This window comes from Dermacentor albipictus, chromosome 5 (genome assembly GCF_038994185.2).
Source record: "Dermacentor albipictus isolate Rhodes 1998 colony chromosome 5, USDA_Dalb.pri_finalv2, whole genome shotgun sequence".
NCBI classification, from domain to species: domain Eukaryota; kingdom Metazoa; phylum Arthropoda; class Arachnida; order Ixodida; family Ixodidae; genus Dermacentor; species Dermacentor albipictus.
In genome coordinates this window covers 90,900,861-91,045,039 of record NC_091825.1, presented here as the reverse complement: position 1 = coordinate 91,045,039, position 144,179 = coordinate 90,900,861, and the positions used below count along the sequence as shown (strand labels likewise).

The following is a 144,179-nucleotide window of genomic DNA, read 5'->3' as shown; positions in this document are numbered from 1 at the left end:
GCATACAGTTTCTTCCCCGAAGCTAAAAGCCCGGAACAAAATCTTATCACTCTAAACCATAAGTCTTTAAACTACAACCTACGAGCCGGGCCCGGTCCTCGGAGGCCTTCTGGCCGGCTCGCACCAGGCATTGGTTATTCCGAAGTCGAGTGGTCCCCAAGTGGGTCGTTTTTGTTTTTTAGGCGAAAGCCCTGTATGCCCCGCCAAGCGGAAAATTCGGCGAACGTCCAGCGTTAACGTCGGACGGCAAGGAAACCCGCGCGACCGAGTGGTGTCTGACTGCGGCTCGCACTGCTAAAAAGTTACGCTGAGCAGAGTCGGTGTATAGGACGGACGCCATGGCCCACTCCCGAAATAGATTGAGGTGCATTACAGCGGATTTAGGTGGATTAAGGTTTACGCAGATTATAACACGAGGGATTAAGGGGGATTAAGGTTGATACAAGTCAGAGGAAGATGAAATAAGGTAGAGTTTTAATTTTGCGGGCTAACTTAGAGACTTCCTAATCGCATTAAATCACCTTCGAATGCTTAAGTTACAGCCTACTCTTTCTCTCTTGATTTTTAAATGTTTTTTTCCACCGTACTATATGCATTGCGGCTCAAGCAGGTGGGGCAAGGTGCACTTATAAATATGCGATACAAAAAGCTAGGATGTTAACATAATAATGCAGGAAAAAAATGAAACCTCAGGAAAACAAATAAAAAAGGGCAAAACAGCAAAGTTACGCGTATCATTAACTACAGAGAACGCGAGTTTCAAGAGAGGCTGCCTGCATATTTAAGATAATGAAAAGGTATGACATTTCATTTTTCAATTGTTTTGGGGAGAAATGAAAATTTAAGACAATTTCTCCTGGCAGTGTAAGGAGAGAGAGTGAGAGGGTGCGAATGACGGGTTTTCCGGGATGCAGAAAGAGTGAGGTATGGGCTACAATCTAGAACGTTTTTGGTTTATTAGGGAGTATATGAATTTCGGTTGCAGCATTTTTCGCCTCGCTTCAAAGTTGTGAAATTCATTAGAGTACGATAACTCTGCTACAGACACTTCTCGGCTGCATTAGAAAAAATTATAATGCGCATAGCACCCTTCTGTGTCCTCTCAAAGGATTCAACTACAGTGACGGAAACACAAATAACGCTAGAATATTCCAGTTTGAGTCAAACAACAGTTGTATAGGTTAATGACTACACTTCAGGGGATGCACCTATAGCTGATGGCGTAGGAGGCATACTTTTCTAAAAGCACAAGAGGCGGTGTTAATATGATGGCTATCCCAGTTTAGGCATTTAATAATTGTAATTTTGAGATACTTGTATTCGTTGAATTCAGTCAGGTGGTTTGGGCCAGTAGATTATGAAAATTTGATAGGTGTTCTTTCCTTAGTTATACGTAGAACCATTGATTTATCCCAGCTGACTTTCATCCCCCTCTGTTGCTCAATTATGTCAACCTTTACGCATCTATTACGTCAACTGTGCAATTAAAATGATGCAAGAAAAAGTTGTGGGCGAAGCACGCTGCCTTCAGGAACGCCAGAGGTCACTGGATGAGGATCAGACTGCTGCCCATCATTTACTATGAACTTGTTGCGGTCCGTTAAGTAAGGAAGATCCCAGAATATCAGGAAGCTAGGAAGACCAAGGAATTCTAGGTTGAAGGTTATCGGTCCTAACTACATGGAAATCCCTTCGTAAATGCAAAAATCTTATTTGTACTTGGCCAGATTTGTGAAGAATAGAAGAAAAAGATTGAATTACTTTGCCTAATTTGCTGGCAATGGAGAAACGCTTTCTCAAGCCATGTTAGAAAGGTAATAAAATGTTATGCTCCTTTAAGAAGCCACTAATGCAGTCAGCTACAGCGTGTTCAATTCGTTTACAAGAAGAGGGTATGACGGATATTGAAGAATAATTCATAACTGAATGTGGATCACCTGTTTTCAATATAAGAACAACATGTGCTAATTTCCAATCATGTGAGAGCACTGCTAAATTAAGAGAAGCCTGAAAAACAACCCCACAAAATTTACTTAGATGTTGAGCGCAACGCCGAAGCAAGGGGTTGGGAATGCAATCTGCACAATTAGATTATTTTACTTTTAGCGTGCGGAACATGTTAAGTACATCTTGACGAGATGTGTTGACGTTAGAGGAAGATGAGGGAGAAATTAGGACTGAATGAGGTGTCGGTGGAGGGAAGAGGCTATCGAAGTGGCCATTGGAAGCGTGAGCGATAGTCAGGGGACCCTGCAAAGTCTGCACCTCAGAACAACGCTCCTCCACAAAACTTTGCGAAATTGCGCTTCTTGCTGGGAGTCGGCTTCACTGGCGCTACAAGATGACGTCACTTTGTCCTTGGTAGAATTAACGAACCAGTAGTCTTGCGATCATCACGTGAGGAGTGGTCGACGTCAATTGGCCGACGCTCCTATTGACGTGCCCGAGGCTTCCGTGACCGCACCTAGGCGCGCTGAGACTAGCAGTCTTTCGCCAGCTCTTCGCCCTCGTAAATACGGCATGTAAACAGCGGATCAGTATATTGCTTCTTTCTTCGTGCTTCGTCGCCTCGTTCCTGAGCCTGTGGCCTCGGTTCCACAGCTGACCTGGTCAAACAAGGTCAAACAACCCGAAGTTCCAGCACCAGCCAGAACTCCTCGTCAAAGTAGGAATGGTGTTATTATTCTGTACGCACCTTCGAAGCCTCAGATAGCCAAATCAGTGTGGAGTTTATTTTCTTCCTCCGCGGAAATCACGGAGCAGCAAGTACTTAAGGGAAGCCTCATAAGATCTTTGCTTTTTAATAGGACTAGCTTTCCTTTTTTGCTCTTTCAGCCGTTTTCATGGAAAGTGGATGCTGCTGCCCAGAGTTGAGCTGAGGTCACGGAGGTCACGTACTCTCACGCAGCCGAGTCACGAGACGCGTTGTCTTTCAGGTGGCACTGGTCGAAGGCCAGCGACGGCAACGAGCGCGCGTCGAATTCGGGGTGCATTCGTCGACGCCGAGGATGAAATTGTGCGGCCATGTGATCGAGGCCGAACGCCATCTAGCGGTTGGAGACGCACGTGCTCTCACGCGAGATCTTTCTGATGTCTGAAGGTTTCGATACTGTTGTCGATGGCGGCACTGCGTCGCATTTTTCAGCAAACTAAACAAAAGCAAATAAATCAATAAAATTCAATTGAAGGACTACAGCGAAGCTGTATGTGGCTAGCCGATTCGTCCGTCTGTCTGTCGCCTGCGCACCGCAAACTCCGCCGGAGCAAGCACATGCACGAAAGAGAGAGAGAGAGAGAGAGAGAGGCACGCGATTCGTTGCGACAGAAGTGATGTCGTTGCTGCTCCGTCGTAGCTAAGCGCGCATGCACCAGTTTCTCTCTGGCTCCGACACGGGTAGGCCACGCCTCAAACGTACTCCTGTGGAGCAGGCAGCTTTCGATTAGCAATACCGCTACCAGAGTCCGGAACGAGCTCGTCTACGCCGTGCCGATGTTGCAGTCCTGGTACCAGACCAAGCTCTTGCAGTCGAGCACAAGCAGCAATTCCGTACCGAAGATGCGGCAGCCTCCAAAGCCGTCGTTTAACGAACCGTCGGGAATAAAACAGTGATACAAACCGAGGCCAGACGCTTCAGCTTCGCTGGTTAACCATCGGCCTGGGCTGCTTGGGTGGTGATTTTTTTAATAAAGAACATATAACCGGTAACCGAGAATATTTAATAATAACAGAAAACTGACGAGCGTGCGAATTTCGCAAAACATTTATCCTAACACGCCTGTAGTACTTCCTCGAAAATTCAGTCACCAAGACGCGAAAGAAAAAAAAAGACATGCCTGATTACTGGGCAAAAATGTGTATCTGCTTGTATGAAGACACGCATGCAAAGATTGAAGCGTCGGTAAAGCATCAAACACAAGATCATTTGAAGTCTTGTTGGTACTTTCAATAACTTTCAGTGATTCAGGGATGTTAATCGTTACTTCAGTGGAATTAGAAACACGACTACTTTCGCTTAGTTGACAATCATCTTCGGTAGTCGCTACAAAACTTTTCTCTGTTGTAACGGATTTACCACTCTTGAAAACACCCAGATGTGCCACGGCGATTGTTTCTGCCGAAAAATGTGGTCGTACTCCGCATTTGTTGCCGCCTTGGTGTTCCAGAATAATATCGATCGCCAGAAAGCTTTGTTTAGAATTTTAAAATAAATAAAAACAATAAATGACCAAATAACCCTTTACGATAGAATTTAATAACTGTAATGACAACTTAAGTTATTTCAAAACCTCCCTTTTTTGATACATGGGCATTTTCGAAGTGAACGCGTGCCGCTCGCAACTTGCCTCATTGCTTCGAGCGCGCGCGTGCTCGCCACGGTCAGGTTACGGTAACAGCAAAATTGTAACGTTGAAATAGTTATTTCGCTTCTTCGTTTGACCTTGTAATACAAGGTCAAGGCAACTAATTAAAATAATGATAATCTTTACATAAAGTACCTTGAATAACTGAAGTAATTGTTTTGTCTACGAACCAACCGTTATTTATGTTTAGCAATTTATTTTAAGAAGTAGCTGTTCACTTCTCTAGTGGCCAGCGCTAGACTTTGCCACTCTCGGACCCACTATCGGACCAGACTTTAGGAAGGTCCCGGCTCTCGACATATCAATTCGGTAAGTATATAGGCGCTGACATCTATAAGGCCGCCGAAGGGTGTGAATTGTTACATTTAGGCAAGCAAATACTACCTGTTTCAGTACAGTGCGCCGTGCCCAATCGGAACGCAACGTGTGAACCAAGTTCGACGGGAAAGCCATGAGAAGCATTAGGTAGCGACGTTTTCTAGAGACACAACCTGGGCGAATCTCGCACCCTGTGGCAAACGGGCGATGCGAAGTATCTTTGATGTGAAGGCTTCTGTCAATGCCAGACACGTTGACGTTATGTCCCTCGGGGATTGAAATAAACTATATGAGCACCATTTGTGCCGTATTGATCAGAATCTTGCCAACAAGTCACCAAGTATGGTTGCATTGTTTTCGGGATCAATGATGGGTGCTAAGTTTACTGGACGCGAAACAAACGGAGACCGAATCCATCAGAAAAGGTAGGAAAAAAAAATACCTTCACCCTGACAAAGGGCACAAGAACAGACGAGAAATGAAGTGCGAGTATAGCACTCTTGCTCAGCAGGTCTTCATCGGATATTGCGCGGTTCAGTTGCTGTCATGCGACTTCCTCAATCTGACTAATTTTCCAGACCTGCTGTTCTCAAGCGGCTTTTATACTAACTCGCTCGTTTTTCTCACGTGATCTCGAAAGATAGCTGCAAAGCAGACCATCAAAATGCAGACCAAAGGTGATTTAACACCTAGTTATAACACCATGCTTACCATAGTATAGTATGTGGCTCATGGAAAATCAACACTTTTATTCTCCTCTTTTAACCCCAGTACTTGCATTGTGCCTTGGTGACATACTAGAGAACTCCAAAGATAAGCATGTTCCTATTATTATTATTATTATTATTATTATTATTATTATTATTCAATATAAAACCGCACATGTAACATGAACACAGCAAGAAATAGGGATGGAGCAGGGTGTCAACCAAACAAAATAATATACGAAGCTAAAAACCTTTTTCGTTTTAGGTCCATCCCCCTATATATCCCCAAAACAGACTGCCCCGAATCGTCTGCCAGCGTACGAGCAAATGCGTTGGTTTTATGGTAGCTTATTTTATGAAGTCATGCATGACAACATATTTAATGGATATTAGGTGATGTACCACCATGGCGTATTGATGTGATGTTTGCTGCTAAGGCTCTCATGTTACTGAAGTGCCAGAGGGACCATACTATCGATGCATCCGCGATATTCTTTTAGGAAGTGTTATGGAAAGAACAATACGCATTACATTTCAACGTTTTGGTTCCTCACCTCCTGCTTCCATGGCAACATTTTTTTTTCAGCTTGCTTCGGAGAGATTTAGTCGGAATAGCTTTAAGTGAGCTCAACAGTTGAGTTAGTTGTTTATGTGCGTAAGCGTTTCTTTGCTTACCGAACTAGAAAAACCGTTCCGCCGCCCATTCTACCCGTCCGTCCATCCCTCCGCCCGTCTCGTAAGACGAACGCTTTCAAATAGGGCCCGCAGCAGCGAGCGAATTCCATTTTGTGTTACGTCTTGCTTCAACGCGATCTAAGCGGCGAGAACACAGCGCTCATGAAGCCCCCTCCACCCCCTTTCGCACTCACACTCTCCCCCCTTCGCAGATCGCTTTCAAGATAAGGCCCGCGGGCTGCGCCGTACCAACACCACCTAGATACCACAAGGCCTGTTCACTACGCTCCATGACGTCATGCTACTTGCCCCGAAATTTCCATTGCCAAGGCTGGCGTGACGAAAGCGGCGACGTCAAAGTCACTGTTGCTTACTCGGGAGCATCCCCATTAGATTCTATGGCAGTCGGGCCAGGCAGCATGACGTCATGGATAGGAGTGCACAGGCCTTGTGCAATCTAGGTGGTGTTGGCCGTACGCAGCCGCCGCCAAAGCAAAACGGGCACCCCCTCCCTCCCCCAACCCGGAGCTGGGAGGAGGAAGACGCTTTGCGCACCGTGGAGGTAGACGGCGCGCTACCTTCCCACTTTCCTCCCTTGTGCCGGCCGAGTACGGTTCATCTTGGTCGATAATGGTGCGACGCGGATGGGTAAGACGATAAAAGGCGATAACTGCTTTTAATGATCAGAACGCCGTCAGCGCACCTGGGCCCGCCACCTGCAGTAGTTTGCTTGCGGGATCAATCCACTTTGCGTTGCTGTCCGCAGCATTTTGTGTCGCCGCAGCGTTGTCGTTTATACTGGTCAGATCAAGTTCCATAACATTGACAACACATACTTCGAGAACTCCCACAGAAGCTTCTGCAGAATTTTTGTTACTAGTTCTTCTCCAGGTGAACAAAATGAAAATGCCGTTTTGTATGACGCCATTCAGAAGGCCTTTCCCGCCATCCTGAATTTATAATGCCCTCTTTCCTGCGGTTCATTGAGAAAAATGGTATTTCCATCCCATATCCCCCTGTTTAAAACAGTGTTGTCAGTACAAGCTCTTATCATCTTCAAATACTTTATGTATATCGCACTTCTCACTGCTGCTCGTCCGTTCCTTTTGAAATTCCAAGAATCATGCCCACTAACTTTTCAGGCTTCCTGTTCATGAACCTCTTGCTCGCTTTTTATTGTGTTCTTTGGGGTTACAGACTCTGACTGATTGATAGAAAATGAAATTCTTTGTCGCGCTTGATTTAGCGTGTACGTACATAAATTTGGATAGTATAAGCTTTTACAAAAGTTCGTCGGGTAAGACACAGGTTGAAGTAAATCACGGTCATTGACAAAGTCTGAAGAAATATCAACAGTTCGGAACCACGAACGGGTTCCTGGTTCACTTTATATTCAATTTGGATATGCTACATATTAAAAATTTTTATCTTTATTTTTTTTGAACTGAATGCGATTGATTCCTGTGTGTGCAATGATCTCTGCATAATGCATTGTCTTGCCTTCTTGTTTTGACATTGTGCATAGCTTGTGTGATTGAATATCTAAGCAAATACATTGTTCTAACTGTATGTAGCCCTCTGATGGCGTGTAATGTAAATTATAAATTCAAACTGCTGTTTTTGTATCTGAAGTGTCATGCGAATAGGGGCTCGAATGGCTGTAAAGCGAATTTATTTCGCTTTTGTTTCCAGCCTCCCTCTATTTTCTTGAATGGATAAATACATTCTTCTTGTTCTTATTCTTGAGATTGTCAGACATGCTAGTGACGGTTGGCGGCGGGCTTCTTCGACACTGGCGAGCCGAATTTGCAGCTCCTTTTTAGCTCAGAAGTGCCACGCAGAACGCTTTCCAATTGAGGACTTAAAGCTACTGATGAGCTCCTCGTAATACGCTTTCCTCCATGCAGTAATATCGGAACAAATCTCGATCTGACTTAGTTGTCGCTTGTGTTGACGTACTTTGTCGTCTTGCATTCGTAATATTTTAATTACACGGACTTGCACCTCCAAAATGTCATGACTTTGTAGATGTAAGTTATACGTAACGTGAGCCTCGTCCTACGACAAATGTTTACGAGGCGCGTGGGAACGCTTCAGAGGACACGCTTTTTTTTTCTTTGACAAGCTCAAGCTGCACAAAGCTTGTTGCTGAGCATCCATATCTGATAGTGCATTGCCTTCGAAACCTTGTTGTCCGTTGTCTATCAGTGGTTGGGATAAGTGTATAGCGGTAGTGTAAAATGGTCTTGCCGTCTGTAGATTGCAGGTTGTGCCCGCTTAATGAACTAATTTGGTTATCTTTGGCATTACTCAATCCTAGGACCACGTCTGTTTTGAAAGATTCACAATTTCTTGCGTGAAATTTTGAGGGTGAATTCAATCTCCTAAAGATAAAGTGCTATGGTGATGAGATAAATTGATATACTTGAACGAACCTGCAAATATGGCCGCTGTGACGGGTTTTCGAGAAGCAGATGGATCACGGAAGCTATTCCAGAAGCTGTATATAAATACGGAGGCCAAGTAGTCCTAAATCGTAGCAAAAAAAAAATAAATATCGAAGTGACAGTATACCACTACTCGTAAACAGCCCTGCCACAAGGCATACGGATTAAAAGCGAGCTGAACGAAATGTCGAAAGACAGAGAACTACAGATCAGGAACGACGGGATCTATTTGTGATTTTCTAGAGACAGGAGTCGCAGTCGTAAACAAATGGAATTCTTAAACGTCCACTGCATCAGTACAGAAGACGTTCACCAGGAGACGCCGGAAACGACACATTGATCTCGTGGGGAGAGTCGAACAAGGCGCATCAACACTTCATGAAAGCAGTCCACTGAATTTCTACGAAATGGCTGCACATAACACAGAACAGAGCAAAAACATTATGTCAAAACTGAACAACGTGTCGTTACAACGGGAATGAACGTCGCACAGGTGCACGAAGCTGAGTAACACATCTGACCTATTGCGTTATAGGACTTCCATTTCAAAGCACGCCACATCCGCACGACAATTCCATGCATTCGGGCCATCAAGTGAAACGGTCGCAGAAGCCCAGACACGAGCGCGCGAGTTGAGCAATTGGGTGTCATCAAGTCCTTCAACATCCATGTACAGTAGGCTCGCAATTGAAAATGCATAGTGTTAGAGACAGCTTTTCCGTGGACAGAGGGAGTGGTAGCGGTTGTTACGCGGTGATGTTGCCCACGAATGGGAGCCAGGTTACAATGAACCTTAAGATCTCACAAAAAAGCCGCCATGTATAGTCGAAAGAAAAAAAAAAGATTGTCAGTCTCAACTGTAATTGACTTCTACGTAAGGTGAAGCACTCGTGATTTGCATAGAATGGTTGCATGAATAATGCAAGTGTTGCTTATGTGTGCATTTCACGAGATGATCTTTTTTTTTCCTCTTAACTAATGTATAACTATGGTTTTCAATATGTACTGTACTACTTATTTTGCTGTTCAGTTCCGTTTTTTTTCCACTCCTGTTATAGCCCCTCAATGAGGCTGACAGTATTAATAAATGAAATGAAATGAAACAGTTGCGTAGAAATCATATGCTGTAGTGTCTATACTTGCAAAAAATTCATGAGCCATTTCACGCTGTGAAAGTGAGTGACCAGCGAAGCTGTTTAGCACACGACGTAGAGGTGGCACAGAATTTTGAACAAAGGTACGAACATAATTACTGCCCAGGGCGAGTATTCTGTAAGAGTCGATCTAGTGCACTGTCCATTTCGGCCACTGCTCATTGGATGCATCTGTACGAGCTAGGAGCACCCCAGCCATTCAGCAGCGGCCGTAATGGGCAGACCACTACGTTCACTCTTACAGAACCCCCCCCCCCCCCTAACCCGAGGTCATCGTCACGATAAAGGGACGCACACACATGCGCGCATCACCGCGTATCACTTTCGTTAATAAATTTGCCCGTCACGCAGTACAATGAATCGCTCATGCTCCCTTAAGCAATGGCTCATACTCCCGTAAACGCGGCCTCCCCATTACGACGACTTAAAAGAAGGTAAATTCTACGCTGGAATGATGCGCGGCAACGAAGTCACTGGGGAAGAAGACGACGACGGCCAATGCGTGAGCAGCGGCATGAGTGCGTTCTCGCTGTTGCGCCGAGTTACGTCAACGAGCGAGCCGTGGAAAAGAATTCAGTGCCATATTCCACTCTGTAAAGAAGGATGGCCAGCGAAGCTGTGTATGTGGGCCCCTTAATGGCGAACTGCACCTCCGCCGCGGGTCAGCCCGTCACTGAACTATCTTCGTGATCGGCCCATGTATGGGGAGTGCATAATGCCTGCTTCACCTCCACCGCAGGTCGCGCCAGTATTACACTATCTTCGGGATCGGCTCACGTGCTTAACGCTTGCTCTACCTCTAACATCCAAGGAAGTTTTTGTGTCGTTGTTGTAAGCAAAAAAACTCCCCATACGTGGGCCGATCCCGAAGATAGTACAATGCCGCGCCCATCCGCGGTGGAGGTGAAGCAGGCATTAAGCACTGTCCATACGTGGGCCAATTCCGAAGACAGTGCAATGCCGCGCCGACCCTGCGGCGGAGTTGCAGTTCGTAATTAAGGGGCCCATCATACACAGCTTCGCTCCATGGTCATCCTTCTTAGTAAGATGCTTTTAGACAGTTGCACAAATGTTTTTTTTTCAAGAACTTCTGTTCTTACACTAGTGCCTGGTACCTCTTCGCGTCTCAGGCGTGACAATGGTAGTTCAATGGCGCGTTCCAGGCCCCCGGGCCCACAGGCGTAAATGCCATTGATCCTGGTCTATTTCTGCACTACCACCAGGACCGGTCCACATGATGATAGTTTCTGCACAAGGATACCATGAAACCCCGTACCGAAGCCATATGAAATATCGTGAAATTTTATAGTTTTAATGGGAAGATGTAAAATTTAAAGCAAACTAAAACCCAGTGGCACATACCGCAGAAGACATCATTCTTGCGTTGACGCAGTGGAAACAAGAATAATTTGCTGCGGCTTCCTACCATCAACACTGTGGATAACAGAGAGCTGCGTGAAAGGTTTATATTTTCCTGGGCTTTTGAGCAAAACTAAAAGCAAGCAACAAGCACACAGCTCTCGAGACGGCTATGCAATATACACTAGTAACACTATTCACACTGGTATGATCAGAAAATAAAGCACAGGTGCTAAAAATCACTTAGTGAACAAAATACTGAAATTGGTTCTAACATTGAGCGCCACGTGTGCAACAGCTTAAGAAAGTAAAAGAGCTCTGAAACAGGACGCCTCGAAGAAGGACTGGGTGACACGCTACAACGAGAACCGAGGTATAGTCTAGTAGTGTACCAGTAGACAGCAAAAATTCATTTTCGTGCTACGGTGTCGTCCTGTCGTCCTTCCTGTCAGCTCACGTGAGCGCCCTTTAATTTTTATTTTCAGTAGCTCTGTGTCAATCGGGTCAAGTTGCTTTCTCTTACCAGCGTACTATGACGTCGTTCTTGTACACGGCCGGGTCGTTTCGAGCCGTGTTGTTTTACGCTGACTGGCTTCGCTAGCCCGCTCTCTGACATTCCGGAGCGATCGCTTCCCTCAGAAAACTTCCCCGGCGGCCCACTGGCTGTTTTCTCTTTTCGCAAGGAAGGAATTCGTTCACGCAGAATACATTCTGTCGAAAGGATGTTGTTAACCGAGTAACCACCCTAATGTGAAAGTTTGCTAATGTAAACAAAATGGTGGTGTTTGTTATGAGCGCTAACCCCTGTTTTTACGTTCTTGGATTATAGTTGCACGCTGTCGTGCCCAAGTTGTCAATAAGTCGCATGGAATGTTATGCGAATATGTGGCTCCGTGGAGGCACTCCAAGCACTCATCGCTTTGGGGCAGTGTGGACACGTCCTTGCGCGCCGGGTTGTTCAAGCGTCGGTAGTGAACTCAAAAGCGCCAGCTGCCATCTTTCTTTTTGACTAGCACCGCGGTGACGCCCTCGGACTGGAAAAAGGTGCGATAACGCCTTTTGTGAGCATTTTCTCAATTTCACCTTGAATCACAAGACGTTAGACGGGGGAGACACGATATGGACGGCGGCGGACAGGGCTCGCGTCCCATGTGTAAATGTGATGCTGGACAACAAACGTTTGGCTAAGAGAACAATCGTCCAAGTCGAAAATGCTATGGTATCACTGGAGCAGGCGGCGAAGGTCGGTAGCTTGAGCAGGAAAAAGGCCAGCAGGGATCATTCGGACAAAGGCATCGCGTGGCGAGCTAGTTGTGGCGCGAATGAAGGATGAAGGGACTGGTTGGATCCAACGGCAACAGCGGTGGCTGCGAGTGATATACGTGCAGCTATTAATCATGGAGAGGCGCTTAAGTATAAAATGGGAAAGGAGATACGATTGCCGGTACAGTCACCAGCGTGTCAGGCACCGCGACATTTTTGGCGAGCAGAATGCCCCTTACCGGGGAGATCACGCAATTGCCATCAGACACAGGAGGGCTGGAGATCATGTAGATATACAAGACGGCTTTAAGGGGCATGCGCACATTGTCGAGAGAGCAGGGACGGGACGAAGGCGTGGTTTGATCATCGGATAGGTAAAGCAATTCGAGCTGCAGGAGGCCAGTCGTATAGTAAGTTAAGGCAGGATAAGTTGTTGGAAAAATCCATACCAAGTATAACGCCAAAGGACATTTTTTCAAGAACGACAGATAAACGGAAGTTGAGTGACCGGCGATGATGATGTGGCCGGTGCACATTACAAGGACGGCAGGAGTTCTTCTGTCAGCCATTCTTATACAGCGCGGTACAAAGCATGTGTGACCACCTTCTTTAGGCGACGACGAAGACCAAAGCTCATGACAAAAATGTGAGCCCCGGTGTCGACAAGTGCAGTGGTGCTCACGCTAAAAGCGCCAATTTCCTGCATAGATCATCGAGTCGGCAGAGGAACTAGTGGGTTTTGGGGCAGAGTCGGCGATGCAGTGTTAGCTCCGGGTGCTGCATCGTCTACTTTTCCAGAGCGCAGGAGCCATGGTTGTTCAGCAACGTCGCGTGGCGTCGTGGCGGGGAGTGGGAGGACGGACGGCGTAAAGGTTGGGAATGCGACTGGTCATATCTCGGTGGCGGCGAGTGGCTGGACCATGTCGGGGCAGCGTCAGGATCGTATGTATGTGCCGCAGATAGTGGCTCAACAGGGCTGCGTCCAATGCGGCGAGCATAGGCAAAGGATGGTGTACGTTGCGGGAACGACCAGTGGTTCTTACAATAGCGAGCAACGTGCCCGACATGGCGGCAATTAAAGCAGACAGAACGATCGTCTCCAGTTGTCCAATCAGCGTGGTTTCCAGATCATGGAGCAAACCATTGTTAACGAGGGAGGGATGTCTGGGCCACAGGAGCGAACGACTATCCAGGACGCAAGCATCGTGAACGGCGAAATTCGCGAGTTTGTTTCGAACGATGACTTGGACGAGCGGAACTGGTGGTGTGTTCGATTCACCGGCGTTACTGTTAGTGAAGGGGCTAGTTGGAGCCATATCTTCGATTTTGAGGCATACAACTCTGGTTGATTCGGCCTAAGGGGCTGAAAGTTGAGATGGCGGCCACTCTTCACACAAAGACCTCGCGCCGGTGTTGGAAAACCGGGCGAAGGGTCTTTCAACACTGTGGCTCTTGGCCTGCTCGAAACGCTGGTGCTCCTCGTTCATAGCATCAACGATAGCACAATTCCCACACGTGAGCAGATTGAATGCGCCATCCGCTAAGACTGTGCTCAACCTTGCCAGAATCTAGCATGTCGCTCTCAGCGTGAGGGCACGGTGCCAGCACATCCTGTATGTACGGCAGGCATGACTCAGTGGGCGTTTTGGCTCGAGTTGACAAATGTGTCTTCGCAGCGATTTTTCGACTGGAGTCCTTACCGAGTAGATCACGGAGCACCCCCCCCCCCCTTTAGCTTAAGTATACCACAGCACCCATGTTCGGCCTCATAATTGTCAGATTATAACTTCGCCGTTGCACTATGATACAAGACCACACTTGCCAACATGACCGTCAGGTCCCAGTGATTGTGATCGCTCTTCCATTCGAATTGCGTCAGCCACTCGTCAAATTCGATGTCATCGGTCCCGTTGAACGTTCGACGGCCTCGAGGGTGTGGCTAACGCAATCGTGGTTCGCGGCACAGAAACAGATTCCGGCTGGTATGCCACGGTGGTCGCACCGCAGGGCCGACCGCTTTAGAGTTCCGTTGTCTGGCGAGAATACCTGGCCCCTCCGTCAATGTTTGACGGGGCCAGTAGATGAAAAGGCAAACACGATTTATGAGCACGCTATTTACAGAGATGGCCAAGATAGCTGAACACGCGCAACGCCCCGCTGACCATTTTCTTCGCTAGTCTAAGAAGGTGGCTCGTAACAATTTTCATACGTCGTTCAAACAGTGAGATGTTAATGAAATAATTCTTGGGGAAGTCAATTCCAGACTGCTTACTAGAATTTCATAGGTCGTAAGGTATGCTCGAAAAACCGGAGTATGTCAGAAATTATAAAGCACGACGTGCTATGACGTGAAATTGCGAGACCAGTCTGTCAAAAAGCAGAAACAGGAGCAATCGTTAAACATTTTTTTATCCTCGGGCCTAGTAGGAGCATATACGTTTTTGAGTACTGTTAATCACAATGTATATTTGGTGATAACGCAGATTAAGAGTTGAAAAGTTCAAGCTATCAATAATACTTCGGTTATCGGGCTTTTGCGCTCCTCCTCTGAGGCAACGTCTGTTCGCTCCTATAGCAGCAGTTAACAAACTGTTCAGTGCCTGCTGTTTCAAGTTTCTCCCCTGACTCACTGAAAGATGATAACGCAAACACATTCTATAGCAAAAAAAAAAATAATAACCGAAGGCCACAGTATGCGGCTTATTACTCGACTGCGAAAGTGCTTTCGGATGTTTGTGTTCCACGGTAATCGAAGCGGCGACAGTAAGCACGTGATCTTACTCGCGAATGTTTATACTGGCTTCCAGCAGAAGAATGTAAGTTTTGTAACAAGCCGCACTAACAACGTGCATGTTGTTTAGCTTTTGGGTGACGACGAATAACCGCAAAATAACAGGCAAGCCGGGAATTTGAGCGACTCTCATGCTGAGAGTCGATGCCCAGAGGGCAACGGCATTCTTTACAGGGTACGCTATGTTGCGCTCGTTCTAAACGACCTTCGCTTCTGTCTAAGCCAGGAGTCCCAACAGCGGCTAGCATAACTCTGCTGGGGCTCTCGAGAAACTTTTCTTGCGCTCGAGAAGGATATACAGACTTTTTAATCTATGGCCTCGTTTTGGGGCACTAGACTGGAGTTTTTGGTATTCCTGGTCTTTAGCCTGAGCTTCATTTTGTTGAGTAATGGGGGACAGGCAGTTACCCATGGAAATGAGCAGCGGCCCATAGACAGGAGTAAACGTAGCGGTTCATTCCAACCCGTGTTCCGAAAGAAGCTCGTCGTGTTCCTTGTTGATGGCCTTCGATGGGACTACGTGGACAGAGCCAACTACGCGGGCTTCCGCTTGATGGAGAAGCAAGGCTTTCGGGCTGGACGTCTTCTGCCCGTCTTCCCTTCTGTGTCCTACCCAAACTGGTACTCCCTGGCCACGGGTGAGTGTGTGAAAAATATGCGCTATGTGGCCATCTTATGCGAGAAGGGCGGGGGGATATAGGTTGCAGTGTTTCTGCTTGTAATTATATCAGCTTCGGGCTGGAATAATTATTCATGTGTCGTACACACGCATGCAGACACCTGACACCTGTCAACATCATGACGTTGCCCGGACCAGTACAACTCGCAGTTTTTGATTGATCGATCGAGTGACCTCATAAGTTCAAATGGGTAGACGTTTTGACTGAACTTGAAAATTCTCGTGTACTGTAATTTCACATATGGCCCCCTGTACCGTGAAGCATGTCGTTGTAGCTAACGTGTACGAATGCATTGCTACAGCGAAGGTATAAGTAAACATTTGTGTCTAAAAATTCGTCCTAAGTAAGCCTAACTTTTGCGTTAAATACGTGCCGGACGATAAAGGGTTCTTCTTTTCCAAGACGTGGCGTGTCATTACGTATTCTTCAACTAGTGTTTAGAAGTGTGTCGGACAAGGGCTAATTTGTATGACATGACTATTATTTATTGCCGCACTGCTAAGGGCGGCACACAAAGGGACACTGGCTTTATACATGAACTGGACGCCGACGTAGCGCAGGGTCCGTACCCGTTTTGTACTTAGGCGTCAGGGTCCCCCTGCGTGTAACCTTAGCAGCGCCCACGTGCATAATGCAGTTCAACTAGCGGAAAGAAATCACTGACTAGAAACAATTGTCAAACTCAGGTTACTGTACGATGTCTTGTTACCATGATGCTAACAGACCCCGTCCTGCTGGAAACGGGCGGCTGTTAGCTGTTTTCTTAAGTGACAACGCACGAAGCTTAGCTGTCTGAAAAGATTGGCACTTTTGTTTGTTTACATGTTCTTGGCAGTGATCTTCCTGCGCATCTTTCCTGCGCCAGTTCATTTTGTGTGGTTCCTTGTTTGTCAAGAAAAGGAGAGGTGTCTCTCACAGACGTACCTGTGAGATGTACCTTATTTCATTGCTTCTTTGTGGGTTTACGCGTCTTTATGGCGAATGGTGAGCATTACTCGCAATCGTATACTAGTAAAAGTGCGCACCCCCCCCTCGATTGCATAGAAACGTTACCTTGGGTTGCACCCCCTCTTGTAAAGATATCGTCGGTATGTGCCCGAATCCACTTACCTTAGCCTTACTTATATAGTGTACGAGCTACTTCAAGGACGTTGCGGAATCTTAATAAATCCTAATCTATTTAGTTAAAAACCTTTTTTAATAATGAGTAAAATTTATAATACGTGAATTTCAGCGAAGAAAGGCAAGGGAAAGCAGAAAGACTCCCGCTGGAGTTCTTCGAAATAAACTGAAGGATCTCAGAACTATAACCAGCATGTGGTTCTTAAGAATACACAATTCACACTCGCAATGGTGTTAATATATTGCCCCCTAATGTTTGAAGATTCATTTATGCCAGCCAAGGTAGGGCTATATTCATTAGGAAACAGTCTCCAAATATGGCGTAGAGACCTAACCATTGCCTGATGCAACCATGGCAACTCACGAGATATCAGTTCGAGTAATCTTTATCTGCTACGCGAAGTGGACAAATTTTGTAATTAGCATTGCTGGCACTCACAATTCTGAGAATAATTGTATTGTTTGTTTTCCTTAACGTCGGGTTTGCTTCAAAAGATTGCGATTCCTACAGGAACCATGGACCACCAAGGGTTAATATGGTCTGCTTTCATAAATGAGCTTTAGAAACATTTGCAGCAAGGAATACTGCAACCCGCCGTGGTTGCTCAGTGGCTATGGTGTTGGGCTGCTGAGCACGAGGTCACGGGATCGAATCCCGGCCACGGCGGCCGCATTTCGATGGGGGCGAAATGCGAAAACACCCGTGTACTTAGATTTAGGTGCACGTTAAAGAACCCCAGGTGGTCAAAATTTCTGGAGTCCTCCACTACGGCGTGCCTCATAATCAGAACGTGGTTTTGGCACGTAAAACCCCATAATTTAATTTAATTAAGGAATACTGCAGGGCTAGCCTGTCCTACTTAGCTTCATAAAGGTTTCCTTAAAATTCGTTTTGTTTATAATGATGTGCTTTTGGTTCTTTATATCTATGCACATTTTATTGAGACACAAATGCTTAAAAAATAGAAGTTTCTGCAGGGAAGTCATCAAAGGAAGGCATGGTTATAGTGAACTTTGTTATTTTGCCTAAGAAATGCATTCGCATTTGCTTCCGGAAAAACGTCTCTAGCATGGTGGGCAGAGCGTAACTCGATTTGATGTCGTTTTAATTGGTGATATAATCGCGGGCTTAAAGAGATTTCGCACCCTACTGTAGTGAGAATTTGGACTTTGCAGTGTACCATCACGCAATGGCTTAAGGGTTGCTAAAATCGTGTTTTTGCTGAGCTGACTTTCGAGAAAACTAACATTGCGGTTCAGAGTTAGAATCAGCTTCTTGGGAGTTTGCTCTCACCCAGTGGTCACTGAATTGTGTGAGCCTTGCCGGAAATGCTTGCGCACACGTCCGAGCCTTGTGCCTATCCTAGCGTTGTTCGCAAGACTTTCCTGAGAATTGCCCTTATGGGGACGTGCGTCGTCGACCAACGGTCACCTTCAATCCTTACGTTGCTTTATTATTGCGATTGCACTTATAGGGGCATTCAATGCGGGTTCGCGCTGTCACGGTTGTCATGCAGTCAACGTATCAACGGTGGATGCCCGACCCACCCGTAGAGGTTCAAAAGGCCTCCAGAGACGCGCAATGCGCTTTGCTGGAAAAGAAAAAAAAAAGAAAACTAGGCCTTAACATAGCAGCGATAACATGCGACAGCGTACTTTGATTTTGTTGTCTCAACAGCTTTGTCCGCGTGAGTTACTGGGCATATATCAAAGTCACTTTTTTTGCGTCGTTTCTCTTTTGCGGTTTCGTTCACACTGTGACACGATCGGGTGCACTCGACACGCCTAGAATGTCCCGTTAGACGCCTTCGGAACGGGTGTTTGTCGGCTATAATGCTACAAGGAAATGCGTGTGCAACGGTGGGTCCAAACAAAACTCTGTCTTTAAGCGCTCCACGTGCCAAAGTGGCTCATTAATAGTGTCTGACACATGCACGTGCCAACGTGTCGCTCTCTTTCCTCGTGAGAGACAGCGCTTCGAGGCGCTTCTGCTAGATTGCACTTTCTTCGGGTACCGACCACACTTTACATTTAAGCTGTTAATGCACCTATATAGAAGCGCTCAAAAAGTTTGCATGAGCTTTCACCGTTTCCGGAAAAAAAATAAATTACACACCGAAATTTATATTTAGTTAATGCATGAGCCATGTTAAGGGCAAAATGCGGGTAAGTGTGTTTCGGTGCACGTCAATTAGGGGAAAAAAAAATTATGAACCTTCGTTTTCGACCCATTTGCAGGCGCTATATAAAATGCTTCAAAAGTTTCTCCGTTTTCCTGGAAGGACCAAAAACGGCCCGTATTTCATATTTTGAGAACCAGAGGGCCGGTCGATGGGTAACGCGTCCTCAAATTTTGTAGTGTGTAGGTTATTTATGTAATTTAAAAGGAATTACCTAATACTCGCCTTCTTTCAATATGTATTCACTGTACAAGACATGTGGTCGCTTTTCCACGGTCTCCTCGCTGATGTATGCAAGGCACGGGGTCTACACTCCGTCGAAATAGCAAGCATATTGATGGGGGCGAAAGGAAATTAACTTTTCTGTGGAGGGTAATTAGCGTCTTCATGCAAATGTACCCATGCAAGCGTCCCATAATGTCATCATTCTTTTATTCACTATGTTTCCAAGACTCATAAAAAATGCACTAGATACCCAACGTATATTTAGTAGAACTTCAGAGCTCCTTATATGCAGTGCGTTGCTAAATTTGAACGTTTCTCGCTTATACAAGAGCGTTATAAATGATTGTTGAGCCCTTGTGTTTTTTTTATGGTTTTTCCCTGCGTGATGCGAGTTTCCCCTCGTGTCTTCAGTTCACTGTAGAGCGGTACATGTGTAGGCAAAGTTCATAGTGATTGGCGTAATCAGCGTTATGTGTGCAGTTTCCTGTGGTACTTTTCTCATGCGCTGGGAAACATCGATTATGCAGTACCAACAAACACTGTGATCGTGCTATACTGCGAAGACCATAATTAACTTTCGGTAATTATGCCATTCACAGTATATAACGTATGCAAGCGCTGTGGAAAATTACGACAGTGTATTACGAGCTGCACACAATTTATCCCGTTGTCCTGGTAAAACTACAACTACCACCGAGATCAAAGTTGGTGGCGTACGAAGGTCGTAGCAGGTTTCCCGAAAGTACTCGGTTAATTATACAAGGCACCTCATCTATATTTAGCGAAAACAGGGACGTAGGCAAAGTTAGAAGTCTGGGAACTAATTACGGCCTTTGCAGAAAGTTACGCATGCAAGCAATCTGGACCTTTAGAAATGCTTTTTACATACAACGGAAAATTAATCCAGCATCCGTACGAGAACTGTGAATGCACCTGAGATCAAGTTAAGAAAAAATTGGATAGGGGAGTGGACTGATACTATGGGTAATTTTGTTGAGAAGTAAGCGGCATGCGCTTGAAATATTGCCTTTGCAAAAATTACTTAACAAGTGCTCGAAAGCGTTATATGCGGACAAGGTTTTCGACGGTACAGTCATATACGAGCAGGTTGTACAAAAGTATGTGATTTATTTACAGGCATATGAACCTCTTACTACCACTGTTCGAAAAGAATAGGTGCCCAATTCCCAAAACGTTTCGTTCATAAAGCCTGTTTTCTATTGACCAACAGACTTCGTTAATAAAATTTCCAGCGAAAGGATTGGCCGGAAGTCACTCTTCCGCCCGCCCGCCGTGGCTTAGCGGCTACGGTGTTGCGCTGCTAAGCACGTGGTCACGGGATCGAATCCCGGCCGCGGCGTCCACGGGGGCGATATGCAAACACGCCTGTGTCCGGTGCATGGGTGGCACTTTAAAGATGTCTTGGTGGTCAAAATTAATCGACATTATCCCACTACGGCGTGCCTCATAATCAAATCATGCTTTTGGCACGTAAAAACCACAGAATTAATTTAACTGCTCTTATACGAAGAATACTAGCGTTGGAGCCTTTTGTGAATATGGGCCCAGCTTCGCTCCAAATACGGTGTTGGCACTGCACGGTTGAACAAACCTGCTCTATATTTTTTTTTTTCGTCAGACGGATATCTGCAAATTGTGTGAGGTCCGTCAATAACGCTATCACATTAAATCAACAAAGCTAAATAAACCCGCCATCGCACTCTGCTCATTCAGCTTTGCCGGAATCAACGCACCGTTCTGGGTTCTGCTGGTGGCATGAGCTTTCTGCACGCACACATTAGCATTTCTGCTTGACAGCTGCGCGCACCTCACAATACTCTAGATGTACTGGTCTAAGCAGAACGGAGAGTAGAGAGAGATAAAAAAAAAGTTTAATGATGTCAAATGCAGAAAGGTCGGCCTGAGGTACATTGCTCTAGCCAGCTATACTCTGCGCTGTGGTGACATAAAGAGGGAACAAAGAGGCGCATGATGGGTGGCGATGACGAGAGAAGGAGGATGTAAAACACAGAAAGCAGTGTGATCGACCTAAAGTTTACTGTCCTGGCCCATACATTTGGAAAAAAATAATGTCAAACAAGGCCTGAATTGTCTTAAAACTCGGTTTAACGTCTGGCCGAGGGCATAAAATAACGTCCTTCGAAGCGGCGGCTGTCGAGGCGCGTTAAAGTTATGGCTCAACTCTTGTCGCTCTTCCACGTCACACAGCACACCACATGACCTATTGTCTCATTCACATTGCACAGCTCACAGTCTGGAAACTCGGTGCGTCATGTGAGGTGCACGTAGCCGCGCGTAAACGCCACCACCAGCCCAAGTCCGTGCAGAAAGCTGGAACACCTGCGTTGAATTTTTGGCGGTAGCCTAAACTTAACAGTAGGGTCCAATCTTTGGAGCCGTCTATCGCGATTATCCGGATTGTCCCAGTGCTTTTCTGTCGCTTTTTGGATGACACTTGAGAAAAGGCAGTTGGCGTTCGCTCTTGAAAAAAGGAATTGCAAGCAGTGGCTGTGGTTCCTCGAGGACTTTCTTTGCTACGGCGTCGGCCGGTTCGTTGCCGTGTGCCCCACAGCGAATGAAAATCCAATGCAATGCAATATGGTGGCCGTACCCTTCTCTTAAAGTGTATCGGTCTGCAGTCTGAAGAGCCGACACTCTTTAAAAGCTTTCTTTCACTACGACTCTAAGTAGCCGCGGAGCTGATTTCGCTTCACTAAAGACTATCCATGATTGAGGAGGCCATCGCAAAATATAGTTAACTGCCTCTCTGATTGTCACTGTAGTTCCGTGGATGATGGCGTCGTCTTGTTACGGAGATGAAGCTGTCGAACGACTTGATGCGCAGAGTGAGCGTCAATGTATACTGCGTTTCATATATTAGCGTGCAACGCTAAAGAAGTTAAGCAAGATGTGTAGTCATCAGAGTACCACTCCTCGCGTTTCTTGGTAAAGTGGATATCCAGCTTTGAATATATATATATATATATATATATATATATATATATAGGTATAGGTCTGCTAGGACACATACATACCGAAGAAAGTGGATGGGAAGACAGCGCCACGGTAGCTCAATTGGTAGAGCATCGCACGCGAAATGCGAAGGTTGTGGGTTCGGTTCCTACCTGCGCAAGTTGTTTTTTATCCACTTCAATTTCCTTTAATTTCCATTAATTTATCGTTTGTTCATTCCATTTATTCAGCACAAGTAATTTCCCCTATGTTGTCCTTGGTGTCAGTGTTTGTTGGCTGCTTATGATATGACTATATATATATATATATATATATATATATATATATATATATATATATATATATATATATATATATATATATATATATATATGTTGCCAATGAAAGTTTTTTGTGCCCTGAACATGGTGGGGTGTCGACTGAACATAATACAGGATTGGTGCCATAACATGCGATACCGCGAACCAGGTGCAGCTATCGGCCAGCTTACTTCGCCACGCGCCATCTGTGCATGCCAGCTCGCACGAATATCCTCGTGAGGCTGCCGCAACGGGCTGAAAATAAAAACGGGACACAGAAAATAACTAAAAGCAATATGCTGCACTTATTAGTGGCTAATACACCGCAACTTATTCCCGCCTATTAGCAGATTACTAGAGAAGAGCTGGATCGTTTTTAATGATGGAAACATTTAATAATTCATTACTAACCCTATTATGACAACCTTTTCACATAACTGCTGGCGTAAAACACCGAATCGTGTTTTTTTTCGCTGAACGTACCACTCCAAAAATCTTGCTTTAGTCACCACACCGTTGCGCACTCTGCCTGAAACATTCTAAAGATATATCTAATCATTTATTTGGGCGCTGGCAGAAACTGACAGCATTCTGTTGGTCTCCCTGCGCGTGCTTTCAAGGCTCGATGCTTTTAACGCCGCTGCCGCGGTCCCATGTCGCCCAACAATTGCGACGTTGTGACAATGTCAGGATTAATATGCGTTCCTGCCGCGTCACAGCCGTTGCCTCGCGTTCTGTGCTGCGCCGTGTCGACTCCGCGTATTGTTGGAACACCGCGCGTGGGGCTCGAGCACAGCGCTACAACTTGCTACTGCTTTCAATGCCTCGCTTTTAGACGAAACTCAAGAACTGGCATGTCGGACACGGGGGTCGAATGGCCGAAGTAGAGCAAAATGTGCCGTCGCCTTCGTACTGCCTTCGTCACCGCCGTCTGCTTCTTGCGGCTGACGTCACACGACTGGTCACTTTTCTTTTTTTTTACTGTAATGATGAATAGGAGATGGCGGCGCCTTTATGGTGACACCGGCTACTCCTTGCCACTTAGCACAGGAAACAAGTATGCGCAAAAAGGGACAATGATGTCACAAAATGTGGCGCTCAGTAGAACACCCGACGAATTAAAACAATATAGCCCAACAGCACATGAATCGCAAAAGTTTGTGCATGAGTTCAGTACACATACGAATATATAAAGTCAAATATTTTCAATAGCCAAAACACAACATACAAGTGATTACACTGCAAAGCAAAGACAAGTAATTACACACAGCGTAAAAATCACGATCCACACATAAATCTATTTTCAAGACAGAACAACATTTCTATTACATAATTAGCTTATTAGGATAAAATGAAATTTAATCTTTGCCCAACATGCTGGTGTACTCGACAAACTTTTTCAAAGCACTTTGCTGAAGGCTCGCCATTGACCATGGACCAAGTATTTTTTTTAGGCTGCATGGTCTTCTATGTAAAAGCAAGAAATTTGCTTGCAATAGCCTTCGTTGTGAATCCTATTTAGTCCACTCGAGAAGGAGAGGATGCACATCTCGGTCTGAATGGCCACAAGAAGTCTGAAGACTAGAGAGACGTTTTATTTTGTATAAAAAATGCCGTCTAAACGCAGTACCAAGCTGCAGGTGGTGCACCAATGTTTCGAATTTTCTGTTTTCTCTCAGATTTGACTGAGTCGATAGGTTCATACATTTGTCTATAAAGTATAACTCCGAGTTCTAAGATTGCTGATCAAACGAGGTAGTTTTGCTGAGACGACAGGATATCTGTCACAGGAGCAGACTGACTCCGCTTCGCAAAAGAGAAAGATTGATTGCCTCTGCGCTAATGTGCGCCCGATTCGCAGCTGCGTCCGCTGCAGCGTTACCAGGAAATGTTGCCGTGCCCTGGTACCCATAGAAATGCAATTACGTGGCTAAGTGCGCTTGTTTTTGTGTGTTCTTTGAGCGTAACATACAATAGCAAAGTGTTCGAAGAATTTCTCTTATTGCTTTGTAGTAATGTGAGAGCGGCTTGCGAATCGCTAAAAATAACCATTATCGCGCATATTTTTTACTGATGTTTTCAAACGCCAAGCACGCAGGATTGCAAACAGTTCTTATTTATTTATTTATTTATTTATTTATTTATTTATTTATTTATTTATTTATTTATTTATTTATTTATTTATTTCCAATAATATGAGCCCTGCCGGGCTGTTACAGGGCGGGAATACAGAGCACAAAGTTCACGCAAAGAACTCCGTCAAGTTTCCTTCAAAAGGGTCAACCATGTTATTGCTCGGAAACACAAGAATTCAAGTTATTCCACTCAACAGTTGTCTGGACAATGAAAGAGTGCTTAAAGATATCAACTCTTGGCACATAAGGCAATATAGCGTAATTGTGATTAGTTTTTGATTAACTTCTCGCCCGTCTCTGTGTTTTTCTGGACTTCCTACTGCACCTGTGGGGTCTACCGCCCCCTCCATCGCGGTGATGGATGTACAACACCCCGAGGATCCTCCCGGTTCCCGTTCACCCGCGTACATCGGTTCGAAGAAGCGAGGAAATACGTCGAGTGGTAGCGAGGACACAGAGCTGTACTGCGCATCAGGTGACGAGTCCTCGGAAGACAGCTTCCGACTTGTCCAGTACCGCAAGGCCAAACGAAGAATTATCAACTCATCTTCGGCGTCCAGCTCGAACACTGTGAAAACAGCTCCTCAGCGATGGCCTCACTCCATCCTGTTTGTGCCACAGAACGCTACCGACAACCTGCGCGTCCTCAACAGGCAACCACTCTCCGTGTATCTAGAAAACACCGTGCCAAATGAGATCAAGGATGTTAGGATAAATACTAGGCGAAACATCCTGGCAATCGATGTGATGAACCCGAGTGCACTGACCATACTACAACATGTAACGCAGCTGGGAAACATCAAGGTCCGCTCCATCGTGCCAACGAATGGTGCCACAATAACAGGAGTCATCTATGACATTGACAATGAAATATCTAAGGCAGTCCTCCCAATTCTCATAAAACCAGCAAGCGAACACAACGTGATTGTGCATGTTGGTCACCTCGGCAACACACGTTGTGTGAGGATAACCTTCAAAGGCGACTGCCTTCCACCCTACGTGAAGGTCGGCCACTTTCACCACCAGGTTCGACCATTTATTCAAAGACCAATGCAATGCTTCAATTGTCAGAAGATTGGACATGTGAAGGGTGCTTGCAGAAATTCGGCCGTGTGCCCTCGGTGGGCCGAACCCCACTCAGAAGACAACTGCAGCGCAACCACGTTCAAGTTTCCTAATTGTCAAGGTGATCACTGCGCCTCTTCCAAAGACTGTCCCCAGATCAATAAAGAGATCACCATTCTTAAACAAATGGTGAGAGACAACTCTACCCACAAAGAGGCCGCTGTGAAAGTACGGCGAAGACGACGTCACCGACGAAGGTCTTCACGGCGGAAAACATCAAGCTTTCAGGAAAAGTCCCCTCGTCAAGCATCATCATCAGCGGACGTTTCCAGCACTCCGAACACCAATGTTGGAAGGGAGCAAACTGCCAAATCTCTCTCCACAAAGGAATGGCCACCACTTTCGCGTACACGACCGCCAGAAGAGCCGCAGAAGAAGCCGCCCCCAGTACAGCAAGGTGCTGTATCCGAGGAGTCGCGGAAAACAGATGAGCAAGTGATAGCACTTATTAGGCCTTTAATGAATGCCATTCGCGTGCTGCTAAGCAACATGCACACACCGTCTGCCAGAAGTGCGCTTCAAGTACTGAACGCTCTGAGTCCGGTGCTTGCAACCCTTGAGTAGATCATGGCTCCACAGCCACGGTCTTTTAGGGAAGAGGTCCGACAAGCAGCTATTTTTCAGTGGAATGCCCGCGGACTCAGACCGCGCCTTTCGGATTTCCGTCGCTTCGTGTTCGCCAATATCTTTCCCATTATCGTCATTTGCGAGCCGAACTTATCGAACAATATCAGGCTTTCTGGATATGAATCGTTTATGTCGTCAGCTGTTTATGAAAACAGTAAGGTTTTGGTGTTTATTCGCCGTGACCTCACCTACACACATCAGCCTGTACCACCTAAATGACACTAATCAATATATATGCCTACACGTAAGGAAAACGAATCTGGCCTTCACTTTTGTAGGCGCCTACCTATCTCCGTCAAGTCGATTTGATTACAAAAGACTACGAGACATCCTTTCCTCAACTTCCAATCCCTGGGTCATCACTGGAGATTTCAACGCCCATCATACACTCTGGGGAAGTCCGATCATCAACGCAAGAGGCAGAGCTCTGATATCTTTCGCCTCCAGTAATGAACTTTGGCTGCTGAATGATGGAAGTCATACGTTCTTACGTGGCTCCACGCACAGCAGCTGTCTTGACTTGGCTTTCGTCTCACGAAGCCTAGTCAGACGTGCAAATAAACCTAACTGCCATTCGCTGAATGCGCTCTAATTTATCTGTTATGTATTGTTGATGAGGGTCCCAAATTATACAAGCATACTCTAAATTTCGTCTAACAATGGTAGTGTATGCCTCAAGTTAAATATCTGGTGCAGCATCTCTCAATTTACGCCGTAACAAACCAAGCTTGCGCTGGGCTGATCCACATATGTTTTCGACGTGTTCATTCCAGTTGAGGTTACTAGTGATTCTTACGCCAAAATATTTCAGCTTCGTGGAACGCTTAATTATATACATACAGCATAAGAAAACATCAATGCAGTTTTCTTATTCGTAACTGTCATACAAACAGACTTATCAAAATTGATTTGCCTATGCCATTTTTCACACCAGTTATAAATTCGACATAAAGCTTCAATTAGTCGTTCTTGATCAGAAACACTCTTAACGCGGCAAAACAAGAGGCAGTCATCGGCAAACAACCGCACTTCAATCATAGGATGTACATCAGTTGCGATATCATTAGTATACAGTAGGAACAAAATTGGACCCAAAACCGACCCCTGAGGTACACCTGATTATGCAGGATGGAAAAAGGAGCACTCGCCATCTATTTCAACAAACTGTTTGTTGTGTAAGTAAGCCTGAATCCACTTATTAATTTTTGAATTTACATTATACACATAAAGCTTTTCAATTAGCTGGCTATGGTTAACCCTATCAAATGCCTTTGATAAATCCAGAGCGCTGACATCGACTTGTTCGTAACAATTAAGGGCTTCGGCAAAACTGTATTGTTTCAAATAATTGTGTGACAGTTGACAGACGCCTTCGAAAACCATATTCTTTGTTGTAAAAAATGTTATTGTTTTCAATATATTCTACTAACTTTTTACTAATTATATGCTCTACGATTTCGCAAGCCGTACAAGTTATGGATATCGGATGGTAGTTCCCTATGTCTAGCCTGTCTCCAGCCTTATAAACAGGCACAATCCTCGCTAATAACTATTGACTTAGTAATGCACTATTTATTAATGACAGAGAAAAGATTTTGACCAAGAAGCATGCTATCCATTCACAGTATCGCTTTAAATACTCATTCGGTATTTTGTCAGGACCAGGAGACCTTTTTACGTCCAATTTTAGCAACATGTCGACTATACCTTCTTTAGAGATAAAAATGCTATCATTAGTATAGTCCTCGCATTCTAAATCTATTGCAGGACTCTCATCTCTTCGGCTGAATACAGAACCGAACAAAAAAGCGTTGAACTCTTGGGCAACAATTTGGGGATTGTTACACACGGTATCATTTACAACTATTGCATTGATTGTAGGCTTTGATCGGGCAACGTATCGCCGTGATGTTTTAAGATAATTAGTCAGTGTTGAAGCGAAAATACACGTTTCAGACGCTCTTATAAGGGCAGATATTCTCTCGGGATTTTTCGGTTTTAGTTGCCACGCACGACGTAGCTGACGTTTGAAATGCATTAACTCGCGAGAAACCCATGGATTGCTTTTATGTAAAAGCTTGGCTCTTTTTGGCACAAACAGAGATAATGAACGGGTCACCACCTCTGTAAAATACCTCCATAATTCATCTTCATCATTTTCTTCAGGCATACGGTCTAAAGCCAATTCTAAATAATCTAAGACGGCCGTATCATCGGCTCAGTTAAAATTATAGACATGAGCCATCCGGTTTTTATTTAAACAGTTTATATTTTTTGGAGCGGCTACGAGCATTTTATGGTCCGAGATTTCTTCCCCCACTTCAATATTACATTCAAAGGTACTCTCTGATAAGAATAAGAGGTCTAAAAGGGCGCTGGAATTTCTTTGAATTCGCGTAGATTTCTCGACCACTTGAACCAAGCCAGGTTTCACCATGATTTCTAGCATAAGTTCCGCATGTGGCCTCTCAAGTGTCCCAGGGATTCTTGCATCCCAATTTACTCCCGTAGGTTGAAATCAGCCACCAAAATAACTTTACTTCTATCTGTAGTTATTGTTCTTAAATGCTGATCAATCTTCACAAAGAACTCGGTAAGGTTACCATGGGGTCTATAAATTACACCGATCACCAACGCAAAATGGTGAAAAAAAAACAACTTACACCATACGCTTTCATAGGCAGAACTTCATATCTAAGTGATTTTTTAACTAACAGTGCAACGCCTTCGCCTCTCGACGCCCTATCTGTACGCTGCACGTTATATGCGCAGGGAAAGACTTCATCGTCCACGATACCCTCATGCAGCCACGTATAAGTTATTGGTAATATATGTGGATCATGTAATAGCTTCACGCATCCAAGTTCGTCAACCTTTTTCACAATGTTGCGAGCATTTACGTTTATCAGCCTGAGCTCATGCTCCTTTCCTTGTCAGTCTTGGCCACGGGGGCTGGCTTTGGCGTTACTGCGCATCCTCACCCTACAGTTAGACTGGGCGTCTGATGTATAGGGGATGTCGTTAATGAAAAACTTGTCATGAACAAGCCTTAGCTTAGATCCTTCATTTTTATCAGTTTTAGCCGATTGCCAGAGTGACTTTCTTTTTTGAAGCGTTTCGTACGAATAGTCGTCAGCCATACTTATCTTCGTGCCTTTCAGTTTCTTGCAGTTTTTGAAGATAGCTATTTTTTCATTGTAGTCGTACAAGCGTAAAATAATGGGTTGATCACGATCATTCCTTCTTTTACCAAGTCTGTCGATTCTTTCGACAGAGGTTGGTCTGACACCAAGCAGTGGGAAAAATATGTTCCTGATGACCTTATCTTCTAAGTCTTCTCGCGTCTCGTTAACACTTTCCTTTACACCAAACACAATCAGATTGTTACGCCGGGCTCTGTCTTCAATATCTCGTATATTTTGTTGTTGACGCTGAACAGTGCTTTCGAGATTTTTAACGGTAGCCTCGATATTCGCCAATTTCACAACTTTCTTGGCAAATAAATCAAGCATCCTTTCAATATGCGTCAGCCGTGCTTCTAGTAGCGTTTGTTTTTCCAAAATTTTTTCGAGCATTTTTTCAATAGGAGGGCCCGCGTCGCTTTCTATGTCCCTGGCCAAAAGGAGTTCTAGGTGCGACCATAGTGCATGCAAAACATCACAGCAGTTCACTGGGAGCGGCAGCACAAACAAACAGTTCGATCGTAACTGCGAAACATAGAAGTTGTAACGAACCGGTAAAGCAATCGAAAAGTGTCAAAACGACATTCTCGTTGTGGTGCCGCCACTCCTACTGAAGGCGGTCAGGTTGCATTTGCTCTCACGATGACAAGTCTTCTTTGCACAAGCGTTTGCCTGGTACTGATGTCTTCTTAATTCGCCTACGCTTCATCACTTCGAGTTATTATCTTCCCATGACCCTTTTGTCCCCCTTCGATTTTTTGGGGGGTCCAGAATGATGCTTGGGTTAGGTCTAGGCAGAAAGCCTGTACAAAGGGTATTCTAGTTACAGTATCATGGTCACACCAAATAAAGGCGCGGCGTTAAAGAAAAATGGGCAACTGCTTCTTCTCTGTGCTGCCACGAGCGCTCCTGCGTTAAGCGTAGTTCTTTTCCTTTAACAAAAACAGCTGCCCGTTTTCCTACTCGGGGCAGCTTAAGTATTCGCAACAATCTAAGATACATTTATTCATAGTGTAAGGGCACATTTACCCATGGTCATATTGGAACTATTTACACCAACCCACTTTTTGCACGTGATGCGATACATGTTGATAGGTTCTGCAAATGTAACAGCTGAATGTGACAAAAGAAGTTCTCGCATTTTACCGTTTTGTGAATGGGCGTGCTCATGGTACGGATATAGCCAAATCGAAGCTCGGTAGCGTACCCCTAGGAAGATTAGTGTTAAAATAATCACGAAGAAGCCTTTTTAGCACAAATTAGATATTTGCTGCAGTATCAATATGCTTGACAACGTCGAATTTTTTCCTAGGACAGAAAGTACAGCCTACACGGTAGAGCTACATATTATATATAAATGGTAGTCACAGGAAAACAAGTTTATTGGGATGGCATAAAAGAATAATTATCAGCGTACCTTTCTTTTGGGACTGCTCACCAACAGGCGCCTCAGTTACGCACGAACTTTGCAACGGTCTGGTGTTCTTTGGGGGAAGCTTTCTTTTCATTTGTTTCACCGTGTGCAGCCACCTGAGTATGCTTTTGAATTTCAGCTATAGATAGTGAATGGTTTTGCTTAAACGTATGCGCTGAACGACGTTTGCTGCTAATGCGGGTAATTTTTATGGAATGTAGTTACTGTGTAGTGATAAATTAACGAAGTATTTTTGCACTGAGAATGATCTCATTGTTGTTAGCTTTAAAGCGAGCTTCTCGATTGGAAACCCATGTCAATCGCTGCATGGTGCCGTGAGTGATCGATATCATATCCTGAGTATAGTTCCAAGAACAGGCACTCCTGACACACTAGAAATCATTCTTGCTTTAGCAGCTGTTCGGTTAAAGCATGGTGCATTCACTCGCTGTGTTTATGTCTTCCCCTAGGCCTATACACCGAGGACCACGGGATTCTGGGGAACTACATGTACGACACGAAAACCGGCTCCTACTTCAAGATGTCGTCTCCGGAGAGCTTCCACCCGCGTTGGTGGACTCGTGCGGAACCCCTGTGGACGCGGGCTCTGCGCCGCAACCGCACCGTGGCCATGTTCTGGTGGGACGGCTGCCAGGTCAGCATCAACGGCACGCGGCCCCAGAGCTGCACCCCGTACGGCGGCTATTCGACCGAGATCGACCACCTGATGAACCAAAGAATAGCAGAAGCAGTAGACGCGTTCAAGGCGGGCACACTCGATTTGGCAATGTTTTACTATGAAGGACCCGACGCTGAAGGTAAGTTCCTTTTGGGGGGTTTTAATGAGAATTGCTTTTAAAGCCATGGCTTTTCTGGCTCTTCCCTCCACTTCGCGGTTTGTATGCTTCTGGCCGTCAATAAAAGAGGAGAGTCTACTTGGGCCGCTAGATATGAGCTGGCGGCAATCTTGCCGAGCAGACAACTTGGACCAGTTAGTATGTGCCCGAATTGATAACTAGCTTCCGGTTGCTGGCGGTCATAACAGACACGTTAGGCACTGCATATGTAATATTGGTATGTGCCCCTTCTTGGGCAATCGCCCTTGCGGAAACTGCCGAGGTGACACAAAAGCTATTCATAGCCTAAAATATATTAAATCATAGTATCCCATTCACAACGGACATCGGCTTCGAGCGCGGCCGCTTGATAAAAAAATAGTCATTGCAACGTAGTTGCAGCCATGATAGTAGGGATAGTGGTGTTAGCTACAGAGTTGCAACTTGGATGCTGTGATTACAACATCATATACCTTGTCGTGGTATCATTTGGCATTGTGGCTGGCGGTGGGATTGACACTTCGTTTACTTGCTGATGTGCCCAGTTTCGTGATTCACGCATGGTACAAGGAGGAGGAGGAGGAGGAGACAAAGGGGAGGAAGGACAGGGGGGTTAGCCAGTGTAAGTACCGGCTGGCTACCCTGTGCTGGGGAAAGGGGTAAAGGGAATAAAAGGAGAAAGAAGAAGAATAGCAAGAGGAAAAAAATGGAAATATGCAGCAGGTCACGGAAGAAAGCTTTAGCTGGCGCTGACGATCATCTTTGATGGTTTCTGCCGCAATTATTTTTCACGTGAAACACATGTAATATATAAATTTGATTTACTCGTGGATATGTGTGTTTGAGGCGCTAAGTGGATAAACGTTGGCCAAGGTGGGAATGTAAAGGAAACTGAAACATCTGCGTCGCTTTCTAGAGGGGCTGCAAATAATTCAACGAACACTTTCTGTGGACAACGCATTTTATCATTATACCATGCCATGACCTCATCACTTGGGAGGCTCATTGCCTTCTGAGGTCCGCAGATATCACCCTTGTTTATTTAGCTCATTTGCATACGTAATGCTGATAACAAAGTTTGAAAATAAGTATCAAGAAGACAGGCACGCGGAGAAGAACGTTCCGGACTTGCGCTTCAGAATGTTCACGCAAGTGCTAGGACATGACATAGTTTTGGCACTGACATCGTCATGGGACGCACGAAATTACCTAACTTTGGTGTAGGAGGGATGAAGACTGCAATATTTAGTCTCAGAAACGACGATAGTAATAGTCCTGATACCCGCCATTTCATTCTATTCTTTAGCGATCGAGATAAGCGATAAAGCCACATAATGCTATCGCCACGATAAGTTGTACATTCATGCTCACGCACTACAAACATCAAGAAGCTGCAGTGCCGCAATGCCAAAGTGAATACATGCGTACACAAGGAAAGTGAAACTATGAGTATGCAGATAAATGGAAGACGCTGCAGCCAAAAAAAAGCATCTACGCAATTTCCATCAGTGTGAGTGGGCGTAAACTGCGACATGAGCGCGCACTTACTCAACATGAAGGAAAATGGTCGAGGGAGAAAGGCACTTATCTCTTACGAAACTGTTATTCTTTTTGGAATTTACTTATAACCCCAGGGTGTGAAACAATATTGACAAGAATAGAGAGCTCCATAAGAAATATAAAAACGTTGAGTGTTCTAATAACCCTAAGCAACATGTCCTAAGTAAGGCATGTCACATGCCACCGCTCCCTAATAATTTTTTTTCGCAGGTCATAGAAATGGGCCCGACAGCGAAGGCATTCACGAGGCAGTCAAGAAGGTTGATCGATACTTGTGGAACCTGCAAATTGCCCTTCAAAAACAAGGACTTCTAGAAGAGGTAAAGCAATACGCACTATCACGTGGAAGATACACGCGCTGTTACTACAGAATTTGCATGAGGCGAACCCATACGCTTTCATCATTCAACCACTTTTGCGTGCCACGTGACGACCAACTCGAATAAAATAGAAAGAGCTTCTTTTCCTCGGGTTACAAAGACAACTCTTTCTCGTTAAACAGATTGGGTGCTTTAACTAGTAAACCTTGTTGGTTTCCGATGACATTCATTTGCATTCAGACGTTTGCTCTTGCAGTGCGCACGAAAAACATTTTCATGCTCGACGCACGCTTTTTCAACTAGTTTTAACTTTACTATTCCCCACTAATGAGGAAGTCGTGTTCAAGTCAAAACCTACAGCAAATATTCTATGAAGCCGGAACTGAAAAAATCCAAAATATTTGGCTAGTGCGAAGGTAACGCGACGCTGGGATAGATATCGCGAAATTTCATTCGAACGGCCCCCGAAAAATGCTAGGCTTTCCTAAGCACGATAACCAAGTGAATTGACCAAATTGTTCACGAGGGTCATGTTGCTGTCGAAAAACAACTTATCGCGGAGAATTTCAATGATTTTTTTCCCAGTGTTTCTTCAACTTTCGATGGTGGTATAAGCCCTAACCTCATACCATGTAACTCAATCTCTGATACTGTATTGCAACCAGGTGTAGTGTTGATGTTACTGAACCTCAAAGCTAAATCATCTCTAGGATCAGACAACACACTGAATGCTTTTCTGCACAGGCATGCTGAAGTGTTAGCCCATTTTCTTGTTGTTATCTTCGGTTCCTCGTTGTCTTCGGCTACTCTACCCACAGACTGGCTAACTACACGTGTCGTTCCCATCCCCCAAAAAGGCGACACAACACTACTGAGCAGTTATCGTCCACTATTGTTAACTTCATCATGTTTCAAGTTAATCGAACATATTATACGTATTGAAATAACTAAATTTCTACGTGGCAAAAATTTACTTTCTCCTTACCAGCATTGGTTTCCGCAAAGTTTCTCTACTGCGACACAATTAACGAGAATTATTCGCAACTTTTCTAACGCTCTTGGCAAGTCAAATTGGCGTAATATTTTTAGCCTTCAGAAAGAGCGTTTGACCTTGTTCCTCACAGAAAACTTATGAAAAAGAAAAGGTGCGGTCGATTGACCTTTGAGGCTATATTATTAACTCGGGGTGGTTTATCTAACTAATCGGAAGCAGTTTGTTTCAACTGATAATTTACTTGCCACGATGATCAAATAATGCTTAATTCTGACCTTCAAAACAGTCTTTCCTGGTGCATTCGGTGGGGGGCATGAATTGAACAGGGTAAAAAAATCACGCGCCATTCTACTGCTGTGAAAGTGGATTACCAGCGAAGCTGTTTAGCACACGACATAGAGGGGGCAGAGAATTTAGATCAAAGGCATATGAGCACATTTAATTTCTCTTGCGTGGTGACGGTAGTCATCCATACGAAAGATATACAGTTTTATTTTGATCGGTGTTCTTGATCAGTAGGACACGAACACACACATATCTTCTGATCGGTGGCACATTAACAAACACATGGACACATATTTTTTTAAATTGGCGTAACACAAACGCCAAAACACATTTTCTTGATCGTTGTTCCTTATTCGGTGGTCTTAGTAGGACCGTGTTCGTATCATTTGCTTCATTTTATGCAAAAGCTTATAAGTCTCAAAACTTGTATATGAGTTGATTATCCTGATCGGCGGTCATTGTGACGATTGGTGTGCGCATATATTCTTGTGTCACCTCCGTTATTAAATGCAGAACATTTCTATGCCTACCCAATGAGAAATTTCAACGTCACGTAACAGACAATGAATGGCTTAACAACACTTTGCAAAAATCTCTATTGCGTATCTATATGTGTGTGTTCGTGTGACTGTATGTGCTGTTAAGTGTTTATCGCTGTATATATCATCACCATCAACCAGCACCTGGAGTAGCATGTCACGTGAAAAGCCAGGCTAACATGTCCAGCATAATTATTAAAGCCCGTTTCTCTTTCTCTATGTAAGCAAGCACAAAAATTATGTACCAAAGAGTTTACTTATCTTTAAAAGGGTTCCTATTTATAACTAATTTACTGAACATGCATATCGAACTGATTAGACGTATAAGCTTTTGCATAGAATGAAGCCACCTTGCATCAAATTCGGGAGCTGGTTTTTGCACACGCAAATTTCTTGACGGACACGAAAAATCCACGAAACCCCAGCGATAAACGTTTTCGCTGTGAAAACTGTTTACATTTCCATAAGATGAAAAATAAAAAAGTGGTTTGTCTATGACCTCGGCTCTGAGCCGCTGACCAAAATCAGCTAATACAGATACCTAGGAATCCAAATAACCAGTGAACTTAGCTGGTACAGCCACATTTCTAACGTATATAACTCGTCTTTCAGGAAACCTTGTCTGCTCAGGCATGCTCCCTCTGGTACTAGAATACAGGCTTGCACCTCGCTCATCAAACTGAAGGTAGAATATGCATCCATCGTATGGTAACCCTATCAGAATAACGCGTTAGAATTGATTCAACCTAACGGTTTCAGGTTTGTGTTATTCTAAATATAGACTGAGTGACTCTCCTACTTGGCTAATGAATCAACGTAACATTCATACATTACAGCTGCGCATGAAAACACAAAGACTGAAATTTCTTTTTTTTTTTTCACTTAAGTACAACCTTCTATTCTTGCGCCCATTGGCTTATGTTCAACCACTTGCAGTGCGTCGAACACGACATTATCACGGTGATTCTTTAACACCTTATAGCACTCGAACTAACTTCCTTAAGTTTTCTTTCTTCCTGGGCTTTGTAACAGGCTAGGACAGCCTGCCATTAAAGCAATTGATAAGCCCTGATTCTACAGAACGCATGTGTCTTGAACGTTAGCGGTATTGCTGTGTTGGCAAGCCTTGTTACTGCTTTGCTTCATAGTTCTTTACACGCAAATTTTGTTTGATACATTCCGCTTCTTCCTTATTTATTTTCATTATTCTGCGATGTTCACTCGCTCATCAACGTATTCGTCAACGTTCATCAAGTGGAACTTGTCTTTTTTCTCGACAGAATGGTTGAAAGTGCTCGTATGTGCATATTGTCTTTATTCTGACTCCTTGAACACCGTCTGTTATTGTTATAGTCTATGTGAAGTTTTATTTCTTCAGGGTATATTCAATTATTCTAATTCAGTCATCGCTTTTATGTTGTCCGATCATTGCATAAGTGGCATTGCTTTTGTATATATATATTCCTGTATTCTGCCTCTCTTGCTTGGCCTCCCTTTTGGGTCTGCAATATTGCATAAATACAGAGGTATAGTCGCCATGCACGTAAATTCCGCGTTGCTAAGGCTTAAATGAAGTGCCAATCATCTGCTTCAGCCGCTATCGCTCTTAATATAGGAAATGACGCACCACATATCTATCTTCGCAAAAATTATCAGTCAACGACGCCTGCTTGCCCGTTGGCGCTAGAATATTTGTTTACTAAATATGGAGCATGCAGTGAATCCACCTTGATATGGCACGCCGATTTGCTTAATTGTGCGAGATTGATGAGCTCTATCCAAAACAAGTGTTGGCATTACAAAAAAAAAATATTCGGACATGCTTTCACTGTGTTTATACTTTCCGCGGCACCCGACAAAACGAAAGCAAAATTTATTAATTTTGCGGCCAAATGATCAGACGGATGAGCTTGTACTGCCATAAGCATGAATCGCAATAGCCTTTATCGTCGCCATCACGCTTTTGTAATTCTATTGAGATGCCATTGAGAGCATGTTCTTGAAGGTACACAACTGCACTGTTCCCAAAAGTTAATAAATCGTCCGATTCGTGGTCTCTTTATTTCCCCTAAAACTCAGGTCAATATAGTTGTCGTGTCCGACCATGGGATGACACGTACAAGCCCGCATTCGACGCATCACATTGACATGGATGCCTTAGTGAACGAAAAGGACGTACACATTATGCTCGACAAAGGGCCATTTGCCATGTTGCATCCTAAGCCTGGCAGTGAACACGAGGTGAGTGGGACCATAGAAACGTGCAATGTGATGAACCTTATGCATAAAATGCTTTGAAATGTGTCACCAAGAGCAGATATAGTATTGCCTGTATATGAAAGAAAGCAAGCACCGAAGACTGGCCTTGTAGCTACCGATTTACGCTATCACGTAAGTAAGAAGTTTTCTAGACACGGTTGATCTAACGTATGGCACAAATTTAAAAACCCGGTATTGGCTCTTTGCTGGCACTCGCTATAGAATTCTTCGTCTTTTATTTTAGTGCAGTGCCCTGCATCGTGATTTGTCATTGTAAAAAAAAGAAAGATAACCCTAGGAAGAGATGTTGGCGGGACAGGAAAATAGAACTTCATACATCTGATTAAATACTGAAGCTTGTTCGTGGCAATCGAGTGTTTTAGTAGCGGCTATCGAGTGTTTGAAAGATATTGAGAATTTTGAGCTCGCAACAACATTACTTCCCTGCAGGTTTAGCTGTATGAATTGAACAGCGTAAGTGTGTATTTTAAGGATGGATACCTCTGGAATTCATTACATATATAAGGACAAAGAGCAACGCCTGCATCATGAGGTTATATAAAATTGCTTCAATCACTTGAATCACTATACCTGGGTTGAACGCACGTTATAATTTGAATCCCTGGTTCCATTTTTCTTTATTTTCAGGTGCTAAAGAGCCTTCTTATTAAGAAACCGAAAGGACTCAACGTTTACACAAAGGAAACTATTCCTGATGAGTGGCATTTCAAGAATAACGAGCTCGTCGCCCCAATAGTTCTGCTTGCTCAGGAAGGCCACTACATTATGCCAGTAAGAAATCAACTGCCGCTTAGCGATCATCTTTAGAAGAATTAGTTACGGGTTATCTTGCGTAGGAAACACGCGTCTCTGATATTACGAAATTCCTCCAGCTTTTCCCCGAACGCTGCGTTTTACCTTGCAAGACAGCGTCGGCTGGCAAAAACCTGTTAACGAGAAAGTATGGGCCTGCCAGAACACTTCTCGGGGCCACCGTAATCGAGAACAAGTAAAAACAAAATTCGGCAGATCCAGGGCACGTTTTTAAAGAATCCCGAATGAAATATTTCGAGAATAGGCTAATCCTTGGTCGTGTAAATTACGTGGATTACGTGGTGGTGGTTTCCGCTTCTTGTGGATTTGCCGGCTAGGCACGCATACGCTATGCTGCAAAACGCGTCGCACAAGTTTTCCACATTTACATAATATTTAATTAGCTGTGAGAGTGAGAAAAGCTTATTCGAAATAAAGTTTATAATATATTCAGTAAATGTGGTAAACTTCTGCAACGCGGTTTGCAGCATAGCGTGCGCGTGCCTGGTCGGCAAATCCACAAGACGCGGAAACCTCCACCACGTAATCCACGTGATCTACTCGACCACGGATTACACAGTCTTCGGGATCAGCCCAGATTATTATTGCACTTTCCGAAGGGACGGCCAATTTCAGTAGGAAAAAAAGCTGACCTAGCACACGCTCCAAACCCTAAGACAGAAAAGAAGGCATAGAAACCATTGCCTTATAAAAGAATAGTTACCCGCCGTGGTTGCTCAGTGGCTATGGTGTTAGGCTGCTGAGCACGAGGCCGCGGGATCGAATCCCGTCCAAGGCGGCCGCATTTCGATGGGGGCGAAATGCGAAAACACCCGTGTACTTAGATTTAGTGTACGTTAAAGAACCCCAGGTGGTCGAAATTTCCTGAGTCCTCCACTACGGCGTGCCTCATAATCAGAAAGTGGTTTTGGCACGTAAAATCCCATAATTTAATTTTTTTTATAAAAGAATAATGCGCTTCAAGGCGTGTGCTTGTTTCGTTTACGATGTTCGTGGGCCGTTTATTGTTTCACTGCGTAATTCCGTAGAGAACAGGGTAGGCCATTAGCACATAAGTATTGGTCCTAAACATTTCGCTACATTTAAGCCAATTTGTTATAGAGTGCTGTCGGGCGTGCGAACTTTCAGGTAAGACAGCAGTGGCACCGCGGTCTGCAAACACCGGGGGGATTACCCTCCTCACCCTCCCCGCCCCCCAAGACTAAAGAAACAACTGAGCTTTAAAGTGCAAAGGCTCCGCATTATTCAGTGACCATAGTCCTGCGCCGAACTCGTTTATCGCCGTAAAAGCTGACGCCGCAATTTCCGAGAGAACAAGTTCTTGGCAATGCACACAACCTCCTTCTCGTCGGCTATGGTAGTACCGGTTGCGCCTTCAAACATACGTGCACAGACGTCACAGCTCTCGCAGTTTGTACGGAGCGCAAGGCTGAGCCAATATGATCGGGCACAAATGTGACGTGGTATAGCTGCGGTTAATGAGTCTGGTTCGCAACTGCAGGTAGCCGGAGAGTCTTGCGTTCGATCCCTGGGGTGGCAGTAGGCAAAGCTTTGCTCCTATAGTGCTATTTTGGCTACTCTTCGCTTTTGTTTGCCCATGTTCGTGCGTACGGGCTCATATGTTGCAACAGCTTTTTTCTTAGAACACTACAATGAAGCTGCTGAATATTATGCGCACTTATATTAACAGGCTCCTGTGCTTTGAAGTTACCCACGAGCTTAATACATCCTATTAAAGCTGTTGGTAGTTCAGGGATTTTCAAAGTAGGATTTGTTACTATTCAACATATTAGGAAAGTAAAAAATTTTTGTTTGGTTAAACGCCACTGTTAGATGTCAGCAGCAGAACCTCCATCTGAGTGAATAAAGTAACAATCTCGTCATATTTGGTACGGTAAAACAGCTGTTTCTCTGCATAAACCCACAGCTAGAGATGTAACATTGTGTGGCGGGTTACCATGCCCGTGCTTTTAATGTGATTTCGTGGTACTCGAAACAACTTCGTGATCATTCTTCATCATCGCGACGACACATCAGCCTATGTCAAATAAGCGTAAGTTTTCTCGAAAGCTGGCAAGAAGATTGGAAAGCGACGACTTTCATGCAGTGGCTGACATGTCGGAAGATATGTTATGTATTCGCTCCCTACTTAATTATGAGGATTGAAGGCATTGTGCAATATAGTGTATAAGTAGACTTAGGTGGATATATAGTGCGCATAGGATGTTCCAGCGAACGTTAGGCAAGGTGTACAATAAAGAAAGAATGTTTAAACACGGCGATGCAAGATATAATTTTAAGACCTACAGTGATCGGTCATCAGAGGTCGTACAAGCGAACACCGTAGGTCCTAAAAGTGTATCTTGTACCTGGTATTTTAAATCTTTATTTTTTTATGAACACCATGGCTAACGTTAGCTGTGACACGCGGTACAGGCGTCCTACAACGATCGACAAGTTTATTGCATAAAATAAATACTCTCACTGGCACTGATTTCTGGGTCTTATAATTAAGACGATAACAATGATTTTATAACGGTTGGCTCTTAGGTCTATTGTGAGATGACGCGCATATATAGGTTACTTTGATGAAGCCTGAATTTTTTGCAGCGTGAGCAATGGTGTAGCGTTTTTATTCGCCACGAGAAAGTGGTCTAATGGCAGGAGCATAATAATGATGACTTAGTTGATGAGAATGACAACGGCGAGCCGTTTTAGTCGGCGCAGTCGTAAGGACACTTAGACGCGCAAAGCAAACCCAATCTTGAGGCTAAAACTGTTATCGCAGTAAAGTATGTCACCTGGGATCAAACACATGATAGTGTGTTGCGAGTCCGAGAACTAGATCCACAACATCAGGGCAGCCGAGTTCTCTTCCGTGCCATTTATTATGCTTAGACAATTAGGTGTACGTAGGGAAACAATATGCTCACATGACAATGAACCCGAAATCGTTATAGCCAAATACGCGAAATTAAACAGTTGAGTGATAAAGAAAACAAGCCTTGGAAAACGTAATAGTGTTTCCATACAGCTCTATGGGGTAGCGAGCTACCATTATCTTATGATATTGGCAACCATTTATTTGTACTAATAAGGAGAAAACCGGATAACACAAAACATCTCACCGAAAGCAAGCACTAATTTGGTTGAGCAGCATCTCGGTCAAGGAGATGTGTGCCGCACATGATCATCTGGATGCAGTATGCTTGAAAGAAAACAATGGTTTCACCATTTCTGTGTAGCATCCTAGTTCTCCACAACTTATGCAAGTCTGTAACGCAACTTCACCACGGCCGATATTTTCACACGGATGGATAATATTTGCACTGGGTGCTGACTAACACGCATCCCATGCGCCGCACCAGATGGATCGGTGCGGTGCATACCATAGAGCGCTGGCTCGTACTAAGTCATGGTGCGTTTAAACTGGAACATTCGCTGTCTGGAGTGGCGTCGAAGGCCGCGCCGCAGGAATGTTTTCACAATGCTTGGCTCTTGCACCGCGGGAGCTGCTGCCAACTCCCGAAATACTGTGAACACAAAGAAAGCGCGATATTCTTTACTGCAAGCGCGATCAGTCGACTACGCACTAGCTTACACACCTACGCCGAAATTTAAATCAGTTTTTTCTTTTTTTTAATGCGAAAGCATTACGTGTGCCATTATGCGAAGATGCGGCGTTGTCGTAGGCGGCTTGACCGAAAGATGTTACAAAATATGGCCGACGGGGAGCAGAGTAAAACCACGTCAAAAGGGCTTGGATTAACGTCAAATTTGTGAGGCAGGCTTCTGTAAACAAAATCAATTAATGCAATTGAAAATAAAATTTCGTCGATTTTCTTCTGGGTGGGAATCGAGCCCTGGCCCTACCGGCGCGAGGCGAGCACGCTTCCCAGACGCCACAGTTGTCTCCACGGCAACCGTTGACTAAAGTTGACTAAGTTGACTAAGTTGACTAAGTTGACTAAAGCCTAGTGCGTGCGTTCTTGCACGCGTATAACGCCACGGCCTCCATCACTTCCTCCCACTTGTCACTTGCTCATTGGATTTCATCGGTCAACTGGGACACTCGCCGAAGCGTGTACCTGAGCGGCAGCTGTGAAACGTGGTCGCCCCCGGAAGCACAACCCTGAAAACGGAGCAAAGAAACACAAAGATTTATCGTTTTGTAGCGAAATGGCCCGAATGTTTCCGGCCTGTGGCCAACGTATACGCAAAGGCACAAACCACTTCAGCAGAATGAAATTTAACGCATCTGGAAAACATAACTCAAAAACATTTCACCTAAGCGACCATAATGCTATCGCATTCCCACACGTAAGCATTCTTAAGTGTCTGCGCAGAATTATTTTTTTCTTTTCCGAGCGCTCACGTTGAGTTCATGCGCTTTTATTTTTAGTGTCAGTGTAGCCTTTCACAACATTACTTGTGCTTAGCGCGTCGCTTGTCCTGAAGAACCTCGAAATTCACCAGCCGCCATTAATATATTCACCGTTGCGGCAGTCTCTACACAACCCGACAACGGCGAAATACCGAACTCGAGCGCTGTTGCCGCCATTTTCAGAGCGTCGCAATCGATAGCTTAGCTGCTTGCTCGCGTGCTGATTGGTGCGCGGCGAGGAATTTCAGCGGCGGCCGAAATTGGTCCCCCATTGCCATCGCACTGGATTTCTCATGTCTCTTGACGCCGAATGTCTCAGTGTGAATGAGGCCTAAGGGCCTCATGAAAAGCTCACGTGTCATGCATGCAAGTGTATGACGTTGCGGACAGAATGCGCGTATTGCTAAATGCAAGATGCACGCTTTTTCACGGTGCGTGGAAGCCGGATATTGTCGTTGAGGAACTTCCGGGAGGGTATTTTTCTAAGCGAAAGCCTTATATGGCCCCACGAAGCAAAAAAGCCGTCATTAGGTGTTAACATCGGATGGCAAGAAAACTCACGTGACCAAGTGATGGCGTTACGTACTCGGCGCTGAACCTGCTGCGGATGGCACTTAGAAAACCCACGGTGAACAGCCACGGTGTAGGCCGGACATCGTTGGTGAACCTGGCCTGCTCCCAAAATTGGATTAAAGTGAATTAAAGCGGGTTAAGCCAGATTATGGTGTATTGAAGTAGATTAAGGGGGATTAATATTTGTATGAATTGGAGCAAGGTGGATTAAAGTGAAGTTTTATTTTAACGCTGTAACTTAGACAAGTACTCGTGCTTTTGTTTTTTAATTACGTAGCTGACTGTCAAAGTTTACGGTTGCGCTACAGTACGCTTAATGTTTTCTGATTATTTTGGAGGTGTATCGGGAGTTCTTTTCACAATAAAATGGGATTCTCTGAACGTATTTCGGTGTTCAGGAGGAAGGAGAAGGGAAGGGGGAGAGGAGTCTAAGGGGATGATCACAGATGTTCACCGTAAATGAATTAAAATAATAATTATTCGCTAGGCTGGTGGGGCAGATCATGAGTGTTCCAAGTGACTGAGTTAAAGTACTGAAAAGTTCACTTGAGCTTAATAGTATTTCAGACAAACCACAAGAGTTCTCCGTATTTTGTTATGAAATCAAAAAAAGAAAACACAAACGACTTTCCGCGGAATATTAGACAAAAGTAACAATAACTGAACACTGTGTCCGTGTTATTGTTGTGTCTATGTCGGGTCCATGTTATCCTTGAGTGTTTCTGCGCTGCAATTCCTGGAAAGGTTCGTAATTCCAACTCTACCAAATCGGCAACTTCTCAGAAAAAGAGAATAAAGAAAGAAAACGGTGCTTAAAAACATTGTCTAAGAAATACCAGGGGCCACGCTTCGACAAGCCTATTAAATAACCTTTTGTTGACCAAATGGAAAGTACAAAAATCTAAGCGCTATGAAAGCAGTTCACACCGCTGTTTTTGGATGGGCTTGAACTTCATGCCGACTTCTTGCTGGTTCTATAGTTCAAAAATCCTATGAAGACTCTGCCTGGGAGCCATGGTCCGCCACCTGGAGTCCATGGCTACGACCCTATGATGCCCGACATGTGGGGAATATTTTTCGCCCGGGGACCAGGTAATATTGTAGTACCTTTACAGCAGTGTTCTCAATTTAATTTATTTCATCAACCATGTGTAATGGTATAGAAAGAATTGCATAGCCTGAATTGAAGACCTGAATTGCTTAGGATACTCTCATTTGATACGCTGATAAGAGAAATTTCGCAATGCAACTTTGCCGTTAAGCATAAGTCATCTGCCGTTATATAAGAGCGGATGACATATTGTTAGTGCAGTGAAGTCTAAAAGGTATGTAAAAGGAGTAAATGCTCGTATGATTTACGCCAGTTGCTTTGCAAATATACATGGAAAGTTCACTGATGTATCTGGCACAAGTGGTGGTAACTTTCACGATGATGTTTTGGCGATTGGTGATTGCAGATCCAGAAATCCACTGCAGAGCTTTTTCAAGATTGTGCGCTCTTTTCTGTGTCTATTAGAGCTTCTTCCTTCTACTCTTACTCACTCAGCGGTTATGCCTGAGGTAGATGGCAACATTTCTATGTATTTTCCAGAGTTTTGAGTTGCAGCAAAAGATTTGTTGTTATTCCCTGTTTTAAACATGGCTCTTCTTCAAACACGAAACCTATTATTTCGATAGCAATTATATGGACACTCCAGGTGCATTTTCGGCGTCACCATAAGTTTCCGTATAGAGTCCAAGTGCGATAACATTGTGGCCGCGCGCCGTATGCTGTATAAGCGAGTGAAAGCGTACAAGGGTAAGCCGTGGAGGAAGGAAAACGTAGGAGAGGCCCCGGCCAGCACGGCCGCGTCGGCGGTAGTGTGGCGGAAGTTACGGGCTGTTTTTTTTTTTTTTTGCAAATGAGCACTCGGACTGGTACCCCAAACGTCAAAATTGCCATAGCAACCACTCTCCTGAAGTTGTCGCGGCTGGTCTCGGTTTCTGAAAAGTGAGGAGGAGGAATAAACTTTATTAGCAGAAATGAGCCGACGGTAAAATCGTCCGAGGTGGGCGGCTTCCCTAGTCCAGGATGCCGTGGGCCTGAGCTGATAACTTGGCCCTGCTCACCAGGCGATGCTGGTCTTCAGGGCTCGAGCTTGTCAGCTGGGCCTCCCACTGCTCGACGGTTGGTCCGGTGATGGGCGGTGTCGATGGGTTTTGCTGACATTCCCATACCATGTGGTAGAGGGTATTGGGCCTTGAGCAGAAAGCGCATTTGTGGGCATAGCTCGTAGGGTACATCGCGTGTAGCAGGGTGCCGTGCGGGAATGTGCCGGTCTGTAGTTTTCGGAACATCACCGCCTCTTCTCTTGTCAGCTGGGGATGCGGGGGTGGATAGATCCTCCTACTCAGCCTGTAGTGGCTCAGGATATCGGCGTATCTTTTCGGGACGCTATCTTGTTGGTCTACCGGTGCTCGTGAACCTGGTGGGATAGCCCGGAGAATGTGATCTCGGGCAGCGGCATTAGCCGCTACATTACCCGCCAGGGACTCGTGTCCCGGGGCCCAGACAATGTACAGTTCAGGAAAATTGTCTCGTTTTTCGAGGATGCTCAGGGCTTGTTTGGAAATGCGGCCTTTTTGGTAATTTCTACATGCTGTTTGCGAGTCGGTGATGATTGTGATTAGATCTTCCTCTCGCTAGCCCGTAGTGGCCGCCAGGGCTATCGCCGTTTCTTCCGCGCAGTCGATGTCTGTAGTGTTTACCGAGGCCGCAGCTACCTCTTGTCCTTGGCCGTTGATCACGCTGATAGCGTGGGCCGCTCTGTTCTTGTACTTTGCCGCGTCGGTGTATCGGACTTCTCCTTGTTTTGGTCCTTCGTAGGCCTTACGTAGAGCTTTCACTCTCGCTCGCCTCCTTTCTCTGTGGTATTCAGGGTGCATGTTTCTCGGGATGCTGGCCACCGTGATCTTCTCCCTCAGGGGTAGAGGAACCCGCTGTTTTGTAGACTTATATTCGACTGGGTAGCCCAGTCTTATTAGCATGTCCCTACCCGTGCTGGTGAGCTTGAGTCGCTCTATCTGGCTGGTCTTGTGGGCCTCTACAAGTTCCTCCCAAGTATTGTGTATGCCCAGGCTGAGCAGCTTCTCCGTCGACGTCGTCGGTGGAAGCCCCAGTGCCAGCTTGTAGGTTTTTCGTATTAGGGTGTTCAATTTGTCTCTCTCGCTGTTCTTGAGACCCAGGTACGGGGTGCCGTAAGTGACTCTGCTGATTATCAGGGCTTGTATTAATCTGATTGTGTCCTGCTCTTTCAGGCCGTGCTTTTTGTTTGTCACTCTTCGCACCAAGTGCGCGACTTGGATAACTGTCGCTTGCAGTTTTTTAATGGCGGCGAGACCGGCACCGTCCTTCTGGAAAGTGAGGCCCAGAATACGAAGTGTGTCCACCTTGGGTATGTTGACTCCATTTAGTGTCAACGTTGGGTCAGGTGTGTCCTGCGGAGGCCGCCCTCTTGTCCTCTTTTTGAGGATCAGGAGCTCCGACTTTTCCGGCGCGCATGAAAGACCGCAGTGGTGTAGATAATGCTCGGTCCTGTCGATGGCTTCCTGCAGGGCGTCTTGTTGTTCGCCCGCCGATCCCGTGCACGTCCACATGGTCAGTTCGTCTGCATACATTGCGTGACGGATACCCCTGATGTTCTCCAAGGGGTTCAGCAATCCCCTCATCGCTATATTGAACAGCAACGGGGAGATCACCGACCCCTGGGGGGTTCCTTTCTGCGGTACTGGGAACTTCTTGGTCCTGAGATTCCCCAGGCCTATGGTCGCCGTTCTACCCGTCAGGAAGTCCCGGACGTAGTTGTATGTCCGCCGTCCGCAGTTGGTATGTTGTAGGCTGTTTAGCACTGCTTCGTGTGAGACGTTGTCGAAGGCTCCCTTCACGTCGAGTGCCAGGATGGCACTCTTGTGGCATGTGCTGAGGCCGTCGATGATTTCTTCTTTAAGCTGAAGTAGAATGTCCTGGGTGGAGAGGTTAGGCCGGAAACCGAACATAGTGTTCGGCAGGTGCCCACCTTCTTCCAGGTAGGGCGAGAGACGATTGTGGACCATGTGCTCGAAGAGTTTTCCCGCGCATGACGTAAGAGAGATCGGACGCAGGTTCTGTAGGTTGATGGGCTTGCCGGGTTTCGGGATCATCGTTACGTCCGCGTGCTTCCAGGAAGCCGGTATATTGCCCGTCTCCCAGCTTTCATTGATATACTTTAGCAAACTCTCCGTCGCCCCGTCGTCCAGGTAACGGAGGGTCTTGTTGTTAATTTTATCCCTGCCGGGCGTCGTGTTTCTTGTGAGATTTCTTATGGCTGCCACGATCTCCGACTTGGTGAAAGGTTGGTCTAAATCCGGATTGGGTTCCCCCTCGTACTCCGGGTGAATGACTGGCTGCGTCTTCCGTTGTTGCTCGTCTCCGATGTATTTCGCAGTGATGGCTTCGATTCTGAAAAGTGAGATAAAATTTTTTCGGCACGTGTCCTTCTTATAGCCCATTCTGTCCGCGAGACAAGCTGATATTCGAGCGTGGTGTTTAAGGTTGAAAGTTTTGTTTAGGGTGATGAGTGTGAGTGTCAGCCAGCAACAGAGACACTCAAGTAATCACGACGCGAGTCTTCGTCTTCTTTAACGTGCCACGGAAAAGCACAGGAACGCGTCTGCTTCACCAAAACTGTTACGGAAGTTTCGTAGGCTTTTTTTTTGACGCACGTCGGCAGCACACACTTCCAGCGGCTCGTAAGAAATTAAATTATGGGGTTTTACGTGCCAAAACCACCTTCTGATTATGAGACACGCCGTAGTGGAGGACTCCGGAAATTTCGACCACCTGGGGTTCTTTAACGTGCACCTAAATCTAAGTACACGGGTGTTTTCGCCCCATCGAAATGCGGCCGCCGTGGCCGGGATTCGATCCCGCGACCTCGTGCTCAGCAGCCTAACACCATAGCCACTGAGCAACCACGGCGGGTAAGCGGCTCGTAGCAAAGCAAGTTCAAAGCTCGCGCCTATCTGCTCCGGCGAGCTGGTTGGAGGCGCAAAGGGAGATGGCACACCAACATGGCTACATTTCCGGTTTCGAAAACCTGACGTCAGCGCCTGTCCTATTTTGTTGCTTTCCTCCATGGGGTGAGCTATCGATGGTGGCTCGATATCGCCCGCGCAAACAAGGAAGGCAGGGAGGAAGCGCACCATTTTCCATCGAGCGCAACTGAGGGGATGAGGGAGGGGGCTCTACAGCGGTGGCGGGTGCGTATGACGCCGCCAAGCGCGGACGCGCAAGCCTTATCTTGAAGGTGATCTGCGATGGGGACAAAGTGCGGCGAGTGCTGATAGCTTCGTGTGTGCTACGTTCGCGCCAGCGTGTTCGCGTTGAAGCGAGACGCAGCGCCAAGGTTCATTCACGCGCTGCTGCGACCGCGCTTCCGCGCGCCAGCGTTTTGATAGCTCCGCGGTCATCAAGGCAGCTGTGTTCATGCTTGCTTGTGCACGCGTTACACCCTGCCTGTTTATTTACGTAGTTTCTACGGCCGATAAAACTACTACCCTCACTTCGTATAGCTGTCTACTAATTGACAAGCCTAATCGATGCTTCACCTTTCGAGCGAAACTGCGACTTTTTTCGGAGCTGATTACCTGTGAGCGCTGCATGAAGCGCTATTCTTTCGTTTAGCTATGTCCCATGTTGAATGCAATGTTTCTCCTCACGGTGTATTGACTAGTACACTGGCCTCTCCCAATATATTGTGTTTTTTTGTATATTTGTGCAGCCATTAAAGGAGGTATCGGAGGGCCCAGCTTGATACGAATGGTGGACGTCTACAACTTGATGTGCTACATGTTGGGCATGGATCCAGCTCCAAACAGCGGGTCATGGAAAGACCTCAAGAGATTCGTAGATCCCAGATATGACCGCAGAATGTACAGCCTCCTTCAGTAGAGCTTGTGCAGCACCTAAAGATACATATAGGGCTATGTTCTAGCCTAGTTCTGCAAGGCGAGATGAACGAGCCAGGTGTTAAACATCTCCGAAGATGCGTTAACAAGTCATTGTAACCTTCTAATTCAGCAATAAATAGAGCTGAACTTGAGGACTTTCTCGCAATGGTTTGTTTTGAAGCATAAAATAGTGTACCACGGGATGTTGCTTTCACAATAGTTACAGCGTCCATAGACAAACACAAAATCAAGAAACATGGCATAAATTTTGGCAAATAGAGGGCACATTCGCGTCTTTAGCTAAATCGTCTCACAGTAAGCATTTCTAAGGTATTTGTTATTTTTTGCGTTCTTATGAACAAAAACGCCGGGAATTATAAGCTTAATAAAAACTCACAAATAACACGCACCTTCTGATCTCGGGTTGATAGACCTTTTTTTGGCTGCGCTGGGTGCAAAACGTGGACTCGTGAGTGGACCCAGCGTTTCGACAGTCATCTGCCGTCTAGTGAAGATGCGATTGAGCCAACGCTAGCCTCGTTGTTCTCGCCTCACTGGAAAGGAGCGGCTTCTTGGCAGCACTTCGGCTCCTGAAGCTTGCTTCCAAAAGCTATTCTCACGCCAGTTCTGTGCTGATGTCGAGGCCGGCCGCATTCACGACCAACCCAGCTGTCACCGTCAGAAAAGTATCAGCCACGGCAGCCAAAGGAGCGCCCTCTTATTCAGCAATACTGTGGGCACTATTTCTTGCTGCATCACCAATGTGCCCTTCATTTCTGAACGCCTGCACGATTCTGGTAATAGTGGCTTTAGTTATACGCAACTTGCTCGCAATATCTCTCTGGGACGCGCACTGCAGAGACATACATATCGCAGACTCTCTGATTTCTTTTGGCACTCGAGGAGGCTTGTTATACCGCGCGAAAAAGTCACTGCTGATACGGGCGGTGGAGGAACTGCTTATTACCTGACGCTAGGATCCCAATGCCTCCTTGCAGTGCCAGCAGGTACAAAACAGTTATATTGCTTATCTTGTCAAACACGTGATCTAGACTAAAAACGTGAGCCCAAAAACAGCAACGTTTGTGGAGGTGTCTCGGCGTCGTCGATGTCCACATTCTCCAAGTGGCTGTGTAAGGTTTTTATAGAAACGGGGGGAAAATGCAGACACATTCACCTCTGTGAAGGTGGCTGACCATCGGAGCTATACATATGGTGATAAATATGTTGATAATAAATATGTTGATTGAAAATAAAAGATGCATATCACAATGAATTTGGTTTTCTCTCGATTTTTGTTGTTTTATTAAATTGCATACTGAATGCTTGTTTTTTTTTTAACCTACTTTTGTTGGTTTTCTGTAGCGAAGATGTAGATGGATAGGTTCTGGAAAAAAATGCGTGCATCTATCGAGCCGTGTAGTATGCCCCTACAGTGTTTATAGCCCAATGTTATTGCTGCGCGGGCGAGCGTCCCTCGACGCGGGGTGCATCGGAACGACGGTCTACGTTCCTCCGGCTACGTCCAAAGGAAACATTGAGACCCTTCTAATAGACGCCTCGGTTGGATCTCATACGACGAAAACAAGTCGATTGTCATAGTGGGGAACATTAACATCGACCTAGCGCTCCCTGATGGGACGTTGATTGTATCCTTCTTGTTGGAACGGTTTGGAATTGAGTGCTGCACGGACGTCAATGTGCCCACCACGCGTCACCTGCTCGGTATAGATTTAACATTAGGCAAGAAGGTACCTAGCATTGCAGCATAACCGATAGCGGTGTACCACAGTGACTGCAAAGCTGTGGTCGTTGTGGTAACAAATGAGACAAAACAAAGACGACAGCAACCGCAAAGTTACGTGTATGTTCCTTTATTCAATCAACATAGCAATGACAGTATTAATCAATACAGTTGTCAATATATAGTCATCCCAATACAACTTCGCTGGTTATCTTTCTTCACAGAGTGGAAGGGCACTGAATTTTTTTGATTTACTTATTTTTTGTCAATAAGGTGACTATATCGCTTTATGATCTCTATGGTATACGGCCAGTGGCTCCGTAGCGTCGCTAAAAAGGTTCTTGGCCTACTATGCATGACCGATGACGCTCGGGGGTACACTGATGTTTGTGTAACATTGAATGCTGAACCTTTCCAAGAGAAACATCACTAACCACTTTCCGTCTTGCCGAGACACGTCTATGTTGACATCACCCACAAATACAATGGGGAGTGGAGTCGGCAGCGGCGATCCAACCTAAGGTGCAAACGTCTGGCGCTTGTGGCACGATGTTCGTCTGTATTACATGCCGCCCGCCATCGCCGGCCACATTCCCGCTTCTGTTCCCGATGGTGTTCTTTGTAGGCACGCTGTACTTCCGCAGTCCTTACCGCACGCGTCCTACCCAAAGCACGGGTGGAAGGGAACTGAGCTAAGGTTACGTAGTTTGCCTATAGAGGTCGTGACGGGCAAACCACAATCCATACTAAACGATACCTATTCCGGTTTTACTTTCCTTATTGCGATATTTTTTTGTCACAGTACAGCGATACGCTTTGTGCATGTGTACCTGTATAGACGCTGCAGCAGTTTATCTTCTAGGTGCTGGGCCTACGCGATCGTTCTACGCACGCAACGAACCACCAGAACCAAGCGTATAACATCTCAAAGTTAAAAAAAGAAAAGAACTGACAGGCCTGTGTGGCACACGCAGCACAGTCACAGCGTAAGCCTGAGGAGCGGCTCCATATGAGCTACACTTTCGGCACCACTCACTACATGGCCTTCGCGGCGATGCCAATCACGGCGATGTCTGTTCACGGCAATGTCTGTTCCCGGCGATGTCTCTTCGTGGCGATGTCTCTTCGTGGCGAAGCCTCTTCGTGGCGAAGCCTCTTCGTGGCGTAGCCTCTTTGTGGCGAAGTCTCTTCGCGTCGTTTTCACGAGAACGATCTGAACTGTGCGCCCGGCATCGACAATGAGCTGTGGCTTGTGCTGCGGCTTGTCCTGCTCTCTGCACAGCGGTCTGCCGAGCGCGACGTTGCCTGGTTGTATCTGCGCGCGTAGCTCTGCGATTCGCTTCTTCATCAGCGGTTTATACCTTTCGAGGAGGCGCGATAACGCGAGTATGCAGATTACGTGGCGCACGTGTCACATTTCTTCACCCACGGCATTATACTACCGTTGCTGTTGATGATCATCATCATTTATTGACATCGAAACTGAGAGGTGAAAATAGTCAGCTAGCCTGCTTGAGTTAACCAGGTCTAGCTACATGCAGCATGCAACTGCTATATGCAACTGCTACATGTTGGGATACCTAGTGGAATACTACGGAACGACAATGCAAAGTTTGTACTACCGATGCTACACGGCGGGCAGTCCCATCGTGTGTCAAATGGCATGATACGATGCTACTGATGACAATTTAATGGCATTCACTTTGAAACAGGACGGTGACAAGCAGTCACCTAGCCGACTTGAGTTATTCAGGTAAGCTAGCTTACATCAACACTTATACATCTCCAAAATATTTTTCTTCCTCAAGACTTCTCTATTTACATTGTACCACTACCTATGCAACTGCTCCACGGCGTGTCATCTGGTGTAAGAACATGCAACTGTAATGCAAAGGGCGCGAGTATAGACGCTATACGTGGCGCGCATGTAACATCTCAAGGCAACTCGCACGATACAATGCTAATGATGATGACGATTATTATTTATTTCCATCTCCTTTGAAACGCGGCGGTGACATGACATCTCCATGTTCAGTTAATCAGGTACACAATATATATTTTTGCTAGCAGTCTCGTATACATCTTAAACTTCTTTTTCTTCCTCAAACCTTCTTTAACTGCCTTGTACCGCTACCTGTGCAACTGTTACATGGCTTTCTACCTCGTGTAATAATATGTAACTCCAATGCAAAATGTGTGCATATCGACGCTCACGGCGCGCATATCACATTGCGTGACTCTTCAAGCGCAAGGACACGTTTGGACGACTTATAGAGGAGAGTAATATTGGCAAGATACTGAAATGAAAACCGCAGATGCAACATTCTGTATGCAAGCACGACTTCTCGTAGATAACCTTTAACGGCACCATGCATTGCTTCACACGAGCATACAACAAATCATGGAAGGTGAGGACATAAAAGCACTTGCATGACTGTGCGAAGGTACGCATCATTCTCATCACGAAGGTGCAGTACATAATGCGCGATACAACTTGTCGCACAAGTAAGTGTGCCAACCAAAGGCCCCCTTTCTTTACGGGCAAGAACAAGTTCGTGTGGCTGGTTCTTTCCGAAATCGATGCCCATATGAAAACGGTGAAGTCACGGTGGATATTTTGAATGTTGATCCGCGAAACAGACAACACATTCATGACATACCACATGTTGGAGGTAAGAAATAGGTTACAGACTGTGGCACGCGAAAACATTGACAACTGTCGCCCTTGCCACGTTTAGCCTTTTGCTTTGCTCTCACCAATTGTTCATGCCAGTACGGCTCAGAGTCGCGATAAGAATTGAGAGGCACGCCTGTATACATTGTTGCAGTGGTTGACCACCGAAGTCGAGCGAAGTAGTCTGGCGTTTCTTTCCATTCACCATGCCAAACCCATAACTCTTCTCCCAGTTTATTTGCGCCCCGGTGCATTTGCAGAAGGTTTCAACTACCACCACGCCCTCACAAGTACTATCTCTATTTGAAAAGAATATGGCGATGTCACCAGCATGTGCCAATATTTTCACCTGTGTTGACTGTAACTTGAAGCCAGTTATCCGTTCATTGTTTTGGATGGCCGTGCACAAAGGCTCAAGGTAAGCCGCGAAAAAAGGGGCGACAGCAGACATCCCTGCCTCACAGAAGACCGAACTCGCACGACTCGCCGTGGTTGCTTAGTGACTATAGTGTTGGGCTGCTAAGCACGAGGTCGCGGGACCGAATCCCAGCCACGGCGGCCGCATTTCAATGATGGCGAAATGCGAAAACACTGGTAGTACTTAGATTTAGGTGCACGTGGAAGAACCCAGGTGGTCCAAATTTCCGGATTGGCAGCATTGAAAAAAAAATCATAAGTCGTGCCAGCGAAATCCTTGTTGACATGTTTTATCTTTTGTGTATTGTTTGTGTATGTCAAAGCTGGCAATAAAGAAAAAAAAACATGGCGTGGATCAATGGTAGAGCGTAGAGAGCTCCCGCAAAGACAGCCGTCATTCAATTCGTGGTTTTTCTCTCATTCCCGGCGATAGGTGCTACGGACACCGACGGTGGCGCGGACACCATCGCCAACCGAAACGGCTATTGGTATGAGCCTATAACATCGTACGTTGTAAAAGGACGAACCGGTAATGCGGCAGAAAGCAGAGGGAGTGATTCCGCCTAGCAGCACAACGCAGCCGAGGACACTTTCACTGTGCTGCGTTTCGCACGCATGCGCATACCCTTGGCCCTCTGGCTGATCGCCTCTGATCGACTTATCCGGTCGATTCCCACGCGATATTATTCAAAAATTGCAAGGGTGCGCACGTGCGTACGGGACGTGGCTTTCTTTTCATTACTGTTTTCCCGTGGTCTTAGTGCCCTAATAATAACTTTTCAGCCATTTTCTAAGGATGGATGGAAACAACTTTATTTTAAATCCGGCAAAGTTTGACGACCCGGGCTCAGGTCTCCGACGAGAGAACTTCGACGCCATGACTCGTCGCCACTTCTCGGGCCTGCTGGAACGCCCACTCTTGCCTCTTGAGGTTGTAGCTGCGCAGAGCGGCGGCCCACTTCGACGCAAGAGCGTCCGGAGCTACTGCCATTGTAGCTGATATAACACGACACTCCCAAAACATGTGTGAGAGTGTTGCTCTAGTTTCCTGACATAATTTTCAAAGAGCACTCCGGTATTGCTCGGGGAAAATGTGCCCTAATCGCCACGAACTGGGGAAGATTTGTGTCTGCAGCAGTCGCCAGACGACTGCCTGGCGACGTTTCAGACTGGGGTGAGGTGAGGTCTGTAAGTCTTGCGTATAAGGGTGTTGATTTTCTCCCTTTCGGTGACACTCCAGTTATGAAAGATAGCCACATAAGTAATGTGACTGACTGCGAAAGAGTGTATGAGGCACATGAACGCTGTCCTCCTTCATGCATGTGTGCTTGTTTGTAATGCGTTTGATCAGGCGGGTAGCCGCTGTAACCTTGCCTTTGATTTTGCGGATAGCTTCTATGTTTGACCAGTTGGATGTTAAATGCATGCAGATGATGCGCATCTTCGGGACTCGGAGAATACAGGAGCCGTCTTGCGTATAGAGGATTATTTCGTCACATTGGCGCGATTCACCTGTAGGCTGGGGCCGGCGGTGCGGGTGGTAGAGAAACAGCTCCGATTTGAGTGGAGATAGTCGGAGACCTGTATTTTCGAAGTAGGTTTCAACTGCAGAGACCGCAATCAACTGTAGCCTTTCACCTTCGGCTGCTGTGTAGGCGCTGGGATAGTGTTTCTCGGTGTCGAGCGTGCGCAGCTTGTTCAGTCGCCGTCTCCAGCGGCCATAGCCATTTCAATTTTGTCGCCGCCCACCGCTGTATAGCGCAAAAATATTTCATGCCATTCTGAAAAAGTAATGAAGCGGTCACTGCGGTAGTTAATGTTTGCACTGATTTAGTGGCATTGCGGCCTAATACGATTTTTGAATGCACTGTTAATGAGCGCGTAAAGACCCATTAGGTAAGTAAGGGATTGCTGAGCAAGTTGAAATGGTTATATATGATGCAAACCAAATATGCTCGGAAAACACGAAGACGTTGTGAAGTGTCAGGTCTCAGGCTCGCCTGACATTTCTTGGAGCTTTAACGTACAGCAGGAAGTTTCAACACTTTTCCTAAAAAAACAAGTGACTTATTATCAGAGTATGCTACCAGTTCATAGGACTTAGTGGGTAAGTTTCAATACCAGGAAATTGACCAAACTTGTAACGAAGCGCTACAGATTATATTATAACGTGAACCACCGACTGCCTATCCACGAGTTAACAGCGGTTATGAAATGTCTGGTACGTCCAGTACATGGGCGATCAACATTAGTGGGCAGAGCAGACAAAGGCACTTAATGCTGGGCTTGAGTGCTAACCTTCGCAAGATAAATAAACATGATTACTTCAGAGTGAATAAGCTCGCCCCTGCATATTAATTGGCTCAGCATAAGCCGACACTCAAGTTCCCTGACATAATCAACTTCACATGCATATACCGCAACTGCGTTAAAACCATGCTGGGGTCAAATGCGTGGCACTCATGGAGTCTGTTTATTCTCTCACAGTCGACGGCACGCACATTTGTGTTCTTAGAACTGCGCTGCTACTCTGCTGCTGAAGTTCGGATTGGCTGAGCTTGGAATCCCCAGACAGGCGCCCACAGCCAGCCAGCACTTCGGCAGCATACGGAATGGACATGCGCAACAGGTGGGCATGCACTTAGAGGGTGCACCACCAGGTGCGTCTCACAGAGCTGGAATAGTTGGCATTCGTCGACAACCGCCGCACGCAACTCGGTTGCCATTTGCTCTGGCGCCTAGTTCTGTATTGGCACTTGAAGTCTGACTACCACCATCGACCGACCAGCGCAAAAACGCGTGAAAAGAAAAAAAAGAAAAAAAGCTATTCTCTTTAAAATATCCTGAAAGTGGCCGCGAATGGACAGCAGGGATCAGCGACTACACCAGTATCTGAGCCGCCGCAGATGATACTACGTGCCGCCCAGTGGTTATACGGGGTGTATAACAACATACTTTTACTATGAGACCTACAGTGCTTAGTAATCAGTGCTATCCCATCACCCGCGTAATGCTTGTCCACTAATTAGTTTGCTCATTGGAGACGAATAATAATTAAACTGCTATCTTTATTTAATTCGGTGCTTCCCTTCCGTTGAGAAAGCTGTTATTGTGTCGTGAAAGTTGTAATTGGGTCGTTTTCAGCGCGCTATTTCCGGCGGAATTACTTCCTCGGGGATTTACGCGTAGCATGCAAAAAAATGGCTGTGGCTTAGATAAGGTTAAGCCCAGGATGCGAAGCATACTAGCCTTTATTTTAGTTGTTGAACCACTGTTTAGCCTGGTGAACTGCTGTTGCTTGGCTATATTTGGTTCGGCTAGACGCAGAAACAACTCATGCGTTACTCTGCTTCGCCTTGGACTCTGCGACGCCTTGTATATTATTCTGTCGGTTACTACAACGTAACAGATGTGGCCGACACGAAAAAAAAAGAAAAAGAAACAGTCATGTATACCGTGCAGTTGGTGCATGTTAAAGATCGCCAAGTCGTCAAAATTAATCCGGAATCCCTCACCGTGGCCTGCCTGTTGACCAGATCTTGGCAATGGACGCGGTGAGCGTCGAGCAACGCAGCGTTCGGCGCGGCAACGAAATGTGCGCCTGAGCAAGCGACGCACGCCTGAGCCTTAGAAACAGCTCGTTTCTAAGGCAACACCGCATTCACTAGAGGCGCTTTTGTACCGCTTTGAAGCATCGTACTCGTGGCTCTTTATAGAAAAAAAAAAAAACTCGTGGCTCAGTGGTAGCGTCTCCGTCTCACACTCTGGAGACCCTGGTTCGATTCCCACCCAGCCCATCTTGCAAGAGTTGAGCCAAAGCCACTTCTCCTCTGTCGTGACGTCACGCTGTCACGTGGTATTCAAGGCGACACCGCCGCGCCTGAGGAGCTGGGTTGAGCTCTCGTAATATGCTTCGCATAATATTAAAAGTGCTGGCTGAATACGCGCTCGCACGCCGCAACCCCAGTGGTCCCAAATGTAACTTAAGGTAACTCAGAAACTAACTCATTCTCAGACTCGCGAACTACTCGGTAATTGCCTGGGCTGCCATTGTCACGCGGACCAAGCAGCTCGTGATTAGCGGCAGCCAATACCAACACCGACAGCTTGCCGCTTCCACGCGCTCAGTTCGAAATTAGTTCCTGCGAGACACTTCTGGAACCAGCAAGTCGCAACGCTTGGAAGCAAAATGACGCGGCACGTTTTGTAATTACCCGTGTACCAGTACAGCAAAAAAAAAACGAATGCATGGCAACTGCAGACAACTAGGTGCAGCGCTTCTGTTTTCATGTTTGTGTACGCAATAACAGCTTTCCCGTCGGAAGTAACTCCCTTAACTTAAAGAAGAACATCAAACCACTAAACAAATATTATTCCATATTTAGCCACGTAAATAGACACAATAATTACTACGCTGGCCTGAAGATGAGGTATATAGGATAAGAAGAAGAAGATAAGAAGATACGTATATAGGTCTTATATACGCATAGTGTACCATTTTTTTGTAACACCTTGGCTAACGTTAACTATTAGGACGCCTTGTATATTATTCTGTCGGTTACTACAACGTAACAGATGTGGCCGACACGAAAAAAAAAAGAAAAAGAAACAGTCATGTATACCGTGCAGTTGGTGCATGTTAAAGATCGCCAAGTCGTCAAAATTAATCCGGAATCCCTCACCGTGGCCTGCCTGTTGACCAGATCTTGGCTTTGGCACAAGAAACACCAGAATTTAAATAATTTTCTTAAGGAGTGCGTATGCCGACTATTAAATAAAAATTAAACAAGCCCCGCCTTTCTCGAAATCTGGCGGAAAACCCCGCTACAGGCAGTCACAACGTGGCATCGGAACGTAAATCCCAGTAAGCTGTCTTCGTGGTTATGCGAGGAAGTGAGAGCCGTACTGTTATTTTCGGGGCAACCACTTATAAAACGCAGTTTGTGTAGTTTTCTTTTTCTCTTTGTTTTCCTTGTTCCTTTTTTGGACTTTTGCGACAGTGACCGGAAACCTCGATGTTGGGTAAAGAAACGGGAGACAAAAGGACAGCCCGTCGTTGTTGATCTTCAGTCCTTGATCGCTGTATTTAAATATTTGCGTTTAAGTTTGGCTTTTCTTACGAGTCACGATGGGGCACTTCGTGCGAGAAGTGCGAAGATAGAAGTAGATGAAGACGAAGAAGACGCGAACGGATTCGCATGTACGTGAGTAGACCCTATATCTATTTCATGCAAAGCGCAAGTTTGTTCGATACGGAACTTGCCTTGAACATTATGCTGCCTCGTTTTACCATATCCTCACAGTTCCGTAGCGCATCAATTGAGCGGCAGGCAGGCGACATTGGAAGGAGGTTGCAGCTGTGCCTGCCACTTTTCAGGAGATGGCTCATGCCTTTGCCAGTACGCTAAATTCTTGTGAACAACCTCGTACCTCCACTGTTGCTTCAACGTATATGACACACTTGGTAGCTTTTTTGCCCTTTCGTATGTACCACATGTTTTGAGCTCGTGTGCAGTTAATGAAATAAGCTATACACAGAAGCTTAAAAAGCTCCACTTAACTACTAAAAGTTGCGTTTAAGATCAGAATTTTTTCCTTAAGTTGATGTATTGTGTGGGCCGAGGAACTTTCGCAATTTATGTAATCGAGTGGCATTTCGAACCCCTAGCGCCAACTATATATGAACAAAATCTACGCACATATGCGGCCACGATGTGCATCTGTTCTTCGAATTTTCGGAGTAACATGCAGCTGCAACCCTCGACTGCTGAGGTTAATGTGCTTTCGTGACATTGGTCGACCATCAACGATCAAAGATTTTGCGCGAAGCATTGCCAGCCTCATCTAGCAGACACTTGAAGGGAGACGTATTTCGAGATAAACCCCGAATTGTAACAGCCATCGCAGCGCTTTGTTGAACGTCAGTGTCCTCCTCACCATACGAGTGGCGTCGTCCTCCATGCAGATATTACCGCTAATATGTAAGCGTCAACAGCCTGAGCGCGGCTTAGTAATCATAATGGTAAAATTTTAAAATGTCAGTAACTGAAGAACTAATTCGAAATACCAGTGACATTATTGCACATTTCTGCATTACCTCGGCTGAGCGCAAAAATAAAGTGATGAAAATAGAGGTGCATTCATGCAGCATACATTTAAGAAAAAGTTTTGTTTTTTTGCGAAAAGGGACGAGAATAACGAGCACACGTGATTAGTGACATAGAGCAAGGGAAAGGCGCGCTGTCATTTATTTAAGAAATTTAGAAGTTCCAATTTTTTAAGAGGGATCGTATAAAAAGAAATAGCCTTTATAAACGAACGAGCTTATTCCCGCACGTTGTACTCACAATATTCTGAGATATCTCGATAAAGATGCACTATATTTTGCCAGAATAAACAGGCTGTTTAAGTGACAACGGTATATGAACATTAAGGTAGGTTGCAGGGCAAAAGTATTTTCAATGTCTGAGTTTGGAGTAACGAGGGCATAAGTCTGTGCAATAATCATAGACAGAATAATAACTTACTATGTTTTTTTTTACTGTTTATTTTTTAGATATTGAATAAAAATGCCACAGTTGCGAAAGTGAGAGCATCTAGAACTGAAAGCGTAACCATCCGCTATAGACTATTATCCCTTCCAGCACTTTGGCTAGATACCTATTGAAAATCTGTAGGCAAATGCATTGTTCTCTTATCGAAGATCTTTTTCCACAGAGCTCGCTTTCATACAGCGCAAAAATCTAAAATGGAATAGCAATACATTTTGCGACAACTTTTAGTTACGCATTTCTTGAAACTCGTGCAAAGGCACAAGCTTTCTAGCAATTGGGAAAGAGTTGAATAGTGCCTGCTGGGTCACTTCAATTCGAAAATAATTGCATGCTCAGCAAAGTAACCGATTAGAAAAGGCAGTTAAGAAAATTTAACTAAGTGTGGTCTGTATTGAGAGTAACAACCCGAAATCATTGTACAAACAACTACTATGATGCATGACTAGCCAAAAATTTTTAATTTTTGTCAGATATTCTGTTTTAAATGATCAGGGACATTCGCCACTTGCGCACGTAGTACGCCATGATTATTTCGAACGATATTAAGCACAGTCATTTATTGTTTGCTTTCGTGGAGAAGTTCCATTTTTAAGGTTTTTCATGGCCACACAATAGTAGAAGTACTATATACAAATAACCAGTGCCTCCAGCCCAGGAAGCGCGAATATTTAACCACAATTCCAACAAAATTTAACGCAACTTGCGGTGATGGAGTCTCCATGCTCAGGGGTCGGTCAGTAACGCAGCGGCACTACACTGAACTTCGTTCTACCGAAGTGGCACGTTGTAATTGAAACAATTGTGAGAAATAAAGAAAAACGTTTCGCTTATTTAGTAGAACCTAAGTGAATCAACATTACTATGATCTGCTTACGTAGGCAAAGCTATTTGGAACGAAATTACAAGTTTTATTTAGTAGCAGTGGCCAGAAGCTCCGCTGAAGTAAGAGCCAACGCCTGGCAGCATTGATTCCATTTAGGTTGCACTTAGTTAGTTGAACGTTTTTTTTCCAAATACGTTCCACTTATCTAATGTGACATAGGTGGAACGAGATGAAAAGTTAGCACCACGACCAAGAAGCACTACATAGGAAGATCTGGCGCTCAAATACATTAGTTCTACACACGCGGAACTGAGTAGGTGAAGCATTTTGGCAATTATGTTCGGCCTACCTATGTAGCCTATGTAGAACGAGCTGAGTAGGGTTTTTGTCGTGGCCGCCAATATTTTGCAAACGCATGCAAGGTTCGAGCCATGGCAATCTGCACAGATCACAGAAGGAAAGAATCCCCTAAGAGAACTTGTGTATACATTCGCATGAGGACGTCGTTTATATATACCGCGTCTTTCTTTTTAGTCCGTACACACTTCTTATAAAAAAGCTGCAACCGCAGTGAACAGCGGACTTCAGAGTATTTACAGAGGAGTTCCTAGGTGACGCTGACATAAGAATAATTACCAAAAAAATATTAATAAGTATTTGTTAGTTTGTTCACAGCAGTTGCTCTTATGTGAAATTTGGAGGTAGTCAAATTTTAGTGCACCTCAATTTTTATTTATATCTTGAAAATCGCGTCTATAATGAGATATTTATCATGAAATTTCAACTCCAAATCCGGGCAACCTCGAAAGCCGAGTGTACCGGCAGCGCAGAAAAGGCGGCCCCGTCGTCACATCAGATGGGACCTTCCGTATCGAAAAGCGCAACAGAATCTGAAATTCAAAATTTCGGCCAGTCGCGGCAGACGCTCACGCACCACGCTTTGCCTGACAAGCATGTGTCGCTGTGTGTTGGGTCAGGACGCGCCGCGACGTGCCATATACCAGTCAAACATCGACACCACACTTCTGTAAGAAATATCGTCTGATGTATTAGCGGGACCCACTAGGCTTTGATAATGCATCGGTGAAGCTTAAAAATTCGATGATTAATGTAACGAATTAAGCGTGATTTTCAAGACAAAAAAAAATGAAGTGCTTAAAATATCACTCTTCGAAGTTTCCCCATTGAACACCTCCTCCCAAGGCACTAATGAACCGATAATTATTAAAAGTTCATTCATTATTCTTCTGACGTTCACGTTATTAGCGGCAAAGTATGTCTGCCTTGACTATATATGAACGCCTCCACAAAAAGGCCACGTTCGCCACGCTTATAGCTGTGTGCAAAAAAAAAAAATTATGTTTAAAACAACGCCTTGCATATGCACAATTAACAAACTTGGCTCGAATTCACTAAGAATGGTCAATCTTTGAGGTGAGGTAAGTCCCTGCATGCCAGTACAGTGCAGCCTTAAGTACAGTTCTCTATCTCTAACGGCCTTGCCTCATAATCATAAAGTGGTGCTGGCATCTAAATCCCCATATTTTTTTTTCTACCGGCATGTATGCTGCCTTTGCTCTACGTAGCTCATTATACATTCAACGATTGGTCTAAAGCAAGAATATACGTCAATGTGCCTCGTCCTACACTGAGGACATTCGCTCTGTGGTAAGAATACATGTGCAACACGTGGGCGGCGCGACAGTGAAACTTAGCACTCTCTTCTGGATTTCCACACGTCTTCATTCCGCTTCCGGAAACTCGCAAGTCAAGCCAGTCACAAAGCTTGAGACAAATTGCGCGATCACGTGGTGCTGTGGCGCCAAGCACTTCATGCAGCTTGCGACTAACATGGGTCGCAACTAAAACCTCCACTTACGTCTCTTTCCCGACCTCACTACTCTCGCTGTTTAACCATACCTACCACTGCGATTGTTTGTTTGTTTATTCGATGTCTGCAACTATCTGTTTATTTATTTATTTACTCAGGACAATATGCGTGAAACTTCGGCATCCTTTTGTTGATTAGCACTGAACACGAAGTCTCTGAAACATAACAACGTTCTCGGTGTTTGTTTACTTGCTGCTGTTGACTTACCGAACCGGAAGTAGAACGGTATTGCTTTGTAATGGTCTCAGCAACCAATGTTCGTTCCTAGGTTGACCGGAAGAAACAAAAAAGACCCCGAAAGCCATGGAAGAGTCAACAACGAACCGCGAATTACTCTCGGATCAAAACACGTTCGGCAATTGTTGTGGTATCAACAGACACTTGCCAACGAAGGCTCTGTTTTCCAAGCGGCCTCCGACGCCTGAAGCCATCTACAGCAGCTCTTCTCATGGCGGAGACTCAGCGCATTCCTCGAGGGCGTCGCTTTTTTCGCCGGTATTCTCGCACCCAGAAAGTAACTGTCTAAATATTTATGACTATAACTAACCCCTGAAGGACCCAAACGATTAAAAAACTAAAATGACTTTTCCGTATTTATTTTCGGCCATGGGCCATCTGTACAAAAAGAAATTGAATGATAACAGTGTAAAAACTATTTAGCCCAGGATTCATTTGTAAGCCTTCTGTTCACTGAACTGTGCGCAAGTATTAAGTCCCCCGCGCATGCAAAAAATGGCTACGATCGAGTCTTCGTTGAGCATCCAGCGCTTAAATGTGAATTTTAAGGCATCAAATTCATGGTACGAAAAACTTTATGCTGGTATTTGTGTGGGTGAGTACCGAATCATCAGTGAACGTGAAAAGCGTTCCGACAAGATAAGAGTCGGTTGTCACTACAGAACAGTTATTATGTAGCTGTACTGCTCAGATATATTAACAACGTTTTTTTTTCTAACGGGAAAGAATAGATTTCGCCATAAGTTTCTTTTTTAAATTCCTTGAGCAAAAGAAGAAGTACGGCTATGGGCCACAAGAAGTAAAATTAAGTGTGTCGTTTTGTACTAGCCCGCTGTAAAGGCAGATGAGCCTCCATGTAAGGGTGTACCCGTACAGTGTGTTTGACCGAAACATTTGGTGCTTTCAAAATGCCATGAAGGGTCGTTTTGAATGTTACATGTTCGACAGCACCTAATTCTCACCGGTGGAGACAAAAATATGCGCGATGGCTCCTTTTTAATAACTAATATCCTGCAAAAAAGTTCTTTTTATTAAAATAGATGAGGCCACACCTTGAAAAGGTTAAACTGTGGGCACTTATTGCCGAAGGTATGGCCAAAAAGTTGCAATAGTTGGACTGTCAATCCAGCCGAAATACTATAAAACCCAGTAATCTCGTGGCCCCAACTGTTCGCGAATTTTAGACATCAGGCATATTCATCTCATGTGCCGTATACGGCTCGCTTGGACAGCAAAATCTCCTTTGTGTCTTTTCTTCTTTTTTTCATTATCATCCTATTTCAGCCTTATTGAAGCAGTGTAGTGTGTTTAGCCTTCTGCGGGGTACATCCAGTCAGATGTATTCTTCATGCATCACTTCTCACGCTTCACTTCTCGTCCGGCAGAAGCACATCAGCTTGATATATTGTGCAAAATTCATCGGCGTGCCTGCGCTGACACTCGTTTATTTTACGCTACCCTTGTTCTATTCATCTGTCTTTTTGAAACATTGCGATTTCTTTGGCCTTCTGCATGGCACTTTAGTCACACGCCTACTGCATGCATGGCTTGTATTGCCCAGGACGCATCGGCGTGCCTGCGCGCGCCCAATGCCTGCGCGGACAAGATTGTTTCTTTTGTGCTGCCTTTGTTTAAGGCCTGCATTTTGCTCACTGCCCTTGCAAGGCAATGCTTTTTAGTATTTGTTTGCATATTGACACGTTCGTACGAGCAGGTAAAGCCAGTGGTTCAAATGAGTTTGCAAAAGTTGTTCGAGCGAGCGGTTCGAATAAATTTCCACAAGTGGCTCAAGGCAATGAATGAGGAAATCTCGATTCCTCAGCCCGAATGGTACTTGAAGCTAACAGACCCAAAAGAAGTACACAAGGATGGCAACCCGGAAGCGTAGGCAGTTAGCTACGATAGCAGCTCGCAGGTTAGGCAACGACACTAAGAAAGAAATGCAGGACAGGCGCTGTCTGTCAGCTCACACTATACTTTCGATCTGCTTCATTTCTTACTATACGCCACTCTCTATAAGTGCGGCGGGAGATTCTGCATACGTAACACTCGAGAAAACTAGCATAGTGCAAATTTGTGCAGCCAAGTAAATCGCATGCGCTTTGCTTCGATGGGTGCAGCCAGCAGAAATAGCCAGCAAAATAAACATATAGTTATCAGCATAAAGTTCCTATTTTCTGGCTAAAAAGTATCGTGTGGCCCTAAATTTCACGACGTTTCCTTATGGCGAGTTTCACGTAAATTAAGGATGCGAGAAAATAAAGGATTTTACAGTGTCAACACTTATCTCTTTAAGATGCGTTTGTTCGAGGCCATATATAGTTTTGCTCTAATGCGTAAGAAAGGCTTTTTCATCAAGACAACTATCGCTCGAAAATGTCACTGCTAGCCCACCTGATCGTGTACATTGTCCTAATTTTCCGCTAACGCTGTAACGCGGAGCCATATGCGTAAATGCTAAATTAAATATGCTTCCAGATCTGCTAGCAGCGTTCTGAGGAAAGAGTTCGCTAAGAACGAGGAACTATCAGCCGTATAAACCTAGCGTTGCATGCAGTTCAAGATAGCTATTCTTCATCAATAGTAGGATTGTCATAAACAGCAACAGAAAAAGTACCACAATGTCAATCACTGAAGAAACGTAGAGGGTGAACATTATGAAATATCTTTTCATTAAATATACTGGGATAATTAATTTCGCTAACGCCTTCTCCTGCATGACGTGGCAAGAAAGCCGCAATATATTTGTAAATTTAACGGTTACATATAAAAAAATTCAAGGTATTCTAATCTAAAGTTCAGCTATGTAAGAGACACCATAACGTTTAGTTTGACATTGCGACGAAGGAAGTTGAACGTAGACATGAGCGCAGACCACCTGATACTTTGTTCAAAAAAACTGACAAAATGTTGAATACACGTCACTGCGAAATTAAAAGCTACAGCAAAAGTATAACAAAAAATGTAAGCAATAGACAGGCAGACGCACAGGCTACATCCTAAAAAAAATCAGCTTTCAAAGGCGCGTCAGTACGCATCCTTGTCCTAAACATGGAAACATGACACGCCACTCGCCCTTGTTAGCTTTTCATGGTATGTGTGAAAAGCCATGGCACTCTGAAACTCTGCGGCACATCCGCAGTACATGAACTGTAAAAACCAATGAAAAGCGCAAGTAGGAAATTGTATAGCATGCTGGAGTTCCCTTAATGCGTAGGATGAGACTCCGGCCAGTGTGCCCTACCTGCATGCGCCCATTGGTTATAGGGTTTGGAGTATATAGAACCAGGAAGAGCAAGCACAAACTGCTTTGTGTTGCTTACCAGGTAACTCTTGCCTGCGCGTTTCCTATGGACAAGTCCCCAAACCACTCAGCGCACGCTTCCAGCTATTAATTTTTTACAGAAAACACATCTACCCCCTGCACGAGGCGTACTTCTTTAACCTGTGAGGAAGGTGTAGAATGTATAAGATCACCGCCGCCTTCTCCGCTCATTATTCTTGGATGCCACCTGGTCACTTTCAGCGACGTCCCATTTAAGTTCACACAAAGCTTCACATTGCAATACACACTTGTGCCCCAAAGAATCTGCCTGATTCCTTCCTCTACCTCAACACAAATTTGTTGTCATTGCTGTGGCGTGTAAGCGAGCTAGTTGGCGCTTTTCTCGCCCAGTCGACGTCTCAGCCAGCCAGTGAAACACCGTTCATTGGTTGGATTAACACAAACTACAGAAGGAGACGTGAACGGGACGAGAGCAAAGTATCAACTGAGAGAACTGTATTCTTCGTGTCAGAATACAGAAACGTCGGCCGGTATAATCTAAGGATTTGTTTGCCTCGATTCTCCGTTCACGCCTGACCGGCACAGATAGCAACGTGGGCATGGCGCCACTCGGATAACTGGCCAAATGAGGGAAGAAAAAGCCGGAATTACTGTAATAGGCGTTCATATCCGCGCCTCGGCGACGTATCTGTCTAGGCAACATAAGCGGATCTTGCAGCCACTGCTTTTGTTAAGTGCATGCGCCGGAAGTGCCTGGGAAGCCGAAACATTGGGAGGACGCCTAAACGGTGCCTTAAGGAGTGGAACGTGTCAGCGTTCATGGATCCCTGACTGCTTCTCACGCTTCCCGGCAACTGCTGCTTATGCAAGCGAAGCCGAACCACGGCCATCTTATCATAGTCAAGAAGTAACGTTAGCAAATATCGGAGAAGATACGAAGCGCTTCCATTCCACTACGTGCTATTGCGATGCTTAATTTAGCCGTACAGGTATCTTTGGACTCCTTTCTTTCTTTCATAACTTTCAGAAGGAAGCCTAAACGTCTTTTTTTTTACAGCGAAGCTTCTAAGGGCTAGTCCCCCCGGGATCGTGTATGTGTGTAGACACAAGATCCCGAGTATAGTGCAATGCCGGGCCCACCCGCGGCGAAGGTGCAGTTCGCCATTAAAGGGCCCACATATCCAGGTTCGCTGGTCACCCTTCTTTACAGAGTGGAAGGTTACCGAGTTTTTTTTCTTCAAATTTTATGGACTATCATGATATCAATACGCAGCCAAAGGTAACATTTTACTCATCGAGCTTTTATTTTCAAACACCCCTAGCATTTGCGATAACTGACCAAAAGGACGTGAGCTGTGAGAAGTTTCAGCTGTCGAATCCTTCTTTCAGAGTAGAAGTATAGGCAAACTGTGGCTTCACCTGCGCTGGTTGAGAAACTACGAGGGCTGCCACTCCGGCTTATATTTTAAAACCTCCTTGGCTCTGCCTGACTGAAGGAGTGCCTAATGCTTGCGTCATTACACACGTCACGTCGCATTCATCTGGCTGACTAAAGGTGTGGCCTAGTGCGTGCATCATTGGGCACGTGACGGCACCGCCAATAAAGAGGAGGTGGTGCCACGTCATGAGTGTATAAAATGAGTGCATAAAATATCAAGAATTTCGCCAAGGGGACTATAATGCTTTCGCATTCCCATACGTAAGCAGTCTTAAGTGTCTCTGTCGAATGTTCTCTTTTTTTATATATAATAAACGTAAGTCGCCACAAATTCGCGAACGTCCCAACAGATATCTGGAAGGAGTTGAATATCTCTTTCACTATTCGCTACAATGCTAATCTCGCCTGCTTTTATCAGAAGCAGCAAGCCTCAACTGCATCACTACAACCTCTTGTAAATACCACAGATATATTATTTTTATTAAGACTGGCTCAACAGTCCCAGAACTTAAGAGGAAGCTTTAGCTCGGGCCCAACTCCGACGCGGCCTATTCAAATACATGTAAATATGCAAAAACGTTTTTCTGAGATAACCCCTGGACCGATTTTAATGAAATTTGTTGCTTTTGAGAGACAAAGTTAAATTCTAGTGACTGTTGGAAGCGGAATTTCGATTTAGGGCTTCAATTTTGTTAAAGAGATTTATAAAAATTCAGAAGTTTGAAAAAAATAGAAGCACGAAGTTTACAAACTAATAGCTCTGCACCAAGAACAGATATCGCGGTTCTGTAAACCGCATCCATTAGAGCATTCAAAGCGGACAAATTTCATGTCATTTTACATCTTACGTGAGTTTGTAACGTTGTTTACGAGGGTTCTGCAAAAGTTGTAATTACATATTAATAAAGTTTTTTAGATTCATGTATAAGATGTCAAATGTGTCCGCTTTAGATGTGCTATTAGGTACAATCCACAGAATTGCGATATCACCGATTCTTGCTGAGTTACAGAGTTGTAAACTTGATAGTTTCGTTTTGTGAAAATTTGCGATTTTCGCCAATTTTTAATAAAACATTGACGACCTAAATCGAAAATTCGAAACCAACAGTCACTAGATTTTAAGTTGTTCTTTTAAATGCAACAAACCCCGTCAAATTTGGTGCTGGGGTTGCCAAGGAAAACGAATTCTCCTTTTACGTGTATTTAGATAGGAGCACCCGAGCTAAAGCTTCCTCTTAACGCAATGAAGATAGATTTATTCATATGTAATACGAATTCCCAGTTCTTCGCACACCTTCCATATATATCTGCAAAAAGATAACTATCTTTCTCACTATCCGTCACCAAAGTAATATTATTTGCCTGCATTAGAACCATCAACCCTTGATCCATCACTACAACTTGTTCTTATTGCGCTGGATTCTAACCTATTTTACTTTCCTTTAGCCTAATTCTTATACCTATCATTTATGTGCTAAAGAACATCGCCGATAACAGGGAACCAAGGCACATGCGTTCTTAAATGTCAATTGTCTCGAGGATATATTGTGCTATGTGCCCTTTACCGTATCGGTACATTTACTTTACAAACATAATGGAGTCTTCGTCAAACCTTCATATTTAGGACAGTCGCAAAATTATGACCTTTCTATTTGTTGACGCACGTACTACTGATATGCAGACCTCAATGTTGTAAAGCTCCGCCTTTTGTCTGGCTACTGCCAGGTGGTGTGTGATATCAAGTTGTCCATCACTTGGGCGCCTGCCTATCTAAATGCGGTCCGTAGAATTCCCACAATAATTCATTTTTCTCTATATACGCTCGATTCAAACTTGACAGCTGACAGTTCTAACCTCGATTCCATTAAAAGTATCGCAATTGCTGGTTCTATATTGCGCTGGCTCTATCTCTTTTTCCTCCGAAAGTCAATGACTTTTTTGTTTGGTGCCGACGACGTGTGTGAATTTTGCTCGTCAGGTGTAATATTCTTTTGGTCATTTAGCGGCTGTTCTTTCCCTTTCCGTCCCAGTTGAATAATTACTCTCGGGAGTTACTAATTCAATCTGGCTGTGGTGCAGACAGTTCCGTTTCTGCGCCGTTAACGTTTCTTTCTTGGCTTCTTATAGATCGCTCTTCTGCTGTTCGTGGTTTAAATCTGCTATAGTTGTCCTAATGTTTTAGAGGGTCTTATTGCTCTACAAATTGTTTCTTTCCTCAACTTGAGCCAGTCGCCTGAACTATTTTGATTGTTTCTGCGTAAGCATTTCACGTGGTTCATCATCATCAACATCATCATCATCATCATCATCATCATCATCAGCCTGGTTACGCCCACTGCAGGGCAAAGGCCTCTCCCATACTTCTCCAACAACCCCGGTCATGTACTAATTGTGGCCATGCCGTCCCTACAAACTTCTTTATCTCATCCGCCCACCTAACTTCATTATCACGTTGTTCATTATCACGTGGTTCAAGAATATACTATTGACATGCTTTTTCTTATCTGATCCGCTCCTGACTCTCAACAGTCACTGCTGCGTTTTCTTATTCCGCCTCAATGCTTGCTGCTGTGTTCATTATTTGTTGTTCGTTTAAATTTCACCGTGCTTTCCTCCTATGCCTCTTCTCATTGTAGCCGCATTCAATCTACAATGGGAATGGCAACACGCTCATAATTAAACAAAAATTTTATCATAGCCTCATCCCCTGCTACTATACTAGGCACCTTCGTTTGTATTACTTCCGGCATCACAGGACAATCAATAAACGACAGCCTGTTTCCAGGTTTTCACGACAGTTTACATATGCAAATATGTGCCCACGGCAATAACAATTGCCAGATTGTGAATTTCACTTGAAGCAAAAGCTTCCTGCGTTCCTGATATATTCTGTTATGCATGCAAGATATCAGTGTGCGTTTTCATATTACATATAATTCCCCCGTTTATTTGAGCTTCATAGTACCTTTGCACTCACAGTGTGCTCAATTTTCATTATCTGAAGTGATTGCCTTTTCACACGGAAGCTGCAACGAAGAATGAGCACTTCCCTGTGTTCGTCCCTATCATCCTAAGATGGAGGGACGAACGGCATTATCTTCCAAGTAACGATAATGCGTATCTTACTTCCTTGATTATTCTTCTTTGTTCTTTTGCAACCACGGCAAATGAATTCTTTAGTTAGACAGTGGAGCTTGAACATCTCGGACCTGTATTTCTGGCTGTGTTCCGATAATGAATGTAGACGGCTAAAGAGACAACAACGGAAAGCGGCCACATTAGTCCTCGTTCTGCTTCTAACGAAGCCGGCAAGAAAGACAACTTCGCGAAAACAGCATCGAAGTAAAAAAAATTCTAGGATGCTTAAGCACTTCTTATGAAGCTTGCAAGGATTGGCTAGTTGTTTCATTATCAGAGAAAGAGCAGCGCTTCAAGACGGTACACAAAAGAAGAACCACACACACACTGCGCTGACTAAGAATTGCGTGTTTATTATCTTGCTGTGCCTTTTACACAGAGCAATAAAGCAGTGTCAAGATATTAAAAGAAGGCACACCATGGTCAAAAGGAAAGATGGAAAAAGTGGAAACACATCGAACCCAGTGCATTCTTGTTAAAATGCAATTTTCAGAAAATTGATTTCTTTCTTGGACAGGTAGCTTAAGAGACGAGATGCTAACGCAACTAAAAGGTTTCCACTGATTGGAAGATTTTTTACATTGTTATTATGGTCTCTAAGTTGGTACAACGGCTTGACTGGCCAATATGTCGTTTTCCACATTTTAACGGCAATGAATACACTATCTCTTGCACACAATCAACAAAACGGTTTTTGTGCTCGGTCATACACGCTCATTGAGTGCGCATGTCGGAGGCGACCTTAGCACATAGACCAATTACCTTCCGTGGCGCAAAAGAAGGAGAAAAAAACTCAGGCCCACACCCTGACCGACCCTCTGCTCTGTATAAAAACCTCAGCAAGTTAATAAACACGCAGTTTTTAGCGCAATGGTGTGTAGTTTCTCCTTTGTGTCTCGTCTTGAAGCGCTGCTCTTTCTGTGACTTCTTATGAGTTGCCAATACGGAAGAATTAATGTTCAACTGAACACCGCTGAGCGGCCCTTCGAGTTTTGCGCTGCGTCTAATGTACCATAGCGATACGTGCTGCCTGAGTCGGCAAGTAGCAGAAGACTGCGGTGCCAGCGCAGCATTCCGCCGACGTCCTGCACGAGAAGAGACTGAGGAAGCGCTTCGCGCGACTGCCCCGCCGACGACAACCTGTCTTGGCCCATGGCGCCGCGTCCCCGTACCTGCGCAGTCTAGGCACGCTGGCGACGACGCGTCGGGGCGATGCCCTCTCCCCTCGTGCAACACCCGGCGAAGGCGGTAGACGGTGTTTCGATTCGCCCGCTGGGCTCCTGGAGGCGCACTCGTCGCATGGCGTCGCAACCAATGAGAATTTAGGGGCCGTTTCGCTGCTACAGACGCCACCGGCTTTCTCGCTGAATGGGTCATTTGATGCTTTCGCATCAAATAAAGCCGCAGTTGAAAACAAAGGATGAAGCACCGATTGCGATAACAAATTAGTAAATAGCTCTACGAAGTAAGGATAGTAGCTTTATCAGCCGTATAAGATGGTAAGCAGTCTATTACTAAATAAATTAACAATGATATAAGGAGTAAGCGTGACTGAGCGAGGACGTACAGACAGACTGTGCTGTCTCTGCGTGTCAGTTTCTTTCTACGTACTTCTTCGGCTGGACTTAGACATACTCTCATGCATTCAAACCAAATAGCCCGCCAACGTTTTTTACCTAAATTAACAAGCATTGTGTCACGCGCGCACAGGTAAATATTGAACACATCTTGATCAATGAGCGCGGAAACTGGCTTTCAAAATGCTGGAGTGAGCAATCACGGCAGCAGCAGCAGCGATCGAATTCACCTTCGGGCATCTCTCAATTCAATACGAACAAAACGTCGAAAGCCCAGCGCATGAGAAGCTACCGGCACTGCGCGCACTCTGCAAACATCGCAGACAGCTTGCAAGAGGCTCACTAGGGCGCGCCCTTTGGCCACGATGCAGATCGCTCTGATTACCGGGGCCCGCACGGCCGTACCGTAAAGAAAGCAGCCGGAGTACGCCACCCCCTTCCCTCGCCTCACCCTCGTGCCTATCGCGTCACAGAAGAGCACTTCTGCCCGTCTTCCTCGCTCGCTAAAACGATATTGAGCCGCGTTAGCCGGCTCAATACTCGCACATACAACATACGGTGCGCGGCGATGATTTTATCGCCCTTAGACTTTACAGGGAACCTCACGACGACGGCAGAAATGCGCCTGGAGTGTCCATATAAACGCTATCGCAATAAAATGGTCCGTGCTAGTGTGACGTTTGCAAGCGACATTGTGCCTGAACGAATCCTTGGAAACACGCCGAGAAGGCTGTCTGCGCATAAGCAAGCCTGGTAACGCTTTCATATGCACGCAATTTAAGATGTGCTATGCTTTTATTAGTTCTCACACGCGAGGTAGAAAACACAACGAGAATATGCTACTTTCTTAGCCTCCTGTTATCAACGGGAAAGAGTGTGAACATGCATAGATGTCTTCAAAGTGCATTTTATCGCTCGACTCGAAGCTGTCATCTCAGCATAAAAAGACAGATGGGCTGAAAAGTTCTGACCAATTTAACCGGAGAAAGATTCATCCGGTCAAAAATCACGAACGACAGGTAGTCAATCCTTCACCCCTTATTGCTGTCCTGCCGCTGCGTACGTTTATGAAACTTTCTTTACCAGTTTGTGATCTCTTAGAAGCTAAGGCCGCCCGCACCACTCAGAATGTGAGTGGCGCTCTTTTTCATAGTTATACGGTCCTCTTAAAGACGGTACTACTCAGACCCAGTAACCGCCAACAGCTCCTCTCAGCATGTAGCTAATATGTATGCCATTATAGACAAAGCTTTCGCTGGGATGCATCCGTCGCACTTTTCTGCGGATTTTTATGACCTCAAAGTGTATTTTACATTCCAGAACAAATAATTCGTTGTTAGAAGCGACAACTGCTTTTTCTACACCACGTAACCTTACCGGCCACAGGACGTATGCTTCATACTATGCTATGGATGTTAGAACACAAATGCCGCTGCTCATCCACATCCATCGCAATTTCCTTTCGTTCACCGTCGATGTTTTGTCCCTTCAGCGCCACATTTAGGCCGTCCGCCAGAAAGAACAGATTATACGGTGTGTAATGGTCTCAGATAATTTTCATTTCTCTTACATTTTGACCGCCCAAACAGTTTTGTTGAGAAAACGCATGGCGATCTCCTGACACGGCGCTCTAGGGCCGCGTGACGTCCTTAGATAATCTAGGTATCTTAAGACCACTCCGATGCTGCCGCCATCTAGTGAAGTAAAGAATAACCTCCTCCTTTTAGTTCAGAGGCCCTTAAAGCAAAGTCGATGGCGAGGACCAATAGTTCATGAAAGCGTGCAGCGTTGGCACGGTAGGGGTGGTAAAACATTTATGGGTGGTGAGGGTTTTCATAGTAAGTGTGAGAGGATATTTGGTGTAGATGAACGTAAGGAAGCCGGCGCTGATTTCCGACAAAATGTATTGGGTGCCTAATGCAAAATGCATTAAATGTTAGATGATAAGGAGTAGCAGTTAACCACAATGTACGTATCTGAAGCTGCGAAGGGGCTAACAACGAAGCAAATCTAAACCCAATAAATTGCCAATATTCACTCGGAATTTATTGTGCAATAAATACGAAGCGTACATGCTATTTTATTCACGAGGTTAAAATTTCACTTCTTTAAATCTTTCATGTCCTACACAGGATCTTCGGAGCCTGACGTCGCCTCCCTTGATTCTGCAGCCGTGCATGCACCGCTATCTCCATGCACGCAATACACCGTGAACTACTTCACGACAGATATGCCCGCAAGCCGGAAGCCCATGCTATGGTCCCACACAGCAGAAACTTTCTGCACGTGCGCCGATGAGTCAGGAGTTCAGGTTGGTGCAGCGGTACTCCTGATGGTGGATGGAATGACGGTATATTTATGCACGGTAGCTGCTTCATGTGCGCTGAGTGCAAAAGACGAGCTCGTTCGCCTACTATGAGAAACATTTCGAATTCTTCATTCCAGTCTACTTTTAGCTCTAAACCTACATCGGTGTATGTTCGTTTTACACTAGTCAACAGGGAACTAAGTAAGTACTAGAACTTGCCTCACAACTCGCCTCCCAACACACTCTCGCCGAATTACAGTTCGCACTTTTTTTGGCATTTTACGCCCAAGCGTACACGCCCCGTCTGGGAAATCGGCAAGATTATGTGTGCCGCGGCAAGGGAAGAGGGTACCGGAGAAGGAAGGCTCCTGGAGGTGAACGGACAGAATCGCGTGGCGGGGAAAGTGCGGAGGAGCGCGCTGAGCGCACTCATTGAGGGATCTTAGAGCACGCCGCAAACCAATGCCTCCTAGAAGAAAGTCTAGCTGGCGTTAAGCGAAGCGGGGAAGGAGAAAAGAGGCAAAGCGTCGTGGAGGAAGAAATTAGGCGGAGGCGCGCTGGGTTGCTACAGGTTCTGCGTGCGCTGTACACGTACCGTGTTTGTCTCGTGATCGAGAGGCCGAGCGCCGAGCGAGAAGGACGGAGACGCGAGCGGCGGCAGGCCGAGCGCTAGTCTACCGACGCTGCAGTCGGTGCCAAGGGCCGGCGTACACGAGCACAACAAGTCCGGCAAAAGGCGCCGGCTTGGCGTGCCCCGAAGTTTCCACAAGTGGAAGGAGAAGAGGGGAATGTGAATGCTGTGAATAGTACATTACCAAATTTCTTGAAATAAGAGAGACTGTGGATTTCCCTACAAAGGCTTACCTCCTTTCCTAATGACACTTTACCTCTTACAGAAATCGATAAACGGACATACAACATGCAAAATAAAAAAATAAACCTAGAAAAAAAGAACGCCACACTTATATACAATCAAGGCATTTTTTAAATATTCTACGCGCAGTGCACAAAAAGGGAATAGCACCAATACGCTTGCGCGTAAACCACGTACAGGAAGTGAGATGTCTCTAACTTTTTGTCCAGTTGTTTCTACGACACATGTTTTAAAACGAAGAGGACGAATTATATAAAAAAGAACGTTTATTACAGTGGATAGCATACAAAATCGGAAGGGAGGGTCCGCACTATTCTTTAGTCCGTACTAGGCACTTGACTTCAATAGGCAGGTCTGAAATAATCAGAAGAATAAAAATGGGCTGGGGTGCGTTTGGCAGGCATTCTCAGATCATGAACAGCCGGTTGCCATTATCCCTCAAAGTAAAAGTGTATAACAGCTGTGTCTTACCAGTACTCACGTACGGGGCCGAAACCTGGAGGCTTACCAAAAGGGTTGCGCTTAAATTGAGGACGATGCAACGAGCTATGGAATAATAATATTTGGGGTTTTACGTGCCAAAACCACTTTCTGATTATGAGGCACGCCGTAGTGGAGGACTCCGGAAATTTTGACCACCTGGGGTTCTTTAACGTGCACCTAAATCTAAGCACACGGGTGTTTTCGCATTTCGCCCCCATCGAAATGCGGCCGCCGTGGCCGGGATTCGATCCCGCGACCTCGTGCTCAGCAGCCCAACACCATAGCCACTGAGCAACCACGGCGGGTAACGAGCTATGGAAAGAAGAATGATAGGTGTAACGTTAAGGGATAAGAAAAGAGCAGATTAGGTGAGGGAACAAACGCGAGTTGATGGCATCTTAGTTGAAATCAAGAAAAAGAAATGGCCATGGGCAGGACATGTAATGAGGAGGGAAGATAACCGATGGTCATTAAGGGCTACGGACTACATTCCAAGGGAAGGGAAGCGTAGCAGGGGGTGGCAGAAAATTAGGTGGGCGGATGAGATTAGGAAGTTTGCAGGGACAACATGGCCACAATTAGTACATGATCGGGGTTGTTGGAGAAGTATGGGAAAGGCCTTTGCCCTGCGGTGGGCGTAACCAGGCTGATGATGATGATTATGAGGCACTTGACATTTTACCCGCCCTTCTGTTCACGGCTGCCATATTTCACGAAAACCTTCAAGGAGAAGTAACGGGTCGGCTCAGTGGAGTGTGACAATCACGAAGTGGGACAGAGCCAGCGTCTCAGAGCAGGAATACTTTTATCGTGTGTCTGCTTTAAAAAGAGCAGCAGGTGTAATTTGGCTGTCACTGTCCATTTGTCACGTGATTGAAATGACCTCTTCCTTCCATTGCTACTGCACAGCCGTGGGTGATTGCGTAGGGTTATTGATGAAGATGGGGGATCCACTACAATTTCGTGGATACCGACAATTTTGTCCTTGACCTAATTTTCAGTTTCGTTACAAACTCATTGCCACCTTCACACGCAAAATCACGCACCGGTGAAAACCGTTTTCGATTGCCAAAGACATGCCTTTTGAATCACACGGGAAGCATATACTGTAGCCGTTGACGGCACCATATCTTCATGCAGTAAAGACACAATAGCTTGGAAGACGCTTAAGCTTCGGCTTTAAGAGTGGAACGCGACCGCATTCAAAGATCCCTTACTGTTTCTCACGCTTCCGGGGAACTGCAGCATATGTAACCGTAATCATTACCGGGAAACGCTGGCGGCGAACGCTATGCACGAAGGCGACCTCTCTATTAGAAATGCGGCCTCTTGTGTGGGCCGATCCCGCAGGTAGTGCACAGCCGCGCCAATAATATTAAATAATTTTCAGCTTTCTGTTACTGTTTCGCACTCTTAATATTCAAGTCTGGGAACATTTAACATAAAAAGCATGCACTGTCGGTGTTTTGTTTCATGACAATTGTTTGTCGGCTGCCATTCACAATATACCGAGGAACAACTTTGTCGAGAATGTAAGAAAAGGTCTGAGCAACTTTAGTGACAGAAAGATGTGGCAATATAAACCGTATAAACCATATGTCATACAGCAAGGCGCGGCATGTGCATATAGCTGATTACTCATTTATACGGAAGTTTTCGCTCACGGACAACTTCACTGACATCGTATTTTCCGCGACATGGAGACCTTAACGTAATCGCGTTAAAATTCGACCGCACATTACATCACACACCACAGACATTAAATTGCGCTCCATAATACGTAGTTCTGCCACCGCTATTAATATATATGAAGCGGCAAGTATTACTTCACATTTTTCACATCGCGTTGCGGCTTTTCGAATTTCTTCGAGTGTCGTGCTAATGCATGATGATTGGCGAGGACTGTTCTGTGATTCTTGTGGAAGCTGCTAGGACTCACAAGAGATACACATACGAGACATACAGTCAGAACGTTATTCAAACTTAACAAAGCTTAGCCATTCTAACGTTATAATTGGTGAACGCTATTTGCACCACTAGTGAGCGCTGTGTGATCGCTTAGAGTCCAAATGCAGTCAGAATGCATCACAAGGCCCTCGCTTTCATCTCATATCACTAATCAGCAGCTCGGTGTCCCCAGCGCTCACCGGTGGTGGAAAAGGCGCTGACGGGCCATGCAAGTCACTTGTCGCGTTTGGATCACTGAGGTCTCTAGAAAAACACAGGAGGTGGACGAGCTAGCAAAAAAAAAAGATGACAAACTTGTCGACTTGAATGGCCTTACACTTTTATTTCCATAAAGGGAAGAGCTTTGGCGAAAACCATTAGCTAACATTTGTTGCGAAGAGCTCTATTAGAATGAAAAGAAGAATCTTAGAACCCTTTAGCAAGAACTACCCGCAACCCAGAATGCTCTCCAACCGCGAGACCAAATGGAAGAACTGGCAGGGGCACTGATGTACAGAGAGAGGACACAGAACATTGCTGCCGAGTGCAACAGTAGATAGCGTGTGGTCGGAAATGATTATCTTATTTCTACTCCTTGAATTCAGGCTCCTGCAGCAGTGGAAGGAGGTGGTGGTGGCAACACGCTCGTTTCCATTCCAATCCCGGTGTCTGTGCCACTGCCCCTGGGCCAGTCCGGTGGTGGCGGTCAAGGCGGGCCCATCATCATCACCTCGCCTCCGCCACCAGCGCCACCCAACCCTCCAATGCCTCCTCACCCTCCCGCTCAGAGAGCCGGGGTCGCACAGGTTGGTGGCGGCACCGACTTCTGCACTGTCAGTGTTGCTCGCTGTTTACATTATTGCGTCACGGCGTTGCAAATGACTTGAACTGGATTGAATTCAAACCGATTATGATGATCACCACGATGACAAAATGTGTGATAAGTTAAACAAATTAGCCGTGAAGAAAGTCGTAATACTTAAGGAGACGTCTCCTTCAGCGTCATGCGATGCTTTATAGACAGGTTCGCTCCCGCAGCCGTTCTCTCAGGTTGACGCACTAGAAGTACATTCCGTGGAAGCTCCATCGTAGGATTTTGTTATGTGGACTGGACTTCCGTTTGGGCGTTGATAATGCAGCTGTGATATTCTACAGCCGGAGTTGTAGTGCTCCCACCGAAATGGGCTGTGTGTGCTTAGAGGCAAAAGCCGAGGCCGTTGGGATTGCGCAGCTAATTTATATATAATCATATCCTCTCCGAGTTAAATTGACGCATGGTAATCACACTTAGGCGACACGCGATGCCCCGTCAAAGAGGCATTGAAGATAGGGTGCCTGAGGACACTACTTAAACGGGTCCTACAGCTCTTCGTTATGGCCAGCATTATTGATGTATAACTATGCTCATTTAAAAAATAGGAGTGACAGGAATTACGATAATTAGCCTACAAATACCACAGTCATTGGCCACAGAAACTTCAAAATACAAGATAAATTAGAGATATCAAACAAAATAAAGATTTCGCGGCTCTGGATTGAAAATTTCCTTCTCCCGTGATACAAAAATGTGGCGCTCAACACCAGCTGGACATAGATGTAACGTAGCGGAATTTTGTGAGCCATGTTTGCCAAGTTTGCTGATATTGTCTAAGGCGTCGTTCTTCTGATTACAACAAATTTCGTGAGGTGGAAGTTGGCTTCTCCATATGGTCGGTGTGTTGATGGCGTCGTTCGTATGCCTACGGCACCTTTTACATGGATGTCGTGGTGATTGACAATTTACTAAGAAGTTGCCGCGCATACGCGAGAAAAAAAGCTTTCTGACCAAATAATCTCGACCACGGGTTTTGAGAACGAGCTACTCGTATCATTCTGCAGTTTTGCCTTTACTACCGCCGAACCGTCACACGGCGCTACTCGTCCAGATCCCATTCATTGACAGCCTATGCGTCGTTACGCAAACTTAGGTTTAGGGTGTGCTTTGGCTATGAGGATGGGTAATTCCGGCAGTGCTTTGTGAAAAGCGTTTGACGACACGCTTCCTGCCTGGACCGGGAGGTTGGGTGGGGGTGCCTACCTCCCCTATATAAGTAGGCGGAAATTGACTTTGAATTGAAGTTCATACAGTCACATGAAAGAAAAATTGAGAGTTTCGACCGGAGAAGCAATGAAAGTGATAGCAATGTTTATTGATGCGCTCGAACTCATCGCCGTGTGTTCTAACAATACTCATTAGCGTTATGGCGTGACGTAGCACGTGCAATAACTGCTGCTGTGCATCAAACACGGTGCTCTGGCCAATCCCAAATGTATCACCGAGAAGAGATTCTTAATGGAAGGGGGTTGAAAATATGGGATGAAGTGCAGCGCAGTAACTGTCTCTCCGTAGAGGACACCTCTACCACGCTGCAGAGGGAGAAAAGGGAAAAGAAAAAGGGGTGAGAGAGGGAGAGATGCGGCAGCGGCAGCTGAAGCGGCGAAGGCTTGGGTGAGGCATGTTTACAGGCGGCTCGGAAGAGCGACGTCCTCGGCGAAGGCCAAGATCGCGCTGAAAAGGTGCTTCTGTTTGGAGATGCAGCTCGAGGTGCGCAGAAGATTGTCCACCGTTGCACAAGGCAGGTTTTGCGCACGGCAGACTTGCGCAAGGGCGGCGCGCGCGGACGAGAGAGCCGGGCACTCACACAGCAAATATTAGACCACTGGTTACTTGTTCGGTGCCTTACATGTCCTGCCCAACTTCATTTCTTCTTCATAATCTCTACGAGAATCTCAACTAGAATTGTACAACTATCATGTTTCATTGTTCGTTTTGCAGTCCTTAGCTTCATCTCAAGCATACTTGTTTATCTTCAAGCTTGACCGCAGAGCTAACGCAGTAACATTTAGCGGCGCTGCTGGCCTGAAAGTTGTGGGATTACTCCCGGCTGTGGCGGCCGCATTTTACCCCCAATGCAGCACGAATTCTGCAAATCTGTGCGACACATCCTGTCTTTGCACCTAAAATGTTCATCCCTGTAGTGGTCAGCCAGCAACGCTGTGAGTGCACGGTGGTTAGGTCAGTGTAGCACAATGCCCTTCTGTTTACGCGAATCTGGGAGGCGCCTCAAATTTTCGAATCGTAGTGTGTGACAGCCGCTGCTTGGAGCAAGTAGTCCTTCGTTGAGCGTAGCACTAAATTCTGCCGATTGCGAGAACTTCGGCGACGCGTCGTGCTTCCTTAGTACAGTCGATGGTAGCTGGTTTGTCCACTCCGCTCCTTACGCAGAGTACAACTATGCTCCACGCATTCCGCGAATTGTGCGGACCGGCTTCCAGTTGTCTGTGCCTTTGTAGCCGAGCGGCTGCTGCCTTCGGGAAGGAGAGGGAAATTTCGCATCGAAGGGGGCGTCGGCACACTTAGTCGGCGTTCTTGCCCGCGCCAGCTCAGTGATGCATTTGTATACATCGGCAAATGCACATGTATACAAATGCATCACTGAGATGGCGCGGGCAAGAACGCCGACTAAGTGTGCCGACGCACCCTTCGATGCGAAATTTCCCTCTCCTTCCCGAAGGCAGCAGCCGCTCGGCTACAAAGGCACAGACAACTGGAAGCCGGTCCGCACAATTCGCGGAATGCGTGGAGCATAGTTGTACTCTGCGTAAGGAGCGGAGTGGACAAACCAGCTACCATCGACTGTACTAAGGAAGCACGACGCGTCGCCGAAGTTCTCGCAATCGGCAGAATTTAGTGCTACGCTCAACGAAGGACTACTTGCTCCAAGCAGCGGCTGTCACACACTACGATTCGAAAATTTGAGGCGCCGGCCAGATTCGCGTAAACAGAAGGGCGGTTTGCTACACTGACCTAACCGCCGAGCACTCACAGCGTTGCTGGCTGACCACTACAGGGATGAACATTTTAGGTACAAAGACAGGATGTGTCGCCCAGATTTGCAGAATTCGTGCTATATTGCGGGTAAAATGCGCCCGCCGCAGCCGGGATTACACCGAAAACCTTCAGGCCAGCAGCGCCGAGTAATGCTACTGCGTTAGCCCTGCGGGCAAGCTTGAAGATAAACAAGTATGCTTGAGATGAAGCTAAGGACTGCAAAACGAACAGTGAAACATGATAGTTGTAGCGTTCTAGTTAAGATTATAGTAGAGATTGCGAGGAACAAATTAAGTTGGGCAGGCCATGTAATGCGCAGAACAAGTAACCAGCGATTTATTAAAGGCACAAAAGGGGTATGGGAAGCGTAGTAAAGGATGGCAGACAACTGGGCGGCGTGATTAGGTTAGCATATTTACTTACATCGGGAGAGATTAGATGACGCAATACAGCGGAAATTTAACGAAACGCTGGGTGAGGCCTTCCTCTCGCAGCGGGCTTAGAAATACGATGATGATAAGGATATTGACGAACCTTTTGTATATTGTCTCGACATGCCACCGACAATAGTGCCTGCCTTATAGTATGCCCATAAACTATAACGGTTGCGAAACTTTCACGTTGTCATGTTTAGGTAAAGAGAGGTCAACAAAAATAGTAGACAACGATGGTCGTCTCTATAGGTGGGTGGTGTCATCAGTCGAGGACACCGTGGTCCCTTGCTGCCCGTCACGCTCTGTCCACCAGTCGAAGCTGATCCTCAGGGCACGAGCTGGTCAGCAGGTCCTCCCACTGTTACAGAGTTGAGAGCTGGGGGATCGAGACCAGTGTCGCATTGTGCGCAATCATATTACTGGTAGAGAATGCGTGGCACTGAGCATTTCTTGCAGGCGTAGCCATAGCATGTCAGATACATTCCGTGGAACAATGTCCCGTGCGGAAACATGTTTCTCTGTAGTCTTCTCCATGCAGCGGCGTTTTCTCTCACCAGTTTGGCTTGCGGTGGAGGGTGCCTTCTTCTGCAGAGTCTGTAATGTGCCAGGATTTCGGTGCATCGTCTGGGTACGCCTTCGCCAAGGTCCGCCGCGTCGCGCACCCTCGGCGGGTTAGCCCGGAGAGCGTGTTCTCGGCCTGTGGATTGTGCCGCTGCGTTCCCAACCAGGCACTTGTGCCCCGGATTCCAGACTATGTATGTCTCCGGGAGGTCCTTGGTCCTTTTGAGTACGTCTAAAGTCGGAGCACTTATCCTTTCAAGTTGGTAGTGCCTGCACTCCACTCGCGAGTCTGCGATCACCACCACTTCTTTCTTTTCCTGTGATAGCCGCGGCTTTTCCTGTGATAGCCGCCCTCGTGGCTGTGATAGCCGCGAGGGCGGTCACCGCCTCTTCGGCCGAGTCCGAGTCCCGCGTGGCAACCGACGCGGCTGTGAGCTGTTTATTTATTTATTTATTTACCCTCAGGGCCTTTCGGGCGTTATAGAGGACCACGCCCTCTGAACAAGTACAGAGTCTCAAGTTCCATTCGCCAGGCTGACTGCGTTCACCTCCGCCCCTCTGTATTTTGAAGCGTCCGCGTAGAGGACATCGTCGTCGTTGTAGTACGCCTTTCTGAGCTTCTTGATTCTCGCTGTTCTTCCCTTGTGGTACTCTGGATGCATGTTGCGCGGCAGCGCCACGACTTGAATGTAGTTTCGTTGGTGCGGCAATACTTTTTTCTTGCCTTTGTCGTCGTCTTCTAGTCGGTATCCGAGGCTCCCCAGGGTGTCTCTTCTTGGCTTGGCCAACTTGAGTTTCTCGAGACAGTTCGTTCTTCAAGCTTCCGTCAGCTCTTCCCACGTGTTGTGGATACACAGGTTCAGCAGCTTTTCCATGGACGTCGTCTGGGGTAACCCTAACGCCGTCTTGTGCGCCTTTTGTATCAGGGCGTCCAGCTTGTATCGCTCGCTGTCTTTGAGGCCAGGGAAGGCGTGCCGGACGTCCCTCTACTCATCGCGGGAGCTTGCACTCTCCTAAGCGTATCTTACTCCTTAAAGCCATGTCTGCGGTTCGTGACCCTCTGTATTAGTTGGACGACCCACTCGACGGTCTTGTTAAGTTGGTTAATTGTGGTCATTTCGCGCCGTCCTTCTTCAAAGTGAGCCCCACGACTCGGAGCATGTGCACTTTGAATATTCTTACGTCGTTCGCCGCAAAACTCATCAGGAACCATCTCACCGTGACTGTCGGCGGTCGTGCGCTTATCATCGAAGTAATATGGCTCCGCAAGCTATGGCCCGTCTAATCCCCTTGCCTGCTTAATTTAATCAGATTTTCATACATCTCTCGTTACGTAACCTTTTCCCAATCTAACTTTGATCTTAACTACACTCTAAGAAAAAAGAGAGTAAAAAGTGAGTCACAGCAACTTGACTCTCTTTTTTCTTACGAAGACCCATTTTCGCGCGGGTAGAGTCACAAAACAAGAGTCAACATTTGTGTGTGGGTCGTTTGACTCTTAATAGGACGCGAAGAGTCGTCGTGCAAGATTGCGACTCCTCTGATATTCGAGATGAGTCTGGCGAGAGAAATATTAAAATGCAGGAGAAGAAATACCAGATAACGTCTTCTGTTTTAGGCAGGCCCTCGGGTTCCTGTCCTGGTTGTAATCAGTTCAGTTCAGTTCAGTTTCATTCCTTAAAGGCCCCCATTTCAGGGGGTGTTACATAAGGGGTGGGATTACATTTGTAGTGAGGAAAACAAACAGCGATGGTGATTTAACATTGAAGGTGATCTGTTACGCGTTCTTGAAAAGCAGGTGTTGAAGCGATGGCAACGATGTCATGGGGTAGGCCGTTCCAGTCCGTGGCTGCTCGAAGAAATAACGAAGCTGAAAACGTAGTAGTACGTGATAGTGGGCGGGCAACTTGAAGGGGATGACTGGTGCGGTCAGATATGCGTGATGTGGCGGCGATATACGATGCTTGATTGAGAGGAGAATAAAAGAATTTGTGATAAAGGGTGAGGCTAGCAATGCGACAACGAAAAGAGAGGGGTGACAGTCCGGATGTAGCTTTCAAGGATGAAACACTGACGTCATATGAGTATGAGGAATGAATGAATCGGGCAGCACGATTCTGCACAGCTTCCAATGCGGTGATTAGATATGCTTGATGTGGGCTCCAGATGGGGGATGCATATTCTAATTTGGGTCTTATAAGTGATTTATACGCGAGCAATTTAACATGTGGTGGGGCAAGACGAAGGTGACGTTTTAGAAAACCGAGTGTTTTGTTTGATGCTGAAATGATGTTACCGACATGTTACCGACATGCGGTGTATCATTCTTTCGTCAAGCTTGTCATGTTCTGCAATTACATCGAACTCTAAATATCGATTTTCCTTGAACATGTTTGTTAATATCTCACACGCTTAAGCGATAGCTGGCTTCCTATGCTAAGGAAGACCCGGATTTGTCACAATGGATTCTGACCATAAGTAAATCTAAAAAATATAGCATTGGCTACTAAAGAGAGCACAGCAACGAGATAACAAGTTCAGTAGGCGTACTCAACAGTGTCGATTGTAAATGTAATTGTGCTACGTAAAGTTAAATTTTGAGGATTTAGGTTCCAAAATCAAGATCTTGTTATGAGGCGCACGGTAATGGAAAACTGCAGATTTATTTTCAGCAGCTGGGGTTATTTAACGTGCACGGAATGCACAATATACGCGCGTTTTCGCATTCTGCCCCCATTGGACTGCGACTGCTGCGGTTGTGATTGGACCCGTGACCTCGAGCTCAGCAGCGCAACACCAAAGCCACTGGGCTACCGCAGTGCGTTGCGTTCCGCGACCAGAAACAAACATTAGCGTACGCAGCACTGCTTTTGAACCCCCCAGAAATTTAAAAACAAAAATATAGCAGTTTCCCCCCAATGCTGCATGAACCACTGCACGAACAACTGCACGAGCCAAGGTTCGTAGCTTCATCGCCTGAATAAACTGCAGTAAACAATCGCTTACTCCGTAAATTAGCAAGCACGGGGTCACGCGCGCACGTGCAAACATGAACAGATTTCACTCAATGACCGCGAACACTCGCTGCCACAGCGTCGGCGTGATGAAGGGCGCGAACAGAGCGGACAGAACGCTTCTGCTGCCTCGTCCTTCAAAGCGTCTCCGAAACTTGAAACGGCGATATAGAAGCGCCTTTCCCTTCTCCCCCCCTCCCTGCTTTGCACCCATCGGAAATTATCTCCAAGACAGAGCGAGAGTGGCGCCAGACCGGGCTAGAGCAACGGCCAGAGGAGAAGCGTGCTAAACCAGCGCATCCTTTCACCGGCTTGCGCGCGTTTTATCACGTGACCACCTATAGATACTTGGGGCACCCATCCAGGCACTATACATCTCGGCTCGCCCTCGTACATTTCCTTTAACGCGCACAGCTAACGGCGCAGGATAGGATCTTATCGCACTTTATACGTAAGCTCACGGCAACACCGACAGATATATTTCGGCGGTTGTGTCCATATAATTGCTATCGCAAAATTCGCAATACATAGAAAATTTTACTAAGGACCAACCACGCTGCTTCGCCATGTCGTGATAGAGCGGTGAACGATAGTTCTAGAAAATGTGTTGCTAAATCTCCGCCAAATGACTATACGCTCGCATTTGGTGACAGCGGCACACAGTCGCAAGAACTTGTGGAGGAAATACCGGAGTTCTGGCAGCTTCAGGTGCACTAGATCATTCAGTAACATGGGCGGCTTTGTAGTTCTACCTTACATCAGAGCAAACTGCACTCGACAGAAATCAAGGGCAGCCGCACCGTTATAGCTAAGCAAATTAAGGACAATTACGCCGCGTCTTCACACTTCGAGCACGCTCCGACAGCCCAGCGATAAAACACAACCACACTCGGACGAGAAAATTTTGCTTCTGCCAAGTGAACGTAGCGGGTATTTCAAGACGCGTGTTAAATTCATGGCTGTTTCATTCGTAAACATTAATTAATTGACGTAAAATTATCAGTGAGCAAAACAGTTTTCATTTCAACGCAAGGAAACAAAACCGAAACTAGCGCAACTGTTTTGCCCAGTTGTGCAGACACAAAATGATCCAAAGCCGAAGCCGTCAATAGCATGACGCCATTTTAAACTTGTGCGGCATCGCGCGCGAGTACATGTCGTTGAGTGGTTCTGAAATCGCTGCATTAAGGGCGACTGCAACCAAGCGTTGTGGCAAGTTACGGTGGGAGCTTCTGTCCGTGCTGTGTGATTGCGACGAGGGGACCGCCGCCAGCAGCAGCGTATCGCCGATTTCGTCTTTGCCGACATCGAGCAAGTGCTGCGGTTTGCACTGCATCTTTCATTGTGATATGGGAGATCGCAACGGACAGAGACGACCAGGTGCATACGAACGACTACCAGCGGATAGTGACCTGTGCCGTATTTCTCTTAACGTCTCAGGTAAGCATATCAGCTTTTGTTCCGAGTTTACAAACGGCGCGTACTCGGCCCTTCTGGTACGGCTACATTTTGCGCCATGTTTCTCTTGGCATTTCACAGACGTTTCTTAGGCATGCGTGCGCGTATGTATGCGGAAATACTACTGGCAGACGGAAGCCTCAGGAGAAACACCGTTCTTAACGACTCTAGTGACGAGTGGCCTGTCGCATCGAAAAATCCGTAGAATATTAAGTACTGCGTAACTTGAAGTGTAGATACAATACTAGCACCAGTGTGACTTTCGCATGGCGAAGACAGGTAATCGAAAGGGCAGCTTGTGCATTCTGAAGATTTACTAGCGCTTTAGGTATATTGCCGCGAATAATAAAAGCGCTACAACGCTGTATGGCAGTGTCAGGCGATGTGGCAGCACAGATATTTTAAGAGCGGTTAAGCGGCTCCATGCACAAGCGAACAGACACAGCGCTTTCAAAGCGCTGAAAGAGGACAAATTTTTTGTGAATTTTTTGTGCATTTGGCTGTAAGTAGAAAACACATTAGCTCACAATCTAAGCCTTTATATAATGTATTATTTTTACGTAATCTTTATTTTCACGGTTGTAAAAATTTAAAAGCATGAATATGCCGCAACATTTATAAAGTAAATCCTACTACGCTTACAAAACCTGGCTGTGTTATGTAGTAAAATTGTACTATTGCTACTGGATTTTTTATATTGAGTCCGGTGGTTTATGAAAAAAAAAGGTCCTTTTATGTGTAGTTTTATGTTAGTGCGTATATTTGCCCAGCGGAAATGAGTTGATTGCAAAGTTGTACCTTCCAGTGAGCTGCATATGAACCCAAGTTTATCCTGTCTTGGCTATTGTAATGGGCATGCAACAGTTTTAAGTATATACAGCTGTAGTTGGCTAAGTCGCTGCAACATATTTTGTAAAAGTAGAAGGCCATTTATTATTTTGCTGCTTCCATGCAGAAATACCTTTTTTCTTGTAGCAAGAAACGCTGACAGTATTGAATGAAATGAAGTGTGTTGTATTTTTCTACTAACTTAATAAAGGAAATTTAGTCTGCCGTGTATCGGAGATTAGTTTACCTTCTTGTACTAAACAATGCATATGTCGTCGGCTACTGCTGTTGTCCTGTGTATTTTTATAATTTTGAAATGTATTTTATTTTAGGTAATCAAGAAATTACAACAGCCAGAAGTCACCATCTTACCAGCACGTTATGGGTGAGACAAATCGTAGCGGGCACTTTTGCATATCTCATTAGCATATGATGCTATTTGTTGTAATTTTTGGGTCCACTTTCCTGTCTTTATGCATTTTACTATTATTGTGCAAAGGGTAACAGCTTTACATTGAGACAGAGTAATCACCCAAAGGGGAGACATGGCTGGAGGAGACAACACACACAAGCCTCCTTTGTCCGTATCTTTATGTTGCGCAGTTACTCTGTCGTTATCTACCAACAAGCCCAAGTTCCTCATCAGCTACATTTACTAATGATCCGTTATTACAGTTTCATTGACATAACATTGAAAGTACAGAGGTACACAGGAAGACAAGAGACTTGAACTGATGAAGAGCCGTAGAACAAGGACCGCTGGAGCCAATATTTCGACAAAGAGAAGGAGATTTCTTCTCAAAACGTTGGCTTCAATGAATTTTCTTGTTCTATCCCTATTTACGGTTGAAAGAAAGCATTATTCCTCTTGCTGAAGTATTATGCATTATGGCATAAAAATTAGCAGGGTGAAATATGAGGAATGTCAAAATTCTTGTATATTGCAGTGCTAAAGCGAAAGCCAGGAAAACAAGATGTAGAGAACCACATTATTTTTCACTGCCCAGTTTAGCCAGCTTTATTCCGAGCTTGCACTTTGTTGCATTAACGGCCACTGGAATTCGTTAATTGAATTAGCTTGGTGATTTACTTATATTAAGAGATATTGAACTTGTATTAATGCAGCTTAACATAATGCACGTAAAAATAATTTACAATGACATATTTAGGTGGCAGGCTTGCAGTTGTCTAGCAGATCACTTGATGGTATGAGCTCAGGTTTCAACCGAGCTTCCATGCACAAACCGGTTACACATTTTTTGTTTCATTGTTTGGATTTTCATAAACATAAGTACCGTTTCTTTTTTGTCGGGCTTCTAGTTGTGTCGTAGGACCTAACTGTTTACCTTTATTTGTATTGGTAGCCATGTTACACAGACACCTCAGTTTTATTGTAAATCATGTCATGGTAGGACTAAGAACATTTGTGCAAATTTGTTGCAGGTACACTCTGGCGGCTCCTACCCCTGTGTCCTCCCACCACCCTGTCCTGACTACGTACACTAGGTAGTTGGGAGCCTTTGGCGGCTTCTGCCACTGCATCCTGCCGCCACCATGTCCCGACTATGTCCACTAGGGAGTTGGCAGCCTTAGTGATGATGCCAGCAGGCTGACAGCCGACGGAAAGATTCAGGTAAATACCTGTAATTAAGCGACGTCTTTTTGAGTGAAATGGCTTGTAGTCACTCAGCAATGAAAGACGTAACTTCGAAGCAGTTTAGACTCCCTGCTATCTGTGCAGGGATACTCAAGTCTATGCATTTTGTCTTAGCCGCCAAGAGGCTATGTGTATTAGACGAAATGTGATGCAAATTTTCAAACTGCAAGAGACCACTTGCACAATTTTTTTTTTGCTTAACACAAAAACTACTTTGATAAAGCTTTACCAATTTAAAAAGAATACAATGTACTCTCATACATGGTATTTGGCATAAATTTACTAGGGCTGCCTCAATGGTAAGTAGGCCCTGATAAACGTACACCAAAACTGTCTTCTTTTCCAAGTTCATCCTCCTCTCTGCACTGCTGCATAATGTATCTTTCTGATACCATTCTTGCACACAGCACAAGTCCTAAACAAATGGATTGCATAAATTTGCAGCTTTTGCTGTAGATCACTTTTGTGAAAATAAAGTTAATAAGCCATTTTGTCCATTTTTAATCAGCCCTAATAAACTGAGCAGTGGCTAATAAGCAGTCAAGTTTTTGGTGTAAGGCCTCTCTTCGTTGTTAAAAATTTGGCCCTCTTAATGAAAGAACCAAAATTTTGGCTGCCATTTTATGATGCATACTGTGGTGCATTACACGAAATTTGACATAATGTTTATGGCAGTAAAAAATTTTTTTTGCTTTCAGTATTGCGTGAAATTGAGATTTGTTCGATATTGAAAGGCCCTCAGTTTTCAAGAAGAAATTCCAAGTGGTTGTGTGCCAGGTTGGAACAGCTGGCATGGAATAGCCTACTTACACAAATAGGGAGGGTCATGTACACCTGACTTTATGTTAAGATACTATTATTGATCCACAAAAGACAAATTGAAGGATTCCATCTTATAAGCAGCTCTTCACATTCATTTCCACTTTTGCACATTTATATACCTTGAGTCTGGTGACTTGTGTCTGTTTTCATCATCTGCTATGTGCAGATGGTAAACTTCAGATTTGCCCTATGGTACAGAATATTTTGGTGCTAAATATATGAATCTGTGTTTTTCAGGTTGCCTCGAAATTTTACCCAAGCCATGCTGCACACTCGGGCCAGGCCTCTTGCGAACGACGTATAACCAGGCTCAACGCATCAGGGTCGAGGGAGTCCGGAGATCAAGGCGACCTGCTGTGCAACCAGCGTGCAACCTTTGGTGACCCCTCTACATGTGCTACCTATTTCACAGCTGTGCCTCACCTACCATCTATCCAAACAGCATCACCGGCTGTGATCACTTATCGAACCATGGATGAATGTTGGGGTGGAGTGATTTGAACAGACATTCTTTTTGTCTCTTCAAATTCTTTGTAAATATTTCTGTTATAATTCATATGTGTCTTTAGTATCTAGTTTTTAATAGTTCCTTTCTCTTAGAATTCTCACCATCAGCCCCTGCTATTCTAATGTATACCTGCCTTTAAGCCCCGTTTCTCGTAGTTCTTTCGTACTTGTGGATGTAATTGATAGGTTATTAATTCTTGTTGTACGGAAGGCTAAAATACGAACTTACGGCATTTTTTCTTCCTTTGATAATCTACAGCACTGCAATGTGTTCAAGAAATGTAACATAACACGGGCTCTGGTGCAGGATAAATTTAAGAGCAATATAGAGTACTTATTTCAAGCACCCATTATTTTTTAAAAACTCAAGGATATAGGAGCACAAGAAACTATTGAACTAGAGAAACATTGGTTCCCCTCATAAGTCTGGTAATAATGTGACTTCTTTCACTGCAAAGATACTGGTACTCGCATACAAGGTTTGAGACATGAAAGCTATGATAGCCTTGGCATTTCTCAGTGCTTATTTGCCACACTGACGAATGTCAAAGGTAGCATAGGTTTCATGCACACATTGGTTGTATTACACCTTTTGAGTATTGCATTTCTCAAACACACGGGTTTGCAGCAGTGCTTTAAATAGCAAATGTATTTCCTAATTTTCAGAATTTGTTAGTGCAAGAGTAACGCTACAGATCATGTAAAAATAATTTTACAGACTATATGTCCATGGATGCATGTTTCTTCTGATGACGTAGCAGTGCCATGTGGTCGGGGGATGAATGTCTATTTCAGATTTAAATATTGGCTTCCAGGCTTGGGTTAGTCTCCTACACTGAGTATTCTAGGTCAAAGCCCAGTTACTAGAGGAAAGTGAATAAAACTAGGAATTATAAACATCAAAAGATCTTTTTTGGGACACTAATGTAGCAATCAGCAAGGTTCTTTGTGCATTCATTTCCAGATTTGCAAGATTATATTTTGACTGGTTTCATTAATGCGAGAACAAATATTTGTTTATTCTCATGCTAGAGTTGGCTGCCCCCATTCGCATACAACCCCTTTACAGGCTAAAAATTAAGCTGTTTTTCGGTTTTGCGCCCTCAGTGTTAAGGGATGCAAACTGTGGCATACAACAGAATGCAGAAAAATGTCTAAGGAATGCAAGCAGGGCATGGGACTTTTTAGACAGATGCATGCGTGTGCTATTTATAAAACTCCCTATGGTATGCCTCAAGGCATTTTGTAACCCTTTGGTAGAAACACTGACACCCACTTATTAAGGGGAAATGCTCCTCGAAACAACTTTTTTAATTTGTACTAGAAATTTGAATGTACTGCTATTCATAGGGAGTTTTATGTAAATTTGAATTGTCATTGGTTTTTGTGTAGCTGGTGTTATGTCCTACATAGTGGCAATATATTTTTATGGGCACTTGTGTGTAAAAGTTTCACAAATGGTTTCATGCTGTATCTTATTTAGCTAGGTGTATACCGCAAAGTGGCGATACCTATCCAAACAGCTTGTACAATTACTGGAATTATGCAAAAAATATTAGGCCACTTTAAATAATTTTTAGATTGCAATTTCAATTAGATACTGGTATTCTGCTTATCTTGAAGAGTATGTATGCCAAATTTAATTTCTATAGGACAATTATAAAGCACAAGGTTATTCTCATGCTATTGTGAGAAAAAAATTATTGAAGTGTTCTCAATAATTTTAGTAGCAGGCCTGCCTGCCTGCCTACTAATCTTGCATACTTCTAGTAACTTTACGTGCTGTTTGAATAGATATCGGCACCTTGCAGTCTACAGGGAGCTGAGTAAGCTGCAGCACACTGCTTTTTTGTGAAAACTTAATACACAAGAAAGTGCCCGCAAATATCACTATGTATTTTGCCGTTGTATAGAACATAACTCAAGAAGCAGCTAAACAAAAACTAATGGGATATATGAAATCTGCATGAAGAACTCTACAATTGGCTCTCTTTTGAAACCTCTAGTACAAATAATAAAAATATTTCGAGTAATATTCAATCAGCAAAACGTTCCCCTTGCTACTGTGACCTACAACATAGCGACGCAAAGCTTAAGGCAAGTCCTCTTGTCGAAGCGAATATGGGCTGTCTTCCCAAGGGCTTCTGTTAAAGACGGTGAATTTTCCTGCATTTACCAGAAGTGCAATACTAAAATGTTTGTGAATGTGCAATTGGTATTGGCACACTAACAGAAAAAAAGACAGTTCTGTGAAATGTAGACTTGAGACGTGACTTTGTTGGACATTTAAATTTTGACTCCATATATTTGTGTTTTGTACTGAGTGTTTCACCAGTGACTGCCACTAATTATTGAACATAACTGCTTCATGACAGTGCCACAATTTTCACTAACATAAATTTTAGCTGTGGCAGGCATTAGAATTACAGTACTCAATAACGTCTACTTTGTAGGAACTCAGACTAGCACCAGTTCTGAGATACATATACCCAAAATGTAATGATCAAATAGATTTCCACACAGAATTGTCCTACAAGGCTTACAGAAGGCTTTTTGGCAAAGTAATATCCGAAAGAGCAAAGCATGTTCCACCAAGTATGGTGACAAATATTTCAGAGCTGCCAGTCAGAGGACTCCTACAAACTAACTATACCTTCAGCACTGACTAGCTTCAATAATGGTATGTCAGTGTTTTGCTAAAATTAATGAAACTTCAATTATTGTGATCTTGTTTAAGAAGACATATGTAATTAACATGCAGTTCTAATCTCTGTCACTTTTGTAAATATTTCCCAATTATTTTTTCAGGCTACAATTTTTGGTAATAATGGTATTCATTGCAGAAAGAGCTAGTACATGGCATTTAATGAAGAAGGTACTGGTCATTGTAGATTTTCTGTCTTCAGCATTTGTTCTGTTCCACAGCTGTTTCTTGAAATCTGGAATGATGTACCCATCACTTTGTTAGCGATAAACAGGGAAATCTGTCAGTATGTTTTGTTTAAAATGGAGCTGATCAACCCAATAGTTAGGCTATTTGCTAATTATAAATTACAATGACAATAGTACAGGACCATAAAAACAGACTGATGCTGAATAACAGCTGTGCCCAGCTACATCCACGCAGCTTTGCCACACAATGTGCATGTGTTCAGAAGAGCCAAATGCCCCAGCGAGAAAGCAACAGTAACTAATTGTTCGTCATCGTGTACAAGCATATTATGCGCTAGATGTAAATTATGCTCAGTAAATACATAAGTCAGTCATGTGAGGTGTCTCACTTTAGGTTGCAAGTTGGAACTTATTGCAATCTTGGTTGTTTTTTATTTTGTTTCCTTTGTGAGCATGAGTGACTTAGTTGCCTTGGCACATATTGTCAAAACTGTTTCTTCATCACTGGGAATCACAAAATTTCAATTACACATAAAATTTCCAGTTACTGATATGGTAGACTTCGAAGTTAATTCTCTTATCTACCAAGTAGTTTTATCATTCATTGAAACATATCCATGCAATGCACAATGGGAACCCAAATTATAAATATCTGTTCTTGCTTTCTACCCTGCTCTACAACATTATGAAGATGCAAAGCAAAACTATAAGTTTACAATTGTCCCCCATAACCTGAGTTTCGCTTAGAATTTGAAAAACAAAATTGACATCCTGCTATAGTGTGAGAGTTGCTTTGGGCACCAAGTGAACTGCGTAGCACCTGTGCTAGAGTACACAACAAAGCAGAAAATCGCACCAGATTGGAATGGCAGTGGTAAGTTAAGAACAGATGTTTTATTTCACGCACCGTTAATGCGGCTTATCATCTGCTCCTGTTTTGTGGGAACGCATACATTGGGAAGACAATTTTTTGCACCAATCTTACCCTAGCGGGACACTTGAGAAAGGTAGAAATCAAGAACAGGTATTCAAACTTTGTTGCCCACAGTGTATTATCTGAATGTGTTTCACTCTACAAAAGACTACTGTGGTAGATAATCATAAAGACCAAGACAAAAGAATTAAAAGAAGTATGTGTCAGTCATCCTTCCATGATCTCCCGTGTTTATAGAAACACTTCTTTCTGCATATGTGCGAAGCCGTAGGGAAGCATTACATAACTCAGTCATGCTTTCCAAGTTAAAAATCGGAATAAGGACGATCACAAGAACATTGTATGAGTGATTTGTAAATGTGCCACCTAATGCAACTTATTTACGTATGTGCTGAAGGTACATTACAGCCAGTGCATAATCTGTCTGCTCTTACAGGATAGCTTGTGATGAGTAAAAGAAGTCTTCCTCACATCTTTCTCTTTGTTTCTTTTGGACCTTGGTTCACCATGTGTATTGTTGCAGCTGTATGCATGCAGCTGGGTATAGTTTATGTGTTCCGCTACCTCCCTTGTCCTCATTATTCATGTGCTATCTTTGCCGTAACAAAATACAGCTACCTGTGCTACATATTCTGTCAGCGTGTTTGCATTATGGCAAGTTTTGTATTAGTGGTTATTGCAATCTGCGAAATTGTCTGTCAGCTATTATACTTCGTCTTGAAAAGTATGTTTGTCAACATAAATAAACAATTAGTATAAATTTTGCTCTATTTATTTTTGTAATATTATCTGTTGTGAAGCTTTTATACACTGTTGCATGTTGTATGACAATAAAATTGATGCACAACTTTTTAATGTGGTATTTTTCAGATCAATTTTCAACTGACGCTAACACGCACAAGTTGTGGGGGAAAAGTGCCAACAAGAGTACCATAAGGTAAGACAGCTGTTCTTACTGTTAGATTGGATTATCAATTGCCAACCAGTTGTTTTCAGCAAGCATAGTATAACGCATAGATTATGTAATCTAAGTTGGAATATTGTTTTTATTGCACTTGATTATCTGGGTCTCCTTTGTACATAAGTGCGGCCTTCTTTATTTGTTATATGTAGCTTGCTTGCTTAAAATGTTAAATCGTAAGTTCTAAATAAAAACACGTCTCGAAGAACAGTGAAATAGGTTTAACCTTTAAATGTTTTGACATTAGAGACCTGTGCAGTGCTGAATTGAACTTCTACATGAGTTACATAATATTTTGGGGTCTCATTATGGTTCTGAGTTGCATTGCAGTGTCATGCATATGCACCTGCAGGCTACATATTGGATGTTTATTTAAGACTGTTTTGCTTGGTTGGCTATTGATTCCAGTTTAATAGTAATGAGAACTGTCTTGCTTTCATGGTGATTCTGTGCTGACTAATACATTTGAATTTTCCAGAAGACAACAAAGGGTGATGAAATGTTAACATTTTGTTGCTAACCTGCCACGTCCTTTTTGGCAAGTTTGCTATGGGTTCTTTCTTATATGTTGTCTTTTCACAGTAGCCATCTTGAGAACTAGCCGTAGTCGTGTGTACTTACAGCAAAAGTTGGTGACACATTTTGAAAAGTGGCTCGACACTGCCATCCGAGAGTCAAACGACTTACATGGATTAGTTATTTTACCCCATTTACAAGAGTCCTGCACCACGCACTAAGGGTAACTTGACACACATTGCTGGAGTCATCAGACTCATCAAGAATAGTTACCCGAATCCTTCAGCAGTGGTCATGTCACCCTTTATCTTGAGTCGTTCGACTCATTTAGAATTGTTAACGGACTACCTCAGCACTAGTCTTGTAACCCTTTTGAGAGGGTATAGGCGACTATTACAACAGAGTGTGCATGACTATTGTGTGCGGAGTCACGCAAACACCTTGTATTGAGCACAGATAGTCTCGGGACTCTCTGCCGAAAGAGAGTTCCGGTGTCTCCCACAAAGTGTGTCGTATACGTGGCGAGTCCAGACTCTCCGAAAAGAGTAAGAGGTACTCTTTTTTTTCTTAGTGTGTATCGTATTTGAAACCTCTATCACTATACTCTGCAATCATACCTGCAGTTGCAATGACTCTATGAGAGAACAGTGCGCCATGCCAGTGCCGCCGCGTCGCCTAGAAAATGCATGGCGCGCTGGTGCATGCGCAAAGAAATGCATCTTGCGAAAGCCAGTCTTCTATCTCATGCTTTCTTTCTGGGCATGTTGCGCCATCTAGTGGCGCTGCCGAGAGATTCACGCGTGGCCCCCGAGACGTGTTGCGTTGCGCGCAGGTGCGTGCCAACGCTGACAATTCTTCCTTTTCAAGAAGCTCGCCGAGTGGCACATACTCAGAGACACAAGTTGGCGAAAACTTCATTAATAAAGCGCAGCACATACATAACCCGTGCACTTGCGGCGTAGGTCGCTAAAGCGTCGGGCTATTGTCCTTGAGGAACACGTGTAAAATTAGTACGATTCTGTCCAGCACAGGCAGCTATACACTCAGCTGGTGGAAATTGTCCATCATAAAATTGGCTAGTGGAAATGCAGCTGGGGCTCCTCTCCCGCTGCACTACTGGGTGCGGAAGCTGCTTTATACTGCAAATGCTGCGCCGTAAGGTGCGCTTTCGCTGCAGGTTCGATTCTGCCGACTATCGGAGAAAATAAAAGGATCTTGTTTGTCATTACACCATATGTCCCAACTAGCCTTCGACAAGCTACTCAGCGATAAAAATCATGAGCCCTTCCCTTCTCTGATGGTCGATGACCAGCGAATCTGTTTAGCACACGACACACAGGTTACACGAAATCTTCAACACATTCATTTTCCTGATCCATTTGCCTGATCGGTGGTCATTGCGACCATAAGTAAACGCAAACATTCTCGTCCCTTCTGTTATTATTATATGAATTTCATCATATTTGCGTATAGTCTGGTCTCCTGCGGACCAACACGCCCACAAAGAGCGACGGCAGGAACGGAGACGCGAATGTAATCATCGCCGGCGGGCGGCAAACAACTCCGATGAAGATACTGCACAAAACGTCAAGCGGATGTGGGACGTCGCTCTTGGTGGGCGCGTTGCTCTTTGGGAGTCCGGCCTATACGCGGCCTCCCCATTACGAAGACAGAAGAGGCGTGAAATTCAAAATGAAGAACGTCAACTTGTCTTTCTGGTTTTTTTTATATACGTTCGTGTGGATGATGGGACCACCGCCCTGAGAAGCCGGAGGAAAGTAGACACGCATGAAGTTTTGGCGGCAGCGCCTCCACAGAAGAGCTGAAGAAAAGGTAACTAGATACGCAAGCGCTTGGAACGCTGACAAAAAGAGAGCGGTGCGAACATAGACGTGGGCGACACGGGTTGGCTTTTAGGACTAACACCGATCGTAGTATCTGTTCTACCATTGGGCATGGGGCACCTCTGGGACCTCTTTGGGTCCAGGGTATGAGAAGGCTAGTGAAGGGTCGTTACAGGTCCCTGAGCCCACCTCCCAGGGTCCACAGGGGTATGTGCCATTGCGCTTTGAACCTTTCTGTACAATCATCATGATCGCGCCACATTTTTGTTGATGCAGAACAAGAAAGCACGAAACCCTTGCCATAAACAGCTTCACTGTAAAAATGATTTAAGAAAAACACACTGCCAGATACAATTTTAATACCTAAGCTCTTCGGTCGTCACACTTCTGACGACCGAGCACCGTTTTGAAGTCAAATCTTGCACCATCTTTCCAAATTTATTTTTTTAGAAGCGAAGGCATCAAACGGCCCATTTAGCAAAAAAGCCGGTGTCTGTAGCAGCAAGACGACTCCAATATTTCCATTGGCTGCGACTCCACGTCACGAGCACGACTCAAGGCATAAGAGCTGGCGAATTGGATCAACTGCTACCCACGCTTGCGCGCCTGGTGTTGTATGTTCCGCCGTGAAGTAACATCAGCAGCGCGCCTCGAAGGCAGCGATACTACCACGCGACGCCGCGGGGCGAGACGGGTTGCGGTTGGCGAAGCAGTATCGCAGTATCGTGACTCGAGCGTGCGGGTGCCGCCGTGTCACTCTCGGAGAGAGAAGTGGTTCTTCGAGGGAAAGAGAAAGGTTGACGCTATTTTCTGCAGCCCTTGCGAGAGCACGGAGCGGGCGCGCGGCGGTGTCTCTCCCTCTCTCAGCGCCACTGGGATTAGCTGCTGCGCGCGCCTGCCGGCCATGGTGGCCGCTGCTGCTTCCTCGGTCTCTCGTCGCACAGGACGTGGGCGGCATACGACGTTGGCATCGCGGGCTGCTGCTGCTTGCTGGCGAAGGCAGCGCGTACCGCTATGGTACATCATTCGCAACGCAAAACTCGAAGTACCGCTCAGCGGCGTTCAATTGGACATTAGTGCCTTCGCATTCACAACTCATAAGAAGTGCTCAGGTGTTCTAGAATTCTTTTCGCTGAACATCTTGGCCAATGTTAGTTGGGATACCCTATCTAGAGGCACGTTCCCTGTGGCAGTTGCCGAAGTTGGTGTTAAAGGCGTTCATAGAAGAGCGGTGCACATATACTGGTACATACCCAGTGAAAAAAGGTTGTATCAAAAAAGTTCCTTCGTTGAAGAGGACAGCATACCGAGTGGCACTGAAGGGCGGTACAGAATTGTGTCCCATAACCTGTCCCGCATCTTCAGTGACCTATGTACAAAGAGGTTCGTTGAAAAGCTGCACATATAGTTACACAGTGCTAGATATCCAGCGATCCAAGTTGGTCCAACGGTAGGTCTCGAACCCTGTTTCTTCCACACAGCAGGCCGACGCAAGGCCCACTCCACCATGGATTACCAAGAGTCCCAGGTTTGCGGACGGACGGACACATGGACAGACAGACAGACAAATAAATAAATAAATAAATAAATAAATAAATAAATAAATAAATAAATAAATACGCAGATAAACGCCGGAAATTGCACGAGGTACGCTAAGAATGCTGATCGCATTAAAAATCACATTGCTTGTCGGTTTACTCAGCGGTTCGCTTGTGCAGGACGTGGCCTCCATGCTCATGATGTTGCTGATGAACCACGTACGCGAGCGAATCGATGGGACTTCAGCGGACATCAGGAACCAGCAAATGGCTCGAGACCACGACGTTGCTGCCGCCGCAGCGACTGCGGCAGTGGAGGCTGTATCAAAAGCCCAGAATAAGGAGCCCATGGTGCCTGCTTGGATGTTCCGGGAGTTGCTGCCCGGGGCCAGAAAGAGGGGAAGCATCGACTCGGACCGGAGGAAGAAGAAGCTCGCGAATAAGAAGAAGGGATGGGCTGACCGTGAGATCTCTTCTCCTTCTTAAGAGTTGGTGAAGACTGAACGGATCATGTGATTCTTTCGCTGAGAGCGTCGACGCCGATATTTAGCAAGAGGCGCTTGCGCCGCCCTCCAGGAATTCCGTATTGAGTCCAACCCAGCGATCTGTTAAATTTGACTATCTTTTCATTCCTTAATTCGTATTTTTCAATGAGCGATTACATATTTCTTGTTTCCTGTTTTTATCGATACAAGATGTAATTTCGCCTTTCTGCATCATTTACTACCTATCGGTCCTGAAAGTTTATACTGATTCCTAACGTTGCGTGTTCCTAGAATTTGAAATCGCCTTTGCACACCATTTATTCTATATCATTTCCCATAGCTTATTTCTAATTATCACTTGAAATATTTCAAGCTTTCTTTTTTCAAAGTGAATGTCAATCATATCTTTACTCGAATTGAATTGAATTGTGGGAATTATTGTCCGGAAACGTCATAATGCCTTATGAGCAGCGCGTTATTCGAGGAATCCCGTTCAATTTCAATCACCTACGATTCTTTAACGCCCTTCCAAAGCACGACAGAGAAGTGTCTTTGCCTTCCACCTAATGCCGTCCCCGTGGCCGGCAATCGACCCCGCGACCTTTTATTCAGCGCTGTTTTGCCGTAGCCATCGAACCGCAGTGTTAGGTATACACAAGCGTTGTTTGATAAAAACAGAGACTAATGTTCTGAAAGGATAAGTTCTGAAAATTGTTCTTTAGCACATTTACCTCTGCGTATATGCTCCACAGTAAGTCATATGTACGTGTCCCACCGTTTTTACCAAGCCAAGAAAAGATCAGCCAAGGCATCTACTGCCAACATCCTACAAATCGCAGGAACTTGGCAGAAAATACATTTTAGTTGAGTCTTTTGAATGGAAAAACGGACTTATTACATTGGAAGCTTCTTTGTCCTCGTAGTTAACTGTTAAAGTGGTAAATTGAGAGGCTTGCATCGTTCTCACCTTGAAAACGAACTCTCGTCCTTGTGGGTCCTTGCTTTTGAAGGATTTTCTCTTATTCAGAAGGAGATTTACTCGCGGCCCTAAAATCGCAATAAAATAAAAACCTTGTAGTGATCAAGTTCAGTATAAGTAACACATTGCCATACCTATTGTCTTTTTGGAATAAGGGGCTCGAACAGCGTTTGTCTCACATTACGAAAACACGCCTGTAAATATTTTATCATTTTAGCAGCTTTCAGCAGCCAAAAGTTTATTACGCTCTTATAAGATTTCAAGCTGCAGCGGGGCTTCTGCAACCTAGCGGGCGAGTACAGCAACTCCATAAATTCAGTCACCGACTCTAATCTTGCAGTGAATAGGAAGTTCACGTGTGCCCTGAAGTTGTGAGAGACGCAAGGAATTTTGTGTAAGCGTAATCAGATAGTAAAGGAACATGCTGGCGACATTCTTAGCTGTTTATAGCTCAATGAAAGAGTAATTTCTAATCTAAGTGATTTGAAACTACTTTTGGCTATATTTTGATTGTTTTCATATGTCTTCAAGCAAAGAGAGAGTGGGTGACGTCCAACTGGCGTCCAAGTCAAGTGGCGCATGCGCACAAGTTTTGTGCAACACTTGTACCACTAGCATTTGACCACACGCTCAGTTGTAGCCAGCACACGTGTTCAGTTTTCCTTCCTTATCTCGTGTTTCGTTGAGAAAATTAGACCAGTACCAGCTCGCCCAGTTCGTTACTGATGTTTATTCGTAATTGTTATCAATTCATCGTCTTCCCCAGTTCTTCCTCTGGACGCCCTGGCACCCCAGCCACAACCGCCGCCCCTGGTTCTGCCATTTTCAATGCAAGATACTGAGCTTCTGCCTGCTACTCATATCACAAAGATACCCGACGAGTCGCCGAAGGAGTCTCCTGGGGACGGCAAGGAGTCAAAGGAGGGCTCCCCAGATGAGTCAGTTGTAGAGGAAGCGATTATCTGTTTCTTGCATAGTGAACTGCGTATTATCGGATAGTTAGGACAGAAACGAGCATCAGCAGCTCTCACCACACTAGTCAGATTTACATATAGCCAATTCCAGTGTCTATCATGAATTGCGCATCAGTCAAGAGAGAAAGGTGTATGACGAGTCCACGCCAGACCAGAGGAATGAAGTGTTGGAGCAGCAAACCAGTTTTCTTCATCGAGGACTGTGTATAATCGGATAGGAAAGAAAGGTACCTGATGAGCCCTTGTGAGATCAGTCAGTTGTAGAGAAAGCAAAAATATACTTTATTGCACCGTGAACTGTATGATACGGCTGGCTGTTGCTTCAGCTATGCCACAAAGGGACACCTACATAGCGACTGTCGGTGTAGGCTGAGCTGCTTGCACTATCAGGAGAGACGCTTCCTTTATGTGCGTTAGAATTGGTGCTGAACATGCTTACGTAACGACTCCACTGGAAACGCGGGGAACGGTACCTAAATATATGCAGTGTCAGACAGACGTGGACGTGATACTACTGAAAACGTTCAGAGTTTTGGTAAAGGGAAACATCGGTTTGTGCTGCACCAGTAGCAATTTGGAAATCGGTGGCCAGCGCCCCTTCATTAAGGAGCATGTCTCATGAGAAATGAACCTCAATGTGTGAATTAAGATCAGACTAACCATGAAGTCTTTTGGTAGCAGATTTAGCGGTCAAATTCGTCGACGAAGGCTTAGTTGAGTAGTCCCGCACACTCAGTTTGATGATGTTCGTCACCAGATTGGAGCAATGGAAATCGCACACATCTGCGAGGTCGTTCTTAACGCGCCAAAAAGGCAGGAATTAGCCAAAGGTCGTTACAATCATGTTCGTCCACTGGCTGATGCCCTTTCCTTCCCTAATGTCCAGTAAAAGCCAGGGATTAGGTTAAGAATTTGATCAGACCAGTTCTGAAATATACTTGGAAAAGGCATAACCTAGGATGAGGAGCACAAGGGTATCCTTTCAGTTGAATCTGTACTCAGGTGGGCTTTCCAAAAACCCGTCAAAAGCGATGAGCTCCCTAACCTGTGCAAACAAGCCAATGCTCGCGTGTCACAAAGGAAAGTCTGCAAAAACTCAGGTGTACCCTTCAAATGGAAATATTTTGGGAGCTCGAAAAGGATCTTGCACGTCACTTAGTCCCGGTGCCGTTCTTGCTTTTGGACTCTAGACCGTCCGGCTCAGCCCCCAGAGCCAATCTATTTCCCAAGGTTACGGATCCGCTTTGACGACTTCCCTTAGCTACGTTGGTCTGTCGACCTGCTGCGGATGTGGATACCGTCCGGCGCGAAAGTCACGTTCCCTCACTCGTATTTGCAACAGCCAACAGGAAGGCACCGGGCAGCGCAACATCCATGAAAACGAACTGTTGAAAGTTCTGGCTGAAATCCCTGAGGTTCGCGATTATAATTAAACCACCATGGTGGCTTAGTCGCTACGGCGTTGTACTGCTACACACAAGGGCGTGAGATCAAATCACGGCCGCTGTAGCCGCATCTTTATAGAGAGGAAATGCAAGAAGATCGGTAGACACTGCACTGGCAGCATTAAAAAAGAATTGGAGGACGCGTAAGGTTCGCTTTAAGAGTGGAACGCGGAAGCATTCCAAGAATCGCACGCTTCCCGGCAACTGCAACTTATGTAACCGTCGTGTTTTCCTGGAAACCCTGGCGGCGAACGCTATGCACGAAGGCGAGATTTCCGGTTCTATTTCTCTGCTTCTCCCTCTCCCCGCTACCCCCCCCCACCCCCAGTGGGCACCACCGCTGCCGCGGATGCGTGGAGGCGAGCGCCGTCTGGATTGTGTTCCAAGCAACCAAGCGAGGCCCGCTGCTCCTATTAAGAGAGACCTCAAACGGCAATGGGAAAAGGGGTTTATGTGTGAGTTTCTGCGAACCAGCATTATGTTTTCTCGTAGATTCAAATTACACTCCGACGCTATCATGTGCGCAGGCTGTGGGTAAGTCGTACTTTACAAATTTTCTGACGCACTTTACTTTGACAAATTCGATTATTTCGGTAACGCCTCGCTAGCACGTGGAGGGCCTGCTTGGATGATTCTCCTCATACGACCATCGCCCCCGGCACCGAAACCGGGGCCGATGCTGACGCCGACACCAGACGTTCTGCGACGCAGGGCTTTTACGCTGTCGGGTTAAAAACAGGTGGTGAAAATTAATGCGGAGTCCGCCTCTGTGGCATGCCTCATAATCTGGCCAAGATTTTGGCACATGAAACCACAGAATCCAATTTTTTTCATGACAGATACGAAGTTTTCCTTTAAAAAGACTGGAAGCTGACCTGCAATACAATCGCACTGAAACCATGAAACGGCTCCGCTGCCTCCTTCGTCGCCTTTCTCAGAACAATTGGTTCTTATCAGTTATGACACCAGAGTCACAGTATTGGAACGACGGCCATGCGGGAGGAACTTCTATCATTGGGGGTACGGTTCCCGCAAAATACTATATGTAGCATCGTGAGCCAGTGCGGGCTTTGTCTACAACGGGTTAACTCCGAGTCATTTTCGGTGCGTCATGGCACGCTTATAGAATGGCTTCGCAGAGCGATCGCCTGGAGAAACGTTTCGACCTCAGCAACGATATGTTGAAGATTTAGCTGCACTTTCATCAGGCAGAAGTTCAAAAAACCTTCTTATGAAGCCGTTTGACACGGTTGCGTTGTGGTGCCCCTGGTTTAAAAAGTCACCAAGTGCAGTGGATGACATGCATAAAGTTCGCGAGCACCACATGCCTCATGTCCCTTGTGACACTATGGTGAGCCCGTTCTTACTACGTGTGTCATTGCAGACCTACTTTGAGCATGTTACCAGAAATCACTAAATCACTGTTAAGGTAATATTTCTCAACCCAGGGTCACTCATAGCATGAGCGTCATGAGCTGAGCGAGTTCCGCTTCTTATTGGTGATGATGACCGTTGGATGATAGGGTGAGTTAGTAATGTGTTGTACTTGGTTCTGAGTCAGGAAATTACAGAAGGGAAAACCTGTAAACTGAGGTCTATTATCCGTCATAAGTGTACGAGGTAGGTCGAACATCGCAAAGATAGCCCTAAGGGCCCCCACTGCAGTTTGTACTGTCGCCGATTTCATTGGAAGTGCTTATATCCACTTTGTTTTTGAGTCCACGTCCACCAGTATCATGTATCTTTCAATGGGGCCTGCATAATGAGCCTGTAACCGGCTACATTTTTCTCCAGTTGTGGCCCAAGGAAAAGGAGTTTGTGCGGGAGGCATCGCCGCAACATTTACACAAGCAGGACATGCACGCACCTATCGTTAAATTTCACCATTCACACCTGGAAATCACAACAGGGATCGTGCTATGCTATTCATGGCCGCCATGCCTAAGTGTGTCTCGTGGAGCAAGTCCACGATGCGAAAGGTTAGAGCTGCGGGAAGCACGATACGATGTCCCCAGTATACAATATCTTGACAGTGCATCAGCTCAGCCTTCTTGCTGAACTACGGTGGCAGCCGAGCACGCTCTTGGCACAAAAATTTCGGACAAAAATTTTGTGACTACCTGCTTTGGTCCTCCCTGCACGTGGTGAGTAAGATGACACTAACAGGATACCAAGTGTCGACTAGCATAGTCACAGGCACTCAATCCCAAGTGATCTTTTTGAACGTCGCTTAGCAGTGCGGCAGTTTGTGGCTTGATGAGCTGGTATAGCGTAGCAGGTGATCTCACCCTTCGAGCTATCGGTGGGTGCTGCTGACAGGGCGTGCATCCCTCGGAGCTTCTATCCAGTTCGCAATCGACACATTCGAGCTAGATGTCCTCGCTTGCCGCATCGGTGGCATACTGTACGTATGTGGCAGCACTGTTCTTCCATGTAAGCTTCACTACCACACCTCTGACGAGGTGTCGCCTTTTCAGGATTTGGTTGCGATTTTCCTGGCCGAATATGCTGCCACATGGAGTAGATGCTACTCTGATCCGTTGGCTACATGCTTCACACATTAGCAGCAGCGTTTTGAACGGGGATGACAAAATCCTCGGCTTCCATTTCATTAGCTCCCGCAATGTCAGTAGTGTCGTCTTATGCCTTCCTTTGGTACGCCACACACGATTCGCTATCACAGCATGCGTTCGAGAGACGTTTCTACATCGAATTTTTACGTCTTATTTCAACAATTAATTTCTGTACGCTCTCTCCTTCTTTTTGTTACCACTTGAAAAAACATAACTTGCCGCTATTTAGTTGACTTCCGGGGCATAGTATTCCTCGAGGTGCCCCACGGCTTCATCGTAGTTCAGTGCGTTGATCTGCCTCGAGTGACAACGCGTCCCTGGAGAACTCGAATCGCACTGTCCTGTAGCGAGGACACTAGCACCGCTCATCGTTTCGTACAGTCCGTCATGTCTTGCGCTCCAAAGCAGGCTTCGAAGCAAATTCGGAACGTTGACCACGCTCTTTCCAACACTGGTGGCCGTCCCATTCTCATGGCGTTGCGGGTCCAAGAGTCGCTGAGATCCTCATTTGCCCTCGTCGCCAGTGCTGCGACGCACGACACCAGTCAGTCGTACATTTGTGGAACGTTCCTTTATTCCACGTTAGCTCGGAATTTGCTCAGACACAGCGTTGCTCATAGCACGAGCGTCACGAGCCAGCGAGGTCCACTTCTTGCTCGTGATGATGATACCACAATGTCTACTCGTAGTTGTCCCGCCGTGGTCAAAGGCGGTGGGCGTGAATTAACATACCTCTGTCTGTTAGCCCGAATCTATACATGCACTTTCTGAACCCTACGTGTTAGACGCGGAGGCGCCACAACCGAGCAAGCTTCACATTTGTGGAATGAATTGCGAGCGTAAGTCTTATAACTCCTGATTAGCAAAATATTGACTAGGATGTATTATATCTGCGATGGCTCAGTGAGCTCTCTCAAACGCCACCATTCCCGCTCAATTCGACAAACGTGCGGCCTCGCTATGCCTCTCTGGATGTCGAGCAAAAGGTTAATTTAGCTCCAACTTGTCATGCGTGGCACAGCAACAGTGCCATCTGGACACGCAACCGATGCATGATCAAGCAGTAGCCTCTCTCCTCTATACGCAGGAGCATCAAATTAGCGTGCGTAGGCAGTACGGTTGAAACTATAAGCGATAATAGAATATTTTTGTTACATGTAGTTTTAGCAAGCGACGCCCTATGCTAAATGAATTGAAAGATGGTTCACGTAAAAATTACACAGAACAGCTGGAGAGTCTGGGATCGGTGTGGAACATTACTACAGACTACCTAAGTTTGAAATCGACCCATTTACTGAACTTGTACAAAGAGCTTAGTCAACTAAAGCTTCGTCTTGCAAACATCACCTCGTCTGTTCGACCCTCTAAGTTACGCATCTCTATTTCTAATTTGCGCCCATAACCTCATTCAGCCCATTTGGTAAATTGGCGGTCAATGGGACAGTGACACCACACCGAAATGGACCTAAGAATAGAGTACATGGCGGAAAGAAGTCACTGATATTAACGCTCTTCTAGTTCCAATGCTACGTTGTCAGGCTAGCGATTTATAGGCATGTGAGCTGACAGTTTTTAGACAAGTAACATAGCTTTTAGTGATTTGGCTTATTTGAGGCAAGAGAATAGAGTCTCTGTGCGAATGCTCACGGCAAAAGCCCAAATAGCTTCCCTCAAGCAGCTTTCACATCCGCTACTAGAGCTTCTTGGAGCTCCGTTTTCCGCGTCTCGAGCTTACTCGCATTACTGGGTCTCTGACTTGTGATGATCGTAACTGAGACAGTAGGAATCTATTTTGCAAAGTGCTACTTTTCGACACATTGAACGATGGCTATCAATTAGGTTTAAAATACAGCTACAAGGCGGCAACAAACAATGAAAATTAAGGCCACTGAGATTCAATATATTACCCATTCTTCTCACTGGAACCACGGTTCTGTAGAACGGAGCCTCACGTACTTAGGTTATCGGGCGCTTCTGTATGGTCTCTGTGATTTTTGGAGACTTCTGGTGGCGAGGAGCGACTTCATTAAGCGGACGTGCAGAATGGCCCAGAGATTGAACTGTCAGTCGGAGCAATGTAAAACGCGAGGAGTCAGTCCTAGATATCTTTACACTCCACACTTCATTTAGACAGCTGTAACCATTCCTAGACTTGTCTATAAACGGTTCCTGATACGGTTCCTGATAAACCGTCCCTGCTACGAATCGAAACATGGATACATAGGTTTTTCATATCCAGCAGCGGCCAGCAAACTTCTAGAGTTCATCCTCTAACGTCGCCGTAGCTTGCCGCTTCTGAGGGGCATTGACTTTCCGTTGCCCAGAAGCAGGTATTCGTTCTGCATTCAGCAGACCTACGTGAAAGACGAGCTCTTGTCAAGCAAGTTTTGAAAGCATTCAATGAAACAATTAAGCCTCGAGAAGAGGAGTCTACGATCAAAGTTTGCACAGCTTTCTTGAGGATAGCGACGGCTTCTTAGGCATTCAAACGAGACTTCGGGATGTCGCAGACAACGAAAGCATCATGCGCCCTATTCTGCTTTCCGCTGATCACCATGACACTGAGCTTATCACGATGATTGTATTGGAGATTACTTCAAGCGGGAGTCGCTCGGACCATCGCGGAAATCGAAGTGCGCTTGTATGTGTCGAAAGCGAAGTATTCTATTAAATAATGTGATCGGGGTAGTGTACTTGGCGCGCGCGCTTGAGGGCCATACCTGCAACTGATCCACTGAGGGCACCACTTGCTTACAGAGTGAGTGTTTCAAAGGCATTCGATATCGTGGGCGTGGATTTTACTGCACCAGTTCGCTCGCAAAGTGAGCCTATAAAGAAAGCCAACGTCATGTCTTTCACGTGAGCAGCTATTCGTGCCATTCACATGATGTCCTGCGTTCAACGTCCGGCTGCTGCTTCGAGGGATTCCGCCTTTTCACTGCACGTCATGTATTTCCCACTTTGGTGTACTCAGACACCGCGCCTCGATTAAGGCGTGCTTCTAGGGAACTGTGCACTTCGTTTCGCACGGTTTGTGGAAGTGAGATTGGCGAACAATTGTCTAAACGTCGCATTATTTTGAAATTCCCTGGTAACCATTCCCCTTGGTAGGGTAGATTTAGTGAGCGCTGTTACGTCTCGATGCGGCGATGAGCACTCCTTAGACGTTTTCCACAGAGCAGTAATTTCATCAGCGCGCGCCCAAACGACGTGGGGCCGGAAATGGACGCTGACATGCAAACAAAGGCGCCTCACTTCGAAGTGAGAACTGTCACGAAGATCACTCCAGCTGACCCTATCCCTGACCAGATGAACTAATAAATGAAAGGGTCCAACGTCAATGGCTACCGTGGAAACCGCTTCGACCTCAGTTCCCAGATTGCTAAGCGACTGCACAACATGCGGGGGCAAAGGTGCAACATGGGAGGTGGAACGATACAACAAAATGGGAAAGATTTCGCGATAGATTAGACGATTGTAATTGGCCGAGATACAGTCATCATATTCTCTACCCTAGTCTCCTAAGGAAGATGACGGTTTTAAAAGCAGAGACCTTTGGTACAGAACAGCGGGGCTGACTTGTCCTGATGTGAACTCGGACGTTTAACATGCTCCTACATGTAGTAGGATTCCGTATCTGGAGCTAGTGTCAATAATGTAAAATAGGCCCTTTTCCCTTCGTTCATACTACCGGCCATACCGTACTGAGTTATTTAAACCATTGATACCGGTTAAAGAGATGTAAAAAGACTTCTGAAATACCTTTAACACTACATATTTATTACATCGCATGAGCCCTCATAAAAGCCCAGTTTTGGACTCTACCAGTATTGTTCAAGGTGACATTGTCATAGTGCGCCATGACTGCGTGCCTCGACTGATATAGAAACAGGCACGTGTTCTGTAGTGACTTCCGGGAAACTATGTAATTGGGAGACTATTTCACTTTAAACTTGGAAATAGTAGTGTAGTCTCGCGGCCGATTTCTCGGAAGCACATTTGTGCTTCCGAGAAATCCACCGTTAGAACTTTTCCGTCCGGGAGTGTTGGAACAGTGAGCTCGCTTTCCAGCGGCTTCAGACAGGAAAAAATTTGCTGCTTGCATTAGCGAGGGGCGCGCGTTCCTTGAGTTGGCATTGCGGAATAAAGCGCTCAGGAATGCGCACGTATATGTGCTGTGTTCCTGCGTATTGTCGTAAGCAAATCAGAACCGCGGTGAACTCGGACAACGAAGTCCTCTACTTTTACAAACACCCTTTCTTCGACGCATTCAAAGTTACCTCGAAGCATCCCTTGCCATGAAATCCTTAACGTGTTACAGTGTAAGAGGAGTAGTTCACTGGCAATCATTCTGCGAGAGTAAATGTTTGTCTTAAACCTAAATCCATTCTAGTGAACACCAGCATATTCAAAAGGAGTAGGTTCCCACTGGTTTGACACTAACAATGTAAACTTGATCCACGACGATTTCAACTTCTCCGGTACCCAAACTTGTTCCATGTAGAAGTAGACACGATAGGTTTCAGACATGGGCACCGGGCATCCTTTCGTAAGGCGCTAATAGCGGCGCGAACGGTCGAAGTCAGAGCACTCACATCTAAAGCAGACGACGGGACGAAGGCGCTTATGGGGCTTCCAGTGATTTCGCACTGCAGGTTTTAAGGCCTGACGTACCGGAAAACGCATTACCCTGTATCTACTTTGAGAAAGGTCGCCACTTCTACGAGCCAGGCCACATTCATTGCACCATGCAATATATAAAGCAGAAACCTAGTGCAAATTGCGATGCGAATGCACCCCGCCAAGAGAGCTCACCGCGGATAAGCTCAGTCATGGAGCTCCAGTTTTTATATTCCAGATGAGATGTTGCTCTGCACGTTAACATTATCGCGTACATAATCATGTAAATAGGCGAAGAGCTCAAAAAAAAAATCACTGACGATGTATGACAAATGCATAAAATGAGCACCACTAGGTACGTATTCATGACACATGTGCGCATATTCAATGTGTGCTAGTGAATATCTGCGCAGAGCAACGGGCATCTACCGCTCTTCAACGACCCTTTTTGTGACGTCAACTTTGGTGCCTGCAAGTATCGCAGCAATAAGAGTGGAACGCGAAATCATTCAGTAATCCCTCAGTGCTTCTCACGCTTCCCGGAAACTGCAGCTTATGTACCCGTAATGTTTGCTGGGAAACGCTGGCGGCGAGAGCTATGCAAGAAGGTGAACTTGTGCTTCTTCCTTTTTTTTGTTTTTTTTTATGTTGCGCAAGGTATTAAAGGGTCCTCGCAGCGCCTGCTAAGAAAGGCCTCAAACGGCAGCTGGAAAAGCCCGTCGCGTTAAAAGGGGTTTGTGTTTGAGTTTCCGCTTCTCAATTTTTTTTTCTTGTATATTCAAATTGCAGTCCAACGCTATCATGTCTCTAGGTTGTGTAAGTCGTACTTTACAATTTTTCTACGCATTTTACCTTTAGAAATTCAATTAGTTCAGTAACTTCATTCAGCCACATGGAGAGCCTGCGTGGTTTGTATGCATGATTCGAAATTCTTTCGATAGAGAAACAAATTGGTAAAGAGCGGATACTCCTGTAGGGCACTGCGGCGGAGCTACTGCACTACCGCCAGCGCTCTGAGCGACTGGTCCGACGGCTAATTTTGTCAAGGTTTGAGACCCGTGGTTTAGCTCCATTTTGGTTCGGTTTCGATAACAATGCCTGGGATTCTTGTTTACCTTTGGCTGCGAAAATGTTCAATACGCCGTTATTAGTGGAGTGCAAGAGCTCTAATATTTCGTTTATAAGCAGGTCGTGCGTAAGGACCTAATAAACTCGCGGATCGCAAACATGTTACTGGAAAAGCCGCCAAGCTTCTCCAAGGACCAGCAAGGCTGAATCAGCTCATGCAGACTGGACAAGTAATGCGATCAGGGCTCTTTTTATTACAATTTTTTTACCGCTTCTGAGCCGCTTTTCGCAGTTGCACACAATAGGAAATAGCGGTTCCATGAAAAAAAAAGAAATTTCGTCTTTACGTGAGGCATTGGACAGAAAGAATTATAGATCACGCATTCGATAAATACTCGAACTATAAGGAGAATGATTTAGGAATGATAAGCGATGCGTCAAGTAAAATCGGCACTTGCGAACCGGGCCAGGCGTACGCAGCGCGCAGTGAGATAAACATCCTTCACGAAATGGTCATCCAATGCGCATTACACTGCTCGAGCCGCGCCAAGTGGAACGTTTATGTCATAATACGGGTGAGTCACATATACGAAGTTCTGTGCTTTAAGCCGAAGGTCTTGCGAGTGATTTTTGGAAAATCATGCATTGGAAGTAATGCAAATGCTCTTCCAGAAAAAAAAAAAAAGCTTTCACATACAAACGGGTGGCTCCACGGTTAACGGGTTCCACGGCTCAGATTCTATGCTACACGTCCAAAATACGCTCATCCAGCATAACAAACGTCTTACTAACAACGTTCTTAACGCAAGAAACAGCAAAATTATCGCTGCGGAGAAAAAGAAACACCTTTACGCACGAGCGTGGTAGCGCGTGGGCAAGCGCGGTGGGGTGGGAAACGGGGTGCGTGGACGCAACCCAGTAGACGTATAATAAGCTTCCTACCTTTGAGGTAAAGTGGCAGCTCAAATCGCTATGCCACCTGGTGGGTGGTCTTACCCTTACTTGCTCGGCCGCGAAACCGTTGAGTGTCCACTCTTTACGTAGGTACGTTTCTCTATGTTATTTCTGCCGAAGCGACGTCCGACGCGCGACGCGGTACGCCGTACACCGACGCCGGATTTTCTGCGACACGGGGCCCTTAACGCTGTTGCGTTAATATCACACCTACAGAGTGACATTCAAGTAAAGCAAACGTGCTTGAAAATGAGGGTCGGTGCCGACGTTGTGGCTTTTTCGGTTTTCAAAACGCGCGTTCTTGACAAATACGGCACACAACATCGCGATTCTGCTCTTTAAGGTCTTTACCTGGGAGATATTGAGCTAAGAGACTTTCACTGCTACCGAAGCAGTTCACGAAGACTGTTCTCATTTTCTCGTTAATCATGCAATCAGGAAGTATTTGTCAGAATACTGCAAAGATTACCAGAACGAATGTAGTTGTTATGAGCAATAACACACAGGATTGTGCCTGTAACATTCGGCTCCAATAGCAGTGCGTGTGTCGATTTGCCGTGCACACACCTGGCTGGATCGAACCCTTGGGGGCATAGAGTTTCATATTAGTATACCTAGAGGCAAATCTGGCGCTGCGATCGTTCAACCTACATGGGAATGATGGGAAGTACAGGCTTCGGATTGGCATTCTGTTGACTGGCGAACTAGTGTACAAGTATTTTTTTAAAAGTTTCGGTTTCGCTCCAAGCGCAATTGCTATAACCTGCAGTTGGACAGTGCAACGCAATGCTCTCTGCGTTTGTTAGCTTGCTCAGAGTGGCGATAGCGCGCTGGGCCAGCGACTGGGACGATGCTTGTGTCGCGGTGTGGCGTCGAAGCCGTGACGAGAAAGCGGCGGCATCGTAAACGTTGAAAGAACATGTTTTGAGCATTTAGACCTTTGTTTGTTAAGTGTGTTAGGTTGGCACTGTAGCGTTACGTGCTTTATGAAACTTCAGAATAGAACAAAGAAGGCACTACTGATACAAGACATATACAATTGTACTTCTAGTGGCTTGATAATCAAATTTTATTGAGGACTTCATTATGTGCTCGTTTATGTGCTCATTGAAATGCGTGTTTTAGGACTTTGAGAACACAAACTTACTTGTGGTAGGAAAGATAGCTGCTTCCTAGCTGTAGTCTAGTGTCGCACAATGGGTACCCGCAAAGCCACGCTGTAACGCTTCGGAAGCGGTACGCCAATATAAGATATGATGAAGCATACTCGTAGGAGGCCACTAGCGTCCTGCGTAGCACGGCAGCAGATGTGTTTAAAATTACATGAAGGCGTTCAGCAATTGTGACAGCCGACGCAACCTTTCGAAAGAGCGAGAGAGTTCGCAAGTGCCTGTCGTCTGCGAGAAAAGTCTCGCGTTTGCAGCGAGCAGGCGTCGTAGCAGACGACACTTGTAGAATTCCTCTCAAGGGCGCAACGCTTTGTCACAATACAACATTTTTATTTCCAGAAATACTTGATGAGTATTTTTATATAAGTACATGCACGGTTGTTTTGCTGTTGCAAAAATGAATAAATAATTATTCTTTGGCGTTAAATTGGGAACAGAATCGCACAAGTATGCATACCCTGGCGTGTCCTGCTGACAAACCATAGTAAACCTAGCTTCCATCTCAACGTCATGCAAAGTTTATGTAGCTTGTTGTGCATCATATAACATACTGCGGAAATAGAATTAGATTTTACGCGATAATATTTGAGTATAGCGTTGTTTACTGCGCCAGAAGCAAACGCCACTAGTCTAAAGACCGAAGTCAATCCGAAGCCTGTACTTCCCATCATTCCCATGTAGGTTGAGGCGACGCTCATGAGAACCCCCGTAGACACTAGCGCCACATTTCCCTCTAGGGTATTTTTAGAAACTCTATGCTTGGGGGCGCAGGCACAGTAGCGCGATGTTCAAACCGTACACATGCTTATCTGGTATCGACGCCAGCTACAATTCGAACCTCTACAACGAACACCCATAGAGAAAGGGAATTGAACAAGAGCGGACACTCGGCGAAAATTGGAAACAGGAAACACGTCACGCTATACTTTTAACATCGACGAATTGGGGTCGCGAGCATCGAGAAAAAGAAGAATGTGAAATGAGATTAACAGCAATTGTTTAATTTATTTTATTCTTTCCCGGAAAAATTAAAAATATCTGCGTATAAATTAAGTTAAACTTTGCGGCTTACTTCCGTTGCCTAGCGACAGGCGAACCGGCGAATGACGAGGCAGATGTTTGCGTCATTCGTCAGACACGCCGCCGAAGCGAGAGCGACCGGCCGTGTATCTGAGCGTTGGACTGTTTGCTCACCCGTGTGACTGTTTTTCTGTTTTGGGATTTAGCCTGGTTTCATGGGCACCCGGCGAATTCTAGCGTTCGTTCGGAACTGCGACATGACGAAATTGCACTATTGGACAACGGCAAGGTGAGAAACTTTCTTTGACAGTCTGCGACGCATTTCGAGCAATTAGGCTTATCTGGCACCTAGTCTAGACTTGTGATGCAGTTAACGAAAAACAGCGTGGCCGTCGTGGAGCAGTTAATTTTAATTAAAGAATCGTACTGGGAGATGTTTGCGACGCTTCCTGTAAGCCTTAACTAATTTTTGACTAATTTCAGTAGTTTTTGGGCACGCGACGTCGCGTGCGACGCTAGCATAGACGCTAGTCGCACAGGGTGCTGTGACGCGACGCTAGCATAGACGCTAGTCGCACAGGGTGCTGTGACGCAGTTTCGCGTGTACTGAATGTGATGCGCCTCGGTCCCCGCACAGCCCGACGCGCGCGTTTCGGCCATATTGGCGCTTTCATTGACCCCCAACATTATTGTGACTAAATTGGTTACTTTTTGGGGTACTTTTCAAGCGCAGTGGGTGCGCCTGGCGCTGCGACGCAGTTAGCGAAAAGCAGCTCTGCCGTGGTGCGCGGTTTCGCGCTTTAATGCACTGATAAGTTCATGGCGCTTTTCTTTCTCTGACGCCCAACATTGTTGAAAATTACATACGAGGTAACTGGAAGGTCAAGGTGCGATATTTAAGAGTACTGTTCAGATTGGAGCACGCTCATAAAGTGCACAATCTTTTAGGATGATTATTCTTGTGACATATATTTTCCATATATGTGTACTATGATTGTATCATTGTTAAATTGTGTGGTGGACACTGGCACTTCTCATATCAGAAATTGAAGCTTTTATGAATGCTTGTCTGCAGAAGCATGAGCTTTGTAAATGCGTAGAGTGATATCTCTAACAAACTCTGTAAACACATGACGTACAACTTATAAACTACGCACTATTTATTTTGTTTAAAGAGCACAGTGGTATTAACTGTTGATGCTTAGCATTTGGTTAGGTCTTGCTGTGCAAGTTAGGAAATAATTCTCAACGCACAAGCTACCGTTGCTTTGTACTTTCAACTATATTGGCAGTAAGTGAGGGAGGTAATGCAAAATTGTGCCAGGCAAGTTCTTGTTAGCGTTGTAGCTCAAAGGATGCTTGGGATGCATAAGCTGTTTGGGTAATATCTTGCTCTGTGTTTTTGTGCAGATGCCATTTCCGAGGTGTCCCCAAGCGCCAACATTTTCGATTCAGCTGAAAGACCAGTAGGAAACTATCCCGGTAAGTGTTTGGTTCATTTAACGCTAGCCAAAGGCTTTGTGGATTTTCTTCAAGATGGGGGGTGTTCTTGTAATAGTGGTTCATTTTAATAATGGAAAAGTTGAGCAGCCGAAGGAAACTCATATTGTTTGATTTTTGTACTATTTACTCGAACTCCTTCATGAGTATATGCGAGAAAGGCTCCCTCATGGCTTTGACACAAAGCAATTTAGATCTACTTTTAATTGTGTTCATGGAGGCTCTGTGTAGGAATTGTACCTGCGAACAATGGTTATATTTGGTAGAATGTATCGTACTGTTTTACAGTTTCATAATGAGCTGTTCAGTATGAAGTAACCAGTAAATTAGTGTTGTATCAAGAAATTGTCGAATTGTTGTACACGTAGCTTTATTTATGCGTGCATATTTTTTGTATCTTACAGTTGCTTGGAAGAGCGCAGTGAGGAGCTCTCCGTCAACAAAATTTAGGGCGACCGTCCGGCGACTGCAGTCCAAGCTAGCAAGATGCCAGCGGACCATCAAACGGTTGCAGAAGAAGCAGAGCAAGCTACCGCCATCCATTTCGAAGGCACTGGGCATTATTCGTCCATCAGTGACAGAGGAGGTTTTTAAGCTTTTGTGTACACACCTGCGATTGCAGCAGAGGGGAAAAGGCAAGCGCTTCCCTATCTGGCTCAAAAAGTTTGCCTTGCATTTGAACTTCCGTGGACCCCGTGCATACCGTTTTTTGGCACCAATTTTCTCTTTGCCAACACAGCGTACTCTGAGACGCTGGTTGTGCAACTTTAGGATGTCACCAGGAGTGATTCCCGGAATTATTCAAAGTATTTCTGCTAGCACTCACGCATGGAATGAGCGCGACCGAGTATGCACCCTCATGTTTGATGAAATAGCTTTGAAAAAGAACTTATCCTATGATGCCGGTGAAGATATTGTGCATGGGTTTGCAGATGATGGCATCGAGCGGTCATCAAGTATTGCCGACAGAGCCATGGTTGTGCTTCTGGCAGGTATATCTAAGAGGTGGGTTCAGCCAGTCGCATTTACGATAGGGCATGTATTGACATGGGCAAATGTTATTGATAAATTACTAATCTCGATTATTGAGCAACTTAAAGCCGTCAGAATTGTTGTCAAAGCGGTAATCTGTGACCAAGGCACGTCAAATGTCAGCTTGGCGCAGAAATTGGGCATCACGATTGGGAAACCATATTTTGAAGTTCTAGGCGAGAGAGTTTGTTTTATTTTTGATGTACCTCATTTGATCAAAACGACCCGCAACAATCTTCAAGCACATGAGTTGCTCATTGGGAAAGAAGTTGTGAATTGGTCTCATATTGAACAACTGTACAAATCCACACATGAACTAAGGTTACGATTGGCTCCAAAGCTAACAGAGCGGCACATATACCAAAGGCCATTTTGTAACATGAAAGTCAGCAGAGCTGTACAAGTCCTGAGCTCATCAGTTAGTATTGCAATTATGACATTGGTTTATGTAAATGAGCTTTCCTCTTCAGCTGTAGCTACAGCAAACTTTTGTGACCGTATGGATAAGCTATTCGACACATTGAACAGCTCCAGCCCCCATAGGAATGCTCAGAAATACAGATATGCCATAAAAAAGGGGCAAAATGAATTAATTAAATTTCTGAAAGAACAGCTTCCATGGATTGCTTCTTGGAAATTTTCTGGCAAGCGTCAGCCGCAAACAATCACTGGCTGGCAGATAACAATTCAGGCTGTCATCCATCTTTGGGACGATCTCTCGGCCAATTACAACTTCATCTATCTGCTAACTCGTAGGCTCCAACAGGACCCACTAGAGAACATGTTTGGGCACATCAGACAAAAGCACGGTTGCAATACTAACCCAAATGTGTCTCAGTTCATTTGTGGTTTAAAGCATATTTGTATTCAGAAAGCCTTCAAACTCTCTGAGCAGGGCAACGTAGAAGAAGATAGATCTAAACTCCTCCATGAAGTGTCGCCGTTCTCTCTAAATAGCACCTCTCTGGTTGATGTAGTCGAATCAGTTGGCCCTGATAACTTTCCGTCTCTCGAAGACATTTCAGTTCTGGCAAAAGACATTCAGTCGCATATCATTGACGATTCAGCAGCATATTACGTGGCAGGCTTTCTGGTCAAAGTGTTCCTGGCAAAATCATTCGAAGGGTGCACTTGCCGACAGTTGCTGCAAGGTGACATAAATTCAGTGAGTGCCGAGCACCAGTATTTTACACTACTGAAGGCTTATCACGTACCGAGCAAACTGTTTGGAAATTTGACAGTGCCATCACAAAGATTGTTCGATTTTGTTCAAGAAATGGAGACCCACTTTCTTGCCGTGATTGAGGCTACAGCGCATCTTGCACATGTGTGTGATGTTTTGTATCGGTATCTGTTTGGTGTGGGGGAAATGGAATTTTGCTGCATTGCATGTCGCCAGAGATTTGTCAAAATGTATTGCCGGATACGTCTGTGTTGGCATGTTCGATTCGTAAACCGCAATTTAGACAAAGTTAGGTTTCATTCATCAGTGTCTGGCGTGCAGCTTGAAAAAGTTAAAGGTTAATGCAGTACTTTTCACCAATGAACATATAATTGGCATTTAAGGTCTGCTAGGGCTCCCTTGCTCAAATTGAATAGCATTTTGGCAGGGTCACACTATTGATACATTACAAGTGTGTGGTGGTAGGTGGAGGGGGGCGGGGGGGGGTGGTGGTGGGGGGCGGGGGTGGTTGTGGTGGGTGGTGGCACCCTCCGGAGGTGCAGCAGCTCCTCCGGGGGGAGAGGGGGGGGGACATGGCCCTACAGAATGCTATTCCTTGTGAACACGGCACCCACAGCAGGCTCAAAACGATTTCTTTTAACCTTTACCAAGTGCCAGAGTATAGAGCAGTGCGCACTGGTGGTTGCCTCAAAAATGTTACTCTTGCCTGCGTCCGGCTGAAACGTTTAATGCTTCTATATTGATTTTGCACACCTTACTGAGCTGATAAGCAGTGGGTAAGGATTTAAGCCCAAAGCAATGCAGTTGTCTCAGCAAGACTACTTTGTTAATTGGATATATAACGCCAAAAGTATACGAGGACGTGTGCACGAGGAGGAGGGGGGGGTTAGGTTGTGGAATGAGGGATGGGGGGGAGGGGGCACGGATTTAAATGTAAAGCAATGCGGTGGTCTCAGCAACACTACTTTGTTAATTGGCTATCTAATGCCAAAAGTATGAGGATGTATTCACGAGGAAGGGGGGTGGGGTTAGCTTGTGGATTGAGGGATGGGGGGAGGGGGCACGGATTTAAATGTAAAGCAATGCGGTGGTCTCAGCAACACTACTTTTTGTGTTAATTGGATATATAATGCCAAAAGCATGACGATGTGTGTGCGAGGGGTGTAGGGGGTGTTAGCTCGTGGAACGAGCGATGGGGGAGGGGGCATGGATTTAATTAAGGGCAAAGCAATTTGGTGCTCAGCAACACTGCTTTGTGGGTTAATTGGATACGCAGCGGCGACAGTATACGTGGATATGCGTGTCATTTTTTGTATTTCAGTTTGCTTGCAGCGCGCAAAGTGTATTGCAGATAGATGTATGGTTGGTGTGAAAGCTGCTTTCTTATGAAGCGAGATAAACATTAATTTTTTCTTTTTCTCTAAGGTTCTGTATTGTATTCAAAGCTTTGTTTTGTATGTATTAGCATTCGTTTTAATGCTCCAAATGGACTGCATACCACGTTTGTTTTATTTTGGGGGTAGAGGCCATGGATGCATATTTAAGTGCAAAGCAATGCGGTGGTCTCAGCAAGACTACATACTAAACTGTGTGTTAATTGGAAACGAAACGCCAAAAATATACGTGGATGTGCGTGTCATTTTTTGTCTTTCAGTTGGCCGTGCAAAATGAATGGCAAATGTATGATTGGTATGAACGCCGCTTTTTTATGAAGTGAAATAAACATTACTTTTTGTTTTTCTCTAAGCTTCTGTAGTGTACTCATAGCCTCATGCCTTGTGTTATGTATCAGCATTCTTTTTATTACGCCACATGGACTGCACAGTGTTTTATTTTGATGGAATGAAATAAATATGGAATTCCATTGAAAGCTTATCCTAGCATCTCTTTTCTGGAAATGGCACTGCTGTACAAACCCTGCCTGACAGCTGCCTTTCCGTATATTTTCACATCCTACAAAATGCTGCTTCCCGCCCTAAGCAGCGCGCGCCTGTAGAAATAAAAAGCACGCGCATTAATGGTACGAAAAGGGGATCAGCGCAGCAGGCGCCACGTGTACCAGCTAGTATTCAAAACGCGCGCGCACAAAACCGAAACCGGAAGTGTGCTTCAGGTTTTAACATCGACGGCTTGGTGCGCTGCAGTCAATTCGGCCGCTGGGCTCTATGGGAGTGTCCCCTCTTATTGTATTTTTCTTTCTCTATGGAACACCTCTGGAACACAAAATAACTGTGCGCTGCGCGACGTTTACATTGAATTGTCCTGTATAACGAAGGATTTCGGATGCCCGAAGCACTTCGCCATAAAAGCGTTCAACTGTATTACACTTCTTTGACACGACTAGCATGCAACGTCACGTCCAACACAGCACGAGCTAGAGTATTCGTATGTGCTCTAGGTCCTATTCAGCCACTAGAATTAATTGCTCTCTTCCTTCTGTCAAGAGCGAAAGCTTGTCATTTTGGCCCATTCTCCCGTCGTAGCCGCTCACCCTCGAAGACTGTGTGTTAAACTGAACCCGGTCGGCTCTCATTTCGCAGTCCTTACCTCGTAGCAGAACGCTTGGCAAACGCTGCGAGACGTGATACCTCCTTTAGGTTCGGTGCAGGCTGTCCCCTCTCTTTCTGGAATAAAGAATTCGCCGACGATTACGTGAAATCTATACGTGTTTTCATTTCGCGATATATGGGCTGGAGATGACAATCTGTCTCGTGCGGCACACTGGAAACGGAGCGAAGTGTGGCGCGACTGCCTCCCTAACGGCGATATCGTGAGAGGCAGCACATGGGTACGTGACGCGTGGGTGCGATTCACAGCTGCCACCGCAGACAGACTTTCGCTCAAGCTGCGCTTTTTTTTTCCCATATATGGTATCGGTGGACACACTCTCCGCATGCCATCAATGAACAGACGACGACGCGCCACTCTGGCGCAATGTCGTATCGGTCGTCGCCGCAAAGCCCATCTTGCGCAGCCCTACGCTTTTCTTCTCACCCCTTTGCCATACCCTCCTCCTCCGCTTTCCGCCTCATGGTAACGCTGCATCCTCCTCCTCCGCGTTCCCGCTCGCGCTCTTTTCGCTGTCGCCGTCTTTCATCAGCGCTCCGCGTTCACTCTTTCATCCTTTTGCTGAGCTTGTTCATTCGGCTACGACAACGCCAAGGGACGACGCCAACGCTCGCTGCAGAAATGGGTGCCTAAGGGCTGCGCCTAAAAAGAAGACGAACACTCAGCCACAAAATATTACGGACCATGAAATCTCAGAAAAAGTTCAATATCTCTGGAACCTCACAACGCAGCCTCGTATTTGCATTTGCGGACTAGACTAGAATATGCCAACACGTATACAGTTTTTCTGGCTACTGCTACAGGCTGCTCAGGTGTTGAATGTTTTCTGAGAGCCCGTGGTCCGTAAACTTTTGTGGCCGAGTGTATGTGTCCCTTCTGTGGAGCGCAGCTCTTAAGCCCAGACCACACGCACGCTTGCGGACGCGCGCAAGCTTGCATCTACGCACCTAGCTCCTGCCTCGCCTCGAAAGGAATGGTGGTTTGCATCTACAAAGACGCGCGACAGCACGCGATCACTGGGCTCACTCATAGATGCCTTGGCAGACACCCCATTCGTGTTTTGTTATTGACAGTGTTTCAAGATGCATGGATATTTATAAACGTAATTGCTATACTTCAGCGAAAGCTGTATATGACCAACCTTCCGTAGTTTTTTCGGCGTCCGGCAACGGAAACGGACTTAGCGATTTCTAACAAACCCATACGGGTGCAGTGCGGCGGCGCAGATGTCAAAATGCGGAACAGATTAGAACGCTCGCCGCGAATAATATTGTAACGTCAAGGTTATCGCACTATGTAAGCAGGAGAGGTATCGGCGCGAAAAACAGCTGCGTTATCGGTGGGACGGACGCGTACAGTTCGTATTCCCGAACATGCGTACGAGGAGAGCCGGGAGGGAACAGCAACGAGAATTCAAGCGGCGCCGGTGCGAAACGACCACCGACGAAGAACGTTCTCGCCATGCTGAACGAAAAGGACAATCGCGAGCCCGAGCACTTCCGAACGAGCAGCGACGCCAGACTCGCAACGTAACAAATGACAACCATTCAACTCTGCGACGATGGAATGGCTGCGAAAGCACTTAGCCTTTAGTTTGAGAGCTTTGACTGTCGTCAGCTATCGCTGCCACTCCGTCTTCACAGAGTGGAATGGTTGTCATTTTTTACAACTGTTACAACAGTACAAAATGTAAAGAAGCACTTCGCATGCGTGGGTGCGCGGACGCGGGCTTACGCGTGGTGCAAACGTAACTATGGTCAGGGCTTTAGGCACCTGTTCCTGCGGCGAGCGTCGGCGTTTCAGGTGTAACCGAGTGAACGAGTACAGCGAAAGATGAAAGCGAACGCGGTGCGCAACAGTGGTTGAAAAAGATTCACCGACAATTACGATACTCCGTAGTGTGAAATTTGAGCTCAGCTCAATATGCTTTCTTTTCGTGTCGCGATATATTGAGGCAAAGAATTTGAGAGAGACGTGAAGCAGAGTCAGCAGTCACCGAAAACCTTATCACCGGGCCAAGCACGTCGGCTTTTATACATGACTCATCGAAAGTTCCAGCATAATCGCTGGTGCCGCTTGGCTTCCAGAAAGACTACAGAATTCTCGTCGCGCACGCACTCAGATTACAGAATTAGCAGAAACCATGAAAATCTAATCGAGCGCGAAGGAGACCAAAGGGAACAAACCAAACAAGCGCGAGTGAGACCTGACTCGAGAAGTGATAGAACGAAACCAGGGGTCCGGCTGATACCAGATACGAGTACGCATCGATGGGTGGGCGGGATGGGAGCGGGGGGGGGGGGGGGGGAGGTTCCGCATGACACCAGTTTCTGGCGCGCCCGTCACTAAAATGGCCGCTCTAATTGGTCTCCGCCCTTACACTGTACAGCCGTTCTCGACTGGCGTCTTTCTATTCCCGCTCCGCGTTCGCTCTTTCATCTTTCCCTGCGCTCGTTCATTCGGTGCAGGAGAAGAAAGTGCAGCGTAACCAGCAGGTAGAAAGCGAAGGAAGGCATGACGAAAGCGCGAGAAGAAAAGCATACTGCCACGCATGACGGGCTTTGCGGCGATGGCTACGAGATGGCACCAAGGTAGCGCTCGTCACCCGAGTCAGTCGGTGAGGGCTTCTATGAATTGCGCCCAAGCGGTACCTACCCACGCGCCGGCTCTCGCGGTCTCCAGTTTAGCCAGGCAGTCGCGCGACACTTCGCTATTTGCACCGTGTGGCACGAGACCAATTGTGGGCGCCATTACGCGAAATAAAAACACGTATAGACCTGCGCTCAAATTTCGCATTAGGGAGATCGTAATCGTCAGTGAATATTACAGGAAAGTTGGTAACGGCTAGTTCCTCCAGGATCTTGTCCGTGTGTCGAAACAAAGCTCGAGCCTTCTCCTCCGGCGTCCGTGTCAGACACCACCTGCGTTCATGCCTTCGAGTACGCACCATGACTGACGCGGCCCTGCTAGAAAAAAACATCTGTAACAAAGAAGAGTAGCCTGCCTGCGCCCCAGCACCATCGCTACCGGTATGAGCTGGTGGTTGAGGAGTCGGATAATGCTGTAGGTCGGGCAGTGGCATAGGAGGAAAATGCTGTCGCTCGTGAAGCGGCATAGATGGCGGCAAAAATGTCGGCGGTCGATGCATAGAGGGCGGCAAGAGCGTTTGTGGACGAGGTCGGGAAACTGCTTGTGAGAGGTGCAGTGAGTGGTGTCTGCTCAGCTGCTGGAGGGACGGCTTGAGATACTTGCTCTTGAATGAAGTCGCGGATCGTAGGAGGCAAAACGGGTGGTGGTTCCGGCACAGAAGATGTCAAAGATAGCTGGCGGGCGACCTCTGCACGAACTAATTCCTGAATGTTTATAAACAGAGCAGCATGATGAACAGCAGCATGACTCCAAGGCTTGAGAGAGAGTCGGCGGGCGGAGTGGGACGTCGGGTGTGAAGCCGTTGCCTGCGCAACTCGTCGTAACTCTGACACAATTCGACCACTTCCGCGACAGTATGAGGACTCTTCGATGTTAACATTTGAAACGCGTCATCCTCAATACCCTTCATAATATGTTTGATCTTCTCCTCCTGTTCACCCGTTTGCAAAGGTCGACAATGTCCTCAATGTAGCTCGTGAAGTTCTCTCCGGCCTCTTGGGATCGTGTGCGCAAACGTTCTGCACGAAGCTTTCTTACTGCTGGGCGACCGAAAACTCGGGTAAAGCTCGTCTTGAAGACCAACCACGAAGTGAGGTCGGCTTCATGGTTTAGAAACCATAGTTTCGCAGCGTCCGTAAGGTAGAATGCGACGTTTCTGTACTTGGTACCATCGTCCCACTGGTTATGGGCACTCACTGGCTCATAACAGGAGATCCAATCGTCAACGTCTTTGTCATCTGTGCCGGAGAAGATAGGGGGATCGCGCTGACGCAAGGCACCGGCACAGACCAAGGTAGCCGGCGCCGTTGGAGGAGTTGCAGGAGTGCATGCGTCGTCGGGCATGATGGGGGGTAGAGTGCGACTCCGAAGTTCCAGGGTGGTTGAAACCCAGCACGTCCATCACTTGCTAAGATTGCTGCGGCGCAGGCAGGCTTCTCTTCTTTGTTACACATCATTGAACCACACGTGGGCCGATCTCGAAGATAGTGCAATGCCGGGACGACCTGCGGCTGAGGTGAAGCAGGCGTTAAGCACTCCTGATACGTGGGCCGATCCTGAAAATAGTGCATTAGCGGCTAACCTGTGGTGCAGGTCAGCCGCTATTGGTCAGCCGCTATTGGTCTGCTTACGCGGCTGACCTGTGGTGCAGGTCAGCCGCGTAAGCAGACGTTACGGACTCTTCTTACTTGGGCCCATCCCGAAGCAAGTTAAATACCGGGTAGACCCGCGCGGAGGTGAATCAGGTGTTAAGCACTTCCCATATGTGCGCCGATCCCGAAGATTGTGAAATGCCGGACCAACCAGCGCCGTCGGTAGAGTTCGCCATTAAAGGGCCAACAAACACAGCTTCACTGGTCATCCTTGCTGACAGAGTTGAAGGGCACCGAGTTTTTCTGTTTCTTGAGCTGCTTCGCCGATTGCACATTTGGTAATGTCTCGTTCTCTATGCGCTGTAATTCCTTTTATCTTAGCAATGCTTCGTCGTTCCTGACGTCTTAGAAGCTAGCCCAGTTTTCAGTCATGGTCCATCTCACACAGCACAGCGCGTCGAGAGCCGCCGCCGCCGCCGGCAAGTATGAACACACGGTGCGTTTGCGTCCGCCGTCGATGTACAGCAGTCATGTACCGGATGCAATTAGAGTTGTGAAACGCGAAGGACCAAGATATACTCTAAAAGGGAGACTGATGCACGGATAAGACGGCAAAATGGCGACTACAAATCTGAGTGTTCACCTTCGTTGCCGAAGTTTCGGAGTTGTTATAGCTGCGGAGGCGCAGACAAACAATTCCCATGTGTCACAAAGCTCTTGCGTATGAACGGCTTCTTTATCATTGTTAGAACTTCAAGACCACAACAAAGCAGCTTCGGAAATGTACAGTGCTCAGCAATTGAAACGTAGTACTCGGACCGTGCGACATCCACTGTCTTTTTCTCTTTTTTTTTGTGCCACAGGTGAGCTCTAGGTGATCGCCTTGGGTCCAAATGCAAATGCAATGCATCACAAAGGTTCTCGCTTTCATTGTATATCACGATGTATCAGCTCGGTGTCCCCAGCACCTACAGTTAGTGCAAAAAGCGCCGGCGACCATGCGATTCGAATATCGCGTTTGAGTTGTCGAGCCCTATGCGTAATTTTGCCTAGAGACCGCGCGTATCCTGTCTTTCCGCCGTCCCATCTGGTGAGGCCGCCACGAAAGACGATGGAACTGAATAGCCTAACCAGCTTCAGTCATGTTTCAGCAATGGTTCATGCATCCAGAAACGCGACACGTTAACGTTGTATTTCGGCAACACAAAGCAGAAAAAAAACGACGGAGCATATTAAATCAACGTAGTTGGCGGCCGGCAGCACCTGGTGAGGCCGGCTTGATCGTCACATGCGATCACATTAGCGGCGCCGCCGCATGCAGGCGCCACCGGTCCAAACACATCCCTTCCCTTGTGCCTATGGAGTAATTTGTGGGTGAACTGCGCGAGGACGGCACAAGAAAGGAAACAAACACGAGCATCAACTGGACCAGCAAAAAAAACCCTTCTTCAGCCTATAAGTGCACCGTTGAAATGATCAACACCCCCAAAAAGGTGCTCTGCCCCCATTCAGTAGATTTTAGGATGTAAGGCCAACCTACGTAAGACCACAAATATTCAGAAGGGCTTTCATATTTATATGTCCTTCCTTCACCTGCAGGGAGGAAACCCCATCTGGCACGTTCCGCGTTGCCGTGCCGTTTTGTGACAGATGTTGCTGTTACAGTATCGTGATCATTTTACTCGCCTCTGTGCTGGCGATCAACCTCGCCTTTCTCATCGCCCCTGAAGGAGTAACCAATTTTCTGTGTAAGTAAGCCGGAGCCTCACATTTATTATTCTGACACAATCTGGTCTCAAGGGCTTCCTTCTGATACATCTCGTTAAACAGTCCAGCTGATACACGTTTCCCTATACGCAGTTAAAACACGGTTTCATCAGTGAGTCTTGCTCCTAAACGCACAAGAAAGCTGCATATATGAGCTTCGACGCACGAAGCATGTTATATTTGAAAACTTCAAGTGCGTGGACTTGCATTCAACGACGGCACCAAATACGTTTTTCTTGGGAAACTTGGGTAACAATAACGCGCCACCAAAAGCTCCTTCACAGTGCCTATGGAGGGGTCGATAGGAGCAAGTGAACAATATTACGCTCTGTGGCGCATTTCAACACAAGATCTGGAACTTCCAGGCAGCTTAAGAATGGCTGCATAAAATTTTGCCACCCAAATTTTAAACTGCACAAGAACCCTAGTTTAATCTAGTACAGCATGCACGAATAAAGCAGCCTGTGTGCAAGCTCTTGTTTAACATATGAATGCGTTCGTTAATACACAAGCAAAAGCTCACGAAAATTTTTGTGCATGCAAATACTAAAAAAATTTCCAAGAAAAAAAAATGCCACCATTACGGTTGAACGAAAATGACGCACAACCTGCGACCTTAAAAAATAGCTAAGTGCTTTGGCTTCACCTCCGAAATGGGCGGCTCCTATGGCGCACGGAAAATCCCGAAGGCCTTGTTCTGGGATTTACGTCATATCCGCTAACCACCACGTAACCAAATAACCCCCGCAGATACTGTTTAAGGTCTTCTAATTAAATAATTATACAAATAATGACCTTGTATTTTCGCCAAAATTGAATTATGCTTAGTTAAACTTCACTAAGATTTTTTAACCTCGTTAGCGCAAGTGAAATGTTTTGCCGTTGGGTTTCATTTTCAACAGCACGGAATCCGCAAAGATACGAACATGGCTCCAGAGTCAGATTCTTGATTATTATTTAGAACATTTCTCATTAAAAACACACATTTTATTGACACTTTGCCAAAGATGCAACACCATGATCACGTCAACTCATGCACGCTCATCAGCAGGCAATGCTGTGAACTATCAGCCTTCTACGCGTAAATAATAAGGGACTTAAGGCTTTCTGAACAGATGTTAAATATCTCTGTTACGCCATTCATATTACTATGGCTACTTTAGTCTGTTGAAGAATGTATAGACATTTTTCAGTTGACAGCCTTCTAGAACACTTCAGTGGCTTCGATCAGCGGTAAAACAAAGTATTTCTCTCTCCCTCTGTCTCTCGATCAGTGGCTTCCTAGGATTGCTGACGTTTTATATAAAGTTTTGCCTGCTTTAGTGATCAATATTGCATTTCAAAAAGTGGCGTTTGCATCGTTTGATGCTTGGGGCCAGTCCCCAGTGATATTTACATGGCACACGAAGACCACAACCTTCAAATTCGCCTTGATGAGTATGTAGTTGTTAAAGTGTGTAACTTTATGGAGATTTTATCGATGCTGATGCATTGCTCTGGTGACATTTTTGAGCTTGTTGTCTCTGAGCTAATGGATACATTTAAGGAACACCTGCAGCCGTTGAAACCTGCTCGCGATCTACCTGACAATACTTCTTTAACATTTTTTTTTGTTTTAGGCTGTACCTTTTGAGCATATACTGGCAGGCAGCTCGTGCCGTTCGGAAGAAGCCTCAAATTCGTAGCGAACTGCAACACCTAATGAATAACTATATGGGACGTCCCAGCTAGTCTAATATTGATGAGAGCTCGTCAGGCGAGGATGGTACATACTCAAATTCAGTTGGAGCATGAGAGGGTCCGATTAATAATCGGACAGAAACGCACTCCTACGTAATGTAAACGAAGTGCTAGTAGCGACATCGAAACGGCAATTAAATGTTGTGTTTTAATCTTAGATAAGCGCTAGTTTTATTTTGACGCTGTCCTAGCTAGCTTTACATAAGGTTGAAAGATTTTCACCTGCATATCAATAGCAGATTTATTGTTTTTCTACGCCATGTTTGAATCTTGTGAATTGTGGTTAACAAAAGGAAAAACACGTGGTTACGTGGCTTTAATCACAGTTATCTCAGTGGAGTCACGTATGAACGAACAGTGATTTCTACAATAACGCGCTGCCACTGTGTAAGTGAGAGGGTAGTTTTAGGCTATAAGAATGACCATACAGTGGTTCAATTCAACTTATAGTAAGAAACGTTTGACATCTGGTTATTTAGTTACATATAGGTAAATTTGTACACAAAATAATAGAGAGAAACGCAGACCCATTGCACATGCCAGAACGTATATTAAGCGAATGGTTTGCGACCAAATTAATAAATGCTCTAACATGAAACACGATGCGTACAATTGTCTTTATTGTCATCCAGTGCGACGTGTAATCTCGTGGAATGTTTATGTCGATCCGCTGCACTACGTATAGACAAGAAAAACCTGCGCACGATATACCAAACGGCACCATACTTGCAAATGGATTCTTTCAGCCGTCCATACAGTGAAGCCATGAGGACAAAAGGGATGTTTAGTGCTTGTGGAGGGGAGAGAATGGTGAGTAGAGGTGTCCGAGAGGTAATTACAGCTGCCTCAGAGATAGGGTATCTGGATGCACACTATTGCACACTAGTTTTGCCTTTGTTTTAATTGTCTTACACGTGTACCAACACGTGTAAGACAATAAGACAACACCCCATATATATTTCTGTGTGATTTATGTAAAACCCCAGTTGACATTAGGGTACAGGCTTTGGCGAGTTATCGTGGTTCATAACGGCGCCGTCTGCGTCGCGTACAATTGCCCAGGTCAAGAGCAGGGTAATCGTATCCCCCTTTTTTTCTGTGTGTTTTCCTGTTGGCCGCGCATATATATTGCGCTCTTCCGCAAAGAAAGATGAGTTCTAAGTTAGCGCTCTTTATTCGTTTCTGTCCTTCCTTTTCTACTTTTGTGCACTACGCAAACATCGCCGTTACTAATTCAGTTAATAGTCGGCACTGTGGCCGTCTTCTTTGCCCTGTGTAATAACTATTTTACGCGCTGCTCGCCTCAAGCGTTCTGTTTAATGATACTGTTGATCTCATCTATTATCATAACGAGAAAGCAATATACAGAGTTAATAGCAATCACATTGTATGTATCTGAACAAACGTCATTATGCAAGATAGATGTTAGAAATGTCGAGTTTAAGTACTAAGGACATAGGTAAGGAGTATTGTAAACAGAACTGCACAAGATGCTAAACTTAGCCATGTGAACATGGTAATAACGTATAAAATTCACTTTAGGTAATCTACTTTAGGTAAAACGTCTACTTTAAGTAGACGTTTTGTGTAGAACAATGGGCGCAGGAAGTAATAAATGCAAACCATAACTATATAGCGCGTAATTCTTTTTAAACTAATGACAAAAATATAGGTAATAATTGGCAGTTGGTAACGCATGAATCCCGCTCGTTCATTTGACCTGTCAATAAAGGGGAAAAGTATGTTCTTGCCCCTTTTAGTGTAAAATGACATTGTTTATTCTTCGGGAATCTTTATGCGGGGCCGTCTGTCGTGTCACTGGGATTCTGTTCTACGGTTGCCGTTGCAGGCGAGATGGGTATTGAGGAGCGCAAGAATGCCTCTAAGAATGCCCGGCTCTTCGACATGGACGGAGGCAACGACACCGAAGTGGAGACTTTGGGTCAAGGTTCCGGCCTCCGGCGGATCGGCGCGAGACGCGAGAAAAGCATATTCGATATCGAGGAGCCCGAGCACGAAGACGAGCCTCCACCCATGCCGCACGGTGACGTGTTCGAGACGGCAGAGCAGCCGTCGGTGGTGCACGCTGCCACTGAAACGTCGTTGCCAAGGGTCGTCGAAGCCCGCTTTGCCGCGAGGGAACGTTGCTCAGCCGGTGAGCTATACCCAAACTACATGTATATGACTAATCTAAGCAGAACAGCCGAGCAAGACATGACCCGTTGGACATTACATTCCAATAACTTTAACGTTTACAGAGGTGTTCACTCTTGATAAAATTGCGATAGCAACTATACCAATGCACCAGGTGCCGCCACCACTTGGTAGCGTATAAAGTTTCCTAAAATAATTAGTAGACGAAACTCTGGCACAGCGACCGTTCAGTTGCTGGATCTGTCTGGTCTTCGTGCTTTTCGAACCAGACGTTGTTGTGGCTTCGTTTATTTCGCTTTGTCTGTCTTCACTAGCTAAAATTCCAAAGCATTCTACACTTCTTGTTTTCAAAAATAAAAACAAAAGAATAAAACTGCGAACACGCATAATCGCTGCCGTGGTTGCGCTTGCCCATGCACCCGTGGTCATTTGTTTCAATATCTGGCTGCTGTGCTACAGGTCGTGTGTTCGAATCTTGCCGTTAGACAATATTAAAATTGTTTTAAATATCGCGAATTTATTTTGAAATTGATGAGTCTGCTAAGTCACAAAGTCATTTAAAAGACGGAAAGATGAAGTTTAGGTGAACTCGTCGATTAACCATCATCGTCATGCTGACTGAACCACCCTGCTTGACGTTCGCGTTGACGGTAACGCCAATTTGCCCTCTAGTAATTGTATGAAACTCTATGCTGTGCCCGTCACGCTGCCCGCTGAAGTGGTACAATGCGCGGGCCGTACGGCCGAGTGTGGTATACCACACGATAAACCGCGTCTGCAATGAAGAGCATGCCATGCATGGATACAGAAAGGAACGTGCAATATCTTCACGCACATCTAGTTTCGCAGTTCACGTGATCTGACGACCTTTGGAGACGCAGTACAGCAAATATCTTTCATATATCGTACGCAAGGTTTTTGCGTAGGCTATAAAGTATCGGTGGGTCTAGAATGGGCATGCAGAGACCACTATATATGTGATATGTACAGGTCCACAATGTTGTAACGCTGCCTTTTCCAATGATATTCCCTTTCCCGCTTTTCACGCTTCGTCAGTGCTGAGAATGACGTTCCGTCCGCGTTGTCAATGAGATCAGCCGTTAAGGCAGCGAACGTAAAATGTGAAATCTCTCTCTTAGGGGACCAAGTAACGGTGCCTTTTGTCTTATAATTCTGATGAGCCGTCTATCCTTACGCTGCCATGGAGACCATGAAGGTAAGAAAGAAGAAAAGAGCAACCGAGAGTCTGCTAAAAAGACAATGTCGACGCGCATGATGGTTCACATGATTCGATGATTAAATGTTGATGATGTTTCCCTCATCTCCCTCCTTCAGTATGTCTATCATAATCACTGTTAGCGTATTACGTATCTTGTGGTATCGTATTCCTCGCGCACTTACGTCGGCCATCTCTTCTTTAGCGTCGACACTTAGTATACCCTTTCTTTTTTTTTTGGGGGGGGGGGGGGGGGGTTGGGATTCGAGGTTGTCGAGTAAAGCTACCTCTTGCATAAACTATGACGCGATGGCCTTTTCATGGCAGAATTCCCGGCCTTTCCTTGGATTCTCCTCTTGTTTTTTTTTTTTCAGCTTCGCTTCAAAGCTATGACGTGACATTCCCTCTTGAATTCCTTTCTCTACTCCATGGTCAGGCGCAACAATAAACGCCACCACCTGCCATGACAGTGTTTCGCTTCTAAATACCAGATGGCGGAACCAAAATTAGTGTGGGCCATCCCTTAACCACGTGGAGCACTTTACTTAACGTGCCGCCGAGGACATGCACATATAGCTTGGCCGTAGCCGCTTCCCGTGCGTCTACGCGAGGAGACGAAGTGCTAAACTAACAGTTTCGAGTGAACTGGTATTGGGACTCTGGAGTGCAAGCAATAAACGTTCGCTTTCGGAGAAGGACGTGCGCTCGCCGCCGTCGGCACTCCTCACCAATTTATTTTTTTCTGTTTCTACGAGCTAGCGGCACTCATTAGCGTTAATAACTACCACAGGGAGGCGTGTTTTGACGTTTTCCCTACTTTCGTTGGGGCGGAACATTACATATAGGTTATTTAAATTTGGAGGGCCAAATTTACTTAGCTTCAGCACGGGGCTTTACACGACACTCTAGACGTTAACTCTGGACATCCTACCGCTGCTGCATATCTTAATTTTACTCCAGTTTATTAAACTCGCGGTTAAAACTAACAACGTGGCGAAGATAAAGACGAAGGCAAGCGACACGTCAGAAGCGCTGACTACATGTATACCTAATGCGACCAAATTCCTCGAACGCCGAATTGGGACAAGGGAGAGAGAGAGAGAAGGTTCACATATATACATGGTTCAACACTTATTTTAATTTTTGTTTCTGTGACGCAAACCAGTTTTCCACTAAACCAGTAAATTAAAACTTACGTTTAGGCATTTTTCTACCTGCTCCCAACACCACATGCTTGACGAGCTAGGCGACATCAAGACAGCGAGGTCAGTGCACTTCGTCTTGGCTGCAGATTGTTAGCGAATGCATTCAGAAGTCCTTGGCAGCTGCATCAAGAAAACGTATGAGCCGCAATGGTTCGTGTGTTCTAGGAGGGGATCGATATCGTAACGGCTCAGAAAGCAAACCGTTCGCTTCTTGTCGCGTGATTGATCGGAATCACGCTTTCGTGCTTTGCGCCGGTATAGAGACCAAACAGCACAGGAGATACAAGAAGCGTGTGCGATGATGCGTTAAAGTGATACCTGTGCCAGTGCACCTCCAATCGCTCTGACAAAAAGTTCATGTACCTCCGCCACTAATCTGGTTTCATCATTAAGAGCCCACTTTTTATCACTTGATGCGTACGCGGGTGAAGTGCAAGATAGCAAACCTCACCGCCACCCTCCGTCACCCTTCTTTTATAGGCATATTTGTGTGCACATACAATAAGCCCAAGTAGTTGGCAATCAGCGTTCTTTCTGAGTTCCTCCCTCGTCCGTGTTTATTTTCCAATGTTTTTCACCATTTGGTCTACACCTGTCACCATCAAATTGTAAGCATCACAGTTACCCGTAAAGCGCTTAATTAAACGCCTTCACCAATCTCAACGAGGTCACCCACTTCATTGCGCGAGGCCTAGTCAACGGCGCCGGAGTCACTGGAGACGGGTTGGGCACCAGGGACAATCTGACCACTTATGACGACCTCGTTAAGGCCTTTTATCTCAGTGAGGCGGCGGCGAGGCAAGCCCTCGACGTCCCCGCATGGGAGGCTCAGGCCTGGCCATCATAAATTGGTGGTTCTACAATAAATGTTTATCCCCCCCCCCTTAAGCTTCGGGTCGCTTAAATTCAAGTAAGCGTGCTGGATCTGCATGTATTTCTCTATTATTAAAGAGGCTATGCTATAGCTACAGAAAGGCTGGTTTCAGACGCCGCATATGCAACCTGGAATATTTCTTTAGCTTTCTTAATTTCTCTGTAATGGTATGTTTATATTACGTATTTCGAAGGTAAGACATTCGTATTCGCAGCCAACTTCATTTCATCATATTTTTCTAGAATGTTTTTGTTCAGCAATATTCATCATTAAAATTGGTAGTCTATGCTAATTTCGCATTCTGAGGCGGCAGTCTCGACGTGTGACGCAGCTGATTATGTGCGAAAGGCAGAAACCACCCATGTTTCTGCTAGTCGAGGACAGGAATGCTGCTGCTATCAGCTCCGCCCAGACTCTATACTGACATGCTATGTGGAACCGGCGACTGCACGTGCAGTGCGGTGCAGCACGTGCAGAGAGACATCCATTTCGGAATGCGATGTAAGCGCAACGAGTGCCATTGTTATGAGCGAATATCCCAGAATATAAGCAATCTAAAAGTATGCAAGAAAAATGAATTTGTCTTCGAATCTGACTATACTAAATCACACATAATTAAACTGTATCGCTTGCGCCCTCAATTAAAGAGGTAGTGTGTCTACCTAAGCGCATAAATAATATATGCAACCAGTATTCCAGTAGCTAGCATTGCTTTCATTAACCTTAAACAGACATTCTTGGAATGTCAACATGAACTGTCGTCGCAGCGAAAGTCGGCCAAGTCTTTGTTGACCGTTTTACATGGTTGTGGCCTATTAAAAAGATGGTAATGATCCCATTCCGTCCACATTTTTTTTTTCTTTTTCACATTTGTCTTTTTGTCTCCGCTCTTCCTTCCGTCTTTATTACCCCTTTCCCTTCCCCTAGGGCTGGGTAGCAAACCGGAGGCTTTAACTCTGGTCAACCTTCCTGCCTTTCTCCAATTTCCATCTTTCTCTTTCTCTCTCTCTCTCTTATAGAACCACTTTAAAGGCCCTGCATGCATGTCAGCGCGATGACTTGCACAAGAATAAAAACCGTATGTGTTATAACACGTCTGTGATGCACCTGCGCAAGGAACAGATACAGACAGTTATGGAAGGGAGGACAGGTAAAAGTGTCTTCTTTCTGATAGTACACCATGATCAATACCACGACTATGCTGATAATTATTTGTTTTAGGAAGTTCGAAAATGTGCATCGGTTAGTTGTATTGAAGAAATAAGACTAGAAATGCCGAATGCTAGTGTAATTACGTTTGGCAATTGCACCGCATGTACTACTCTTTAGGTAATTGCTCACTTGGTGAAAACGAGGAACCTTTAATCGAAAGCGGGATTCAACGACACGCAAAGCCTACCGCCCCGTCGTCGTACTTCGAAGGCGAAGACTCGTTCCGTGTTGCCTGGGAAGCCCTCCAGACTACCGACAAACCTCGCGAGCGTGACGACCAGTCCGGCAGCTTCCTCGATAGAGCAATGCTCAGGCACTTAAGCGCCAGGAGGCCCATTTGGCTCGCGCCTACTACAAGTAAGTCATGCATAGGTGTTGTTTCAGCAACTGTGCCGAACATGATTTGGCGCGCACCATTGTTGTCCACGGCAGCTGCCTTTTGATGGGGGCGAAGCACAAGAACGCTCGTGTACTTGATTTAGATGCACGTTAGAGAACCGCATGTAGTGTTGGGACTCGGAGTCGAGGATGACAGACGGACTGTTTGAGCAGAGGAAATGGAGACGAAAAGCTTTATACAATATGTACAGATATTACAGATAAGCACAGATAGATACAGGTAATAGCATACAAGTAGCGGTAAGAGCGTACCAGACCGACGGGGCGGCTGGTGGCGACTCTGTATCCTCACGAGGGACCGGTTCTGCCTTAAATCCCTTTGGCGACCCATCGTCGGCAGGAACAAGGCGGGGCGGTGCTGACGTCACGGGCGCCGCGTTCCTCCTGGTGCAGCGCGCCATTGGATTCCTTAGTTGGACCCACGGGAAGGTGTTGACAGTTTCGTGGAACTTTCAAGGTTCGATGGACGTTTAAAAAATTAAATTATGGCGCTTGACGTGCGAAAACCGCTTTCTGATTATGAGGCACGCCGTAGTGGGGGGCTCCGGAAATTCGGACCACCTGATGTTCTTTAACGTGCACCTAAATCTAAGTACACGGGCATTCTCGCCCCCATCGAAATGCGACCGCCGTGGCCGGGATTCGATCCCGCGACCTCGTGTTTAGCAGACCAACGCCATAGGTGCTAAGCAACCACGGCAGCTGGATGTTTAAAGCTCAGCACAAGGGCAACCACTTCAGACGAACGAATAGGGAGAGTGGGGGGAGCACCCGTTGCTTCGTTGTTAAGCACGCAGTGTGCCACAACAGTGTGTAACGATGTGTCACAGTTTATGTTAACTGTATTTATCATCATGTATGCGTTGTTGTCTATATTATATAATCGTATAGTTATGCTTATTCCCATATATTTTCTTATAAGGAAAAATTGAAATTGATTTCCCATTTACTGTTTCTTTTGTAAGCACCACTTCTCTGTACTTACACATTTTAGTTTAGACCCCCTGTTATTCTATGGCTATAGGAAACAGACCTTGCCTATTTTATGTGCTGTTGTAGTCAAGGGAAGGTGTAAAAAAATTTAGAAAGTCACAGTTTCGCCCGAAAGGCGAAGCATCTATTGCAATAGCAAATTATTAGTCAGCTATACGAAGTAAAACGTTATGGCGCTTTACGTGCCAAAACCACGATCTGATTATGAGGCATGCCGTAGTGCGGAACTCCAAAGTAATTTAGACCACCTGGGGCTCTTTAACGTGCACCTGAATCGAAATACACAGGTGTTTTCCGATTTTGTTCCCGTCAAAATGCAGCCGCCGTGGCCTGGATTCGATCCCGCGTCCTCGTGGTTAGTAGCCCAGCACTATAACCATAAGCGCCATGGCGGGCGCTATAGAAAGTAAGGATAGTAGTTTGAATGACCGTACACACTGAGACATTCGCCCACTAAATAAATGTTACACGTGCACAGGCAAACCCGAACACATCTCACTCGGTAACCAGGGACATTTGCTGTCATAACTCTGGTGTGTGGAAGCGTGGCAGCAGCAGTGCGTGAATTGACCTACGGGCTGTCTCTCGCTTCAACGCTATTAAGCGGCTAAAACACAGCGCACACGAGGCTATCAGCACACGGCGCACTCTATCCCCATCGCAGATCGCTTCTAAAATAGAGCCCGTGCGGCCGCGCTAGGCCGCGCCATACCGTCGCCGGAGTAGAAGAGCCCCCCCCCCCCCCCCCCCACTCGGTACCTTTCGGTACCTTGCGCGCGGTGGAACCGTCGGCTCATTCTCGCTAGCTTTCACTCGCACATACAGCATACGGCACGCGGCCACGCTTTTACCACACGTGAATTTAATATGGAGTCTCACGGCGACGCCGACACCGACGGCGGAAATGCTCCTATAGTGTCCATATAATTGATATGGCAATAGTAATTTATAAAATAAGTAGGTAAGTAAATAAATGAATTAATAAAACCGGCGCGACTTGTGCGCAGCTTCCGTTGCAACAACTGCGCAAGATTTTCGGCACGGTGACCGGCGCTACGGACTCGGCGAAACATCGGCGACGAAGGCTAGCACTAGGACAAAACGACGCGTTCTTCGCGACAGGCTCGGGGCCATGATGGTGGCAGCCGTCAATACTGGGCGCGCCCTCAAGCTGGTTCGTTCCGGGGCAGTCAATCATTCTCCGGCTGCACACAATTTGGCGGCTGCGGCGCTGACGCACAAGCGGGCGTCGCCGGCAGCGCCTTCTGGTGTACAACGCAAGGCGGGCATCCTGCGCAGAAATCCTTCTACAAGCGACTGGGTTCGCATTCTCGTCGTGCCAGCCCCGAAGTTTCGCAACTACTCGTTATTCTAGGAACAAATTTTTGCATTTTTTAGTACTTATTACCGTGTCCTTCATGGCGACCGTCTAGCATCAACGAGATGTTCCTTCATTTGTATAGTAAATTTCTGTTTCCTCTACCAAAAGATTTTTTTTCTTCGGCATCCGGACGTAGTGTATTCCTTGTGACAAGCATACCAGTCGGAAAGAGGAGCAGCACCTTTAGAAGGGGGCTCTACAGCGCAACTAACGCCTTTGTATAGAACTTGAATTCACAGTAGCTGAAATATAAAAAAAGAAAAAAACGCACTTGAAGCATGTTCCAGAACCTGAAGCAGAGACATGCAGCGATGTTATGTTGTTTTAATTTTAATTCGGAATTAATTTTATAGCGTCGCGCTTAATCTCAGCACCCCTCCCCTTACAGGTTCGTATTGGATTAGGCGGTTTCTTCAACCAGGTTATTACAAAGGAGCCTAAATAAGCCGGTGGGGTCCGGGAATAGCGAAGGTTTTCCCGCGGACGTACCGCATACTCTTAGGGTGTAGGCTTCGTCGTCATCCGAAAAAGTTGATGCTATAGTAACCACGTTACACAAATAATAACCGCACTCAATGACGAATCACCGATGTTCATTGCCACGTGAGCAATATCAGGTGCGGTAGATCAACTGACTTCGGACGCAGTATATGTCCCTCGGGACAGCAGCAGTGCATCCTTCCACCGCCGCTAGCGCAGTACCTATAACAGCTGGTTAGAAGTTAGATGCGTCGTGAATGCACAATCACAATAATCAGATGAATGGTTCGCAGCCGACAATGACACATGTGAAACTGTTTTTTCATGCCCCTTGCAGTCGTCCTCGCATAAATTTTCCTTACCATATCGCGAAGATAGCTAGCTGGACTTTTTCGTTTGCGACTTAATGACTATGAGCCCTCTTACTGCGCACGACGGTTCACAATTGTTTCCAATGGCAACTCCAGTACAGGCTTCTTAATGTATGAACTTGAAAAAATAGTGTCAGTTTCCTCCATAATGTGAAGCGCACAAAGACGCACTGGCTGCCAAGCAATATTAAGCACCCATATCGCTCGAGAAATCTCCTCTCAAGAAATAGCTATAATTAGTCATGCATCTCGTCCGAGTGATCTTAGTTTCTGTAGGTGGCGCACCCTGTTATGTAGGTGGCACTCCCTTATAGTGCAGCAGCATAGAGTCAGGACTTTTAAAGTGACGTTATCTTTCTGCTAGCTCACGGGGAGGCTTTCGCATTCATCGGTTGGCCGTTCGGTCCATCAGTATCTCGCTGAATATAATTCTGGGTAGATACAAGCTTCATGAAAGGAAAAAAAATGTGATCCACCTGAATTGTAGCAGGAAGCTACAAAGTTGACAGCGTGTACCACTCTCTTAGAAGGGAAACGTCGGAGTTAAAGAAAGATTCGTCTTGCTCCGAGGTGTTCCTAGAATGGCTGTGAGTACATGCAAAGGATGTATCACAAGGGCTTACAATTCAGGTGGATGACAAGTTTTCTTTTTTATGCACTTTGCTCCACCTCAGGAGCTACAGCCGGACTGATTTGTCATTAAAACCTTCATGTGCACACTAGACGGAAACTCCAACAACTCTAGAAGACTGAACTGCTGGGATAGTTGGTTATCCGACATAATAAACGAGACATAATAAACGCTCGTGTTCTGTCCTTTCCTGTGTGTGTGGTTTTGGCGCAAAACTCGTTTATTATGTCCAACAACTCCTCTATAAGCACTGCGTGTTGAACTCCAAAATATGGACAGTGAACGCTTTCTTTTTGTGCGCAATCCCACAATAAATAACGACACATTACAAACATGTAAACGGCGGTCCACTGCTCAAGCGAACGCTTGAGTGTAGAGAGCGTTGAAAGGTTCTTCTCTGGGAAGTGTACTGTTGCGCTGCTTTGCAACAGATGACTTATGGCTGGTGGTGCCAACACGTTTCTACAAACCTGTGCAGGGCATTGACATAGCTTCAATATGCACTTGCAGCCAAAGGGAGACCCACACGTTAGGGTGTTGCTTTTACCAGTCTACACCAATGTACATGTAACGCCGCCTCATAGCTATCTCCAATCCACATAGACATTCCCATTGGAATAGCACAGTAAATGTAACTGTTTCTTTACATTTGGTCTAACCCATTCTCTGGCTCACTATGCTTTGCTTGACAAGCATCCCGTATAGAACGCTTTCGTTCTCGTGGTAGTGATGCGCCAACGTCACACAATTTGCATTGGTCTGATTTCACGTCGGTATTTCGGCACACCTTATGAGCGCTGTAGTGCTCACAAGCTGCTTAAAATTGCATAAGATAGCACGTTGCATTGGCTGAAAATAAACAAATATGTACACATATAATTCAGTAGTATTTTATTACGCGATACCCGATAGCTTGGCTTCACATACATTCCGACGTAGTTGCAGATGTAGATCCTTGGGATATACTGGCACGACCGACATGTACATTGCACATGCAAATTTTTCCTTCCACCTCTTTCCTACGCGGCCTTTCACTACTTCTCACAGGCTGGATTCGTATACATTTACATCGGCGCTTGATTATATATAGGCTGGGGGGCGGGGGGAGGGGAGGACGATCGTCAACCAATAATACTAACAAGCGCTCAAGAGGAAAGGCAACTATATTCGAGTGCTGATTTCCTGCAGCATCGGCTGAGCGACTGAGAAGTAGAACGTACGAGTGGTAATCCGAGGCCAAGAGTTCGAATCCTCGGAGCCACTGCAAGGTTTTTTTCTTTATAAAATTCTTATGCACACAACACTTTTAGATTCCGCCCAAAAGACCCTGGCGACACATTGGCTGGCAATAAATTACTAGGGTAATATGTTCAAAACAACTATCTGTGCAAAATATTCATCACACATGGCAGCAAATTTCTCAACATTCTCGAATTCCTTGCTAGGTAGGCGGATATTGCGCCCCCCCCCCCCGACCCCAACCCCAAACATTGCCAGGCTGACGCTGTGTCTGGTGACGACTGCAGACACACAGCTTTCCCAGTCCCATGCGACTGCGGCACATTTTTCCCGCGCAATTCCCGAGTGCTCTTTTCAATTTATGTCAGGCAACAAGGGCGACGCTCTCGCACATGTTGTGTGAGTGTCCAGTTACCAGAGCTAAAATTGGTTGATGAATTTGCATCTCTATAGTTGACATGGTGAAGCCGTCTGTTATTCTTGGTACTCAGTCATGGTCAGCAAAAGAGGTTGCTGGTGGTGAAGTATTCTCAGATGGTTTTAAATGGTATAAAAATGACAGAGACTTGCATGGCGGGGGTGTACATATTCTTGTGGATTCTAGAATTTCTGCTTCTGAGATAAGTGCTGGCGCCGACCAATGCAAGGCTGTATTGTGCACATTGACGCTTAATAATAACAAAGTTCTAACTGGTATTTATTCTACCACCAGCTTCATTCATCCGTCGATGCGCTTATGCAGTTGGGGATGACAGTTGACGCAAATCAAACAGACTTCATGGTAATTGGAGGTTATTTCAATCTGCCTAATATTGACTGAATTCATCAAACTCACTTCCACTCAATTTCGGGTTGGTCCAGTCAGGAATTAACTTAGTTGAATTTTTTCCGTGGCGTCAAACTGTTTTGGAACTGATTTTGAAATGTTTCCGGACGACTTGAACAAAGTTTCAGAGTGGTGCGTCGAATGGAATATGAATTTGAATTTGTCTAAAACTGTTCATATGAAATTCACAAGAAAAAAAAAACTTGATCTGCAACCATATGTTATTAGGAATGTAATGTTGGAAATGTATTCCGATTTAAATTTTTAGATATTAATTTTACTCCTGAATTGAAATGGCGCCATCGCATCGATTATGTCGCTGCTAAAGCATATGAAACCTTGGTATTTCTTCGCCGAAATAAAAACACTTTTCCACAGACATGTCGAAACATTTTTCACAAAGCTTATATGTCAGGTCGATTATGGGATACGCATGTGCGGTTTGGGACCCGCCTACTGGTACAGATAAAGGTAAGTCGGAGCAGGTGCAGAACATTGCCTCTCGTTTCGTATCCGGCACACGCCAAACTGGGTACAGTGCATCGCGTAGAAAGGAAGCACTCAACTGGCAATTGCTTGACACGCGCAGAAAGAATTTGCGTCTGAAGTTTTTCAAGCTATTTATTATTGAGGTGTATGGGTTGATCACGAAAAGTATGTGCAAGAGCCTTTTTATATTTCCAACAGTGTTGACCATGATTTTACAGTCCATGAATTAGCGCCAAAAGACAAATTGCTTAGGATGTCTTTCTGTCGTAAAACAATTAGGGAATGGAATAGACTGCCGACTAATGTTGCTAGTGTTCAATCAAATGATGCTTTTTTTATGTTGTAGACGTGCATTGCTAAGGGCTTTGCCTTTTATTAATATTTTGGGGGTTCTGGGCTTTGCACTTGTAACTGGGTAGGAGTACAGGTATCATATGGACTACTTCTTGCACTCTCCTCCATTGTAATGCCTCGGCGCTGAGGGTTGCTTATAAAACAAGCAAAATAAGGGGTCAATTATTATTTCATTAAATAATTAAGTGGCAGTAGCTCC

The 144,179-nt window shown here is 45.5% G+C and overlaps 2 protein-coding genes and 1 long non-coding RNA gene across 6 annotated transcripts; all 3 read left to right on the top strand.

Annotated features, from left to right (window-relative positions):
- Positions 1 to 15,176: 15,176 nt before the first annotated feature.
- LOC139059935 (glycerophosphocholine cholinephosphodiesterase ENPP6-like) lies at positions 15,177 to 49,762 on the top strand. Its single transcript, XM_070538562.1, has 7 exons — positions 15,177 to 15,714; positions 31,530 to 31,877; positions 33,666 to 33,775; positions 37,673 to 37,834; positions 38,501 to 38,644; positions 44,624 to 44,735; positions 49,442 to 49,762. Exons 1-7 carry the CDS (start codon positions 15,390 to 15,392, stop codon positions 49,609 to 49,611), a joined length of 1,371 nt encoding a protein of 456 aa, XP_070394663.1. The 5' UTR covers positions 15,177 to 15,389; the 3' UTR covers positions 49,612 to 49,762.
- A 9,851-nt stretch (positions 49,763 to 59,613) lies between these two features.
- Positions 59,614 to 139,697, top strand: LOC139060529 (uncharacterized). Of its 4 annotated transcripts, none has more exons than XM_070539692.1 (10): positions 59,614 to 59,645; positions 63,982 to 64,227; positions 75,522 to 75,700; positions 79,607 to 79,807; positions 101,019 to 101,301; positions 103,069 to 103,240; positions 128,249 to 128,397; positions 132,006 to 132,311; positions 136,935 to 137,174; positions 139,217 to 139,697. In XM_070539692.1, exons 2-10 carry the CDS (start codon positions 64,017 to 64,019, stop codon positions 139,582 to 139,584), a joined length of 2,109 nt encoding a protein of 702 aa, XP_070395793.1. In that variant the 5' UTR covers positions 59,614 to 59,645; positions 63,982 to 64,016; the 3' UTR covers positions 139,585 to 139,697. The 4 variants fall into 4 exon arrangements, with proteins under 4 accessions (XP_070395793.1, XP_070395795.1, XP_070395796.1 ...); XM_070539693.1 differs by lacking the exon at positions 59,614 to 59,645 and adding an exon at positions 59,826 to 59,844; XM_070539694.1 differs by lacking the exon at positions 136,935 to 137,174.
- LOC139059934 (uncharacterized) lies at positions 88,032 to 96,830 on the top strand. Its single transcript, XR_011514522.1, has 4 exons — positions 88,032 to 88,321; positions 89,500 to 89,552; positions 90,611 to 90,800; positions 91,884 to 96,830. It is a non-coding gene; the product is annotated as an uncharacterized lncRNA (long non-coding RNA).
- Positions 139,698 to 144,179: the final 4,482 nt, after the last annotated feature.

Bases quoted from the DNA above. Each gene is read 5' to 3' on its own strand.
- LOC139060529 (XM_070539692.1), top strand. From the start codon at position 64,017: ATGGAAGAGTCAACAACGAACCGCGAATTACTCTCGGATCAAAACACG. The intron at 132,312-136,934 runs GTGAGCTATACC...ACTACTCTTTAG, and splicing joins GAGGGAACGTTGCTCAGCCG to GTAATTGCTCACTTGGTGAA. The intron at 137,175-139,216 runs GTAAGTCATGCA...ACTTGTGCGCAG, and splicing joins TTGGCTCGCGCCTACTACAA to CTTCCGTTGCAACAACTGCG.
- LOC139059935 (XM_070538562.1), top strand. From the start codon at position 15,390: ATGGCCTCGTTTTGGGGCACTAGACTGGAGTTTTTGGTATTCCTGGTC. The intron at 15,715-31,529 runs GTGAGTGTGTGA...GTCTTCCCCTAG, and splicing joins CTGGTACTCCCTGGCCACGG to GCCTATACACCGAGGACCAC. The intron at 44,736-49,441 runs GTAATATTGTAG...ATATTTGTGCAG, and splicing joins ATTTTTCGCCCGGGGACCAG to CCATTAAAGGAGGTATCGGA.